The sequence below is a fragment of the Pholcus phalangioides genome, unplaced genomic scaffold (genome assembly GCF_987345545.1).
Source record: "Pholcus phalangioides strain wild (caught in Gottingen) unplaced genomic scaffold, Ppha-v1.0 ptg000014l_1, whole genome shotgun sequence".
NCBI lineage: Eukaryota > Metazoa > Arthropoda > Arachnida > Araneae > Pholcidae > Pholcus > Pholcus phalangioides.
In genome coordinates this window covers 3,330,662-3,452,557 of record NW_028301607.1, presented here as the reverse complement: position 1 = coordinate 3,452,557, position 121,896 = coordinate 3,330,662, and the positions used below count along the sequence as shown (strand labels likewise).

The 121,896-nt window shown below is 40.5% G+C and overlaps 5 protein-coding genes and 1 pseudogene across 6 annotated transcripts; 1 reads left to right on the top strand and 5 right to left on the bottom strand.

Moving 5' to 3' along the window:
- Positions 1-309: 309 nt before the first annotated feature.
- LOC149077940 (U6atac minor spliceosomal RNA) lies at positions 310-355 on the bottom strand (annotated as a pseudogene).
- An 86-nt stretch (positions 356-441) lies between these two features.
- On the bottom strand, positions 442-28,631 carry abs (ATP-dependent RNA helicase abstrakt). Its single transcript, XM_089241545.1, has 12 exons — positions 28,546-28,631; positions 25,150-25,239; positions 24,852-25,008; positions 23,684-23,758; positions 21,042-21,102; positions 19,899-20,016; positions 14,172-14,263; positions 8,898-9,051; positions 8,623-8,759; positions 5,241-5,403; positions 4,078-4,711; positions 442-1,012 (listed from the first exon to the last, which is right to left on the bottom strand). The coding sequence occupies exons 1-12, from the start codon at positions 28,585-28,587 to the stop codon at positions 876-878; spliced, it is 1,860 nt and encodes a 619-aa protein (XP_089097671.1). The 5' UTR covers positions 28,588-28,631; the 3' UTR covers positions 442-875.
- LOC149077939 (histone-lysine N-methyltransferase SETMAR-like) lies at positions 11,298-12,601 on the bottom strand. The gene is made up of 2 exons (XM_089242069.1): positions 12,462-12,601; positions 11,298-12,313 (listed from the first exon to the last, which is right to left on the bottom strand). The coding sequence occupies exons 1-2, from the start codon at positions 12,502-12,504 to the stop codon at positions 11,298-11,300; spliced, it is 1,059 nt and encodes a 352-aa protein (XP_089098195.1). The 5' UTR covers positions 12,505-12,601.
- A 1,882-nt stretch (positions 28,632-30,513) lies between the features above and the next one.
- Positions 30,514-80,889, bottom strand: LOC149077937 (aquaporin-7-like). 2 transcript variants are annotated; one of them, XM_089241543.1, is made up of 7 exons: positions 80,434-80,889; positions 44,280-44,406; positions 41,285-41,422; positions 40,113-40,222; positions 33,686-33,903; positions 33,409-33,575; positions 30,514-31,985 (listed from the first exon to the last, which is right to left on the bottom strand). In XM_089241543.1, exons 1-7 carry the CDS (start codon positions 80,533-80,535, stop codon positions 31,966-31,968), a joined length of 882 nt encoding a protein of 293 aa, XP_089097669.1. In that variant the 5' UTR covers positions 80,536-80,889; the 3' UTR covers positions 30,514-31,965. The 2 variants fall into 2 exon arrangements, with proteins under 2 accessions (XP_089097669.1, XP_089097670.1); XM_089241544.1 differs by having other exon boundaries at positions 33,460-33,575; positions 80,434-80,675.
- A 24,936-nt stretch (positions 80,890-105,825) lies between these two features.
- On the bottom strand, positions 105,826-114,801 carry Rnf146 (Ring finger protein 146). Its single transcript, XM_089241542.1, has 5 exons — positions 114,683-114,801; positions 110,964-111,007; positions 108,030-108,193; positions 106,764-106,933; positions 105,826-106,339 (listed from the first exon to the last, which is right to left on the bottom strand). The coding sequence occupies exons 2-5, from the start codon at positions 110,995-110,997 to the stop codon at positions 106,021-106,023; spliced, it is 687 nt and encodes a 228-aa protein (XP_089097668.1). The 5' UTR covers positions 110,998-111,007; positions 114,683-114,801; the 3' UTR covers positions 105,826-106,020.
- Positions 114,802-115,650: 849 nt separating this feature from the next.
- Positions 115,651-116,742, top strand: LOC149077935 (innexin inx2-like). Its single transcript, XM_089242082.1, has one exon. The coding sequence runs from the start codon at positions 115,651-115,653 to the stop codon at positions 116,740-116,742; it is 1,092 nt and encodes a 363-aa protein (XP_089098208.1).
- Positions 116,743-121,896: the final 5,154 nt, after the last annotated feature.

Here is a 121,896-nt window from a genome sequence, read left to right as displayed (position 1 = left end):
TCCTTCAAACTGAGCACAACTCAGGTCTATGGACATGGGAAATTTACTATCTAGCGAGTTTTGCCGAAAGTGTAAGTGTGTGTACCTAACAGTCTTGATTGCGTATCTAGTGTTGTGCATGATTTTTCAGTGCTGCCATCTATATTTCAGAAGTGAAGAATGTAAAGTGTAATGTCTGAATACTTGTACTGTTTGTAGAACTGTTGCTCTCTGTGGTGAGACCTTTTAAAAGGGAGATCGGATCACATTTGCATGTCAAAGTTGAAAACCACAGAAAACCAGCTTCAGCCAACTGACAGTGGGGCTCGAACCATTGTCAAGGGAAGTGCTAACCTTCTCTCCTTTCTTACAACACAGGGGATCAAACCTGGGTCCTCACGATGCGAGTCTGTCACTATGACCACTCAACCACCACAGTGGCAAATAATTGGAAGTATTGCTGATTTCAATAAGTAATTGGATTTATTGAAATCTACATCTTTTTTACAGTAAAATAATGTACAATGGGAAAAAAATATCATTAGCTTTAACATACAAGTTTTTCGGATTAACATTTTATAATACAAAATTCCAAAATTGCTTAATTCAAAACTCATCCAGATGGTAAAACAGATTAGGGGTCATTCAAGTATTACCTCAGCAGATTTTTAGCCATTTTTGACCCCCTCATCAGGATAATTTCGTCAGCAGCTTAGAATATTTCATATCTTCAAAAAGGGTGGTTGATGACATAAGCAACCTTCAAACCTCCCCCTGCCATCAAAACTCAGCAAATCCAACATTTCCCCCCCCCCTCGATGCTGACGTAATACTTGAATGACCCCTTAGTTGCAGAATTTTAATTACAAGTATTTCTTTACAGCTACCATTTCTCATTACCAATCTGCAGTGTTATTGGCAAGGTAATCTCTACGACCAATATTTGAAGCTTGTTTGTTCTGCATCGCTTCCAACTTAGGACAGTCAGTAATTCTGTGGCCCAAACCACCACAGTATGAGCAACCTCTTTCGTCTGGAAAAACAATTAGAATACGTTAGTATTGACACGTCATTTTATACATACTTAATGTGAATCAAAGATTTATACCATATCTATCTACTATCTATACAGGGTGCATAGCAAACGGGGAGGGAGGGGGGGGGTATGGCATTTTAATGGTGAACCATTGATCCTAGAGGTATACTTCTACTTAGAAAAAGTTTTAAAATCACGTATAGTACTCAAATATGTCATTCATGGTTTCAAGGGGTTGTATAGTTATTAAAATTTAAAAAAAACTTTTCATACAGTCCTTGTGTACCACAAAAGTCAGTTCGAAAGTTCTTGCCCTTTCTCTTTTGATACCAACAAAAACCTCCATGTTTCTAAATGCAATATTCACTGAGATATTCGAATTTTTAAAAAAACTGAGAAAAGTTGAGAAAGAACAGCGTTCCGTGAGAAAGAACAGACAACCATATTTTTAATATGACAACCATATTTTTATGGGCATCTTTTTATCAGCCACCTCGTTGGGCATTTTGCCTGTTGTGGTGTTGTATTTGTATTTGTATTTGTATTTGTATAAATGTGGGTATAATGGCTTTTCCGCATTTAACACTGTTCTTCCCCAATATGAATATTGCATTTAGAAACATGGAATTTTTTTTGTTGGCATCAGGAGAGACTGGGCAACAACCTTTTAATTGGATATTACAGCACACAGGGATCTTATAAAAATTTATATTTTGTTTCATACTCTGTATTTTCCCCTCTCAAAACTGGTACAGAATGCCTATTGAGCATTTTCTAAACTGTAATCATACCTCTATGACGGATGACTGATGAGATGAAGGCCCTGCTAGCATTTACGGGACACCTGTATCTACGCATATAATACATAAAATTTTTGTGCATAAAACTAAAAACTAAAATTTAATTGAAATAGAAATATTTATTTCGATTTTGCAAGAAAGATATTTTGAAAAATAGATAAGCACCCCCCCCCCCCCACATCCTGCAACAGGGCCTCTATGCCAGTGTTTTTCAACTACTAGGCCACGTCCGGTCATACCGGACTGCAACTGATCTGCCATTTCCTTTTTTCCCAGTCATGTTCCGTTAATCATGCGTTTGACTAGGCCTTCCACTTACAAAAATAAATGAAACCGGGCTGTGGGCTTTCAAAGGTTCAGAACCGCTGCTCTATGCTGAGATCTTTGGTGCCGTCCAGGCCAGATTTTTAACAGTTCCCTGTATTGCAAACTTATGGTGCAAAAAAAAGGAAATTGGGAATTGTCTCAGGCCCTCAGGCTTGATCCCTGTCAGCCCCATCCTTATGGGAGCCATGAAGACAAGTAATAAAAAACACAATTTGGTGTCATAAGATTAGCTTGGGCTAGTATGCATTTTGGCAAGCCCTTCCCATAATGGTATACAAGCTGTCAAAAGAAAACAGAGGACAAAATTGACACTGTTTTTCTGCAGTCCCAACCAAAGTGATTTCTGTTACCAAGAAGAAATGGTCATGGAGAGTGTTTTTTGAAGTTGTTAAGTATCTTAGCGTATTCACTCAGGTGGCACACTTGGGTTCACAGCTCGGATTATTCTTCATTAATGTGCTCATTTAGCAGTCAGCAGCTTTTTGATTACACTGCACAAGCGTTCACAGTTATCAAGGTTGTTTGACAACTATTCTGTTTCTAACTTGTCAATTTCTAATGCAATTGACACGTTTAAAAAGAAATACAATAAACATGTTGGGGTAAATTGAGAAGCTATCCATACTTAGAATAAGACAACCATAAGTATTCTTTATGGGTGTTGTATGTTTTATGATGTATATATATTGTTTGAAATTGCATTTAAATTTGGTTTGCTGTATTCTTGTAATATATGACATCCATATTTGTTATGGGCATCTTTTTATCAGCCACCTTGTTGGGCCTGTGGTGGTTTTGTATTTGTATTTAGTTTTAAAATTAATGAGCTTACAGTTCATTCAGCTGAAATATTTCTGTAAACGGCACACCCAATGGCATAATTGAAAAACCTGTAGCCTATGTTAACAAAATAGTGTACAAAAAAAGGATGCTCAGAAGTGTGGCAAATCAAATAATTGCTCTGTTCTTGCCAGAATCTTTTCTGACACTGGCAGTGTGATCTATTTATGGGGAGCTTAGTGGATTATAGCCCAGGGCAGCAAGTTTGGAGGAGCGAAAAGTTGGGGGAATGGTTAAGAAAATTAGTAAAATGATAAGGGTAGCAAAATTTGTTCAGCTCACAGGCAGTATAACCACAAATCTGCCCTTATCTAGAAAGCGAGTGACTAGGTTAGTAAGTGATTAAAAGAGTGATTTAGAGAGTGTGCAAGCATGTGAATGACAAAATGAATGAAGACCTAGATAACTAATGATCAGGTGAGTGAGAGACCAAAAGAATGTCTTAGAGCAGGGTTTCTCAAACTTTCTCCACCTGGGATACCCTTTCCCTAATCAACGCTTATCCGCAGCTCCCTAAAGCAGTTTAACAAAGAATCTCTTCTAAAAAACCTTTGTCAGGGCTAAGACTGTGCGCCTCTGACAAAGGTTGGCACAACACAATTTGAGAATCCTTGTCTTAGAGTATGTGAGAATGGGATTGGATTGACCTAGATAGTGTATAAGCATAGTAATGACCAAAAGAGTGACTTATAGAGCAAGGAGCCAGGTCAATGAGTGACCAAGAAAGTGTACAAGCATGTGAGTGATGAAAAGAATGACTTAATAGACAGGAGAGTATTCGCAGGGGTGAGGTTGTGTAGGCTGTATCTGAGGGCGAAAAATTTGAGGAATGAGTAGTCGAGAAAATCACATCAGAATGGGAGAAGGATGGCAAAACCATATATTCGCCTCTAGTGTGATGATGATACATTACTCAAAATAACCATGAAAATGATGGCAACAGAAAATATCATGCAGATGTCTTATTTTATCATTTCAAAATTTCACTTATGTTTCTTTTGATTTGTTTCCAGATACAGTGCATAATTGTATGAAATACTCGAATAATAATTAAACCCAGACAAATTAAATTCACAGATGCAAAGGATATCTCACCTCCCAAATCCAGATATTTCTCGTTTTCTGATTGAAGAGCAGCAAGGAATGGTGGAACTTTTTGCTTTGCTTCCATAAGCAAATGTTTCATATCCAAAAGAACAGATTCATCACACGCTTTGTTTATGAACGTTGTTGCAATACCTTTCTTGCCTGAACGACCTGTCCTTCCAATTCTATGAACATAGTTTTCAATATCTTCCGGCATATCGTAGTTGATGACATGCTGAATGTCTTCAAAATCCAAACCCTTAGAAGCAACATCTGTGGCCACCAAAACGTCTTTCTCACCCTTGCGGAATGACTCCACAGCTCTTGATCTCTCTTCTTGGTCTTTCCCTCCGTGGATTGCTACAGCTTCAACCCCCTTCAGCAACAGATACTCGTGGATGGCATCCACATCTTGCTTCTTCTCCGCAAAGATCAATACTGGCGGAGGAGTTTTCATTAGAGTTTCCAGCAGATGAACAATCTTTGCTTCCTGTTTGACGTATTCTACCTCTTGGATGACATCCATGCTGGCAGCTCCGGCACGACCTACATTTACAGTGACTGGTTTAACCAAAGCACTGCGCGCAAAGTTTTGGATCTTTTTGGGCATGGTGGCTGAGAACAAAAGGGTCTGTCGTTGGTCCTGTAATTGAAAATAATCCCAACATAGTAAAGGCATCTCCTAATACATTTATCTGCAGTGGCAAAATGATAACAAATCACATATAATTTTATTGATTTTTACACGTGCACAGGAAATACGATAAAACCACCTGGGATGGGTACTATTGTCATGGCTGCAGGTTTCAACAGGTGAGTGCGTGGACATTTTTTTTTTGTATACTTAGTTAAGGTCAGGATTGGGGGTCCATAACTATGACTTTTTGTTGAAAGGAGGGATAGGTAAACATTATTTCTTGGTAACCCCCCCCTCCCCCATCCACAGTGAAAGTAGATGATAAATGTGCTTTATCTCAATCAATATGATTATGGTTAAAATACGGAGAGATAAAATTAATAAATCGGTGATCACAGTCATGTGATTTGCTGAGAATTCAGAAAATTGAAAGCGTGTGTGTGTTCCTCGAGTGTGTGTGTGTGACAGAGAGAGAGAGAATGGTCTTTCATACATAAATGAATCATGATTCTAAACTATCAGAAGGAATACATACCTTAAAATAAGAGAATATGGTTCTGACATCCTCTTCAAAACCCATATCAATCATTCTGTCGGCCTCATCCAAACACAGATATCGGCACATGTCTAGGTTTACACGCTTCTTGTCCAGCATGTCCATCAAACGACCTGGAGTGGCAACCATGATATGAACACCCCTGGTATGATAGCAAAAAAAACAATCAATTGGTGAAAAGGATAAATAAGCAGACCATAGAAAACAATACACAAAGCATACATAAATGCATATAACACATCAGGAAGCAACCCATAACCCCATACTAGATCTTTCTTCATTACTATTGATGTTCCTGTACATTTCTTGATAGAAAATTAATATCACGATCATAGTAAGAAAAAACCATGTGCTAACTTGCTTAAATTTTTTGAATACACCCTATATTAATCCTTTACTTATGAATACAAGTGGGAAACGAACTTTAAGGCCTAATACTGGAACAAAAATATTCACAGCTGTGACATCTTTGAAACATAATTTTTACTGTGTGATGTATAAGTCAAACGACCCTAAAATCATGTTACCTAAGTGTGGGTCTCCTATTAACAAGGGCATAAAATATGAACGAGAATGCCAAATTTCATATCAATATACAGTTCTAATTTAAATATCCACACTAGATACATACATTCATTTAGACAAGCATACTAGAAATAATAATTAATAGTATAAGCATTAATACAGTCAAACATTATTAAGAGATTAAAACAAAATATCATATTTACTCACATATAGGATGAAGTATAACTTTATAGATCAAAATATGGGAAAAACTAGAGTTATATTAATGCAACTCCTTATTTCATTTATTATCGGATAATAGCACAAAATGCCTGTATCAAGGCAAACAATCATTTTTCTCAGTGCTATCATCTTTCGTATACTCTGACTCTCCCTCCAAAGCTCTCTCTCACTACAGCCCACAGCCCCCTTTCCCTTCTTTTTCACCTTCACTCCACAAAGCATTGTCTTCTGATCCATCACATGTATTTGAAATGCAGCATTTCCTGAAAATGACTGACATCAGCTCTAGAGGTATATTCTTTCATGCAACTGGCAATTAATCGGTTATGGTTACGAGAGTCTCCCTCCCCACAAGATGTGATCACATTAAGTGACGTGCACTGTACTAAACAAAAAAAACTGCAATGAATCTTTTGCTCGAGTATATACAGGGTGTTTCAAAAAGAATCATCCGATTAAAAAAAATTGTAACTATTCAGCTTTTAATTGAATAATGTATAGGTAGGAAGAGGGAAATCTCGAGTTTCATGCAGTTGCAGACAGGTAGCACCAACGCTCTTCCTTCGGCCATCACTTCAGTTTTTATCAAGATTGGCTTTTTCTACAGTTAGGCTAAGAACATAGTGGAAGCGACGAAGGAGAAGGAAGAGAAGCGACACGAGAATATAGTTGCGAGCAAGGAACATAGTACACATAGTGTGGGCGTTTGATATAGCAGAGAGTATCAAATAGAAACTCGCAACCAGCTTGGTTTTTTTAAATTAAACAATACTTAAAAATTTAATAATTATAAAAATCATTGCTCAGACAACAGTTTAGAAATAATAGTGTTGTGTGAATATCACTATTTTTAAATATAACTTATGGAAATATTCCTCATATATTTTGGTTGCTTTCCTTCCTACACGTCTTTTATTGTGGCACTTTAGTTCAATCACTTCTCGAAAGACCAATATTTTATACTAAATTTATGAGTAAAAATATCAAGTTTATCAAAGCCCCTTAATAGCTTTATTTGTATAAATATGTGTATTGGCTTCATTTTTTCACACAAGAAACGTAATTATTGACACCCAAAATATAATATAATAATTTAATCCATAGGGCTGCCTGCAAGGACGTTATGTCCCTTGGGGTCCAATATGACTATTTATTGTGTTCATGTGTTGTTCTTTCTATGTGGTTTTGTTCTTTTATATGTATTTTGTGTTTGTTTTTGCAAAAAAAAAAAAAATCCAGCATAAAAACATTCGGTACGCTTCTCCAGTATGGAAATATTGACGGTACACAGAAAATAAACAAACAAATAAAACTTGCCAATTTTTCCACAGAAATATACATGATTTTTAATTCAGAATACTCAAATACATTTACCCACACACGGTGCACGATAAATCAGCTTAAAACTCAAAATATAAATATTATAAATTCGAAATATAAATAATTTTTGGTTTGGTTAAGCACGTGCCCACGAAAAAATTTTGACGGGAAATGTGTGAAAATTATTCGGTACTTGCTGTTTTCATTTGATCGTCCACACAATTTTGAAGTACGTCGAGAACTTAACATCAACGTTTCTGGTGACATTTTTGACCTCACTACCTCTTTTTAACAGCAAAAACAAGCCCTTCGATGACTATCTTGAAGCTACACACAAGCGAGCAGAGTGGCGAAAACAAAATATCTTGAATGCGCTGCTGTTAACGCTTGTCACGGAATTCCCGCTCTGCTGCGGTGCACGCCACTATACGCAGGTGCATTGCAATCAGTGTGTTTGATTTCGCTGCGTCAATCTCTTCTCCGCTCGCCACTTTGCTCTCCGTTTCACTATGTTTTCAGCCTTGGAAACCGATTTGGATGACTTCATTTTCCAGCAGGACAAAGCACCACTAAACTGGAGCTTGGACGTTCAAGAATTTTTGACCAATTGCATTCCAAAACAATGGATCGGCTGTACAGGACCTGACGATTCAGTTACACATCACTGGTCTTCAAGATCACCAGACCTCACAGTGTGAGATTTCTTCTTGTGGGGGTTTATAAAAGACTGTTTATGTGTCTCCCCTTCCAGCTACATTAGCCGAACTAAGATGTGCATAACAGCAGCCGCGGAAGCAGTGGATGCAAACATGCTCGCCAAAGTTTGGGACGAATTTGACTACCGTATAGACAAATGCTGTACATCTCAAGGTGGACACATTGAGCACCTTTAATTTGGTTTTTAAAAAAACTTATGGCTAGCCATGTAATATAAAATTAATCTTAAGTGTCTATGTTCAATATTTTTTGTAATATATGCATTTCAAATTGGGTGATTCTTTTTGAAACACCCTGTATAACTACCTAGGTTTTTGAAGCAGTGAAAACTGAATAAAAACTTTTTACCATACGTGAGTAAATACGGTAAATATTTTTCCATGTCCGGTTCAATTGAACTGTTGTTTTACCATTTAATATGAAAGATTTGCTGTTAGTTAGTTTTTTTCTACTTTGTGTTAATGAGGTTCGACTGTAGCTTAAAAAAATATAAATTTCAAAATTTCAACATGTGTGCATCAAAATTATACGTAGAAGAAACACCAAGTTTTTTTTTATGCAATGAAAAAAAAATTACCTTTTTATCACTTCAAGTTGGTCAACAACGGATGTCCCACCTATACACAGGCAGCAGCGCAGCTCGGGAAACCCTTCATCTAAGAGGCAACGGCTGTAGTAATTCAATATCTCATGTGTCTGTTTTGCCAGTTCCCTCTTCAGAAATGAAGCATAATAAAAAAAGGTTAGCAACATTGAAAAATGGAAAATGAAAAAACAAAGTAATTATTTAAAAAAAACATTATAAAACAAGAATTTAAATTAAAATTTCTGGCGATTCTTTTTTTTACTTACCGATGGGCAAATTATCAGTCCATATGGGCCTTCGTTCCTTATAAACGGGATCTTTTGCTCCTGCTCTATAGCAAACATCACAATGGGAAGGACAAACACCAATGTTTTTCCTGATCCAGTGAAGGCTATGCCAATCATATCTCTTCCAGAGAGTCTGTGTATATGCAAAAAAAATAAAAACCATACTCAGAAGATAAATATATAAAAAAATGGTTCAGCATGATATTTGCACAATGAATGCAATTTATTAAGACTTGTGTGTTGAAGGTGAGTCCTAAGTTTTAAGTTTTTCAATGCAGTCGAAACCCACTTATAATGAAGCCAATGAAACTCTTTGTTATACGCGAACTTCGTTATATCCATACCAGCTTGAAAAATTATGTGTTTAAGCAAAATGAAACATTTTACATGCAAGATGCATTTTTCGGTAGTCTGAGCAATGAATAGGTTAAAATAATATATTTTGAAATGAAGATTTTACAAATTTAATTTAAAATCACACAATTTTTGAAGCCATGAGTAGTGTTTTGCACTTGCGACATTCTAAAAAGTAATTTGCACATGATGAAACTGCAACAATCAACGTCTGAATCTAGCTTGAGATTGGCAAATGTGTATTAAAGGTGGTTTGGAGGTTAAAATTCTAAGGAATAAATAACCTCAATACATTCTTCTTGATGAGGTTGTCTGCAAACAAAATAAGATTTAACAAGAAAAAGTTGAAAAAAAGAAGCAAAATAGGATTTTACAGTACTCAAAACAGCTCTACTAGAATGTCTTCCAAGGAAAGAAAAGACATCATATCAACTGCAGAATGCAAATTTATACATAAGTAGATTTAAATAAGATTACAAAGAAATTCATGGCAATTCTATGTTTGAAAATCGATCGAAAATTTGTCATAGGCATATTTTGCTGAAATCAGTGTTCATTATAAGCATAGATAATCTATATCATTACTGAATTCACTGGACACAGAAAAACTGCACTGTATGTGAAAATTCATATCTGTGTTCGTTATAGGCGAGTCCAACTGTGTTTACATACAGGGTATCCCATCAAGACTGCCCAAACGCTGCACAGCCAGATTCCTCGCTTGGGTCATACAGGTACAGTTTTTTTGGGCATTTTTTTATGTATTTCAAGTGAGGAATCTGGCTGTGTAGAGTTTGGGTGGTCTTTATGGGACACCCTGTATACAGGTTGATTATGATTAAAGTTCCCATACACTTTGAGTAGATTTTCTCAAAAACTGCTTATCCAAATACAGCCAAATTTTCAGGATATCTTAATGAGATCATAGGAGGTTTGTGAAATAAATGAAAAAAGTTCAATTTTCAACCACCACACAGTTAGTGTTTAAGCTACGGTCGCATTTTTTGTAAAATGCGTAAGAAAATCGTAGAATGCAAAAGAAGTAGTAGCCATTTTCGCAAAAATGCGTACAGGAGGTAAGAAACTAGTAGACATCCAACCATCAATCATTACATCAGCATTGTCGCATTTTGCTAAAGCTTTTCCCCCTATTTTCACTTGTTTGCAAAAGGAATTTTTTATCCAGCTTAAACCCTGCACACAGTGTGTTATTTTGGCAATCTACGGGACAAAATTAAATTTTAAACTAATCTGAAAAAGAGAAAACATTATATTTCTCAATAACAGAATGTCCCCACATTGTGGAAATGTGGTTAGTTTCTTTTTTAAGTGTGCACAGTTCTGTTCCGGCATATCCAAACCATGCCGTTCTCAATCATACACCTCACAGGGCTTCGTCACCCATTTCATTCCGTCCATTTTGCTTGACCAGTGTACATCACACATTTTTTTTGCACCGTTTTTGTTCAATGGTAATAATTTACATTCTTTTCTGATATTTGTATGAATGTTACCAATAATCTCATTGGTTGCATATGCTTGAAAGTGTCATACTTTCATGCTATTTAGTAGCATGTGTATTACAGTTCTAAACTCTTACATCAACAAGCAAAAACTACAAGCGTGAACTCTATCCTATTACAGGATTAAGGAATAGAAATTATGTTATCCACCTTTCATCAAATAACAGATATATCAACAGAAATCCCACTCATCATCCAGATGAATCCCAATCAAATCCGGATTCATCAAACAGAGATACAGAGCAGGTTTTTCCCCCATCATTTTTATTAGCATTTTTTTTACTATTAGATTATTTGTTTACGTGTATTTATTTTTTACAAGTATTTATATAATTTCCAGCACGAAATATGGTAGAATGAATACTCAATCTAATTTGTATTATATGCTTATCTTCATGCAACAGAGCAATTATTGAATTTTAAGGAGCCAATCCACATGTATAAGTGCAATATAAAAGGAAAAGGTACAAAACGACACGGTGGGTACAAATGTAGACTTTATTCAAAATATACACCATAGGCCTGAGCACAACGATCCCACTGATGAACAAGCAGCAGGATTCCTTTCCCAGAATTCCTGTGGCCGTGACGAGACCCAGTCCTTCACAGCATCCTTGAGTACGTCGTCCGAGTTGAAGCGCTTCCCTTTCAGGTGTTTCTTCAGTGGACCAAACACATGGAAATCGCAGGGCGACATGTCCGGACTGTAGGGCGGATGGTCCAACGGCTCCCACTTGAACTTGGCCAGTTCCATGTGTGTGACTTTGGAGACGTGTGGATGCGCGTTATCATGGAGCAGAACCACACCCTTCGTGAGCAGCCCCGGTCTTTTGTTCTTGATGGACCTGCGTAGGCATTGGAGTGTCTCACAGTACACATCGGAGTTAATGGTTTTTCTGTGCTTGAGGAATTTCACAAGTAGCGGACCTTGAACGTCGAAAAAGACGGTGAGCAACACCTTGCCTGCTGACGGCATGGCTTTGAACTTTTTAGGGGGAGGTGACGATGCATGCTTCCACTGCATGCTGTCCTGCTTTGTCTCTGGCTCATAGTGATGGCACCAGGTCTCATCACCTGTGACGATCTGCTCCATGAAAGCGGGGTCTTCCTGATACCGAAACAGATGTTGCAGTGCTAGCCCCATACGCAGTTCCTTTTGCTGGTCGGTGAGCTGCTTTGGAACCCAAGCGGCACACACCTTCCGATATCGCAACCTGTCATGAACAATTGTCCACACGGTTCCATAGCTGACATCTACCTTCACCGCCAACATTCGCAATGTGACACGCCGATCACTTCTCACTAGGTCGTCCACCTTGTCGATGAGATCGCTCGTGATGACAGTGTTTGCCTGGCCTGGTCTCGGGTCATCACCCACACTCTCACGGCCTGCACGAAAACAGGCACTCCATTTTCTGACAGACTTGTCAGAGACACATTTCTCCCCGTAAACTGTCACCATCCGGCGATGAATAGCTGCCAGTTTCTCACCTTCCGCTGTCAGAAATCGGATAACACCTGTGGTTGGTTAGCGCACCAACCTCTCGATGAGTATAAAAAAACAAGCCTGCCGTTCGGAATCGGCGATAAATTGTAGGTCCCGGTCTAATTAGCCCTCGTGTGCAGAAAATGACAGTGGTGCGACAGAAATGATCAATGATAACACCTCGCTGCTCCTCAATCGTCGAATTTTGCAACACGAACGCCATCTTGTCCTCATACGGACTGCCGCATCATTTGGACGCCGCTTTTGATAAGAGCCTCTGCTCTCTCCTGCGCATGCTCCGATCCCAGTCAGAGACTCCAATCGCATCCCGAGATGTCTCGCTACGTTCTCCCATGGCGGAATATGCAATATTTAACTGTTACGTTTTTACGTCGTTTCGTACCTTTTCATTTGATCACCCCTTGTATATATGCAATTTTTTTTTTAAATACAGCATTTTATAACATTTATTGTAATTTTTCACTGTAATTTATGGGATGCAACAGAATAGGACACAAAAATCAATCTTGATTAATTTAAAATATTTTTGTCCCCCCCCCCCCCCCCCAGATGGTCAAAATAACACTATGCACTGGGTGAGAAAGTGGCGTTTTTTAATTGAATTTCCCTTTTTCCCAAGGACCATATAGCATATATACCAAGTTTCAATTTTATGTGCCTTACAGAATGGGCACTACATAGGTTGGAGTAGTGTCAATATACTGCAACTACTCAGACCTATGCAGCGCCCGTTCTGGTAGACGTAATGCATTGAAACTTAGTATATCTGCATTATAGTCCTCTGCAAAAAAGAAAATTCAATACATAAAAAAGTGCCACTTTTCACTTGGTGGTCAAAAATTGAACAATTTTTTTAATTTCATAAATCATTCTTCCATTAAGATATCCTAAATTTTTTTTCTACATTTGGATAAGCAGTTTTTGAGAAAAACTATTCAGAATACTGAAACTTTAATTATAATCACCCTGTACATAGAATAGATTGTCGTAAATGTCATGCTGATAGATTGTGCACTGCTTCTCTTCACGTGAAATCTGAAAGATACAAAGATTAATATGTAACACTTCCAAACTGAAAAATTGTGATTGAAATTGGGTCCCCCATGGAAAGCCACCAGAAGGAAATATTTGAGAGCAAAAGAGGTGAAGTTGATTGCACTATAGCAACTAGATAGTACATAAGTTTTAGCTCAAGTTGCAAGAAACTTGATGACTACTGGATCATTTGATCACATTCGTCACACCACAGCCATTTTTTGCACGAGGGACAGTTAGACTGGGAAGAACATTTTTTTTCTATCATATATCTTGAAAAGGGGTTGATGCATTAAGCCCTCAGTGGGGACTCCTTAACAAATTTTATTTTGGTAGGACTTCTTGCTGCAGCAATGTGTTATGCGGTTATATTACTATCGTTTTTGTTATAACTTGTTGCCAGGAAAGTTTTTTGACAAGGAATTGGGTATCGAAATTGTGACACCTCTGAAAATGTTTTGGTACGATAGGAAAGCATTTTATTGACCTCGGCTGGCTACTGTGCCCAATAATTGCTCGATGTTAGGTAGGCCAAAACTATGTTATTGTAAGACTGGCAACAGGGTCAAATCTCACTATTAGAAATTCACGGTTACCCAGCAATCTAGGAAACCCACATTCCAGTACAGTTCATCACATTCTCAACCACAGCAAAAATATTATAAAGTGGACTACCAAAAATACTCTGCAAAACTTTGGACTTATCCCAATATATTTTTGTTTCTTAATATACTCGCAAGGGTGCCTTCATCACAAATTCTGTAATATAATGTTTTTCTGCTATCAACAACAGAATTTTTTCTTTAATTTAAAAAAAAGTAAAAATGAACATACACAGCAGGTAATCCTTGCATTTGAATAGGAGTAGGAGCAGTGATTCCTTTTCTCTTTAATCCTTGCAAAACGGAACGAGGAAATTTCATTTCCTGTAATATAGAAGAAACACACATGCACAATAATGGTATCAATATAATCAAGTCAAATTTTTTGCATTAAACATTTTTTTTTTTTTGTGTAGCAAAACCAAATAAATAAAATTCACTACATGGCTCTTTCTCTACCGATATATTGCAAAAGCGCTGCCAAAATGTTAAAAATGAAATCATGAACAGAAAAGAGGTGAGGTTGGTTATGCTTCCAGACTGCTGCAAATTTGAGTATGAATACTTTTTTTCTCCCCTACCTGATCAGTTACATATTTTTTACAAAAACTACATCCATATGAATACAGCAGGAGTCTGTCCAAACATTTTTTTTGCAGTGTCCTATTTTTGTGAAAATTTTCCTTATTTACACGAAAATGGTGATTAATTTTGTGAAAAGTGAGTAATTTTGTAAACAGCAAAATAAACTAGTTCAGTGGTGGCCAACAGCTGGTCCATGAGGTGGTTTTGTGCAGCGTATGACCAGGTAAAAGTACTGTGTATTAAATTAAATTTATGATCATTATTTGAGCTGTCGGTTCCAACAGCAGATTTCCTGATGAACTGCTGGTGCACTACTTATTGGTGACAAAAATGATTTAAGAATTAATTGATTAATTTAAATAATTAAATAATGGTGCAGCTTATATGCCAGAGTGGCACCTTGATCTAGCTTATTTATCCCAAAAGAAATGAAATGCCAGGTTTACAGTTTCATTGATGTTTTTATGAAGGATTTTGTTCAGATCTGGAATTCTGTGAAGGGTCCAAAAAACTGATCCAGATTTGGGCTGGACAGATCCCCTGTAAAGATTATTTTTCACAATTTAGATACTAATTTCATAAAAATTATTCTTAGCTTCAATGTGATACTGAAACCTCTGTTATAGGAATAGTGGAAACTGTACTTTGAAATGAAAGTAGTTTAGTATTAAATGCGCTATTGGATTCTGGTGTAAAAAACTTCAAGGGACCAATTGATTCACTATATCTGATTAATAAGTGATTGAATTCAGGGATGGAGCCAAAAGTTTTGCTCATTATATTGGGAGGTTCGTTGTAAGCTGGATTTACTATAACAGCATTCAACTCTACTAGATTAAAAAATTTAGTTAAAAACACTTTTATTTTTCTAATACAGCTCATAAGGCTTTTGCAGCCATCACCATGCATGAGGCGGCAATGCAGCTGCCTAGGACGGTATTTTTTAGGGCAGATTTATTATAGTGCAGTGTTTTCAGTCTCACAAATTTTTATACATAGTAATAAGTATAAGAAGAAGTAATTTTTTGAAGGGAAAGTGTGACTGAACAAATAAGCCCAGATAAATACAGTACTTTTTAGTGTTGAAATGCTACTCCACTCTTTGCTATTCAATGCACAATTCATCTCAACACACTTCCTTTCTTCACTTCCAAAAAGTGCCGTCAATCTCTAGAAGAGATGGTTTCTGAAAAAACAAATTAGGTTCCTTCTCTTTTTTAAGGATCTTTTCACTCTTTATCATCAATTTTCCAGTTGACTTTCAATGACTTTCCTTTCAATGAATGCCTTCAATGACATCTGTGAACTTCTGGAGCTTCTGGTTCAAAAATTTGAATTTTTGCAAGAAGTGATTTTTTTGGACGTTTGAGTTTAAGAAATTTATAGGTTTGGTAGTGTTTTGCCATCAGTAAGAATTCAAAATGAACTACTTTAAAAGGTTTTTTCTTTGACCTTTGAAAACTTTATAGAATAATAAGCAAGGACTCTCGATGCTTTTTTAATGCATGGGCCCCCTTGGATGCATAGAAGGGTCTCCTGATTATTTGAGGACCAGCAGAATGATTTATGATTTTCTCAAGAGCAAATATGTAAATTAGTAGGCTTTGAATTTCAACCAGATAGGAACAACTGAACATGACTTGCTTGGGATGCCCACGTCGCTCTTAAAGATAGCCCTAAAGTCAATACTTTGGCGCAAGGTTGTAGTCTCGTCAGTCTACTAAGAGGCATATCATGAACCAAGAGCTTTGACTATAACTATCACCAGAAGAAAAGCTTCTACACAAGAACTCGGGCATATACTTTAACTGAAATAACCATGATGCAAATCATTGTAAATCATAGGGTGTTTATCTGAGTTGGTGGTGAATATCTCCTGAGTATGAAATCAGGCATCTATCCTTAATGGTTTAAGTGAGCACTATGAACCCCCCCCCCCACAAAGGATAGGGCTGGCAGGGCACGGGACAAACCTCATTGTTTGTTATTTTTCTTCACTATAAATTCACTATAGAACAGGCCCTACCAAAGATATCTATGTCAGGGAACTAGCTCCAGGATGGAGGAGGGAATGATGAGCACCGAGATGCTCGCAGTAAAAATGGAAAATTTTATTCTCAAATGAAATGAGCCCTTTAACTTTTTTTTCAGATGGGGCATACTGTCTTTTATTTCACCTGCACAGACCTGTTTCTCTGCTCACAGAATTTTGATATCTGTGTGAAATGGCAAAATAACATGTTGCCTCGTAGAATACAGGCAATTTTTTCTGTGCAGCAAAAACCTCTGAGTACATGGAGACATTCTCAGACTCGAAGCATCCATATATTTTCTAAACTTTTTTAGCATGAAAAAATGGTACCTTCTCAGGCACTTCTGGCCATAACCAATGAACAGGTAGAAATAAAATTTCATCAGCAAAAAAATATGCCTTCTAGAAAATATCGAAAACAGTACAGTGTTATATTACGTGTCATAAAGACATAAATGAACTAGAACCCCTTCCGCCATGTAACACATAAAACCATTGCAATTCTTCGATTGAAATTAGCAACAAAATTTTGATCAGTGCGTTGCATGAAAAAAATAGTATGAAGTGATGTTCGTTAATATTTCAAAAGCAATAATATTAGTTAAATTGTCAAATTAGCCTCAAAATATTTTAACAGTTGTTATTTGTGTGGGGTAAAACAACATTAGTAAAACTCACAAAAAGTAACTGTCCTTGGCTTCCATATTTTTTTATTACAATCACAGAAAGCCTAAGATGACTGCACTTTGCAAGTTTTACTAACGTCGTTTTACCACAAAAAAGTTACAACTGTTAAAATTTCATGGCAAACTTGATAGTTCAACGAATATTATTGCTTATAGAATATTAACTAACATCAGATATTGTTTTTTTCATGCGGCACATTAATCAAAATCTCGTAGGGCTGATTTTAATCGAATTTTAAAAGTTTTATTTGATAGGTGGTGGTTTTTTTAAGGGGATTCCAGTGATTGATGTTTCTCACATGTAATACAGGGTGATTCTAAATTCATGGGACAAACTTTGAGAGGTGATATAAGACTCCTAAAAAAGGATTTCTGATCATAGAATGAGCGGTCAAATCGCAATAGCAAAGGCAGTAGGGAGGGGTTGTTTTTAGATAGTGCACAACAGCACATCACCAAAAAACAAATATGTTTTTCCGAAGGATTTGCTGTGTCACGTGCCATCAACCATTTGAAGGTTCATCTACATCTTCAGACTGGATTGGAGTTTGTTTTTTATTGGTGCAAGGACCATCAAGGTTATGCTGTGCTAAACAATGATCAAGCGGTACAGTGACTCGTGATAGAATTTGCATTACCCAAGTTGCACCATGAGAAGACTTACCCCATTACAATATCCTGCACCCTGGCATTTTGCGTAAAATCAGCCTTTATGGGGGGGGGGGGGGGAGGACGGCAGATTGGGTTTGGGGAGCAAAAGGAATCTCTCCCAATAAAATAACGTATAAATAGGGAAAATTTATCTTTATGGTATGCGTGTGTAGGCTGTATAACATGGAGAGTCAAGATTTCAAAAAATAGGAAATGAGGAGAGTGATTCTTGGATTTTCAATAAATAAATTTAGTCTTTGGATTCCAGATAAATACTAATTTATGTAATTTTTGTCATAAAAAAAGTCCAAAAGCGCATTTGTGATACTTAAGATTTTTTTTTCAAATAATGTTTAGTAAATTTTATGTAGAATTTTAATGTGTTATATATAAATGTGTGCTAAATAGCTCAATTAAACCTTTGAAGGGCAGACATTTTTCCAAAAACCCATGGGAAAAAATTTCAATAGGTGCACCCACTATCAGACCATCGTCCTCCTTCAAAGAAGAGTTATTATATTGATTCAATATATCTCATCAGGACATTTTTATTTAGGAAATTCTCTCACAACATCTTAAATCATCAACGTTACACCCCCTCTCCCCAGGGAGTTGTGACCAACACTTCGGAAACCACTGTAGCAAGGTAATAGAGGTGAGGAAAGAAAACTCTTTTGAGATAGTCATATCTTAAGAGCGGCAAAATATTATTTGCCTCAGGCAGCAAAATTCCTGGGACCGGCTATGCCATCACACATCTATAAAATTTTCTGTGTAGTAAATGGTTTTCCATTTAGAATAAGTCTGAAAAAATAGGAGCATTTCACATGCTAGTGCTAAGTATTGGACAGATAAAAAAAAAAGTTAAAAAAATTGGGATAGGCTGTAATAACATGGCTGTAATAGTTTTGACGTGAATACATTCTTTGTGACTACCTTTGCATGGCAGATATTGACATAATGAAATTGGTATCATCTGATTTGTTTTTGAAATACAGACAATTGAAATTACAGACAATACCAATGTTTTCTATTTGTGCTGCAAACTTCTTGAGATTTTGAATTCATGAAATGATTTTGTTACAAATGGAGGATGTGGGTCTGGTGTCACGACTGGAAGACCTATTAAAACCAGAGTGTTGTCACTGGTTTTGTCGCAAAGATATCAGATGACACCATTTTCTCCAACAGTTGACACTTGATTTTACGAACCTTAAATTCATGAACTGCACAGTTTTACAAACTAATCTTCTGGTCCCAAACAATGAATTATTCTTTTAAATTGCTTTCCCATTTAGGAACATCAGATTTTACAAATCATTTTTTCCTATCTGTGCGAGTTTGTAAAAATGAGCATAGACTGCATTTGCGTTGAGAACCTACTGAGATATAGTAAAATGATATCGTTACGAAAGCAGGCATGTTCAGACCAATAAAGGTATTAAACCCAAAGTGCTATCATCGGATTTGTCTCACAAATGCCTATCAGATGACACCAATGGATTTTATTTATGTTGCTAACTTCCCAAGGTATAGCATAAAACAATTTAATTATGAATGTGGGCCATGGGCCTGGTATCCAAACCAGAGAGGTATTAAAACTGAAGTGGTATCAATGGATTTGTGTCAAACAAGGTCTACCCACAGATATAAAAAATACTGATGTTTTCTGAATATTTCTTGAGATATGAGTGTTTAAATGATTTCATTACGCAACTTTTTGCAAATGCACCCAGTATTGTCAGATGATTTAAAAGATGTATTCACGTCGAAAATTGATGGTGTGATTTTTGCACATGCTGGGGTCTTTTATAGCAAATACTGGGTTTTATTTTTCAGACCATATAAAAAAAATATATATATGAATGAATAAATATGAACTTTAGAGGCCTAGAAATTCCCACAACATTAGCAAATGCACAGTAATAAGAAAATCAGAATGATGTAAATTTTACCAACTTTGGTAAATGACAGCGATTTATATAAAACTAAGTATGGGGCATACCCTAAATGTCTTGATAGGAGGTGGAATTTCCTCTCCTTCCACAAGTATTCTGTTCTTCCGTCTCACTCTAACGTGTCGCTTTGCTGGCATTTCCAAAATATAACGAGGTGGCCTCCATCTACATACCCAAGAGACATGGAGAAATGATTCAGATAACTAAAAACAGTACAGTATTTGCTGTGAAATCCATCAAAAGACTTTACAGTAAAATGAAAATAAACTATTCAATGCTTTTGTAAATTTTCACACATAATCCAAAATTTTTTCTATCTGGTTCATTGCAAGGGTGAAAAATGTATCATGGAAAAATACAACTATGCACATGAATATAGCCATTCAGTGTTAATGAGTTTACTTGAAAAGTTATAACTTATAAAATATTTTAGTACAGGTGAACGATCACTCTATGCTGCATGTGTGTGTGTGTGGCTATGCATAATTAAAAGATGCTCCTAGACATAACAAATCCTTATATACACCATTGCTGTATATGACATATTGTGCACAGAAAAAAAAAGTCTTTGTAGATTCAAAAAAAAAAAGAATCAGAGGGAATGTAGGTATTGGTTTATCTTATCAACACCATTGTGTGCAGCATGATAAGTTTTGTGCATGGTCAATTGATTTTCGAAATCAGAGTGACAGTCATTTTTCTTTCTTTCATGTGGATTCTTTTGTTGTATTTGATATCATATAGTATCAATATTGACTTTATATTTATATAAAGTCAATTTAAAAAATTTCACTACCAAACTATGCTCATATTCTGTGTCATGCAGGACAAATTTGGACAATCTCTAAAGCATGTATCCCGGCAAAATCCTCTACTTTCTTTTATGCTTTGACATGGGAAATAAGCGTGAAATGTACGAGAAGATTATTTGACGTACGAAAGATTTGTACTAAAGTATTTTGCAGAAATAAAATAGGCAGCAAATCATCAATGTAATGAAGAAGAATATCAATTTAGCCAATATAGAAAAACTAGTTCAGAGAAATTATCGCATCAAAAACCAGTTCATTTTATTCATGAGAAAAACCACATAAAATTGGACATTTTCTTTAAAACAGGTGAACATCCGCAAAAGTGAATCAGGCAGAAATTAAAAATCAATTCTAAAAAAAACCACAAAGACTACAAACCCTGTTTTCAGCGGATTCTGATATTGGATGCCCTTCGCCAATTCTGCAACACCCATCAAAGCTGTCGAGAAATTAAATTACAAGTTAGACTTGTAGCTATAATTATAGCATTTGTTCACAATGTATGTTAAAAAAAATTTTAATTCACAGATAAATGTAATTAATTATCAATGTTGATAAATTATACTGAATACACATTACATAATCATTATTGAGTTTAAATGTGTCATAAGTATAATATGCAAAGTATGTTGATAAAAATTTAAAATTGCTAAAGAGACATAAAATCAACAGGAACAAAATTTTTAACAGCTATTATATTACCTGGTGTTAAAAAACGAATCTGTGGGGTAGTTATTACTATGTAAAACAAAATTTTAGTTTGACTTGAAAGCCTATTTACATATATCATTTCAGTCTAAATTCAGTCTGGGATGCATCTAAAACATAAGAATCAGGTTCTTCACTGCTCCCGATTAGTGTTAGTGAATTTAAGCTAATAGAGGGAAGAAGAATATTTTTTTAACTGAGATGAGACCGATCTGTCGAAATGAAGATGGGCCATGATTGATTTTTGAAAATAGGCAAACATAGAAAAGAATAGTCTGTCAAAATACATAGAATGCCCAGTAAATATCCAGACTTGATCCCAACAACCTGGATAATGAAGATACCAAGTTCAGTAACTGTATTCTAAAGTGAATAATGCATGGCAGCTGCTTTACCGCACACCAACTCCAGTAATATTGCCACACAGGAATTTCCTACCACTGGAGTTGGTTGGGATATGAAAGGGCATCTGGGTGGTCGTCCCAGGCTCAGTAGGTAAAGAACTTGTTTTCTATATTCTTCTCCCGGTTCGAACCTGTGGACTCTGACATGGAAACTCTCATGCTGGAAGACGAACATCTCACCACTACACCACTCGGGTGTGCAACACATGACTGGACACCAGATGATAGGAGTTATTGACGTTAGCTCTATAGGTAGGAACATTAGAAGAGTTAAATCTGTGTGGGCTAAGCTTGAGCTTTATACATGAAATTGATTTTTAAATCAATTCTGGAGGTGCTCAGGCACGTTAGAATTACCAATAGCCGATAACATGCTGATATTAACAATAGCAGGTAGCCTATCTAGACCAGCGTTCTTCAATCTTTTTACCCTGTGGACAGGTGAAAATATAATTTTACTGACCAGCAAAAATTAGATAGGCAATTTATGGACCTGCTGATGGACCAGGCAAATAAAAACCAACATAAAAATTTATTTTACTTATTAAATCTGAAATTATGTAGCAACTACATGAATTGGGCAAAATGTTTCACGGAATGGCAGGCAAATCCCCATGGACCGGCAGTTGAAGACGACTGGCCTAGACTGTTTTCAGTTGGTAAGATAACTCACATGCTTCCCAATATTCTGACGGCTACAGCAAACACAGAACCCCAGACTCTGATGACACTAATCATCTGCTTTCTTGTAATGTGTTACTTTAGATGGCATCTGACTATTTTATTTTAACACACGAGCAGGTTGTGTGATCATGGAATTTCTAGTAAAAGGAGGTTTTTTAACCTGCTGTGATTCGGGGTTGACTATTTGTGACTGAACAACAAACTGAGTGTAGCATAGTCATTGGTGTTTGAATAATGTATACAGTATACACTATTGTGAATATATTGGGGAAAGAGGGGGAGTATCAGTGTTTTGAGACCACAAGGGTTGTGTAGATTGATTGAGACTGAAAGTTAAATACTACTATATGCTGACTTCTAATTAAGTTTGAAGAGCAGCGACAAGAAAAATTAACAATTGTACATTACAATATGATAATAAGAAACACTATACAAGTCACAAAAACCTGCAACCAGTTTTTGACGGCTCGCAACAAGAGGTACTGCCGCAAATTACTTACCGCACGTCACTAATTGGGCTGCTTATTACTTAAATGTGCATGCATCGTGTGCATATTCCTCTGCGGAATTTCTAAAAAATTGGCATATGCTGGAATGTGTGTTCTGAGGTGTATGTACCACCCTCTAAGGTATTTATTTTGTGAGAGATGTGCTTGTTTAGTGTTCTGCTGGTACTACCATCTGCTTCCCACATTTAAAAGTGAAAATTACAGTTTGGCAGCTGTCCACATTATTGTGTTGAAGGTCTATCTGTTTCTCTACACAGAGTATCTTATTGGATTGCAATAAGACTCTCTGCAAACACTGATTGGACTTTTGGCCTAGCTGGATATTTAGTGATTTTAATCTTTTGGCTCCTTTAAGAAGCATCTTTGAACCACAACTTGCCATGGATAACAAAGTGATCCAGGCAGTTCTCCAATGTTCCCTGGACTAGTCAAAACAGATTTTTATGTTGTCAAAATAATAAACCTTGTAGCCACACGATATAAATTGTGTAACAGAAACAGGAGGATAGGAATCAAAGAGCAAAAGGTTAACAACAGGTTATCTCAAATTTTTTGCTCATGCTTATCTAAAAGGTTGGATGAATGCCTTTCATAGTTCCTCACAAAAAAAAACAACAAAAAAAAAAAACACACATTTTCATATTTCAATACTAAAAACTTAAAAGTTTGAAACTCATATATTGATTTAAAAACATGTGATGTAATGATTCCAAACCTCTCTTCTCAGCAACACTTTCGAGTATCTTTTCTTCTTCCTTCAACTGCTTCTCTAAAGCACTCTCTTTCCGAGCTGAAAAAGAAAATAAATGATTGAAACATATTGTAATACATAAAATACAGCTGTATAGCCGTACTTATTAACTAAAATTTCCGATATTTTTTAAGAAATTTCGATCTTTCATCAAGATTTTATACAATTTTGTATATGATATAATATACACTGCCTGACATCATCAAATGCATCTCCTGATCCAAAACCATATGGGAAAACAGCAAACCCAGATGCTGCACGCACGCGCACGCACACAAACTCCCTATCAAACCTACCCTATCACTGGTAGGACAAGACAGGCACAACTATGAATTGAGTACCATCGTTTAGGAGTTTGAGAGACATGCAATCCTTTTTAATTCACCCTGGTCTGCCTTATCTATATAATACAGATCTAAACACCATAAGGCGCCCAGCGAGGTACGCAGATGAGGGTAAGGGGGGGAAGTGGCTATCAGACAGATACCCCAATCATTTCTGAGTGACACAAGGCCTGTGACTTATGACTTAATTATGAAATAACAATTTTGGGGTATTATCAGTACTATCAGCCACTTATGTCTAGTGTATATCACGGGCACTTTAACAGAAAACTGCTATATCATTGAAGTGCTGCAGCCTCATCCTTTTCTGTATCTTCAGAGCATCACAAACTCTGTTTCTTAACAACCCATCTTATCTTCTGCTTTGTAAAGTGCTTCCTTGGAAAGCCTTAACTCTTATCAAACCAGCATTTATGGGGGAAGATTTGGCATCAATTGAATATCTTCCCATGAAAAAAACATAACCTAAGGAGTGAGTAACATAAAAAGGTGTGTGATGTGACATAATCGCAGAGGGTGTGTGTAATCAAGGATGCAGAGTATGATTCTGCCCACACGCCTTCCTATACACCAAATTGAACATTTGTCTTCTCTTGATTGCTTATTTAACCATTACAGAGAGGGGAGCCAAAATTCATACTTGCGTGATGCAGACCCTAGTTGCGACTCTGATTACGGAACATAAATTATTAAAATGTGATTCATGATATCAATAACAAATGAAAATCAATCAACAAAATTTGTTGATGCAATAATTCTTTTAATATATCTTTTTTTTTTCTCCAAACCTTCAGCTTTTTTTTTCAGCTCATTGTGTTGGTCGAGCAAACTGACGTTGGACTTCCGTCCGAAATCATCTTCGCATCTACTGTCATCTTTATCTGATGAAGAGATATCTCTTTCCTCCTCCTGAGTTGCGACACAGAGTCGTCCGAGTTTCTCGAGCTGAAAAAAATGAAAGTAACGGACACTTAGCGTATTATAACTGATGCAACAACAGATATCGGTTTTTAAAAATAAGTAACACAGCCTTCTATTATTATTATTTTTAAATATCTAACTAATACAAATGTTTGCAGGACTTACTCTTTGTTTGCGCCTTTCCTTCAAAGACACATACGGAACATAATCGTCCTCATCACTACTCTGTTTTTCTTCTTCATCTCTACGATACTTCTGTAAGATTTAACGAAACAATAGAATATTATCATACTTAAGTAAAATGGACAACAAAAATAAATTAGTATTTGCTAAAAAAACGCTCATTTTGAAAATTATATTCGTAATTTAATCACCAAGATAATTATAAACTCCTTAACCACACACCTGGTAGTTGTATGGTTATGGAGATAGCTCACGACTGTGTAGGTCTGGATTCGAATCCCGGTTTGGGCATGGATGTCTACTAACACTAACAAATTCCCTGGACAGATCGTAAAAATCTCTTGGGAACATAGGCACATGCAGAATTTTCTCATGGAGAGGGTTTTCACAAATATTTTTCTTCTGAAGGAGGGGTTTTTACGTATTTTCCTGCAAAATAACACACTAATCTCTCCTTTGCATATGCCAATGCTTGGGAATATGTGATCATGATTTACTAAAAAAAATAATTACTTGATTGCAGCAGCCTTGGACAAATTCCAGGTCACCATGGCAACTGAAAAATCATCAATGGGGAGGGTCTGAGCTTTTATGAGTATGTGTGATGACTAAATTGGAGTCTTAGAGCAATGCAAAATTTTCTGACTCTGAATTTAAGCATTTCTACCAGCATGGGAAAAGGTCACCAAGTCTTAAAAAAAAAGCCACCTAAAAACATTATTGGCCCTATTTTGGCCTTTCTTCTAAAAACATGTTTGAGGTGAAAACGGAGTTTAGTTACCCTTATTCTGTGCTAAGTTTGCGACAAGATCTCGGGTTGGAACCCTTATACAACCTGACACATAACGTAGGGAAATAAAAACAGTTTTTTCACAGCTCACCTGTTTTTCCCCCTCTTTTATATCCTAGTTTCTCCACACAGCACAGTAATAATCCATGTTATACAGGGTGATTTTGATTAAAGTTCTTGTGCAGTATGAGCAGTTTTTCTCAAAAAATGCTTATCCGAATGCAGCCAATTTTTTAGGATATCTCAATGAAATTTGTGGAATATGGGAGATTAGTGAAATAAATAAAAGTTGAATTTTCGACCGCCGGGTGAAAAAGTGGAACTTTTTTAAACTTTCTTTTTTCCCGATAAGTATGTATACCAAGTTTCAATGGTATGGGTGCTACATTGGTCAGAGCAGTGTCAATATACCGAGACTACTCAGACCTATGTAACGTCCGTTTTGGTAGAAATTACCAACGTATTCCATTGAAACTTGGTATATGCTCTATATGGACCATGGGATATGTAAAAATGCCATAAAAAGCGCCACTTTTTGACCTGGTGGTCGAAAATTGAACTATTTTTTTAATTCTGTAAACCTCCCTCCTATGGTCTGCTTAAGCTATCCTAAAAATTTGGCTGTATTCGGATAGGTAGTTTTCAAGAAAAACTGTAAAACCAAAAGAACTGTAGTTATAATCACCCTGTATATCGGAATAATCCAAAGGGCATCCCCATGTGCTTTATATCCATGGAATTGAAGGGACGGTGCAAAACACACTGGTACTACCCAATCCAGAAAAAAAATCATGAAAATGTAACATGAAATTTACCGGGAAAAATAAATTCCACAGGGCTACAAAGTTTGAATTCAGTTGTGAAGCCTCTGCCCAACAGAAGCAGTTCAACAACTCAAAAAAATAGGGGAAAAATTGATGCTGAAATGCAACTGTGAGCAGAATATGCCGCAGGCAACACCACTGGGCGGCGAAAGCAAAATGACACAAAGTTCAACAAGACAATAGTGCAGAAACGTTTCATCCAATCGCTAACATATCTGCATGCAAATGAGGCATAAAAGAGGAAACATAGTAAAATTACTATAGCTACAACGGTAGAAGTAATTTCGCTTTTATTTTGTCATGACAGCTCTTGATTCCCATAGCCTCGAATATAAATATTAAAAAATGAATAAGAAATGCAGTAGCCTACCGCAATGAAAATGTATTAGAATATTTGTGAATCAATAAACGATATCAGGGTCCTGCTTAGAGAACCATTATTAACATCTTGATGCACCTAAACCATATTTAGATTAAATCAGAAAAAACATTATTCATATCACATCAGTATTATTGTTGTTTTTATTATGACCATATTATTTCGCTAAGTAGGTTTAAAGCCTTTGTAGATAAACAAGAAAGTAAAACTCCGTCCGGGGTGGGGGGCAAGCACAGAGAAAATAAATGTGACCAAGGTGTCACATGTTGCGACTTTCTGAAAGGCATCCAAACTCCATGCCATCCTTGACAATGAGAAATTTTAAAAAAGCCAAAGCGCCAAGGCAATCTATTGGCAGAAAAAAAGATTGATTTGGCACACAACCTTGCTTTTCAAATCTTAACCAATAATTCCCACTTGCTCATAAAGAAATCGGGCTAGTTGAAAAGTACGATTGTTTGAATGAATGGTTAAGTTTTGGGATTAGTGATTACTGTATTTTGCCAAATCTAGAATGGTACCGTATTCAGTGAGCATTCCTGTCAATGAAGCCTAGCTTTAGGGAAATATTAAAACCCAAGACAAAAATTTGCAACAACTGTAACGAAAACTAAGATGCTGGTGAAGAACGATGAGCTGGGTCAATTCCCAATATACGGTATACCTTTTTGTCACCAAGCTTTGAAAATGCTGAAACAACGATATGTCGCTAACACCATCCTCTCCGGCACATTATTAAACATTATTGGGTATTTCTATAGTCACACCGGTAACCCTAGCAAATAACGCGAAACCAGGCTTGGCGATAAAAACATGTCAAGCTACAGTATACCGTATATTGGGAATTCACCCCCAAAGCGCCAACCAAGATAATCTATTGACGAAAAAATTTAAATATGGCGGAATCCTTGTTTTCAAAATCTCAGCCAAAAATGTGCCCCACTTGCCCACGAAGAAAGTGGGGCTCCTAATTGAAGAGTACGAGCGTTTCAATGAGTGTTTTTTTTAGGCGGGGGATTAGTGATTGCTGTAGGCCATTTAGGGGAATGTTGAAATCTGAGAAATACTACTGGGGGGGGGGGGGTCTGAAGGACATCTTGGGGAGGATTACCCGGGGCAAAGTGATTTTTCTGAGGGGTCCCTACCAGGAAAGGCATGTTTAATCAAGCAAATTATAATTAAATCTAATTTTTATGAAGCACCCCCCCCCCTCCCGTCGAGCGCATGTGTTGAGACAGCACTGCCACGCTATGACGACATTAATTTATATTACTAATTATAATAAAAAGGCCTCGGCTGTACGTAAAATTGTCAAGTGATTTGTTTAAATTTAATTAATTTAGGCCTAAAAATAAAAATTGAAGATTCAATAGAACATTATTTACCTTATATCTAGGCTCTGAGGACGAACTCGGTCCTTTCTCCATGATTTCTTTTTTCACACTAGCAGAGAAATAGAAACACAGACGGCTTTGACTCCAGGTTTTCAGAATATATAGACGACTGTGATCGGCTTTTTGACTTTCGAAGTGAGAAAGTTTTGAAGTTATCAACGTGACCATATTATTCGTATTTTACGGTATATCTCAATTCGATTGGTGTGACATCTAGAAACAATGTCATGCGCTTTCCAAAGAATTTTACTGTGCCTAATTTGTGATTTACACATGACGATATGATCCATATCTTGCAGGACATTCCCGTAGTTTTGGCCCCACACATCCCAATTTTTTTTTTTGTGAAAACGTCCCGTAATTTTCTGTATTTTCAATGAAGCAATGGTTTAATTTTCGTTTTTTACTGAAATAAAGGATTAAAATTAATTATATCACTAAATATTCATCATGTATATTCGTAAGGTTAACTTTTTTTTCTCTTGAATTCATTACGATTTGAAATGATATGCGGCATTCCAGCGCATCTAGAGGTTTTACGGGAATTTTAGCAATTATTGACAACCCCACTCACTTTTAGCATCTTTTTAGTGAGACTTGGCGATATATTGTATTTTCTCTTTTTTTCGTTTGCTTTCTAAACAATAGCAGCAGTGGATGGCGTGGGGGGAGGGCTATTTTTCTGTTTTGATACATTAATGAAGTTCTCAAATTCCTGGATAGGGGCCATTCAAGTATTACGTAAGCAGATTTTCAGCCATTTTTGATCCCCTCCCCCGTCAGCAATTATTCGTCACAGCTTAGAATATTTCATATCTTCAAAAATGAGTGGTTGATGACGTAAGCAGGGGGGCGCGGTAACCCAGGTCGATAAGATACTCGTCTAAAGTACCAAAGGATGTTTAGAGGTGTCGCGAGTTCGATACCCGGTTCGTCCTTGTCAGAAAACTTTCCTGACACAGGGGTACAACAGAAACGGCGACATGACCGCAGAAAAAATTGCTACCGCAGGGAGTCCTCCCGTCGAGGGGTTACCGCACCAACCTCTCGATGAGTATAAAAAACAAGCCTGCCGTTCGGAATCGGCATTAAATTGTAGGTCCCGGTCTCATTAGCCCTCGTGGGCAGAAAATGACCGTGGTACGACGAAAATGATCAAATGATGGCGTAAGCAACCTTGAAACACCCCCCCCCCCGATGCTGACGTAATACTTGAATGACCCCATAGATGGAAGAACCGTACATTATAACCTCAGAAATTTCGTAGAACAATGTATACAACGAATTCGTACATTCACGGCCGACTCAATTTAAAGACTTCGGAGCTACAGATCACGTGACTATATATTGGTGCGATCCGCGAGCATGGCCGAGTCGGTGGTCGTCACGTGACTTCCGTGCTGGGGATGAACGTAAAGAATACATTTCCTATATCGGACGAATATAGGCACGCGATCCGTCTTCGTTGGACATGTCGAATTTATGTTGTAAGAACTGTGCTTGTTTCGTGTTCTTGCTCGTGCTGCAATCTCTTCCATATTTTGACGTAAAGATGGTAGATGGTTGAATTTTCATGTTAGCACCTTGTTTAGGCCCTGTCTGCTCTTTGCGGGGAGACTTTTTTGAATGAAAGACAGGTTCGCGTTCACGCCTCGAAATTGGAAACCATCAGTCGGTGCAGGAGCCATAGTATTTTGTGACTTGGACTTCAAATTATATTAATACTAGGGGCTGTCCCTATTTACCCGGGGGAAACATACAAAATTTGGGATCTCAACACACATGCAAAATTTCCAATTGTCACCAAAAACGATGCCAAAAACCAAACAGCCAATTATAACATAAATCTCTCAAAAAATGACCAAATGGCGGTAAATCAAGCGCCCATAGGAGATGGACTTGAGGAGGGCACAATACGATGTCAAAATGAAAAAAACCACAGAATGATAAAAATTAATATCTCAGAATAAATCGACTTTATTCATCTTTTTTAAACGTACACATGAAACACAATCGACTAAAACAACGAACATCAAAAAAGAAAGTCAAAAGATTAACAGGTCAATATATTTTTTTTTCTTCTTCACGAGAAATAATTATTCATCGGAAAATCATATCCATAAAAAACAAAAGATGGCGCCTTCAGTAAAGCACTTCATTTTAGTGTCTCTATAAATCACATAATGCGAATAGATTTCTAAAAAAATAATATAATTGAATCTTTAAATTTCGATAAAAAATATTTCTGCTAATTTTCTTTTTTTATTCTTTATGTTATTTAAAAGTATTTGCGTCTTTCCGGATGGGCCAAAAGGGCCTGTGTGGTTGACTCTTTAAAAAGGCCCTTTCTATATTAAAAATCAGAAACGCGGGTGACGTGGCCTTTAAAATACACACTAAAGCAATTACCGTTAAAAAATATCTGTGTCCACAGATTTCAACATCTAACAGTGCTCCTTTGATCAAACTTTGTCATTTCCCCATGACTGTCAAATCACGCACATCCTTCCGCCAACAAATTAAAAACTGACCTCCAGCTGGACATGGCTCAGCTGAGGCATTCAATTCCACCTCAGCAGAACCGAAGTCCAATTCGCTTACTGAAGTCGACGCGCGCGAACTCCTTGATAACATTTCGCTCCCTGCCAACTACCTCCGATTATCTTAACTATTTTGATCCGAAACGTACCCAGACGTAGGTAGCCATGGTCCCTACACGAAAAACGTTTACAAGGCTCTCAAAAAAAGCCTAACCTTATAAATAAAAAAAAAATTCTACTAAAAATGGGTTCAGCCGTACAAACCCGGCCTACGTAAACTTTTAAAAGATAACTTGGCCCTGGACTCAACCCACTAGGCACTTTGTCTTCAAAAATAATTAATTTACCGGGTATCTCTCAAATACGATTAAAACAGTAAAAAATATATAATTGGTGTAGAAAAAGTAAACAATTTGCTTCTCGTAATTGTAAAATTTCTCGCCATAGAAATCACAAATTTCATTAAAAATTAAATTCCATTAGAAAGGGAAATGTACATAATTTTTTGAATACAGTAGTAATTTGGAGCCTGCAAATAGAAAAGGAATAATTAAGCTAGGCAAGGGTAAAATCATACTCAACATTAGAGAGATAGAGACACATACAATCTATCACCATGTCGCGCAGTGAATACGCACACGACGTATACACTTCACATTAACAAACACACACACACATATATCGCAGTGTTTTTCGTCGATGAACATGCGTTTCGAAAGGAGACACGTCAAGTCGAAGAACTGTGGTTGAAAATATAGCGTCTTTTTTTTTTCTCTCGTAAAAACACCAAAAAAAAAAAAAAAAAAGCCATCCGATAAGTAGATGCTATAGCTGTACTTTTTTTAATTATTGCGTATGTTCCAACTTCCATTTACACGGCTCCTTTCCTATCTGTAATGTAAGAAATACACAGGTAACGTTAGATATACGAAGTGTATATACACGACACATGAATATTAATTTCACTAAAAACGGCACAAAACACTTCCGTTTAATAACAAAACATAACATGTAGCGTTCCCATGTGAATTTTTCTTCATGCTGAGTTAGTCCAACTTGTCAATTTTTCATGCTTCAAGCACCCCCCTCCCAAAAGTGGGAACTCGAAGTGTTTACCCCTTAGAAATGCGCGTAGGACAGCGGACGCCTGAAATGCGGCCCAGAACAAATACAGGGAGTCCCAGAGCTCTACCGCCGAAATGAGTTGGGACATACTACACGCCAAGACAATTTCTGCAATGAAACCCATGACCGTAAATGACCTTTTTGGTCAGCGCATATTGGCGCCAAGCGGGGGGGGGGGGGGAAATCCTCAGCAACCCTGCCAGGGGGGGGGGTTTCTCGTACATAATACTGTTAGAAGGGAAAAGATTTCTTTTTCGCCTCATTGTTCTTTGAAAGTTTTTTTTTTTTGTGATGTGAGCAAGGTTGCCATATTTTGGCAGCTTCTGAAGTGGGTTAATGCACGTATCCCCAGACTGAGGGTGGTTACAACCCTGGATTACATTGGAAAATTTGTCTTCACGTGTACTATAACTCCTCTCATTTTGGCGTTAGAGTTAAGGGCACCCCTCTACTGTTACTACTGATGGGCAGAGACGATCGGCTCGTGATTGGTCATTGACCTAGTTGAGGTTTGAAATTCGAACCGAACGTTAATCGTCCAATTAAGGCCTTTGAAAAACAAAATTATTCAAGTGGGGAAAGGCAACAAAAGCACTACTGCGCATAGTAATTTTATACATAGCGAGGCTGACTAGAGGCAGTGAAAAGCCCATAGTTCTGTACGCTGGTTCATGGCCAGTCCGATAAATTTAATCGAGGGCTGGGTGACATTAGATGTTGTATAAAAAGCAAACAAATAAAACAAAACTTTATTCGCAACATTTGCAATCCTATAATAACCAATTAAAAGCCTCATCCCAGGCCTTAAAAATCAAAATGGCAGTCCATCTTTTTTTTTTTTTCCGAGCACCACTTTTACAAAAACGTAAACTCAAAGGGGGGTATAGTCGAAACGTGACTACTGATGGGGTTGGCTCGCTTCGTCAGTTGCGTTCGGTGGTCTTGGAAGCCGGGTATGGCTTCAGTCTGACTGTGGGAAGGTGGTGTCACGGGCCCGACACCTTCGGCTGATAATGATGGGGTTGGCCCGCGGAGCCAGAGGTGGCCAGTGCTCTTGGAGGCCGGGCATGATCAGCTTGACTAGGGGTCATGGACGTGGGTGACATCTTCGGCTGCGCGACATTGACGGCGACAGACACTTTGTCCGAGGGTGATACTAGTTTCACCTTATCAGACTGCAGGTCCTTACCACTAGAACCGGAAGAGTTTAATGGCATGCTTAGTTCTAGATGGTCTCTACCGAGTTCCTCCTCGTCCTCTGTGAAATGCAGCTCGATACCCAGGTAATACAGCCAAGCGCCGATGATGCCTCCCAGGTGAGTCGGCACCAGACCTATCCACCAATAGTTGTTATGCCTGAAATTGAAATAAATGAAAACCACTAAAATAATGTTGAAAAAACAAAAAAAATTAACATTATCCTCTTTCAACATACATTTCCCGCAGAGAAGGTAAAATGCACATACTTGAATACGTCCAGCCCGTATCCGGCGACAGCAGTGAACAGTCTCGTGGAGAAGTCACGAGCGGGATTCAGCGGTGCCATGCAGTTGAACCCGAAGCACATGGCCAGGGCGCAAATCATGAAGCCCAGACATATGGGGTGGAGATAGGCCGGGATCTTGGAGTTCCTCTTGTCGATCACTGCCAAGGCCGTGAAAGTGAGAAGACCCGTGCCCACAATCTGCAGGAGGAGGTAAAGAAATGATTAGTCATCTTCATGATTGCCTTAATGTAGTAGCATGTGCAGCACAACACGCACATGACGCGTCTGGATTTTCCGGGTTTCACGACTCAATTACACGATTGAAGGATGCATGTGTCTGCGTTTATTCTGTACAGCAAGAGTTCTTAACCTTTCTCAGCCATGACGCAAAATCAACAAGATCAGCTTTGCGACCCATGGGAAATGTTGTTTTTCCTTCGAAATCAGTGACGCAATAAGTGCATTTATAACAGACTGTGAATGCATTCGTACGACAAAAGTGGGAAGCCCCTGCGAATCCAGTTTTGGTCGTGATCCATAGCTCAAAAACCCTTGACTGTAAGAACATTCGTACGACCCTTCTCGGAAGCCTCCGGGAACCAAGTTTGTGTCGGTGACCCATAGCTCGCGAGTCCCTGGCTGATTTGTACTTCCATTTCGGAAACCTCTGCGAATCAAGTTTGAGTCATGACCCATAGATCGAGAATCTCTGGCTGTAAAAGGATTTGTACGACCCGCTTCGCAAGCTCCTTTGAACCAAGTTTTGGTGTGCGACCAAGTGAGTGAATGAGTTAGCGAGTGAACAACCTAGTAAGTTGTGAGTGAGTGAACTAGCAACCTCAGGTTTTACTCAGTCACTGATTTTCTCATTAGCTCATTTACCCCCCTCACATGCTCTTTCACTCACATTTTCTCACTTGGTCACTGAATTGCTTTATTTGCTTACTGTCTCACTCATTCATAGACTCACCTAATTGCGCATTCACTCCCTCATCCACACTTAATTACTCGTTCATTCATGTCAAACTTTGTCGGTGAATTTTCCCAGCGATGAATTTAATTTTTGTTGAATTTTTCGGCCATTACCAGGGAAGGGGGGCTCAGAAAAATCAATATGTCGGGGGAGGGGGGGGTTCCAAGATGCTCTTGAGCCGACCCTGCTCTTGGCTTTTTGGGCTAGTGCTATGTTCGTGGGAGCTCCCTTTGAACAAAGTGTTGCTCAAATCTTTGCCCGAATAGGCATTATTTTAGGATATATTCTTACAAAATGTTCAACTCGGAATTTTTTTGTCAATTTTTATTGATCCTAAAAATACTTGTTTTTCATTCTAAAAATATTTCCTTTATTAAATTCCTGAATTTTTATTCTGAAATTCGATTTTCTTTTTCCTTTCCGTTGATTCTTGAAGTTCCATCAATTCAAAAATAATTCCTAATTTTCATTCATTTTCATTTATGAACCATCTTATTTCAATTTTCAGTAATTGTAAAAATCATTTCTTCCCCAATTTCCGAATATTTGGTAATTCAGAATATTGGTAATTTGGTATGCAGAAATTATTTCTGATTTTCATCTCAATTCCGAAATCACTTCTGATTTTCATCTCAATTCCGAAATCACTTCTGATTTTCATATCAATTCTGACATCATTTCCAATTTTCATATCAATTCTGACATCATTTCCAATTTTCATATCAATTCTGACATCATTTCCAATTTTCATCAATTCTGACATCATTTCCAATTTTCATCAATTCTGACATCATTTCCAATTTTCATCAATTCTGACATCATTTCCAATTTTCATCAATTCTGACATTTCCAATTTTCATCAATTCTGACATCATTTCCAATTTTCATCAATTCTGACATCATTTCCAATTTTCATCAATTCTGACATCATTTCCAATTTTCATCAATTCTGACATCATTTCCAATTTTCATCAATTCTGACATTTCCAATTTTCATCAATTCTGACATCATTTCCAATTTTCATCAATTCTGACATTTCCAATTTTCATCAATTCTGACATCATTTCCAATTTTCATCAATTCTGACATCATTTCCAATTTTCATCAATTCTGACATCATTTCCAATTTTCATTTCTAAAATTATTTCTCATCGCTTCCTGATACTGCATTAATCACAAAAATTATTTCTCATCGCTTCTCGAATATTAATTAATTCTGAAATTATTTTTCTTGAAAATTCCAATTATTAATAAAATTATAAAAATCAACTCTCCCATTTTTTTTTTCAAATCAGAGCTAAGGAAGGTCCCGGAAAAAAATAACGAGGCCCGAGCAGGGCCGTCTCGAGAGCATCATAGGCCCCCCCGGACCAAGAAGTTTTACGAGGCCCAAACCTGACAAATCCTCGAAAATTTCAACCAGATCGCATTTTTGTGAGGCCCTCTTTTTTCAAAAGAGACATGCGTTAAGACGGCATTTTGGGCCCGAGCCTTCAAACTTATTAAGACGTCCCAATTAAAGGAAATCAACAAGGAAACGTTGATAACTCCAATTCTCTCTCTCCACCGAAATACCTACGCGACGACAACATCGACGACATGGATAATGTCGGGTTGGGAAAAATAGATCATCCAGAGTTAAATTTACTTTCAGTCACCGTCGGAGAAGCAGCACATCAACATGTTATATCAGGACGAACAGCGTCCGTAAGAATTGTCTTATATGCACATTTTTTTTTTTTTCAATTTTGCGACACTATCCCTCGGATGAACGACATCCGCGCGTCAAACCCCGCACGGATTGGCCTCCAACCAAGAGCACCGGCAAAACAACATGTTCAAAAGCTCAAAATCTCTCCACTTCAAGTCGAGTTCTATTTGAAAGTTGATCAAGTTTTGGCAAAATTTCTATTCTGGTTCTGGTCTGGAAGTCGAGTTTTTTTTGTCCATTCCACCCGCCTTGTCTATTCTTGTTAGATGGTCCCTGTGCTGGTTCCGTCCGACCACCCTCGCGAATTTAAAGACTTCATGTGAGAGCAGATGGGCGAAGGCACAAGGTGATGAGGAGAAAAAATAATTCTGAAATTATTTCTGTTTCATCACTTCCTGAATTTTTATTGACACTGAAATTCTGATTTTCATTAATTCTGAAATAATTTCCAATAATTCCTGAATTGTATTAGTTCTGGTTCTGAAATAATTTTGAATAATTCCTGAATTTTATTAATTCTGAAATAATTTTGAATAATTCCTGAATTTTATTAATTCTGAAATAATTTTGAATAATTCCTGAATTTTATTAATTCTGAAATAATTTTGAATAATTCCTGAATTTTATTAATTCTGAAATAAGTTTGAATAATTCCTGAATTTTATTAATTCTGAAATAATTTTGAATAATTCTTGAATTTTATTAATTCTGAAATAATTTTGAATAATTCCTGAATTGCATTAGTTGTGGTTCTGAAATAATTTCCGTTAATTCCTGAATTTTATTAATTCTGAAATCAATCCTCATCACTCGAATGTTCATTCTTTTTCCTCAAAAATTCCGAAATTTTCAACAACAAAAAAAAAAAAAAAGTGAAGGAGGTCAACGAGGAAACGTGATAACGCTAATTCTCTCTCCACCGAAATACACACGTGACGACAACGTCGACGACATGGATTATGTCGGGGTTCGGGAAAAATAGCTCATCCAGAGCTAAATTTACCTTCCCGTCATCGTCGGAGAAGAAGCTCATCAACACGTTATATCGGGGCCGAGAACAGCGCCGCTAAGAATTGTCTTACATGCGCAATTTTTTTTCTTATTCAATTTTCCGACACTATCCCTCGTATGCTCGACATTTACGTCAACCCCACACGGATTGGCCTCCAACCAAGAGCACCGGCAGAACAACATGTTTCAAGCGCAAACTTTTTTTTCTTTCACTTCATTTTCCTCCCCCCCCCCCAATCCATTCTTCCCGCCTTGTCTATTCTTGTGAGATGGTTCCCGTGCTGGGTTCCGTCCGCGACCACCCTCGCGAATTTAAAGACTTCATGTGAGAGAGCAGATAGACGCTGGCGCAAGGTGATGAGGAGGACATATCCGCGATTTGATCCCGCGCCAAGTGTTAGAGAAGTCATCATCAGCACGCGTTTTTCAATTCTTGCTTGGGGATGCACATTGGCTTCGGAAAAGCGGAAAGAAAAACTTCGCGAACGCAAAAAAGAGGGATTATGATTGGATCTTTCCTAACGGTTACGCAATTGGACGAATCTTTTTTGTATGATCTTGGGATGAAGGGCAGAACTCCCTTGAGAACTTTTCAAGGATTTTTCGGTCACAGCTACCTTACCTGACGTTAGTTCGGATCAGCTTGATGCGAGGACGATCCAGAGATTCTGATTCAGGGGTTGGCGAATCAAGAATTTACCTTCAGATAGCGTCGATGACAGTAAACGTTATTTAATGTGTCTGCTGTTTGGATGCGGGACCAGTGCCGTCTTAAGCCACGGCCCGGGGGCCTCACAAAAGTGAGATCTGGTTGAAATTTTCGATAATTTGTTTGGTAGGGCCTGAGAAAAATCAATTGGTCCGGGGGCCCACGATACTCTTAAGACGGCCCTATCCGGGACATTAAAATTTGTCCAGGGGTCGCGCAAATCATACAATGCGAACGAAACGATGAACCTCTCCGCTAATTATACGAAGTACATATGACTGGATACCAAGAGAAGATAATTTTCAAGAAAAGTCACATTCCTCTGTGGGGAATCGAACCGCTTACCTCGCACTTTCCGGGTGCGTGATCTACCATTAAGCAACAGAGGACAGACATTTTCTTTCCTAAGAACACTTTTGAGACTGTGTAGTAGACAGCCTCCTAACTCAGCAATAGCTAGCAACGAAAGTTTCGTGGCGAGTTGTTGAAGAGTTAAGCTTGTTGCGAGCTAAGGAACACAATGTTCTTAGGAAAGAAAATGTCTGTCCTCTGTTGCTTAACCGTAAAGCACGCACCCGGAAAGTGCGAGGTAAGTGGTTCGATTCCCTACAGAGGATGTGACTTTTCAATTATCTTTTCTTGGTATCCAGGCATCTGCACTTCACATACAGTGTGTACTGTTATGGTATTCACTAGAGCAGTGTTTCTTGAACTTTTTCCACCCATAGCTTCCTTTAGATCGTATATGCTTAACCCATGGCCCGCGGTGGCTCTTGGAGTCATCTGATGTGTGTCTACTGCTATATATAGCTCGCGACCTCAAATCTAGTTTTATAAAAATGAACTAAGCCGCACATTCCCAGATCACTCGATCTCCCAATTCAGTGAGGGTTCCTGGGGTGGGGAGTGCGTCTCTCCCCTGTGTGGGCCCTCGGTAAAAAAGGTAAAAAAAAAGATGTTCTGAAGAGCCTCTTGCTTTAGCTGGAAACAGCAGCTCACGTACTATCGCAACTCACGGTACATCATGTGATCATGTAGGATACCCCCCCCCCCCTTGACATTTTTAAGATGGCCTGGATCTATGCGGGACCATTTTAGCAGCATCAGGGGCCTCCTACCTTGCTGGGAGTACCTATATACAAATCTATTTAATACAAATACAAATACAAATACAACGCCACAACAGGCAAATTGCCCAACGAGGTGGCTGACTTAAGAACATCATGGATCCTCGAGCCATTTTTGGAGGCCCCTACCTACTACTGCTACACTCCAAATGCACCCCCCCACGGAACCCCCCAACGAATCGGTACATGCGGGAATGTGCGTGTACGTGTAGTGCAACCTGACGTAAAGTTTGTTTCTGTGTAATGTTTGTTATGTGTAGTGCTGCCATCTGCCACCAGTTTTTTTTCTAACTATGAGTGAAGTGTTATGATTGAATGATTTATCGTTGTAGGACTGTTGCTCTCTGTGGCGAGACTTTTTAACGGGGAGATCGGCTCGCATTTGCGCCTTGAAGTTGGGAACCACAGAAAACCAACTTCAGCCGACCACCACTGTGGGGTTCGAACCCGGATCCTCGCATCGCGAGTCCGTCACTGTAACCACTCGACCACCACAGCGGCAAAAAGAATTATTCGACTTGGATAAAAGAATTAGCATCAAATCTCATTATCGTAGGGCTCTCCTACTTCCTCAAGGTATCGGGCTGAGTCAGAGATCGCACATGGCGGTCTATGGACAGTTCCGCTTCATTGTGAAAGCAGTTACACTTTCTTCCACCATATTTTATTTGAAGATTTGAAGGTTTATTTTCTCACATCTGAAATTTTTTCTTGTGTCCCCCCAACAGCCTGTCACGGATCCCCCCTCCAACTCGATTTTCACCTGTGGCCCCGTTGGAGTATCTCAGGACCACGGGGAGGATATGTCCCCCCCAAGTTGAGAAACATTGTGTGCTCTAGAGAAATATAATGGAAACATTTTGATCTAAACTCACCTGATCCAGGAAGCAATTCCCGATCGAAACTTCCGATTCCACGTTTGGATACGTGGCCCAAATGAACGCCGTCTTCATTGTCCTTTCCGGGTCGTAATGGTTCAACGCATCTGTCATTGGATAGAGGGGGTCAGTACAACATCTGAAATTTTTTACACATGATTGATATGCAATATACATCAGGGGTGCTACAACCTCCGGCCCGCGAAGGGTCTTCATTCATCCCGTGAAAATTGCTCCGGGAGAAAAGTTTCAATACACACAACACGATAATGGACGTCGGGCGCTGGAAGGGCACCAAGATTGCTTTTTTGCGTATAAAACTGCTGGGTGGGGCACCAAAATGGTTCATGTGCCCCCGAGTAACAGAGTAAATTGCCGCTTCTAGTTGCAGCCCTGCGACCACAGACGGGTTGAAGGGGAAGAGCGAGGTGGAGAGGGCGACTGCCCTCTCCCTACAGAAAAAAATTCTCTGGGTGGTTATGTCATACTCCCCAAGTTTGTTGCGTCTTCTAACCAACCACCCCTCCGACAAAATTGAATTAATCCATCACCGCTGCCGAAAAAAGTTGAGCACACCCGATATATACTATCAACCATAAGAGACATTCAAATTATGTATAGGGGGTGTCCCATCATAAGTTCGTAAATAGTTTAAAAATTCATAAAAATCAATGGAATACGAAAATTTGAATGCGGTTTGCATAAAAGTTATTCTCACGAAGGAGGGTTTTTTTCTCGAATTTTCGCTGATAGAGGGCGTTGTGTCGAAAGCAAATCGCACCATTCTGGAACTGAGCCTTTCTTCAATCTCTCGTGTGTTCAAAACGTTCGTATAGCTTCAGTCACGAATCGCCGGCTGAGCTATACCAACTTCACCGATAGTGCCTTATCCATTGTCAACATCACTATGAAAACGGCCAGTAATCATACACCTTGCATTTTATAGGACTCCGATTTACATGTTTCCAAGCAATTTGCTTTCGAGCAGCGCCCTCTACAGAAAAATTTTGAACTAAATTTTTTCCTGTGCCAAAGAGAAAAACCCCTCGCGAGAAATTTTCAAATTTTCCACAAAACCGCATTCCCAAGAAAACATCAATTCTTATGGATTTTCAAGTTATTTACGAATTTAAAGGACACGGTGTACATAAAACACTCATATAATTTACCTATGTAAGTGAAGAACAAGAGCGCAGATGCCACGAAAGCTCCTAGATGCTGAGCGAGCAGGAAATGGGGAACTTTCCGCCAAGGGAACTTGCCTAAGCTGGCGAGTGCGACAGTCATGGCGGGATTGATGTGCCCACCTGTAAACATGCAAAGAAGAAAAAAAAGGCATTATTTCATCAAAAGGAGACAACAATGACAACATGGCTTTGTCACGTAGACCATTCCAAAAGTTTCTAGCAGCAACAGATTCATTTTGAAATAGTTTCAGGTGCCGGAGAGTTGACAGTATTCCCTTTAGGTATCAATACACTTTCTGAAGTCTTTCAAAAGCACTCCTTTGAAAGAATTCAGGTTTTTAAATTTACAGCTTTTGCAAAGTTGAGTAAAGTTACCATGAGCTTCTAGGTGTAGGTAATGTCTCACGTATGAACTTCCGGAGAGGGTTAAAAAAGCTACCATAAAATTCTAGGGCAGGGGTTCGTAACCTATAGGTCACGACCCAAACTTGGGTCGCAGGGGCTTCCGAGATGGATCATTCAAATCCACGGATAGCCATTGGCTCTTGAGCTTGATCACAACCCAAACTAGGGTCACCGGCGCTTTGGGTCGCGGACGGGTTTTTCAAATCCCAACTAACAGCCTAGGGCTCTTGAGCTGGGTCACGACCCAAGCTTGATACGCATGGGCTTCCGAGACGGGTCGTACGAATCCACTTCAGCCGGGGGGGGGGGGTTAATTTTCACGCGAGACACACAAAATCAACAGAAAGATCAGCTTCACGACACATGGAAACTGTTTCTCGAAATTAGTGACAATTAGTGGCTTTCAAGTGGATGATTCAAGATTCCACCACCTCAGACATTTTTAGAAACTTCAATAATCAAATCCTTACTAGGAAATCTTGACTTGCGGAGACGTTCTGGGATCAGCTTTTTCTGCTCGATTGGTTTCACCTTGCCTCATGCCGAGGCCACACTCGTGTTCAGCCTAGCCCAACACGTTTCAATGTTGTCATGGGCGAATAGTGTGGCAGCTCCAACATTTGCGATGATCGTCAAATGTTGGAGGCTGGAAGGTATATAGGAAGACTGGTCGAAGAACGCCAACAGCGACAACATGGAGAGTGTTCTGGAAGCAAATATTCGCCAAGGAACATTGGGCCAATGTGTATCCACCCTAAGCCGGTGATACTTCTTTGTATCAAGGGAAGGAAAATATTTGCGAATGCTATTGAAAAAGGCTGTACATGAGTGTGGCCCTAGCTTCAGATGCAAGATCAAAGTTCCTCAGACAGTCACAAAACATGTCACTACACCAAAACCGCAATTAGGGGTGTGAGACAAGTGCGATCGCACCGGGCCCCACCGTTGAGCCCCTCCCCTGAATTTACGGTAATGGAAGTGAGGACATATCAAATACATATTTTCTTTCATATATATCGTATTTTAGTAAACAAGTCTCAGCTTTAACTGATTTGGTATTGGAATTTTCAGCAATTTCTTCTCTAATTCCGAATTTTCACCACAAAATTCTGGGATATTTTTCTCTCATCAATTCTAAATGTTCATCCCTCATTGATTCTAAATTTCATCTCTCATTGATTCTAAATTTTCATCCCACATTAAATCTAAATTTTCATATCTCGTTAAATCTAAATTTTCATATCTCATTAAATCTAAATTTTCATCTCTCATTGATATTGTAAATTTTCATCCCTCATTGATATTGTAAATTTTCATCTCTCATTGATATTGTAAATTTTCATCCCTCATTGATTCTAAATTTTCATCCCTCATTGATTCTAAATTTTCATCCCGCATTGATTGTAAATTTTCATCTCTCATTGATTGTAAATTTTCATCTCTCATTAAATCTAAATTTTCATCTCTCATTCAATCTAAATTTTCATCTCTCACTGATATTGTAAATTTTCATCCCTCATTGATTCTAAATTTTCACCTCTCACTGATATTGTAAATTTTCATCCCTCATTGATTCTAAATTTTCGTCTCTCATTAAATCTAAATTTTCATCTCTCATTGATATTGTAAATTTTCATCTCTCATTGATATTGTAAATTTTCATCTCTCATTGATATTGTAAATTTTCATCCCTCATTGATATTGTAAATTTTCATCCCTCATTGATATTGTAAATTTTCATCCCTCATTGATATTGTAAATTTTCATCCCTCATTGATTCTAAATTTTCATCCCTCATTGATTCTAAATTTTCATCCCTCATTGATTCTAAATTTTCATCCCTCATTGATTCTAAATTTTCATCCCTCATTGATTCTAAATTTTCATCCCTCATTAAATCTAAATTTTCATCCCTCATTGATTCTAAATTTTCATCCCTCATTAAATCTAAATTTTCATCCCTCATTGATTCTAAATTTTCATCCCTCATTGATTCTAAATTTTCATCCCTCATTGATTCTAAATTTTCATCCCTCATTAAATCTAAATTTTCATCCCTCATTAAATCTAAATTTTCATCTCTCATTGATTCTAAATTTTCATCCCTCATTAAATCTAAATTTTCATCTCTCATTGATTGTAAATTTTCATCTCCTTGTCTCAATTTTGGGATTTTTTTGTCACTAATTCCGAATTTTCAATTCTGAGTTAATCATTGAGTTCTCATTAATATACTGAATTCTCATCAATTCTGAGATTTTTTCTTTCGTTGATACTGCATTTTCATAGGCGAGTAGATATATTTTTTGTATATTCTATGACAATGCATGAATCTCTGGATGCCCTATTCTATTCCCCTCTCCAACAAGATATATACAGTCGGAGCTAACGAGCTCCGGAATTATTTTCGCCCCGAGCCCTGCGTCTGGTAAGGGCGGCGCCCTGCACTACATGCATGCATGATGACACATAACAGTTCTAACGCGCGCCATCTCACGGAATGCTGCTAAAAACGTTGTCACCTTCGTGACATACACAATTAAGGAATTTTTCGAATCGGATAAACACTCACCCGTTATTCCCATGGTAGTGATGACGCCGAGCATGACACCTATTCCCCAACCCCATGTGATGGCGAATACGTCGGTGATTGGATGGCCTCCCAGGACGGCTTGAGCAAATGCGGCGTCTCCAAACAACTGCAAATGAAACAATAATTGGCATTCAGAATTATATAACGCTGTTTCAACATCTCATTTCATACGGGCTATACTACATAAAGTATACTGGGGTGTCCCGTCTTTTTACGGGACAACAATAATCTTCACTTGGGGAAATATAAAAAGTGTGTGAAGAAAGTCACTCCAGGACATCACATCCGGATCGGAAGCGCTCGTCTAATCAAGTGGCCACTGTGACCACCAAAGGCGATTGCCCTGGATCACTTTTTATTTACACAGTGCACTCAACACAGAAGTGAACGCAATGGCTCGTTTTCAACTGACGATCGTTTTGTGCGTACCGTGCATTTGAATTGTGTTTATAACCAGGTGCTCACAAGCAAGAATGCCTCGATGCGTACGGTGGACGTCTTGAGCACTTTCTCACGTAAACAATGTTACACGCCTGTTCATGTATTGAAGTCATTGGCCCTCACATTCTGTAGAAAGGCCTTCGGCTGAGATTTCTGGCGGGGATCCCCCCCAGGAAAGGATTTTACACGAAACCCTTCTATTGTAAATTCAGCTGCTGAGGCACTGTCAGCATGCCTCTAATAGATATTTTACCCGTATACCGACAAAGTCTGACGGTATACGGGTACTAAGTACGGGGGTAAATTCTAAGCTGCTGACGAAATTTTGCTGACAGGAGGGGGGGGGGGTCAGTGTTTCGATGACGGGGGAGAGGGGGGTCAAAAATGGCTGAAAATCTGCTTACGTAATACTTGAATGGCCCCTAATGTTCGGGGGGGGGGGGGCTCTGGCTACATTGGGGAAGAAGGGGGTGATGTGACCTCACATAGCACTTCGCAAATTTTAATAGACTTTTGTAAAACTTGCTAGATTCATAGACGGATACGGGGGCATGGGATTACCCATATCCTCCCCCTCCGGTTCACTACAAAAAATTGCGTTATTTAATTGTAGCCTATCTGCCAGTCAACCCATTTCAATAGGTGGAAGTAAACAACAACCACCCCCCCCCCCCACCACTTTTCGAAAATATGTATATTCGCTTATGGCTAGACTATTCATGGTTTGGTTCCAGGATCCCACGATAGCGTTAAGATGGCCACTTCTCAGGGCGAAAGTTCCGTCAGTATTCCTCTTATGGGGGAATCTAAATGCATTCTCACTATATTTCACAACTCCGTAGCCCTCATAACCATCTGTCTCTTTCATGGCACCTCTTTCACTCTATTTCCACCCTTCGTTCCTAAAAGGTGCCTTCACACTACTCTTACGTGGCGTGATGACGTCCTAATGTGATTCCCTCATCACAGAATTCCCACGAATCAGAACTAACGTCATAGTATAGCGTGTAGCTGCTGCCTTAAGGATATCCCAGAGACGCAATTGTGCCGTTATTGCCTCTGGTCGAGAACAACTGAAATAAGTTGCGATTCTTTGGACACGTTTTATCTATTCCGATTGAGGAACCTTGTTCAACAGAGTAAAATTGGTCTTTCATGGCTCCCCAAAATGGTGCTCTGGCCTGGGACTCAAACTCACCCATAAGGGGAGGGGGGTCCTTGAAAAAGCTGGCTCAGGGGCCACTAACAATCCCAGCCTAGTCTGGGGGCCTCTGCTGCAGGATGTAGGGGCCATGCGGTCTTTACTGGACATTTCCACCGTGGCCCACATCTTCTGAGACGAACCAGCTTATATCCCCTATGAGGACAGAGTGGGAGCCACGGTTGGTCTAGTGTACAGACCGTACACTCTGAAGCAATGGTTCCCGAACTTTTCACCTTTACCAGTTTTTGGAGATTTTCCCAGAGGAATCGGTTCTAATTTCAGAAGCATCATTCATCATCTCTCAGCATTCCCCCGGATAACCATGCCGGGAATGGCAAGATTAGCAATCCACCCTCGCTGCAGCAAAACCCATTCGTGTGTATGGAATCGTTTCGCGTCGAGAACCCACCAACAACAGCAACAGGTCATTGTACACATTAGAGAGGTACGGTTGAGGAAATATGTCTATCCCGGCAGAAAGTAGAGACGTCGAGATTGCGCGTGACGTCTTCCTGACTTGTACACAGACAAGGACCCGTCCCAGTTTTACATATATATACGTATGGATAGTCTATGTATAGCGACTCCTAAAAAAAGATGTCTTAAGCCTTAAAACAGAAGGATGAGGAAAAAGAAAATCTTTTATATTTATAACACGAGCAGAGCCAGTGGCGGCTTCTCTTCCGCCGAGTGTTATTAGTGGGTGTTCCTGCCTCAGAAAGAAAAATATGCCTGGCGTAAGCGAATGCCGGAAGAGATATGGAGTATGAATAAGAAAAGAATCCTGGGATTCCGTTGGAGAGAGGAAAGTGACCTTTTCCAATGACGGAAAGGAAAAACACATGACATATTTGAAGTTCGGGGAGGATGAATCTTATCACTGGACATCAAGGAAATTTCTCATCTATCGCTTTTGCTGTGTCTTAATACGTTGGTAGGGGGCCATTCAAGTATTACGCAAGCACATTTTCAGCCATTTTTTACCCCCCCCCCCCGATCAGCAAAATTTCGTCAGCAGCTTAGAATATTTCATATCTTCAAAAAGGGGGGGGGGGGTGATGACGTAAGCAACCTTCAACCCCCCCCCCCCGCCATCAAATCCGAAAACCCCCTTCCCCCCTCGATGCTGACGTAATACTTGAATGACCCCTAGGTCCTAATTACAAAGCCGACTCCTAATCTGTGTCAAACATGCGGTCAAACCATGGCCCAGCGAGCAAAATGTGGCCCCGTGACGTTAAACATAATTTTGTAAAAATGAACTATAAGCGGCACATTTCCATATCATTTAAGTGTACCGTGGTACTTTGCTAGATCGTTTGAGTTACCGCAACGTATTTACAGACCACTTGAATGGCGAGTGACTTGTGGCGCTGTTCTAAATCAATGAAGTGGCCCCGCACTATTGAACATCCTGAACTATATGCACTCAAAAAGGATCCGAGACTAGTTCTATACAGCCAAAAATCTCGGGAAACCCGTATTTATTGTCGGGGATTGTCACACTTTGAAACAGGAAAGAAGCATCGCGGAGTCTTGTCGGCAGCTTTTTCAGCTTGCTGTGGGTGATCCACCGTGAGGTCTGTCAACAGCTTTAGCGTTTTATTACTATACTTCTGAATAAAATAAGCTCTGTGAAGTCTGTCGAAAACTCATCTTAATCTTAGCCTGGGTGACCTAATTAAATTCGGGGATAGTCACATTTCAGAATAGAAAACGTATCGTTGAGTCTTAGTATTCAGCGCGCTTTGAATGATCTGTGATCATTGTCGGGGATAGTCATTCGTCTGAACAGAAATCTCTTCAACGTGCTTTCGATGACCTATATTTATACCTGCTCCAGGACAAAGGTCATACTTTTGAACCGAAAAAACACAGTGAAGCCACATTTGATTCTGGACAGAAATTAGCACCGTGAAGTCTGTCAACAGCTTTGGCTCTGGATCCCCCATGATAATTGTCAGGGATCCGTATTTTTCTGAAAAAGAAAAAGTTCTTGGCAGACTTGGCGGCATTTTTCTGTTTAGAAAAATACGGATCCCTGACAATTAACCATGGGGAGGGATCCAGAGCCAAAGCTGTTGACAGACTTCACGGTGCTAATTTCTGTCCAGAAGTATGATACTCGAATCAAATGCAGGTCACCTAGGGAAAGATAAACGCCGTGAAGTCTGTCAAGAACTTCATCTTTCCCTAGGTGACCATTTGAGGATCACGACGGGGCCGGCCACTTCACGAATTGGCCAATTTCGGGCTTTGGCATATATCGATCGACTTGGTCTCGATAACTCAAGTCATTCAATCGGTCATTCATACTGTCAGGGCAAGCGAAATGTCAGGGGCGAAATTTTCGGGGTTGATATGCACCGGGGACGAAACATGCCGGGGCGAAATGTCGGGGGTGAAATGTCGGAGGCGAATTTCCTGGATACCGTTTTCAGGCTGGAAACCGAATCAAGACATACGAACCGGTGGCTGTGGTTGTTAGGCATTGGTAAATGGATTCGCGATTGGTTATCTTCTACACTCCAGTACAGACAATGCTTGAGAGGGTGAGCTTGAGCTCGCTCAACCCCACCCTCGACCGTTGAAGCAACTCATGCCGAGGGCACTCAGCCCTGTAACAAAGCTCCTCCTCCGAGCCGAACATCCCAAAACCCTTTCGCGTGAGGAGGAAAAATTACTCTGACACAATAAAAAGCCTTCGTAAACAAAAACTCATCAATGGCAAATCCCACAATAACGGGGAAAATGGCGGATTAAATGTCAATCCCGTTGAAAAATCAAAGAAACAAAAACCAGGAAACCAGACATTAAGGTAAGTTAGTAGATAGTTAGGTGGCTTCCCAAATGGCTGCAAATTACAGCCGCTGCCACCGTATCATTGTTGTTTGTTAAGCTTTTTCTCAACAACCGCTTAATCGGATCCGCTTCAGAGGAAGGATGGACGAGAACCGACATCCGACGAGTGCGTGATCAACGCAAATCTCAAAAACATAGCAGAAAAAAAAAAAACTTTCTCGGGCCATTATAGATTACGCCATTTCTGGCCTTGACAACAGAAGGGAGATGGCCACAAGATGGGGCGTCGAAAAGAAAAACCAACCAAGACATAGACCCATAGAAAAGACTCAACACGTTTGGAAAAAAATGGAAAAAAAAAAATCATTATTCTTCTCCCACACTCGAGTTCATTACGCAATCGCGCAGCAGCGAGTCCTTCCTACTCCCAAGGGCGAAACCCCATGTTACATATAACATATACGCTATTATACACCCTTGCGTACGTATCGTACGACATCCCGCGGGGGTTTGCCGTCTCCGAAGTTTTTACGGCCGTCGAAACATTAAGAGACGATAATAAATTTCCCAGGAAAAAAAAAAACGACGTCGTAACTCGTCCATTTTGGCATCACGCGCCGTCTTTTCCGGGTCGTTTTATTTTACTTAACGATCCAATCATTAAATGAATGTCTTATTTTTAAAAATAATGAATTTGAACAGATGGTAAGCCATATACATGAATATTTTCCGCGTAACGGTCTTCATATTATCATGTATAGCCAACAAAAATGGCGCATCAATGACTTAGAGCACTGGAATAGGCCATTTCTGGCCCGATTACTACAGACAAGGTCTGAAATAGGAGAGTGTGTGTGTGTGTGTTAGTTCACGATAAGTCCTGTATTTAGATCTAATAACCCAATGACCTCCTTATTAAATTCTATTATTATTTACAAATGGAGTCTGTCATCGAGCTTCGAAATACGTTAGATCGATCGATCAATCAATCAACCACCATCTTGATTTCGGGCTAACAAGGAAGGAAAAAAAAGCCCACACGAGTTTCCAATAAACGATCCCGAAGCTTCCTAAATCCACTAATGACAATGTTAACGACAAATTAATGATAAGGTGATACCATTACGAGCATCGCGCGTATAATATGCGTTTTTCATGAGCTTCCCGTTTTTTGGGGCGGGTGAGTCATCATCCTTTAAATCGGACGCCATTTTTCCTCCCACTTCTTTTTTTTTTAACCGATAACTACGGCATTGCAGGTTCTCGAAACTACATTAACCCACAGCTATTCACGTGCTTATGCAGAACATGCATAGCCCACGACGAAATCCTAGGCATTAACTAGAAGCCTCAGCACTTGAATACATGCACAGTCGGGTAACATTGAGGCGACCACCAGCTAAAATCCAGAATAAGAGCTTTGCGCAGGGTGGACAGCAGCTCGACGATTCTGGGAAGTGACACAATCAGATGACGGAAGGTTGTCACAGATATATATCTTGGAGCTAAATAGACTGCGGTCCACCGGATGGGTGAGCGGCGAAGATCTCGAGCTTAAACATGACGAACAACATTTGCGACCTACTCGATCGGAGGAGGGCAATTCACAACAAAGCAATCAAATCACTTCTCCTCCGCTCATGCCATGTAAATACAAGATCCATTTTTCAGAGTTAATACTTTTGCCAATAGATGGCTTTGTGTTTTTGGAGTTGAAATTGGAGGCGGAAATGCAGGCTGACCATATTTCCTCTTAAAAAAAAAATATGCGATAGGCGCCATTCAAGTATTATGTAAGTTTTTTTTTTTTTTTGAACTCCCCATCTGTCAGCAAATCGAAGGCCGGACTGCATTCGCGCCCCCCGAAGTTGGTGGTAAAAGCAAACGGTAAGCAAAGCTGTCAATCATTACTGAAGAAACTGCGGGAAACGAAGCAATAACTGCGGTGCATTCCACGTTTAAATGACGAATATGTGAGAGATGAATATGTCCGCAGTAATAATAATAATCATAATTTATAAGTTATAAAACAAATAGTCCCATCTTTGATTTCGATGAAGAACAAGTGAGATTCCATTGAAAATACGGGATATTTTTCTCAAAAAAGGAAAAGTTGGGATGGCCAACAATTCGTGAAAGTACGGGAAAATGTCCAGCAATATATACTTACCAAATGGTCACCCTACCTAAATGGGACATATTTCGCGTCAAAGGTCATGCCCAAGTGTCCATGCGCCAATATGCACTGATCCAGATGTGAGGCGATGGTGGCGATCGCCCCTCTGAGCTGAATTTTTATATGGGGAAAAGTTTTCTGTCCCATAAAATACGGGATATTCCGATGCACCTACACAATAAGTCGCTTCTCCGACACATCGCCCTGGATCTGCCAGCCACTGTTGCATTCGCAGATGAAAATACCTTCAGCTGTGAATAAAGCCGAAGCAGGCATGTCTCGGCTCAATTTGCAGCTGAAGATGCCTGCCTCCACTCCATTCAGAGCTGAGCATGTCTACCTTCGCTTCATTCGAATCGGAAGATGTCTGCTTCCACCCCATTTGTAGCTAAAGATGTTTTCACGCTCGGGCGCGGATCCAGAAGGGGAGCGATGGGAACGGCCACACCTCCCAAGAGCCGAATAAATATACGAAAAATTTGTCTGTCCCGTAAAAACGGGCCGATCAAACAAACTTGCACACAATCGTCCTGCGCTTTTGCGCTAAGACAGGCCTGTGTTAATTGAATTGAATGTGCCAAGAGAAAGAAAAAACAACCCCGAGATCACGTATAGGTCGTTCCCTCGAAAAACAGTGTCGCTATATACGAAACATATCTTAGGAATGTATAACAAGTTTACATGGACGATTGCCAAGCTAGCGAACCAAGAAGCGTGTGTGCACAAGCCTTACCTACCTAGTCAACGTCTCGGGGGCGGGCGGGGGGGGGGGGTGAGGAAAACGCATGAACAACACCAGACAGACATGTAACGTTCCTTTGATTCCCACCATTGGAATCCACACTATGCCATCGTGTCAACGTACAACGTTACGGCCCATATAAACAGTTTTCGCAATCCACACATTCCCGATTATTACTACATATTTCGTAACGGGGGAGCGGGTCCACGCGTCGTCATCCTCCCGAGACGTTATGAGAATGATGACACCGACTTTTTTTTCCCACCCGAAGACAATGGATGCGTCGTCAACGATTATACGCGTGTTGCCATTTGTTCCCTCGTTATTTATTTACTATCTCACGACTGGGTAGACGAAACAATAGCAGTGATTTACGTTCAAGTCAATCGGAGCGGCAACATGGCGGAATGAATCGGCTGTAGAAACGGATTCCCGAGTGAAAATACCAATAGAATCACACTTTATGTAATGAATAAGCATCGAGTGATGACACATTATTAGCCACTACTGTCACGAGGTGCGGTGCAACACCACCACGAGGTCACCATTGCCACGAATCCCTGGAAGGACTTTTCGCAAGTAATGTGCGATGTAGTAGTGTTATGACGCCTTTAGGACCGCTATCGTTTTAGTTCTTTTACACACCAAGGGTTCGCTGGTTCAGATTAGAGATTAACTTGCACATGGAGGCACCTGAAAACAATTGGTTCCTTACATGCGAGACATTGAAGCAGAGGCTCTGCATGAAGAAAACATTGAGGGAGGGAACTGGTGCGGTTTCCATTCGTCCCGTATATACAGGACTGAAGCACGTACGCAAGAGGGAGAGATATGCATTGCATCGATTAATCATTATTGGGCTCAATTCCCCCCCCCCTCAATTTTTTTAGGGGGGGGCGGCTCAGATACTCTCAAAGTTCCGGTGTCTGTGTATTGTATGTGTGGTGTAGCAGTAGTAGATAGGGCCTCCAAAAAATGGCTGGGGGATCCATGATGTTCTTAAGTCAGCTACCTCGTTGGGCAATTTGCCTGTTGTGGCGTTGTATTTGTATTAGATGACCATCCATGAACAGAAATACGAAATCAAATAAAATGAAACCAATTCTCACCAAAATAGTTACCAATGTGAAAAAAAAAATCGCTAATTATGCGAAAAACTGCTAAAAACGTTGCCGAAATACTATACATGGACTGACCATATTTCGTAGAAAGAAATACGGGGAAGCACAATGTCACCTATTCTAGCCAAAAAACAGCTGCTAAACGGTAAAAAAAAAATGCTAATTATGGGTAGAAATTACTAAAAAAAATTTCCAATGAGCAGGAAATGGAAGGCTACCCCCCAAAAAAACTGCAGTGAATTTGAATAATCACGGAAACATTTCAAATGTGTGAGATGAATATTTATTGTTATAATTATAATTTTGTTTCCAACTCATCAATAAAAGATAAAAATTGGAACATCTTCGTTTAACCCAGTTCACGTACAGGGTTTTGGCAACAACCAATTGTGGATGATCTCTCTCACATGGAAGGGACACCCAAGGAAGCGTCTTCAAAAATATCTAAAAAAAAAAAAATTACCCCTGATTCTGCTCATCTAAATACGCACAAAAATATGAAGAAAAAAAAAATCCGGTGGAATTATGTCACGGAACGACTTTGAAAATCCCGCAACCCTAGAGCGTTAGTGACGTCATTCAAACAACGCATGATCAAGTGCAACAGAGACAAAGAAAGGGGGGCGGGGAAAAGAGAAATAACTTGCTTGTATAGAACAGAAGCTGGAAGAAAGTGAAGGGGTTTTTTTTTTAATAGATATCGCCAAGAAGCGCAAGAGGCGATGAGTAGCCAACTGTTATTTTTTTATAATTTTTTGCGGCGTTGGTTATTGCATTTTTCACCGCTATATATTTTTTTTCTTGTGTTTCTGAGTGAGATGAATGTACTTAATTTTTTTCCATATTTTTGAGGATGACACCTTGGGGCTCTTTCCTTGTTAAGACGTATCGACAATAAATCTGGTAACCTTGCGCGCACGTTTAAAAGAAATGAAAAAGAAATGGGGGGAGGGGGGAACAGTATAGTAAATAATAGTAGATTTCTCTTTTGCCTTCACCCCCCCCCACCCACGTGTTCTCTTTCACACATATATATATTAGGAAGATTATGGATTACCACCTCTGAGAAAGATACATTATATGTGGACGAAAAAATCCTCAAACAGGAGTATAAAGAGAACGGGGAGGGGAAAAATCTTCGGTTACAACGAATCTTCGCGATGATAAAGAAAACAAAAAAAACTGGAATGAATCTCTTCCAGTTGCGTTTGGACGATATATTTCTCCAGTGATCGTAAAAAGGGGCGGTTAAAAACAACGATCAAGAACACGGATATTGTATTTGCGCTGCTCGTGATTTGTTCGATCTCCTTCCTCCCCTCCAAATTCGTAATCACGGCTCCGATAGTTATACTCGGCGATCCTACGGGATTATGCACAATCGGGAAAATCCTCTTGAGAAAGGGCGGATAAATCGAGCGGAATCGGTTCCATCAACCAAAAGCAAAGAATTTCAGAAGAAAAGCGTTCATTCACCCCCACAAATTGGTTCCCATACAGCACACAAATAAGACAACAACAACAACAGCGCTATACACGCAAAGCTCTCGTTTAAGACATTGAAAAACGCCGACACAAAGAGAGAAAATTATTTTTCCCGCGGACAATTCGTCGAGGCGTGTTTTCCTTGGGACGCAGCCAAGAAAACCAGGATAGGCCGTGGGAGTTCAGAAAAGAGTCATCACATGGTAGAGTTCCCGAAGCTGGAGGAAGCGCGCGAGAGAGAGACACACATGGTGCACCTCTTTCTCGACAACGGTGTCAAACAACGACATCAACCAAAAGAACATTCGTCTTCGCTCAGGTCCCGAAAGCCACTCAATTATCTAAATATACTTGATATTGTCTCATCGTTTAAAACCATTGTCTCCGGGGGATAATTGACTGACTGCTGATGGATTCCAACGTGATTTTGAGATGCGTGATGGTTAATACTCCCAGCAATTTGATTGTCTTTTCTCTTTTAAAGACAGGGTGGAGGAGAGATGCCTTTCCTTCGTCGTCATCAAGTTGGGACGGCACGTGATGCTATATGGATCGCTCTCTTCCGGTAGTTCAGCAGTTCCTGAAGTTAGTGAGTGCCGCGCATGGCCATAGGCGGAGATAGACTTGGAAGTCTGGGGGGCAAGTTCATTATTGCTGGGAGGCACAGAGATACATCAGATCAGTCGACTCCACCGTTGAAGCTGGGCCCCCCCCCCTCATTATTTCCTCCTATGTGGCATGGCCCTGCATCCTGTAGCAGAGCCCCTCGGCTGGGATCTTTGGTGGGTCCCTCTATAAAGAATTTATAATGTAAAAAAAAGTGATGGGAATCGTCCCTTGCTCTGAACCGGAGCCCCGTCAGTCCCACCCTTGGTGGGGGGGGGGGGGGGCATGGTGTCACGGTTCCAATAAACGTCGAGAATTCGATCGATCGAAAGATTCGCAGAGAATTTTGATCCGCGGCTACTATTCAATTAGTAGAAATCGGACGTTACCCGAGTATTTTTGCATAGCTGTTACTGAAATGGCTCGCATCGCGCGAGAACGAACATCGCCTTGGTAAATACAAGGGCAAAAGAACAGCGAGTAAATGACCGTTAGGGCAAATGAAACACTTATCTGACCACAGTGGCAAAGGGAGAAATTAATAAATGTGACTGTACGGGTGAAAGGGGGAAGGTGTGACCAACTACAATTTTTTTCTTTTTTACCGGTAATCGTTCCTCAAATTGCGTTCGTTGCCATTCCCCCCCCCCCCCCCATCGTCAACAACGAGAATTTCGAACCCACTTTCAGACGGCAGACCGAAATAGGGCCGTCTGAAAAACGTGGGGCTCACGAACATAGGCCCCCTTTCACTGACATCGGTTTTGTCTGGATGCCGGCCCTTTTTTCCCGTGAGTGGTGAGCAGTTAAACAGAAGAATAGACTCCTTTCACAAAAGACGGAGGACGGATTTTTTCCGATGCAGCCCGGCTCAATAATTAACAAACCACAACGACCAGAAGGCATTTTTCCGTCCGGATGAAACCGGTGTGTGTGAAAGGGGCAAAAAGTACCCCATGATAACAAGATCTGCTGCGGTTTCGGAAAGTGAATATGTAACTGGAAGGCTAATACTCTTAGTCATCTGAAAGTCCCAGAACATCACCTTACTCCGAGAAACGTGAGATTGTTGCATCAGCCATATACCGAGACCAATTAATAAAAAACCTCTCAAACGGTGTGCCGAGGTACCCTAGATCCACGCCTTCTGTCAAGGGTGCTACGAGATGTTTTGGGGAGTAAACGTGCATAGTCATAGGGCAGCGATTCCAATCACGGAGCCCCTTGGCTGGGATATTTGGTGGGTCCCTCTATAAAGAATTTATATGAAAAAAAAAAAATGATGGGAATCGTCCCGTGCTCCGAACCGGAACCCCGTCAGTCCCACCCTTGGTGGGGAGGAACCATGGTGTCGCGATTCCAATAAACGTCGAGAATTGTGATCTGCGGCTGCTATTCAATTAGTAGAAATCGGACGTTACACGAGTATTTTTACATACCTGTTACTGAAATGGCTCGCATCGCGTAGGTAATGAAAGTGACTACTGAGTAAAAATGTCGGCAGAGTAAAAGTGACGCGAGATATTTAAAAACTGTGGCCGTGTTAAAAGGGGTGCCACAAAAGTAAAAAACAATTGGGAATAATTGCATGAGAGAAACGGGAAAATTTAATATCCGCGTGATGTTGCCGGCTACTCGCAAAGCAAAGAGAAAGACTTTAAAGCCCCACCTATTTGACCCTAAAAAAAACATCTGAAACAAAGGAATTTATTCCAACCTCTGACTTTCTTTGAGAAGAGGGCAATGGCACCACCTTCTGGTCCAAACCAGAACAATTTAATTCAAGCTCGGACGTAGACGTTCGAAGAAACGTTAAATATAATAATACGTTCACTAAAATTCACATTTATGCTCTTCCTGGAATGGTGGTGGTGGCACACACAACGGAAAGGCCTACTAGAACGGACCATGATCGTTAGAGACAGAGACACGACTCGCCCTAGATTTGATCAGAGAATTTCGCCATACCATAAATTCGACCACTGGCCGCTATCACTACTGGAACACAGAAAGCGGTATCTCGACAGGACATGCTGACCGGAAACATTTCCTAGGATAACACAACGCTGCGGCCCGTTTCTACTTGGTATAAAAATACATGCATATCCGTTTCATGGGCAGCAAAAAAAAAAAATGTAAAATGAGGCAGCAAAACGGTTGCATTATACCAAGGGCGTAGCCAGAAATGTCCTTCGGGGGGGGGGGGGCACTTTCATTTCGGGAGGTACCAAAGTGATAGAATAGATTTAAATACATTTTTCCTTTTTTCGGTCATTTTCTCACATTTCGGGGGGACGGGACCAGACCCCCCAAGTCCCACCCTCCCGCTACGCCCTTGCATTATACGCTGCCACAGTGGGAACAAAAAAAAAATTCGGGACGGGCGAACATTTTTATGCTTGTCTTGGAAAAGCGGACGTCATCGGACGGAGAAATGTCCATCAATACGTTCTAAGGACATTCTCATTCAACCATCCCGGAACCTACATAACTTGACCCCCCGAGATGGTAGGGTCATCAATCCAGGACATAAGGTGTCATCACGAAATATTCACTCGAATCTTCCAAGAAATCTGAATATGTATCGTCAATAAGGCATTCATGTTTATGAGATAAGTAACAACGAGAAACGGCGAATACGAAATGAGGTCGTTCATCTCCATTTCCACCATCAATACGGGCACGCCCTGTACGACATCGGTAGAAACTTTCCAAGACAGACACTCGGAATCATAATAGTAATTATTAGTATTACATGCAACATGGAGAGCGTCTTCAGCAACGCGGGGTGTCACTGCCTACAGGTCTATAATCGGATGTTTCGTCTTCATCTTCGCCAGACGTTAAAAGCACCAAGCGTAAAACCCCTGATGAGCTCGTAAAATTGCCCACTGGCTATTTGGCCGACCGGTATCTCTGCGTGCAGTCAGGTCCAAAGGAAGTCCATCTCTTAATGGATCTTCACATGCGGCGACCCCCTCTTCACAACCCGCGGATCATAAACAGGAAACGATTCCCTTTTTGGACGCGTAAATGAAAGGGTGGATCAAGTGAAATGGAACAGTTGTTATAATTCAGTTTATTTTTGTATGAGTATGGCGAAACTTTGTGTACCAGGTAGAGCGGAAGGTGAGGCAGCGCACAAAGTGCGGCGACAAAGAGGTACGAGAGTGCACAATAAAGACTAAAGACGAAAAAAACTATTGTATTGCTTTGTTGTACACCGCACAACTAAAGCAGGGAGGCGAAAGAGAAGGGGGGGGGGCACTCAACGAGGTACGCGACTCAACAAGCCCGTTTGTTTTCACCTCGATGTACTGATTGGACCGTTTCTCCTTTTTCCTTTCTGTCCCGCTTCTGCGGAGGGATCATCATGATCACACCATTTACATTTCAGAGCCCCCCACCCCACGGTATCCTCCTCTTTTACTATGTACGGACATCTCTTCCTCCACCCCCCCCCCCTCCCGCATGCATTTTTTCTTCCTGCTCGCAATTCTTGTAACTTATACCGCTTCGCTCCACTATGAGCGCGGCCTGTGGAAGGCGACCCCTACTGCGGAATGGACTTGCCCTATGTAGTCGAGCTGAAAGCGGAATCACGTGATATGTGCCGGTGGTTGGCCATTAGTATCGTCCGGAAGGGAACTTGTTGTTTTTTTCCGTCTTCTGAATATTTGTGAGTAAAGAAGAGCAACGTGGTGTTATTAGTCTTTGCAGTGGCAGAAGGAGTTGAAGTTCTCGTGAAGTGCATCGCCGAACGGACGCCATACGGTGAATCTGCACTGGCATTGACTCGTGTGCAGGACTTACAGAAGGATTTCCGCCAGGGAGGAGAATCTGTGAATGATAATAGGTGACCTGGTCAGGGTCACCTCGTCATCACGGACGCTTTGATAAAAAGTCCACCTGATAATCAACAGACGAAGCATAATGAGGAACATACGCGAGAAGGTGGGAATGCGTTTCTGTTCCATTCATGCCATCATTAAAGCGAAACTCCACCAAAGGCACCTACAGCAAGTTCATTCCGCAGTTGGGGGGTTACCTTTCGGTCTACCTGTACACAAAGTCTTGCCACACTCATATTACAAATAAACCAAATTACAACAACTGTTCAGTTCTAATTTGATCCATTATATCCTTAAAGAGCGAAATTATTGCAACCCCGGGTCACCCCTACAAGCAGAAGCCGCAACTAGATGCTTGGTTGACAAAGACGACCTTTGGCGCTCCCTTGTAATGTTGAACGAGGTTGAATGGTGAAATTCAGGTCACCTCTGGTCCAGCGCGTGGGGCACTAGATCCACTTACTCCCCCCCCCCCCCCCCAAGTTGCGGCACCTGCTCATAAGGGGTTGGAGGACCTGGAAAAAGTCCAGGGACCTTCGTTTTTGTTTTCTTATTTTTTTTTTTTTACACTACAAATCAATGCAAAGTATCCTTGGGAAGTCTTGGCGGTCCTGACCGCTACTTAACCTTACACGCACATCGTAAACATTGTTCTGCGGCAATTCTGACGAATTGGTATATCCCGAAATGTGTGGTATGTTGAGTTTGTGAGTGGCCTAAGCATAGTTATGCTTGATGCTGCCACCAGCCCTTCATATTTTGAAGGTGGTCCTGACCGGAGGGCCCCGAGAATCCGTCATTTGTTTTGTCCTCATTTTTATCCTACAAATTCCCTACAAAGGACTTCACTGAAGGATATTGGGTCATACATAGCAATGTCAAGGGAAGGCACCTTCGATTCCAGCAAAGCCTAGAAAAGATATATATATATCGACATAGACGAGAGGGGGGGGGGAGGAGGAGATAGGAGGTCCCGTGCCCCCTTCCCAAGCTGACCAAACATTTAAAAAATTGTTAACATTTCTGTAAAAAAATGAAAACATCGGAAGATGTCAATTTTGGCATTCCGAATTGGGCCCCTGAAAATTTTTGGGCACTGACCACGTGACACCCGTTTGCCCATGCGGGAAACAGGCACTGCTCGGTTGTTTAGTTTGCAGATCTCGGGGGGGGGGGCAACCTTAAATTTTTGTCTGTCACCCCCACAAAATAACTAAAAAAAAAATCATTACGATGAAACCGCTTAAAATCGTTCCCGGAAGACGATAGTAGTTTCACCACCCCCCCCCCCCGCTCGATTCGCGTCAGGAGGGGCTTTACCTCTACCTACATCGTTATCTCCGACGTCGGTAAATTAAACGACAGCAGAAGCGACGCTACTGTAGCACCACGGCACGAAGCCGACAATCACCAGACAAGGAATGAGGCCCTAAAGTAATTAATCTATCAATTCAAACGGGCATTTAGTAAGGAGGGGGGGGGGGAATCCACAGACTTAACAGTAAATTAATAGCTCTCTCGAGGATCCACACCCGAGCAGCACAGACGAAACAGGAAATGAAAACGGCCCGATAACACACACACACTACTAACACTTCAAAACAGCAGCCATTAAGCCAGGCAACGCGTCCTGCTGGCAATGACTCAATATGGATGGCAACAACGATCTTTCCCGTCGCGCCACCGAGAGTTCCATTCCGTTTAAAATAAATAAATCAAATAGAAAGCCACAAAATATGCATTCATCATTCCACGGCTACCTCCACTCGCGTTCCCAGCGTTATCGTGACCAGCGGCTCACTCACACTCAACCATTTGGGAAGGGGGGGGGGAAGCTTTTCATTTTCTACAGTATTTAAGGCAGCTGAACACGTAAGTGCGAGCATGACATGCATGCTCAATCTGTTTGTACGAGCGTGCTTCAGTGTCTGCACGAGAATTTCGCACAAGTATTGTACAAGCTCCTTGAAGATTGAATGGATTTTGATCATGCAACAAACAGACGTGCATGAGCGGGAAAATTCACAGATAAAAGTTCGGCACCTTGTGAATGAGCGAGCAAATGAGGCAGTGAATGAGCAATCGAGGGAGAGGGCGCATGAGAGTGCGAATGAGCATATCAGTGACCAAGTAAGCAAACGAACTAGTGAATGAGCAAGTCAGTGAGAGAATGGGCAAATCAGTAATCAAGCAGATGAGTGAGAATGACAATTGGGCAAGCGAGTGACCGAGTGAGCAATTGAGTGGATGAGCGATTGAGAAAATGAGCAAGTCAGTAGTAACCAAGTAAGCGAGTGAGTGGATGAGTCGCTCAGTCAGTGACCAGGTGAACAAATGAGTTACGATAATGGAACCGCGACTGCTCCTGCTTCATTCAATCCAACTTGCTGAATGCGAAATTAAATAGAACTACTCCTTGACCGCGTACAATGTCCTTTGGTGGAGCTGCCACCTGTCTTCCATATTTTCAAGTGAAGATGGTAAATGCTTGAATTTTTATGTTATGTGAGAATTATGTTGAAGTTGCGGAGAGAATTAAACAGGACTGCAAAACCAGCCCCCCGCAACATCTAGCTAGCTCAAACTCGGTCGGTCACTCACTCTCTCTCTGAGGGTCACTCACTTTGCCACGAGGTCTTTCACTTACTCACAGACTGACCGACCCGCTAACTCATTTATTTGTCAATTGCTCGCTGACTCACCCACTCGCGACGAAATGGTTGTCGGTGAATTCTCGGCAAATATGCTTCAGCGTGCAAATTGGCGCGTGTACTAGCATACTTGTACCGTATGGTGGTGAAAAGGTAAATTATTGCACGCCGAAAGACCAAACACGCAATGCTCGCCAAGCTTGCAGTTAGGTGTGCAGCCGCTTTTACACACACAAACTCCGAATCAATTTTCGGAAGGTGCCACGATTCTACAGGTGACGTCAAGGCGCATCCCTACCCCCTTAACAAAGAATTCACATCATGGAATAATATTTTCTTCTAATCTAAAAAACGCAAACAAAGCACTCGATCTTGAAACGTGCCCCGGTTACGTCACCGGTTCTAAATCGATGAAAAGCCTACCCTACAACCAGAGGCTATTCCGTCTCTTGCCTAATTATATACAGGGGAGGAGGGGGGAAGCCATCATCATCATCATCATCCTCCTCCTCTCGAGAGATCCAAATGGGTAAAGAACAAGTAAACCCGGTAATATGTGTGAGAAGAAGAGACAACCACCACCTCGATGCAATAAATAGGCCGGGATCGTATCACGTTGGAAATGGAAGAAAAAAAAAAGGCATCATCACATCCAAGGTAACCTTGTCAGGCTGTGACGTGCGTGCCATCAGCCACGTCTCCACGAGACACTCTCACACACACACAGGTAAGTAAGTGAATCGTCAACGAACAACAACAAGGACGGATTCAATCAAAAAATGGAGCGTGTAATCCACTCGAGTGTAACCGATGATAAATCAAAAATCAAGTATAGCAATATCGAATGCGATGATTTTGATGACAAAATAATGTGCTCGTGTGTGTGTATACGTAGGCCCTACATATTTTAGTTTGACAATACCGTAAAGCAGTCGTTTCCGACCAGTCTTGAGGCCCCCCGGGATATTCTGGTAGGAAGAGCGGGGTGGGGGTTTCCGTAGAAGATACGGATGCCCCGCATTTTCAAGATTTGACCCCAGAAACAATTTTTTTTTGTCATTCAATTTAATGTCCTTACCGATGATTTTTCTGACTTCCTTCCAAAACCGGACCCAACCCCCCCGTGTCACTTGCAGAGTGATATCTGTCGTAAAAGTTGGGTTGGAATTTCATTATTTCTCTCTAAAGGCCGGCATTACACTATAAATATTTTTATAAAAGAACTCTTATAAAACTTTTATAGTTTAATACTGGCATAAAATACTCTAAATATTCTGATTGCCCCTTTGCTTTTTTTTTTCTTTCGAATTTCTAGCTACGCCGCCTCCTGCTATTTTTGCTGCAGTCTTGTCTTTTCTTGAATTTCTGCTGAACCTCCGTCTTTTTCTGTGAATGTCTGTTTCCCCTCTCTGGTCTTTGTCTGAATGTTGCCTTCACTCTTTTTCTCAATGTCCGTTACCCTCATACAAACTTTTTTTAAATGTTTGTTTGCCCCCTCCAGTTTTTTCTGAATGTCTGTCGCCCTCTCCAGTCAATTTTTGAATGACTGTCGCCCTCTCCAGTCAATTTGTGAATGACTGTCGCCCTCTCCAGTCAATTTGTGAATGACTGTCGCTCTCTCCAGTTTTTTCTGAATGTCTGTCGCCCTCTCCAGTCAATTTGTGAATGACTGTCGCCCTCTCCAGTCAATTTTTGAATGTCTGTCGCTCTCTCCAGTTTTTTCTGAATGTCTGTCGCCCTCTCCAGTCAATTTGTGAATGACTGTCGCCCTCTCCAGTCAATTTGTGAATGACTGTCGCCCTCTCCAGTCAATTTTTGAATGTCTGTCGCCCTCTCCAGTCAATTTGTGAATGACTGTCGCCCTCTCCAGTCAATTTGTGAATGACTGTCGCTCTCTCCAGTTTTTTCTGAATGTCTGTCGCCCTCTCCAGTCAATTTGTGAATGACTGTCGCCCTCTCCAGTCAATTTGTGAATGACTGTCGCCCTCTCCAGTCAATTTGTGAATGACTGTCGCTCTCTCCAGTTTTTTCTGAATGTCTGTCGCCCTCTCCAGTCAATTTGTGAATGACTGTCGCCCTCTCCAGTCAATTTGTGAATGACTGTCGCCCTCTCCAGTCAATTTTTGAATGTCTGTCGCTCTCTCCAGTTTTTTCTGAATGTCTGTCGCCCTCTCCAGTCAATTTGTGAATGACTGTCGCCCTCTCCAGTCAATTTGTGAATGACTGTCGCCCTCTCCAGTCAATTTTTGAATGTCTGTCGCCCTCTCCAGTCAATTTTTGAATGTCTGTCGCCCTCTCCAGTCAATTTTTGAATGTCTGTCACCCTCTCCAGTTTTTTCTGAATGACTGTCGCCCTCTCCAGTCAATTTTTGAATGACTGTCGCCCTCTCCAGTCAATTTTTGAATGACTGTCGCCCTCTCCAGTCAATTTTTGAATGACTGTCGCCCTCTCCAGTCAATTTTTGAATGACTGTCGCCCTCTCCAGTCAATTTTTGAATGACTGTCGCCCTCTCCAGTCAATTTTTGAATGACTGTCGCCCTCTCCAGTCAATTTGTGAATGACTGTCGCCCTCTCCAGTCAATTTTTGAATGTCTGTCGCTCTCTCCAGTTTTTTCTGAATGTCTGTCGCCCTCTCCAGTCAATTTGTGAATGACTGTCGCCCTCTCCAGTCAATTTGTGAATGACTGTCGCCCTCTCCAGTCAATTTTTGAATGTCTGTCGCCCTCTCCAGTCAATTTGTGAATGACTGTCGCCCTCTCCAGTCAATTTGTGAATGACTGTCGCTCTCTCCAGTTTTTTCTGAATGTCTGTCGCCCTCTCCAGTCAATTTGTGAATGACTGTCGCCCTCTCCAGTCAATTTGTGAATGACTGTCGCCCTCTCCAGTCAATTTGTGAATGACTGTCGCTCTCTCCAGTTTTTTCTGAATGTCTGTCGCCCTCTCCAGTCAATTTGTGAATGACTGTCGCCCTCTCCAGTCAATTTGTGAATGACTGTCGCCCTCTCCAGTCAATTTTTGAATGTCTGTCGCTCTCTCCAGTTTTTTCTGAATGTCTGTCGCCCTCTCCAGTCAATTTGTGAATGACTGTCGCCCTCTCCAGTCAATTTGTGAATGACTGTCGCCCTCTCCAGTCAATTTTTGAATGTCTGTCGCCCTCTCCAGTCAATTTTTGAATGTCTGTCGCCCTCTCCAGTCAATTTTTGAATGTCTGTCACCCTCTCCAGTTTTTTCTGAATGACTGTCGCCCTCTCCAGTCAATTTTTGAATGACTGTCGCCCTCTCCAGTCAATTTTTGAATGACTGTCGCCCTCTCCAGTCAATTTTTGAATGACTGTCGCCCTCTCCAGTCAATTTTTGAATGACTGTCGCCCTCTCCAGTCAATTTTTGAATGACTGTCGCCCTCTCCAGTCAATTTTTGAATGACTGTCGCCCTCTCCAGTCAATTTTTGAATGACTGTCGCCCTCTCCAGTTTTTTCTGAATGACTGTCGCCCTCTCCAGTTTTTTCTGAATGACTGTCGCCCTTCTCCAGTCTTTTTCTTAATTTCTGCTGCTTCCCCTCCGCCAGTGTTTCCCTGAATCTCCGCCCCCTTTCCCGAATTCCTGCTCTACGTGACCCCTTTCTGAATTGGAGCACTATCCAATCCCATGTTAATTCAAATTGGAAGCATCGATTTAGTCCCGAAAAATTAATTAGCCTATAAATAACCAGTGTTACATAAATATTCCCGGACCGCCCTCAAAGTTCGACCAAGTTCTTAAGTATATTCTTCGATTTTAAAAATTCGATTGAAGTCTCGTAGGGCAGTGGTAAGATGCTCGTCTTCCACTATGAAGGTTACCGTCAAGGTTGACGGGTTCGAATCCGGGCAAGAACATTCGGAACAAGTTCTTCACCTGAAGTTACCTGTTCCAACCTGGGAGATTTAAGTAACACCACCTACATCGGACAGCCTCCGTGCGAAGCTTCGACGTCACTAAACTCGTTCATTTTCCCCTGTACCCATTGGATATTTCAGTCCGACGTATGCGATATCTTTCCTTTTTATTTTTTTGCAGTGTATTCAATGACTACAGGTGAAATGGACGACTTCAGTGACGTCACGAGCTTCGCGCGGAGGCTTTCTGCTATAGAAGGTTTTGGATGGAGCCCTTATTTCTCACCCAACTCCATTGGTTGTAAACTGCCTCGTGGCGATACATGACCGGAGTTGGCGTGAGGTAAGAGAGTCTCATATAGGGAGAGGAATAATCGGATCATTTAAATTGCTGTTAAAAACTGATAGGCGCGCCTCAAAAACTCCCAATCATTACACAATAGGATTCTCTTTTGCATCCTCTTTCCTGTTCTGCGCATCCTCCATTTCTTACGACATCAACACATACATACAAAACGATTTATCATTACCATACAAACAAAATACTTCATCCGTCATCCTCTTAATTAACTTCTGCATACTCATTTTCCTTCCGCATTTGTCATACAACAGGGGTGCACAACCTTTTCATTACGCGGGCCGGAAACTAAAAATGTATAGGGTGACCATATGACCCGCATTTCACGGGACATCGCGTAATTTTGGTCGTCCCGTTTCCCCCGATTTTCGACGAATCTTATTCGAATTCCTATTTTTTTACTGAAATCGAGGATTGTGATTATAAATTATATGATAATTAATTATAGTCAGATAAATATATTCATTTCACATATTTGTCAAACATGGTTTTTTTTTTTTTGTAAACTATAGTTCAATCAATTATGAGGTGGAGTAGACCTCTGTTTCCCACCATTGACGATATTTCAGCAAATTTTAACGATATTTAGCAACATTGCCCACCTCTGACAATTAGTTTTTAAGTTATTATTAGCAACCTTACTTCCCTTTGACAATTTTTTGGCTATAATTAGTTAATTATAGCAAAGAAGGGAAAGTAAAAATTCCAATTATACTTTTAGAAATTGTCACAAGGAAGTTGCTAATTATAGTAAAAACATTGTCATTTTGTTTGCTTTGACGATTTGTTTTTACTATAATCAGCAACTTTTGTATTTGTAATTAACATTTTCGTAGCTTTCCGTTGCCAATTTCTTTGGCTATAATCAGCAACTTTAGTTCACTTAGTGACAATCTTTTTTTCTTTAATCAGTGGAAATTTCTATACCTATAATTAGCATTTTTACTTACCCTTGACAATTTCTTCGGCTGCAATTAGCAACTTTACTTCTCCTTGACAGTTTTTTTCCCTATAATTAGGAAATTTCTTTTGGGCCATTATAGGCAACTTTTCTTAACTCTAATAATTTCTTTGCTGATAATTAGCGGTGGCCCGTATATGCATGCCTATTTCCCGTATTTTCAATGAATGAGAAATGATCAGCTTTTTATTGTTAACACATTTTTAATGGAACACCTTTCGCGGCCCGCATCGTGCCCGCTGGCCGGAGATCGCACACCCTTGTAATAGGCCGGGATTACATTATAGAAATTTCATTAAAGTTCCTTTTATAAAACTTGAAAAACTCAACCAATAAGCGTATCGGTTGCATTCGAGCGAATGTAACCAATGGGATTACTGTTTTGTTTTTCTTCAAGTTTTTTTAAAAGATATTTTGTCAAACTTTTATAATGTAATACGTACCCAGCCATACAATATTAAATCGTAATACAGTCGAATCCCGTTATAACGAACTCCCAAGAGATCAGAGAAACCACTTCGTTACATCGAGATTTCGTTATAAAAGAATTGCAGGTTTTTGTATTGTTCCTACGTAAACTTATCTGGGGGATTAGAAAAGTGTTCGTTAAAACGAGATTTTCGCTATAACGGTATTCGTTAAAACGGGATTTAACTGTATATTCTCCACTCTTGAATACTTTTTTTTTTTCTTATCACTTATAAAAAAATATGGTATATGCCGGGTCCCCCGAGTAACATCAATCACTGTAGATTGGCACCCGTTCAGATGTGAACACTGCTGTGACACGTTTCGTATATAACTCGGAAAGAGAATAAGAGGCAATATCGCCATCTAACAGGTGCCCACGTAGATACGTCACCGAAAGAACACAAATATACAGCCGAATCAATCGATCTGTATTACAGCTGCTGCAGTGTCAACAACATTTCTATCGAGCCGTATTCGAGTAAATGACAACAGGAAGAATGAGGAAATGCCAAAAGATAAATCTACATAAAATTTACTCGGTAGGGATTACACAACTAAAGTTATTTTATAAAGCTTGAAAAATGCTGTGCGATGTAATGAAAAGTGAATGTAATCAATAGGCTCATTGGATTTTTTTCCCCAAATTTAAATTTTTAAAAAATTATATAACTTTTATAGTGTAATACTGGCCTAATTCGAATAAGAATCCTAAGTGGATTTCGAATTCCAAAATAACGATCCCACCCGGCAAATTCCAATAGTGATCCTAGGATCACAAGACCGCACCTCGCAAATTTAAGAATTCCTAGAAGATTCCATCCTAGAATAACACGATTCAAAAACCCCAAAATTTAAAATTCTAATAAAACTCCTGGGATTACATGGTCGTACCCTTGGAAATTTAAATAAGATACACCCCCCGTTTCATAGGAGTACGCAGAATTTTCTCGGGGGGGGGGGCGGGCGGGTTAAAAAATTTTTTCTCTGAAGTGGTTTTTTCCTAGTAAAATAATACTATAATCTCGCCTTGCGTACGCCAATGCCCCGTTTTGCAAATTGCAATATTAATAAAACTCCTGGGATCACAAGACATCACTTTGAAATTTCAAATTCGAGATAAATCCCATAATCATTACAGTAAGAATCTTAGGATCGCACGATCCCACCTCGAAAATATCAGTTTGTTGAATCCCAGGATCCCACACACACACACACACACACACCTCAATTTAAAATTTTAATAAGAATCCTTGGATCACTAGATGTCGCCTTAAAATTTCAAATTCCAATATCACATGATCCCACCTTGCAAATTCTGAAAATTTCAATAAAGATGCATCCCCAGATTCCACATCTCGAAAATCCCACAGTAAGAACCTCCAGATCTCACCCTACAATTTCAAATTTCAATAAAAGTCCTCGGATCACGTAATCCACATAAAAAAAAATCCCGATAATCCCATTCTCAGAGTATTATATCACCGACTTTTTCTGCAAATAGAATTACGCAAGCGCTTCCGTAATCGTTACGTGTCCAAGGATGAAAATTATGGCATCAGAATATTTTTCATGGTCATCGGATGGGACTTTGACACCTAAACTAGGGAAAAGACGTAAAATCGAAACATCTTCGATCACCCCTCGTAAATTCCAATAGCATCAAATCCCTTGGGTCGCACGACCTCTCCTTGCAAACTTCCGAAATCCCAATAAAAAAATCCTAGGATCACACGATCCCACTTCGTAAAATATCAGTATAATAAATCCACGTATCTCACCACCATAATTTGAAATTACAATAAGAATTCTGAAATCACACAAGATTGTCTCCTTTAAATTTTATATTTCAAAAAAAAAAATCTTGTGTGATTTCAGAATTCTTATTGTAATTTCAAATTATGGTGGTGAGATACGTGGATTTATTATACTGATATTTTACGAAGTGGGATCGTGTGATCCTAGGATTTTTTTATTGGGATTTCGGAAGTTTGCAAGGAGAGGTCGTGCGACCCAAGGGATTTGATGCTATTGGAATTTACGAGGGGTGATCGAAGATGTTTCGATTTTACGTCTTTTCCCTAGTTTAGGTGTCAAAGTCCCATCCGATGACCATGAAAAATATTCTGATGCCATAATTTTCATCCTTGGACACGTAACGATTACGGAAGCGCTTGCGTAATTCTATTTGCAGAAAAAGTCGGTGATATAATACTCTGAGAATGGGATTATATCGGGATATATATATATATATAATTTTTTTTTTTTCGACGTGGGATTATGTGATCTCGGGACTTTTATTGGAATTTGAAATTGTAAAGTGGAGTCTTGAGTGTTCTTGTTGAAATTTGCGAGATTTGATTGTGAGATCCTGAGGCATATCGTGTTGAAATTTGCGAGATTTGATTGAGATATCCTGAGACATGTCTTGAAATTTGCGAGATTTGATTGAGATTTCCTGAGACATGTCTTGAAATTTGCGAGATTTGATTGAGATATCCTGAGACATGTCTTGAAATTTGCGAGATTTGATTGCGAGATCCTGAGACATCTTGTTGAAATTTGTGCGATAAGATTGTGAAATCCTGAGATACAACAAGATAAAATGCCTCATGATCTCGCAATCAAATCTCGCAAATTTCAACAAGATTATGTCTCGGGGTCTCGCAATCCCATTTCGCAAATTTCAATAAGAACCCAAAGATTCCACGTTACAATTTCAAATTCCAATAAAAGTCTTGGGATCACGTAATCCACGTCGGAAAAATCCCGATAATCCCATTCTCAAACTATTATATCACCGACTTTTCGGCAAATAGTCGAGCGCTTCCGTAATCCTACGAGATGTATCTCGTTGAAATTTGCGGGATGGGATTGTGAGATCCTGAGACACATCTTGTTGAAATTTGCGAGGTGAAATCCGGCGATAAATCTTAATTTGTAAGGTGGGATCCTAGAATGTCTCCTTGAAATTTTATATTTCAAAAAAAAAATATTCTAGGATCCCACCTTACAAATTAAGATTTATCGCCGGATTTCACCTCGCAAATTTCAACAAGATGTGTCTCAGGATCTCACAATCCCATCCCGCAAATTTCAACGAGATACATCTCGTAGGATTACGGAAGCGCTCGACTATTTGCCGAAAAGTCGGTGATATAATAGTTTGAGAATGGGATTATCGGGATTTTTCCGACGTGGATTACGTGATCCCAGGACTTTTATTGGAATTTGAAATTGTAACGTGGAATCTTTGGGTTCTTATTGAAATTTGCGAAATGGGATTGCGAGACCCCGAGACATAATCTTGTTGAAATTTGCGAGATTTGATTGCGAGATCATGAGGCATTTTATCTTGTTGTATCTCAGGATTTCACAATCTTATCTCGCAAATTTCAAGACATGTCTCAGGATATCTCAATCAAATCTCGCAAATTTCAAGACATGTCTCAGGATATCTCAATCAAATCTCGCAAATTTCAAGACATGTCTCAGGAAATCTCAATCAAATCTCGCAAATTTCAACACGATATGCCTCAGGATCTCACAATCAAATCTCGCAAATTTCAACAAGAACACTCAAGACTCCACTTTACAATTTCAAATTCCAATAAAAGTCCCGGGATCACATAATCCCACGTCGAAAAAAAAAAATTATATATCCCGATATAATCCCATTCTCAGAGAGTATTATATCACCGACTTTTTCTGCAAATAGAATTACGCAAGCGCTTCCGTAATCGTTACGTGTCCAAGGATGAAAATTATATTAATGGCATCGGAGCATTTTTCATGGTCATCGGATGGGATTTCAGCGCCTAAGCTAGGGTAAAAGGACGCAAAATCGAAACATCTTCGACCGGAACAACTTCTTTCAAACTGACCTTGGCCAAAAAAAAAAAAACACCAAATAAATAAGATGAGAAATCTCAAGGCCTACGGCATATTTTAGTGGGTTTCGCGGCCACAGATGGCGGTGAAAAAATCGGCAGACAATTTCATTTCAATTATTGTCGAATTTTGAAATAGACACCGATGGGGACGACAGGCGTCGGGAAAGAAGTTATTATTAGGTGTTCGATTGCGGAAACGACCACCGATACCATCAGAGACAATCGCCAGAGGGCGGAATTTTAATGACGGAAAAAATTTACGACATGGGTGTCGACGAGATTGTCATATACGATGTTGCGAGGATTAAAAAAGAAATCTTAAGAATTTTAATAAATTGCCATTACAAATTTTCGTCTCTCTCTGTCAGCATCTACCTCCATCCTTTCTTACTCGCGAGAACCCGAGGACTGTGTGCTAGGGCCGTCTTAAGAGCATCATGGACCCCCGGGCCAAGTGGTTTTTCTGAGGCCCTACCTTGTAAATTCTAGAAAATTTGAACTGGATCTCAATTTTGTGAGGCCCACTCTTCTCCTGAGGCCGTGCCCGGGTGGGCCCATGCGTTAAGACGGCACTGCTCTGTGCTCTATAATGTTTTCGTACCGGCGATGACCAAAACCCTATTTAAAAACTCCCAATTTGGCTGATTTGAGTTTGAGCAAATGTGAGAATAGCCTTGGGAGTGCTCCTTTTCTAATGGTGTTCACGGTGCTCGTTTCCCCTCCCCGTTAAAGAGCAAAAAATATTGGGAAGTCTCGTGGGAATCGTCATCGTATGACCATTATTTTCCCCAAGCGGCTACAGCCCCAACATATTACTCTGGATCTGCACCTGGAAAGAACCCTGGGCAAGAAGCTGGGAAAGTAACCCTTTGGGGGGGGGGGGGGAAATTAAGCCAAAGGAGAGACGTGGTAAATGATTGGGGGGGGGGCACACAGCTGTGAAAAAAATATACAGCGAAATACGGTGGGAAAGAGTGACCAACTACCCGTAGACACCCTCCCCCCAAAATGCTGCCGGGCCATCCAGGGAGGTTCTGGAGTTTGAATTCATAGATGAAACGTCTATACGCTGTAAACTTTCCAGAAATCAATAGAAAGGGTTTCACCACGGTCCTTAAAAGGGAGCTAACAGGGCTGTAGCACGGGCAACCGGGGTAAATATTTTATATATCTCTTGTTTTCTTTACCATATAAATTGGGGGGAAATCAAGGATTTCAGTCTAGGGCACCCGCCTCCAGGCATAAATCTCTCGCACCTAGATGTAGGGCAAAGTTGCTCAACCTTTCAGCGCGAGCCACTTTATTTGGTTCGAAAACGTGTCGCGGGCCACTTAAGTTATCTGCAAATGTGCCGCAGATCACTTCTGCGATCTGGAAATGTGCCATGGGTTGCTTGAGTGTTTGTGGAATAGTGCCGCGAGTAACTTAAGCGACGTGGAAGCGCATCGCCACTTAATTTGATAATTTGTCGCACCATGGTCATTTTCTGCATACGAGGGCTAATTAGACCGGGACCTACAATTTATTGCCTATTCCGAACGGCAGGCTTAATTATTTTTCATACTCATCGAGTGGTTGGTGCGCTAACCCCTCGATGGGGGGCCTTCCTGCGGTAGCAATTTTTCCTGCGGTCGTGCCGCCATTTCTGTTGTACCCCTGTGTCAGGGAAGTTTTCTGACAAGGACGAACCGGGTATCGAACTCGCGACACCTCTAAACATCCTTTGGTGCTTTAGGCGAGTATCTTATCGACCTGGGCTACCACGCCCGCATCGCCACTTAAATGTTTTGAAAACTATGCCGTAGATCTGTAAATGTGTCGCGGGCCGTTTAAATGACCTGTACTATGCTTGAACAAGGGCCACTCGAGTGATCTGTAAATAACTGGCAAGTCACCTAGATGTATAGTGATTTCGAAATGTACCGCGAGTATATCTAGTGATCGGTAAATATGCTTATAAACTTAGTTCATTAAGGGTTGCTCATGTGTTATGTAGGGCACATCGATTCCCCCCCCCCCCCAGCCAGGTGAGGGGGATCCCAGAAAAATCTCTTTATTGGGGGGGGCGTGCTATAATGCTGTTAAAATGGCCCTGAATCCGAGGCTGGTAGTACAATTAGCTGCGCCCCCCCCCCTCCTTCTCCCAAATCAAAGTATGGGCCCTGGCAACAATGATGGCGGAAACACGATTTGAAGACATTCAAAAATCCCAAAACGCTCCGTTTAAAAAGTCAAAATTAATTGGTCGCGCGGCATTTAAAAGCCCCCCCCCCCCCTTCCCGTACATGAGACGACGTTTTAAAACAAAAGCGCGTCCCGACGGGAAACAACGAAAGAAAAACGAGAAAGACGCATTGATCACCATCTGAGAAAAGTCACCCTGACGAGTTAAGACGGCGTAACAGTAATTAATAGACCCCCCCTTCGCCGAAGTTACGAGCTCTTTGAAGCTCATTGTCGCCGACTCAGCACCATGTTGTGTTGTTTAGACATGAAAAGACATTTCAAACGTCTCCCTGATCTTGGCACGGAAAGACGAAAAGAAAGACAAATAGAGCACAAAACGAGGTGAAGAAATCGTCACCGACAGACAGAACAGTCGTAAGGTGACACACGCTCTCAACACTTAGCGTTTACCCGCTTAATATACGCATGCCTACGTCCCCCCCTCTCAATACAGAAGGATGTTCAACCTTTAGGACAGGCATCTTCAACACGGTGCTTCCCTGAAGCATCCAGTGCGCTCGTGTCCGATTCAGTGCTCGCGAGCACTTTACTGGTCAAAGTTCCAATTAAACACCTTGTACAAATTGCACTCAAGGATTATGTATGTATTCGTGTGTCGAACTCGACGTAAGGGTGCTCTTCTTTTGATGATGGGTGCCGCTAGTGCTCGCGACGGTGGGGGGGGGGAAGGTTGAAGACCCCCCTCCTGCTTTAGGAGAGTGCGGGACCACTTCAATGATTTGAAAACATGTCGCGGGGCACTCCAGTGATCTAGATCTGCACTGCAGGCTCTATTTTAGTAATCTGCAAATATGTACCACGGGTCACTTTTTCATTTGAAAATGTGTCGCGGTCCGCTTGAGTTATCTAGACCTGTGCCAAGTCATCTATAAATGCGTCGCAAGTCACTGAAGTGCTCCGTAAATATTCCGCGAGACACACTTAGGTGATCTAAAAATATGCAGCAGGCCACTTGAGTGATGTGAAAATGTGCCACGGACCACTCAGCGTGGAAATGCACAGCGGGTCACCTAAGTGATCTGGAAAGTGTTCCGCTTAGTTAATTTTTACCAAATTAGGTTCTAGGTCACGGGCCACATCTGGCCCTTTCGGCGGAGATGAATTGATGGTTTTTGCTGCCTGTGGGCTACACGAATTTTGCCGCCCTTCCTCCACTCTAGTCTGATATTCTTGACCACTAACCTTGAATTCGTATGCTCGTACACGCTCTAGGTCACTCTTTTGGTCACTCAGACCTGGTCCCTTGCTTTACAGGTCACTCTTTTGGCTATTAACACGCTTGCACGTACTCTAGTTGCTCATTTTGTTATTCACATGCTTGCACACGCTATAGGTCACACTTTTGATCATTCACTGACCTCGTGCCTCACTCTATAGGTCACTCTTATGCTTGGTCGTTCATATGCTTGCATGAGCAGTAGGTTACTCTTTGCTCAGAGAGAGAGTGACGTGCTTACACAATCTTTTGTTCACCCAGATGCTTGCGAACTGTCTAAGTGACTAGTTTGGTCACTCAGTGATCTGGTCTCGCCCTCTCTCGGCAGAGGTGGATTAATCGTTCTGCCGCCCTTCTCCCATTCTACAAATTTTCTCGGCCGATCATTTGTGAAATGTGCCGTCCTTTCTAACTTGCCGCCCTGAGTGCCCGAGTGACGCGGTAAGGGGTCATTCAAGTATTACGTCAGCATCGAGGTGGGGAGGGGGTTTCGGATATGATCCCGTATATTTCGTGACAATCCCTTTGTTTTTTCTCCATCTCACCTTTTTGAAAAAATTGTTATTGTAATATACAGAAGTTCCGAAAATTTCACGAATTATCGCATTTCGGTTTGGGGGGGGGGGGGTAGATCGGCTCCGGTGCTCACTGAATATTAACGAATATTAGGGGGGGGGGCGATTTCGAGAGATCTTCACGGTCACCCCCTCAATCACACTGCTACTTTTAAGAATCCATATTGAACGGATCTAAAGTGAGTGGCATCGGAATCAAAGTGCTTCAAGCAACCCCAAAATCGATAAATTAATAGGAAATCTACATAAAGGTCATCCAGAGCACCCCCAGGGGCCTAAAATATTTCCTACTAGCCTGGTTTTAGGAAGAGTATTGGTATTGCCACCTGGGGTGCTCATTTTCTGATGCTTTTCGTCAATCGATCAGGGATCTTCATTTCTTTCCGATTCACGAGCACCAACTCTACCCATTCATCTGAAAAAAAGACCACCCCCTTATTGATATTCAACCTCAAAATCAACAATGTAATAGTAGTGGGAGTTATTTGAAAAATCGGCGGCGAAGACTTCACGAGCACTGATTGGGTATGAGAATCGATAATTCAGAACGCGCAACCACGACCTTCTAAATAGCCTGGTTATATAGCAGTTCGTGGCACAACACGGTGCTCAGGAGATGTCGAACACGGTGCTCACTTCAACCGAGTTGAAGTTGTAACTTATCCTACATTTTTCCTAAAATGGGAGATATCAACTCTCCCCTCCCGTAAGTTGAAAGGGACGGGCTGTAGAAGCGATGGATTCGATATCAGACCCGGATTGGCTTCAGATGGAAGTCGGCCAAAGGGGTAGGGGGATAATGAGATGCAGTGGTCCCCGAACAAATCGCCAAGTTTTCGTGGGCCACTTTTCAAAAAACCACTGATTGCCGTCGTCGCCCCCCCCCCTCCCACTACTATATTAAGAAAAGTAAAAATTTGAGACGGAGATAACTATTGAAATCCTTGATTACATCATATACGAGACAAAGAGGAAGCCATATTTTTCACTTAGAAGACAACCTCTCCGTTATAACGAGTTTTTTTTTCTCCATTTCGTAACACGTTATAAACAGAATTTCTGTTTATAATGGATATTTTGATTACATATTCGTATTTCCCAAGGGCATGTTTCGTGCTGTTTTTCCGTGTCCAGGGCCATAATTTCACTTTATATACATATATATAATATCACAATGGGTAATTTACTCACCGGGGCCCTGGTGTGACTAGGGTGGTCTGGCATATTGCTTAATACCATGACGAAACCGTATAATCTATGGTCATTCCGTCTCACGAGGCCCTAATGACACTCGCAGAGCTACTTCCCCTACACGGAGCTCTTCGAGATGGGTTTTCAAACCCAGAATTTACCGACTACACCAGGTACCGCCATAAGCTTTTGTGATACTGTGTAATTTTCTAATCGTCCCTTCTTGGTCATCACCACTTAGTTTGGGCTTGAAGGTCAGGTCTTACACCCGGGAATGGCCAGCAACACCTATGGTAATGAGCGGCCTCCGCGCGAAGCTCGTGACGTCACTTCAGGTCATCTCTATAGCAGGCCGACGCACGCTTATGGGTCATCATCGCATAATCATATTATGCACATTGGCAGGCATTTACTTCCAGCTGGAGAGGGGGGCAGAGAACACAGCTTCGCCCGAAGCCTACGGAGCTTTTAAAAACGTCCCCGTACAGCTATCGATGAGTTCAAGAAGCGTAGTGGACCAAACATTTCCGGGACGTCACCTCGTGTGAGAGAGCACCCCGATTAAATAAATTTCCCCCCCCCGGGGGGACTGTGTCCAAGAAACCACTCAAAATATGCAACATGCTGGAAACAATTTCTACGACACACTAAAAAGTCTTCAACCATCTGGGGGGGGGAGGGGGGGTCAAACGTGCAACCTGTTAAGACGCTACCGAGCCAAGCCAGTCATTTGGGGGGGGGGGGCACGTTGCCCCCCTGGCTTTTGAAAATACACTAAAAATGATATATATACATACATACATTGAGTACATGTGCTTCGCCCCACCCCCCGGAAAAAGTTGAAATGACGGCCCTGCACTGAACATGGGAAACGGGACCCGGAATTCTACATTAAATCACTGAATACCATCGGAAAATTTATATATCGCCACCGAAATGGATCGGCACCACCACCACCAGTCACAATTCAATGGTGGGGGGCTCAGAATTCTATCTTTGACCACAGATTCATTGGAGAAGGGGGGGGGGGGCAAATAATGCGAAATAGTTGCAGACCCGAGTGTCATTAAAAGACGTTCCCCTCGTAACCTTCACACGTAAAACGATCAAGGTCAAATCGAATCACACGTGGGACCCATTAGCTCCGGGGTGAGGGATTCACAAATTATCAATATCCGAATATATGAATAAATAAATGCCCATTATCATGCCAAGTATCGACGAGTCCCCCCCGATCCGAGCTTCGAAGTTACATGGTCGACTCTAGCATGAGAGGTACACCCCCCCCCCCGATAAAGAGCTTCATATTAAATTTTTACAGCATAAATTCAATTAAAAATTATAGATGGCCCCCGTAATTCCAGTCGGGCTGCACACATTCACGTAGGCGTACAGTTGTTTGAAATATTGGGAGGGCTCAGATTATTGTGTGGTAGGGGGCCCAAACCTAATATTTCCCGAAGTTGCTATTAAGATGGTGACAAATGTTGGCGAGGGGGGGGGGGCTGCTCGGGCCTATGGGCCGGATACAAGTTTTTATGTCTACGCACATTCAGAATGCCAGTCACGTAATGAAATTTATTCAATGTAATTTGAATATCGAGAGTTGAAGGATCATGTTAGCGAGCATGGAGAGATTTTTTTTGGCCCCTCGGGCTCCATTCAGCACCGCGTTAATGCATGGGACCTCGAGTGTACAGGGGGCTTCATGAGACTTGATTCAAAGTTTCGAGAGTAAACATGTTAATTGGCAAGTAATTATATTCTTACAAGGTGGGGAGACGGGAAGGTCTAAAAAAAATTCTCTTTTCCCGACGGCTCGGGGTGATATTTAAGATGGCCCTGGCCCTATTTACTTATTAAAAGCCTTTAGTAAATTAGTGCAATGTTAAGAGTCTCTTTTCCAAACACTTGATATATGAGGAGCACTTAAAATATAAAGATGCTATTAAGACGGCCCTGGCCCTATTCACTCATTAAATGTCTTCAATAAATCAGGGTAATGTCGAGTCATTTTTTTCAAGCACAACACGACATTTTTAAACTATATATGGCTAGGTGAGAGGCTGAGGCTGGCATGACCAGCAGGCTAGAATATTTAGTGAATTCCCCCCCCCCCAAATTGTAGGGCCATGTAAGCTGGAGCACGGATATCAACCTTTATTTTTATACACTATAAGTCACTATAAGGTGATGGGACCTCTAAAAGTTGCTTTCTTAGGGGTTGGCCCATGGCCCCTCATCTTGGAGCAGGGCCTCTGCTTGGGACCGTTGGTGGGCCCAGGCGAGACTTTTCAACAGGGGGAGGGGGGGGGCTCCGTTGTTAATTTTATAGCATGAAAAATTATTAGAATCGTCATGGGCCCTAGGGCTGAAGCCTGGCAGCCATAACGTTGTAGGACCCTTAGGTTGGTTGCCCGGTCTAGAAATGTAGCATCGTAATGGATGTTATTCAATGTCATCAGTAGTAGGATATTGAGAATTCAAGTATTTGGCTAGTTAGGATTTATTGGGGACCCATGGGATCATAAACGTGTATCAGAGCCCTTAGGCTGGGATATTTGCCCCCCTCCCCATTTCTCACCACTTCTATGCTGAATTTACAGCATGAAAAAAAAAGATGATCTCAGGTTCGCACGGGCTGCAGCTCTGTCAGCCCCAGTTTTGGGGTTTGACTCGGATGGGGGTCCCCATTTCCCAAACCTGTTAATACCAAACAGATTTTCAGACTATAATTATCGCGTGGGAATTTCAGGCTCCTCCTACAATCCTAACCATGAATTGCATCATCCATGGCACCCACAAGGCTGAGGCTGACAGGGTTCCGGCCGAAGGGCCCGAGGAGATTCTGTGTATGTTGTGTGTGTGCGAGATCCCCCCCCCTTCTTTTTTCCACATTATAAATTCACTACTAGAAGATCCCATGAAAGTCTGGCGAGTCCTTGGAGAGCCAAATATGCCTAGGGACACCGGTGAAAGATGTGGCGGCCACGGCATCAAATAATAATTACAGCTCTATGGGCAGGCGGAACTAAACTAATTTTTTCGAGGGGGTCAACTCACGCAATAAAAGCTTTTTAATCGACTTGAACGGGGGTCCCCGTTCCCAAAACCCGTTTAATACATACCATACGCATCAGATTTTTAGACCCCCTTTCACCTTACAATTCAAGCCATGGTCATTGTCTCCACATCTCAGATCCGGGCACCTCTAAAGTAAATTTATAATGTAAAAAAAATGAGATTCGTCGCTGGTACATAGACTGGAGTCCTCTGCCAGCCAGCCCCCCCCCCCTTTTTGGGGGTAATGGAGCCTGGATATCAACCTTATGTTTTTATACACTATAAATTTGGTAAAAAATCACCATAACGAGAGGGGGGGGCTAAAATTTTTTGTTTTTCCTTAGGGGTCGGCCACCCGGTCTACAAGCATAGCATCGTAATGGATTTTATTCGATGTCATCAGTAATGGGATATTGAGAATTCAAGTACGGGCCGTACGAGAAGGGGCAGCAATTGAGGAGGGAGGAAAGAGACTGGTCTGGTGCCCCGGGTGCTGGACGTGGACAAGAAAGGGCGTGCGCAGAATTCATCCTTCAACTGCTCCTTCTACATCACAAGGTGGGGGTCACCAAAATGCGCGCTTGCTTCGGCTGACAGGATTTACGAAAAATTCACCGACAACAGTTCGACACGAGCCCAGTAAGCTCATTCGCTCATGTCGAACTGTTGTCGGTGAATTTTCCCAAAGCGGTCAAATTTCTTGCGGTGAATTTTCCGTTCATGGGCTGACAGAGTATTTAGTTGCGGCCGTGCGTACGAGTTAGAAATTCCTAGAGGGGAGACGACCCTAGGGACAGTGCCGTCTTAGGGCATGGGCCAACCCGGGGGCCTCACAAAAATTACATTTTCAAGAATTTACCTGGTAGGGTCTCAGAGATATCACTTGGCCCGGGGGCCCCATGATGCTCTTAAGACGGTCCTGCCTAGGGGTTAACTTACGTAATAAAAATCACTGGGGCTGCAAACTTGAGGGGAGTCCCCGTTTCCCAAAACCGTTAATACCCCGCATAACATAGACTCAACCTGGAAATTTGAGACGCCCTTAATTACAATGAAACCATGATAATCACAGATTACATCATCCGATAATCAATAATTACGAGGTTATTTTTTTTTTTAAACCGACATGATGATAACAATACGGAGCAATGAATGTAAATCATGTTGTTTGATGATAATAATAATAATAATTGATAACTCACGATCAAGATGAATGTTCCTAAAAACTCGCCCAAGAATTCTCTGACGACGGTATTCCTAGTCCTTAACTTCCTGAGGAAAGCGAACGGGACGCCGTCACCCATTTTGTTGATGGATCAAATCGAATTCGAATCGAATGACAATAATCGAAACAAGTCAATAAAATGATGATGATGATAACGAAGACAATCCGACCGAGAGAGAGAAGAGACAAGATGTGATCCCGCTGCCGGTATTTGGTCGAATGATCATTCACGCACTCGCTCCCAGTCTTCCCTCTCTTCTTTTTTTTTTCCACTAAACGTCGGCGTTTCAGATGCGAGCCGCCAGGTGTCGCTTCTGGTTTTCCTTCGCTACCTCACACGAATATGTCATTTTTCCCCTTCACTTGCGAAAATGTCGTTTTTTTTGTTTTTGTAAGAAATTATAAATGTTTCCACATTTTTCTTATTTACTTACTAAAATTGCCATAGCGACGGGATTTTATAATAACTTTCATCTGCGCATGCGCTAATTAGTTTTTCCTTTTTTTTTATATAAATTTCTGATAAGGATCAGTTTCGAAAAAAATATATATATATATACAGTCGAATCCCGTTTTAACGAATACCGATACAGCGAAAATCTCGTTTTATATAACGAACACTCTCCTAATCCCCCAGATAAGCTTATATAGGAACTAATGCATAAACCTGGAATTCCTTTATAACGAAATTTCGTTATAGCGAAGTGATTTCTCCGGTCTCTTGGCGTTCGTTATAACGGGATTCGACTTCTATATACAGTCGAATCCCGTTATAACGAACGCCAAGAGACCGGAGGAATCACTTCGTTATAAAGGAATTCCAGGTTACCTAGCATTGTTCCTATGTAAACTTATTTGGGGGGTTTAGAAAAGTGTTCGTTAAAACGATATTTTCACTATAACGGTATTCGTTAAAATGGGATTCTAATTCCCCCAGATAAGTTTACATATTAACAAATGCAAAAAAACTTGGAATTCCTTTATAACGAAATTTCGTTATAGCGAAGTGATTTCTCCGGTCTCTTGGCGTTCGTTATAACGGGATTCGGCTTCTACATACAGTCGAATCCCGTTATAACGAACGCCAAGAGACCGGAGGAATCACTTCGTTATAAAGGAATTCCAGGTTACCTAGCATTGTTCCTATGTAAACTTATTTGGGGGGTTTAGAAAAGTGTTCGTTAAAACGATATTTTCACTATAACGGTATTCGTTAAAATGGGATTCTAATTCCCCCAGATAAGTTTACATATTAACAAATGCAAAAAAACTTGGAATTCCTTTATAACGAAATTTCGTTATAGCGAAGTGATTTCTCCGGTCTCTTGGCGTTCGTTATAACGGGATTCGGCTTCTACATACAGTCGAATCCCGTTATAACGAACGCCAAGAGACCGGAGGAATCACTTCGTTATAAAGGAATTCCAGGTTACCTAGCATTGTTCCTATGTAAACTTATTTGGGGGGTTTAGAAAAGTGTTCGTTAAAACGATATTTTCACTATAACGGTATTCGTTAAAACGGGATTCTAATTCCCCCAGATAAGTTTACATAGGAACAAAAACTTGGAATTCCTTTATAACGAAATTTTTCGTTATGACGAAGTGATTTCTCCGGTCTCTTGGAGTTCGTTATAACGGGATTCGACTGTATATGTATAAGGCCGGTATTACACTATAAAAGTTTGATAAAATTCCTTGTATAAAACTCAAAAAATTCAACCAATAAAGTTCATAGGTTACATTCGAGCAACTGAAACTGATAATCTTATTGGTGGCATTTTACAAGTTTTATAAAATTACTTTTATCAAACTTTTATAGTGTAATCCCAGCTTAAGAAAATGTTTCTTTAAATTTAATTTTCGTAATGATTCTTATGAATATTTTTGATTTTAGAGAAAATTTGAGTTAGGCCGGTATTACACTGTAAAAGTTTTGTAAAAGTGCTTTGATAAAACTTGAAAAATACAACCAATAAACTGATCGGTTGGATAAGCTTGAATGTAACCCATCAGCTTATTCGTTGTATTGTTCAAGTTTTATACAAGCACTTTTATAAAACTTGTATAGTGTAATACCGGCCTTATAGAAAAGGGCACAAATTTCTTTTGCGTAATTTTTCTCTGGCTCGATTTCTTTATTGACTTTAGTACAGATCTGATTTTTACAGTTTTTGCAGCAATGAAAATTTCAAAAGATATACACTGCTCAAAACAATTAGGGGAGCACATGGTTTTAACAAAATTACGCAAAGATGCGTACCGATAAGTAACATAAAATGAATCATCCATAATTTAAAGCCTAGCAGGAAACGGAAGAAGAAAACTTCATATGCAAATCAAAGTTCATGACGTCAAAAAGGAGATAAGGGCAGAAATCGGGATGTTGCAGAAACGTCTGTTTTACTGCCGTAACTGTGAAATTCGATTGCGCAGTATTTTTTTTTTTTTGAGACAAGGTGACGTGAGGATGTCTCAACAACGTGATTTACCGGAATCCATGGCATGGCGTGTTATAGGCAGACTGGAATCCGGGCAAACACAACGTAGTGTCGCGGACGCTGTTGGAGTCGCTAGAAGTGTTGTTGTGGAATCGATTCCAAGAAACAGGAAATGTTAGACGTCGACCAGGGCAAGGTCGGCCACGCGCCACTACAGCAACTGATGACCGGTATGTACGGTTAACAGCTCGTCGAAACAGAACAGAGAATGCTACGCAGCTGCAAAGACGGTTGCTCTAGGCAACAGGACGAAGAGTGTCCAGCAAAACAGTACGTAATCGGCTTCATGAGGGAGGGCTCTATGCACGTAGGCCAATGGTCCGCATTCCGTTGACCCCACGCCACCGTGCGGCCCGAAGAAGATGGGCTGCTGAACATCGAGATTGGGAGCAACATGATTGGAGCCAAGTGCTGTTTACAGACGAGTCCCGATTCAGTCTGGAGTGTGACACCCGCGTGTTCTGGTATGGAGGGACAGGGGCACTCGAAATAACCCCGCATTCGTTCGTGAAAGGTCACAATACAGACGAGCTGTTTGGATGGTATGGGGTGGAATCAGCATAGGCGGACGTACGGACCTGCATATCATTCGGAATGGCACTTTGACGGCCCGAAGGTATGCAGACGAGATACTGCGACCTGATGTCATCCCTTACGCTGGAGCCATTGGAGATTCCTTTGTTTTCCAGGATGATAATGCCCGACCGCATAGAGCTCGTCTGGTGGAGAACATGCTTGAAGCTGAAACAATACAGCGTATGGAATGGCCAGCGTGCTCCCCTGACCTGAATCCAATCGAGCATGTTTGGGACATGCTAGGACGACGCATTGCTGCGCGACCAAGGCCGCCTGTTACTGTCCGAGACTTGCAGATTGCACTTCTTGAGGAGTGGAACAGTATTCCCCAAAGTCTGATCGATAACCTCATCGCATCCATGGCAAACAGGTGTGCAGCAGTCTTAGCTGTTCGAGGAGACCACACGCCCTATTAAAACTCATGCATCATGTCTAAACAGCACTTTTTTTTATCGTTTACATGTAACCAAATTGTTGCCCTAAATCATCTTTTCATGTTTTCAAAGAATTAAAGCTTAATTCCAAATTTTTTTACGTCTTTTTTCTGTATTGCGCATTGATACGCGTGTACTATCCATTGTATGCCAATACGTGGCTGTCTCGCACGGTTTTCTTCACTTTTTTGCTTGCTCCCCTATTTGTTTTGAGCAGTGTATATATTTTTTCCTCTTAATACACAGCAATAAATTTTTCTAGGGATAAATTTGTTTTTTAAAAGTAGCATGAGCTAAAAAATCCATAAAATTGATACACACAAAATTAACAAAACATTACCAAAAAGTCGGAAAAGTTGTGACTGGAATAACGGATTCAAATGAGCCCACTGCAGCCAAAAGTGAAACAGGTTACAAATTATGTGAAAATATTGTTTGAAGAAATACTTTGCAAAATATATTTTGAAAATCAAATTAAAATTTGAAAAAATTTCAGTGGCTAGAAAATCGTGGAATTGAATTTGTACAAAAAGAAATTGACGTTTGAAAAATGCATCAAATGCCAAATAAATCATATGACGTAATCATAATGACGTAATCGAATTTCATCTGCTTAGGCCGGTATTACAATGTAAAATTTTGATAAAATCTCTTTTATAAAACTTGAAAAATGCAGCCAATAAGGTCACCGGTTGCATTTTCTAGAATGTAACCAATAACCTTATTGGTTAGATTTTGCAAGTTTTATAAAAGGAATTTTATCAAACTTTTACAGTGTAATACCGGCCTTACACATAAATTCAATTGTCAAATCATGAAAGTTGAAATCACACTCAATTTGACTTTAAATATTCAAATAATGGTTTCAATGAATAAAAAACACGTGATTCATTAAAATTCATCGATTTTCATGAAAATTTATCCCGGAGTAATTTCACTTATCAGTGTAGAAAATTCCGAAAATATTAATATTCAGCCTCATGGCAGTAGGTGCTAGAGGCGGACTTATGGTTTTGCCATTTTTGAGCTTTCTAAATTTTACCACCCTTTACCCCACCCCCCTTTCTAGTCTAATTTCCTTGACCACCAATTCCTCAAATTTGCTATCCAGGGCTATGAGCCATCTTAGTGCCCCCCCCCTATCCGACTCTTTAAATATCCCTCTGTCTCTGAGTCATTGTTTTGGTCACTCACGTGCTTACACACTATTTTGGACACTCACATGCTTACATACTGTTTTGGTCACTCACGTGCTTGCACACTCTTTAGGTCAGTGTTTCTCAGCCACCGGGACGTGATATCATTCATACCAGGCCGCGAGTAAAAATATCGTTTTAACGAACACTTTTCTAAACCCCACAAATATGTTTACATAGGAACAATGCTAGGTAACCTGGAATTCCTTTAAAGAAGGGATTCCTACGGTCTCTTGGCGTTCGTTCGTTATAACGGGATTCGACTGTATATAGAAGTCGAATCCCTTTATAACGAACGCCAAGAGACCGGAGAAATCACTTCGCTATAACGAAATTTCGTTATAAAGGAATTCCAAGTTTTTTTGCATTTGTTCCTATGTAAACTTATCTGGGGGAATTAGAATCCCATTTTAACGAATACCGTTATAGTGAAAATATCGTTTTAACGAATACCGTTATAGTGAAAATATCGTTTTAACGAATACCGTTATAGTGAAAATATCGTTTTAACGAACACTTTTCTGAATCCCCCAAATATGTTTACATAGGAACAATGCTAGGTAACCTGGAATTCCTTTATAAAGAAGTGATTCCTCCGGTCTCTTGGCGTTCGTTATAACGGGATTCGACCTTAGCCGTTTCATTTTTCGTTGGTCGTGTGTTTGACAGGGCCTTCGACTCACAAAAATGAATGAAACCGGGCTGCGGGCTTGAAAAGGTTGAGAACCACTGCTCCAGGTCACTCTTTTGGTAACTCACTGATCTTATCCCTCGCTCTCTAGGAAGAGATGTATTTTATTCTTTTTCCGTGTTTTATTGTTTATTTGTCATTCCACGCTAATTTTCTTGACCACTCATTCTTCAAATTTGCCGCCCCACCGAAATCGCCTACCTGTCCCCCCCTCCCCCCATTCCCGCCCAATACGCTCTTGGTAAATGCAAAGAATGCAGTCTCACCGGGCCGCGAAACGGAAAAATACATTGAACATGTATTCATCTTCGACTGCATTACAAACCACAGTGATTCCCTAAAAGTAAACCGCGAGATATTTAAAATTCTGATCACACTTTTGTGTTAATGAATGACTGCTTGCAGCGCCTTCTGGTGCTTTCACCTGTCATTTACGAACCTGCATCCGATAACAAAAAAAAAGGGATTATTTAGGAGAGTCCTAACATCTTTGAGGCACCCTGTATAGTAGAAGGGGGAGGAGAAACAATGCCTAATCTTACAACACTCAGAAAAAGTCAATTGAGAGCGTTTTTAAACTGTTTGACACTACCATACTTTGTGACCAGTCTCCTCTATATATCCATGGATCGATCCCATTACTGGCCAGTGACAGGATCCCTGGCGCTTCAACAGGATACAAGACTCCGGCGAGTCGCCACTGGTAATAATAAGTCCTTCACCAGACACTTGGATACCAAGATATTTTTTTGTCCGCGGTTATCGGTTACTTTGATATACGGCACCCTCGTGGCTGGCACAAAAATATGCCGTGTACTTCTAGGCGGGCCAGAGGACCCATATGCGGGTATAATTTATCGGTCTACTTCTGTAGGAGTTTGTACTTCTCTATCATCAATAAAGGATCCCTGAGTTCCGGGAAGAACTGAACTTTTTTTTTTTGAGGAGACTCAAATTTCATAGTTATCTAATAAGTGTCTTCTCGGGTAGTAAAACCAATGAATGCTTTTGTTACCGGATTTTCGGCCGGCCTCTTCGCCAACTGCTCGATTTCGAGCCTTGGCAGTAACGTATGCACAGAAACGGATTGGTTTCGACACCCGTGGGCTAGACAAATTCTGCCGCCCTTCTACCATTCTAACCTAATTTTCTGGAACACTCATCCATCAAATTTGCCGCCCTGGGACCGCTCAGCCCCCCCCCCCCTTAATTGTCTCTCAGTCACTCTTCTGGTCAATCACTGACCTGGCCTTCACTTTTTAGGTCGTTCTCATGATTGCACATTATTTTTGTGACTGGCTTACATACGCTAGGCATGGGTGCCGAAAACCTGGGAGTTAGCCCAGGTTTTGGTACCTGTGTCTAGAATTGAGTCCTTTACATATACGGGGTGACTGGCAACTTTCAGCTCCCTTAGTTTTTTTTTTTGTTTTTTTTTATGTCGGCATCCCTAGGTCACTTTTTTAGGCCGCTCATAGACCTGGTCCGTCTACCTTCTAGCTAAGCCACTCACGTGTTTGCAAATTCTTTGTCACTTATATAATCGCTCTCTGACGTGATCTTTCGCTCTCTTTTGGCAACTCATATTCTTGCAAACATTTAGGTCACGGACCTAGGCACTTGCCGTCTAGGTCCTTCACATGCAAGTTCTCTACATCACTCGTTTGGTCTCACACACTGACGCAGTTCGTCCTCGCTCCCTAGTCAGAGGCGCAGAGATGCCACTGGACTCTAATTTAACCTGGGTCCCGGGACCCAGGTTATTTGAAAAATCTGGGTAATTTTGAGTGGAAGTGGGTCCCTCTCAAAAAAATTTATCTTGAAAAAAAAAAATTATGCCCCCCCCCCCCATAATTTAATGATATCTCTATGAATTTTCTTCCAGTACGGCCCAGGTTTTTGATCACCTGCTTATATTTCTTTGTTGAGACTGAGCGGCGGGTCATGTTCCGGGTAAGAGAAGAAGGTATCTGTGAATCAAGTATAATTCACTTCTAAAAACATGTTCTATCCAAAGGTTCATTTACTTTCATTGTCTACTAGTAGGAAAAACTTGCAAAAAGAAGCTCATTAGCACTGAGAATTTAATGTATGGAATTCCGCACACGTAATAAATCTAAAAGAAATATACAGTTGATCCCGCTTATAACGTTTCTCCCATCTAGAATATATGAACTTATTTTCGTGGTCCTAACAGTAATTCTCACAGAATCTCTCAATCTTTCCTTGGAGCTCGTGTACACTGAAAGGGACAGTGCCTCTGTAGTCTAGTGGTCTAGGGCGTTCACCCGGAAAGTGAAAGGACGTGGGCTCGATTCCCCGCAGGGGCAGTTGAATTTTCTCTCTTTCCGAAATATATTTTCGCAACAGCCAGTTGTTAAAAACCTTCGTATGGTAGCGGAGAGTGGCGTCATCCTTGTATACGTATTTTAACACCTGCTATGTCTGAGATTTGTGTTGGAGAAACTTAACAGTGTGCTTATGTGTGTGTGTGCCCAGTATTTGGCATGTTTTGTGTTCAGTAGGTGGTGCCATCTATCTAGCGCCGCAACTGGATACTTTCACAAACGGGCCAAGTAAACATTTCGGCACACCCATGTAATGTAGAGGAAGCAGTTATAAAGGGTGAATTTGGTGCCGCCTATAGTCCACAGCGCAGGACACTATGCCCGCCTGCCCCTCCCAGTTGCGGCCCTGCATCTATTCTCCAAACTGGTAATGCGTGCATTTGAAGTTCAATGTATGCATATTTGTATTGTAAGTCTATGTGATCGCCGTGACAACCAGAAGTTTTTTTCAGAGGAATAGCCAGCTCAAAATTTGAAATCTTTAGAAAATCACATTTTTAGCCGATTACCATTGCGCAATCGCAAGTTCCAAACACGAATGGATTTTCACCAAAAGCAAAATTTGGGGGAGGTTATAAGGGGCCTCTCTTCCTTCCGCCCCCCCCCCCTCGAGATCAAAAATTAAAAATATTTTTGTAGAGAATTAAAATATTGGAATAGAATAATTTATTTTATACCCTCTGTGAAGAATTTGATTCTGGTGCCCCTACAAAAGTCGATTCTGCGTACAAACCCGTGATTTCCGCGATGCGAAACGGTGACTACCGCATAGCAGCAGCTAGACGACAAAACCGTGGATATTCAAGGTCGAGTTTTTACAGATTCGGTTTTTTCCCACGATATCGGGAAGGTTTTACAATTTGAACGGGCGTTCCAATTCTTTACGATTTAAAAAAACGCGCTTTCGCAATATTGTAGGAACAAGACGAATTTACGCCGCACAGACGCGGTCTTTGAAAGCCGGCCGATAGCCGCGAAAGTACCGTAATTTCCCGTATATAACCATAAGGGAGAAAATCTGCAGGGTAATAAAAATCCGAAATTTGAAACTTCTGTACATGCCCCTTCATTCAGGGAAGCAACTAGATATCCCTCACCTTAAGCCGGATTTTCCTAGGAATAAGTTTTTTGCACAGCGTGAACCGAATTAGACGATTTCGCGCCGGCGGAAGCGTGTTACATAATTGCGCTACGCGTTTGTGTTTTCCTAGCGTGGCGCATCAGATCGGGGCGGCTATATTATAGTACATGGCCTTGGAATCAGTTACTCTGTCGTCTGCATGCTCCGGTTTTAAGGGAAGCGAAAGAAAACACGAGAGAAAGTGAAGAGAACATCGGAAAAACGCGCGGCGCACGACGCATTTGACTCCTCCAGAAGCAGTGGACCAATCCAACACCCCCATAGATGAGGGGGGGCCTTATCTATAGGGGGTGTTGGCCAATCACGCCCGACGTAAAGCACTGTCGTGAGGCGTATTGCGCTCTGTATGAAAACGGTCATGCTGCTTTTCTTATCGGTGAGTGGACGGCGTGTCGCGCTAGGCGAATTACGTTGCGCGCAGCACAGGAAACCTGCTCCTAGGAAAGCCCGGCTTTGTTCTTCAACAACCCGCGTGTATATCAATACAGTACAGTGTACAAAGTAGTAAAACCAGTTTTTCAAGGTCGCACGATCACGATACACGGTAAAAAGAAGAAAAAAAGAAAGGGGAAAAAAAGTTGGGGAGGTTTTTCTCTCTACTTTTTGCTTCTTAGAACTAGGAAAAAACGCGTCCCCGACGACGCGTGAACAAAATTTTTACGCGTCCTTTTCCGAAATTCCGGGTATTTGACGCGTTGTAACGCGTCAATGGCATCTCTGGAGGCGGATTTATGGTTTTGCCACCCTTCTCCCATTCTATTACTTGACCAGCCATTCCTCAAATTTGCCGCCCTGAGCTATAGCCCGCTGAACTACCATGCCTTTATGAAAACAAATATCAGAACTGGGATAGAGCTGGATTCAAAAATAGGATTTCGTTTCTGAAATAGACACATGTCATGGATGTCCAAGTTAAGCTTATTCGTGACGATGCAGTCGAATCCCGTTATAACGAACTCCAAGAGAACGGAGAAATCATTTCGTTATAAAGGAATTCCAAGATTTTGCATTGTTCCTATGTGAACTTATCTGGGGGGGGGGGATTAGAAAGTATTCGCTAGAACGAGATTTTCCGCTACAATGGTATTCGTTAAAACTGGATTCTACTGTTACTCTTAAACGAGAATCAGTATGATAAATATGGCCACTTCTTCCAGACCGAAACGTGTCTTCTTTCTTAACGATGATAAACAACGTAAGAGAGAGAGACAAACGTAGTGGCATGTAGTGTATAGGGAGAAACGCTTCATTATACAGTAACTGGAAACAATAAACATGTTATAAATGTAGATATAGTATAAAAAACGACACAAAATGCGCATTTATACACATAAACAACATTTAAAAACCACGCAAAACGCAGCGTAAACAACTTCGAAATATTTATATACTACAACATTTCTCTGCTTGTTAGTTGACGTTTTACGACCTTTTGTATTTCGATTTCATCTTTTTGTTTCCGTGGCGGCGTTTTCTGTTTTTACGGAAACTTATCTGTTGGTGCATTTCACTTTCATGTGATGTTTAGTGTTTATAAAACACGTATCAAGACATTGTGTATACAAACATTTCAGGACTCACGCCATGAACGTATTATACAGGGTGTTTGTAATTGAAGTTCCCGGGTTTCATCGGAATACAGCCAAATTTTCAGGATGCGGGAGGGAAGGTGGTCATTCAAGTATTACGTCAGCATCGATGGGGGGGGGGTTCCGATTTGCTGACTTTTGATGACAAGGGGGGGGGGGTGTGGATGATGCTTACGTCATCAACACCATCCTTTATGAAGATATGGAAATATTCTTAATGGCATCTTATTCGGTGCACCGAAAACGGAGAAAAACCTTTCGATAGTTATTGGACACCTGAACTAACATTCTCCCTATCAATAAGTCCCCTATAGAGCCACTTTAGTGATCTCTAAATGTTTCATGGATCCTTCAAGTGCTCTGGAAATGTGTCCGGGCCGCTTGAGTGCTCTGGAACTGTAACGTATCACTCAAGTGATCCGTAATTATGCCACAGATTACTCTAAGTAATCTGGGAATGTTCAGCGGGTAACTTGAGCGATATAGAACTAGACTGGGGGCCGCTCGAGTGCTCTAAAACTGTGCCACATGTCACTCAAGGGGGTCTCTAAATGTGTCATGGATCGTTTAAGTGTTCTGGAACTATGTCACGGGTTACTTAAGTGATCTTTGAATATGAAAGTGATCTTTAAGGCCTACTTCAGTGATCTGAAAATGTGCCACGGGCCACTTAAATGCTCTGGAATTGTGCCACGGGTCATTTAAGCAAATAATTTGTAGAAATGTGCCGCTTAGTTCATTTTTACAAAATTTGGTTTAGGGGGCAAGCCCCATCAGATAACCTTCAGGGCACATTTGGGTTTACCATACATGGCTTAAAGGATGGGTCGCAATGAATTTCTTAAAGAGAAATTTTGAGTCTTTCAAATAGCATTGAAATTAACAGAAATTGATTACAATAACATACATATAACGGTATTTCCTTTCGAAATTTTAATTATTTTTTTTTAGATTTTTCTGCATTAAAAAATTTTTTTTCGTCTGGGGGGAGGGGGTGAGGCGCACGAGCCCCGCTCTCCCGAGTACGTTTCTGATCCCCCTCCCCAATATGCGTTAGGAGGTAGGGGGCAGTGATGACGAAATTTTGCTGACGGGGGAGGGGTCCAAAATGGCTAAAAATCTGCTGACGTAATACTTGAACGGCCCTATATGTTGGAGACCATAGCATAAAAATAGTTCAATTTTTGTCCACCAGGTGGAAAGTAGCGTTTCTTTATTGCATTTTCCTTTTTCCCATGCTCCGTAGAGCGTAACGCGGAATACGTCCACCAGAACGGGCGCTTCGTAGGTCTTAGCAGTGCCAGTATACTGAAACTACTCAGACCTATCAATTGAAACTTGATACAATCGAAGCTCGATATAACGACACCCCCCCCCCCCCCACCATCGAAAGCGGATGCTATATCGGTCTTTATATTTAACGTAAAACATATATGATAGTCGTTGTGTGAAAACATTTGGGACTTATCCTACCGGTGGTTGTAATAGAATGGTCGTTATAACGTTGAGTCGTCAGCCATCACGATACTCATTGAAACAGACAACTAACTGCTACACGTGCTTACTACCGCTATAGCGCTAATTTACGTCGTCCGCAGAGCGTGATCCTACCCCAGCGCATGCGTTCCGCGACGCTGCTTAAGTCAGGTATGGTGAACGAACCCACGAACGCATTCAACGATCAACTGACATCCACCTTTCGTCTCTTCTGGACCCAGAGCCTGCTTGCGTTTTTCGCGATTTTCACCTTCTCAAAGTGGCTTGCGACACCATGTTCCATTGCAATTTTTGTTCCTCTTGGTGCCTACCAAAGCGACTTAAGATCTTTAATACAGCTTTGGTGCCTACTAACAACCCTCTGAGTTTGTCGGTCCCATTAACGGAACACCACGTGCACACACGTTCCAGAACTCACTCAACAAACAGATTATACGAGGAGTAACATGCGCCGCCAATATTATACAGTATGTACTATACTAGGGTTGCCAAACGTCCTCCTGCATTTTTAGGGCTCCAGAATTTTTTCTCATTTCCTAAAAAAAAAATTGCACCGTGAAACAAAAATCTTGCGTTGTTTATTTCATTCTTTTTCTCCCCCACAGCTTTACACCAGGGATCTTCAATGCATGACCCGCGGGCCACATTTTTGACCATCGGAGCTTTTTTTTGTCGTGGCCCACCGACCGTTTTTAGAAAATAGTATTTCAGAATTAGGGGAAAAATTACTGAGATAAATCAATAGGAGAAGTAATTTAATATTTTCCTGATAGAAATTATTTCACAAACAATAAAATAATATGCTATAAACGCAGGGGTGGGAAGTGACAAAGTCCATTTAGGAGCAGCAAAATATAGGAGCAGTTTTGGAGCAGCAAGATACAGGATTCGGAGCAGTTTTGGAGCAGCAAAATATAGGATTGGGAGCAGTTTTGGAGCAGCAAAATATAGGATTGGGAGCAGTTTTGGAGCAGCAAAATATAGGATTCGGAGCAGTTTTGGAGCAGCAAAATACAGGATTCGGAGCAGATACAGTATTTATCAATTGGAGCAGCGAAATTAACAATAATATTTTCGTTAACCCTCACCCCTTTTCAAAATAAAACAACTGCACTGTCTTTTGTTATCAAACATCTTTTCCTCAGCTTGTTTTTGGTGTTTCAGGCTTTTGACACCTTGTTTGAAAGAGCGGCTGTCATACAAAATTTTCCCACCAGTCTAAGATGATTTTTGCTTACTGAGGGCACTATTGGCTGTCTGGAACCGTAGCACTTCAAATGGACTAAACATTTTATATAAGTTTTCAATTTTTTCATACTCGGAAATTTCATTTTAATACTGGTTTTGTAGGTAATAAATATCATTTTTTCTTACATACATTATTTTTGATGAGCACTTACTGAACAGAACTGTTGTACAGTGTATTTTTTCTTCGTTTTTGTACATGATTCTACCACATGATAATGGTTGAAATTTTCAATTTGTATGAGGTTTTTTGCGCTGCGACTCCCATGCAGTGTTTTTTTTTGTCCTCTTTTTTCCATCTGCGAACTAGACTGAGAAGTTGACTGGTGATTGCTGAACTGTTGTAAGAGTGTGCCTGCTTCTGGACTGGGAAAAATTCGGTTGTGGCGGTGGCTTAACCTGACTTAAATTCGTACTAGTCTGTTGACGAAATTCCAATTCTTTCTTCTTTTTCTTCTGAACTCTCTTACTTTTCCATTCTTCATAGGCCTTCTTGGCCAGGTTCGTAAGCCGACAGTCGTCCCCAAAAGGAGGGGAATCGGCTCTGAATTTTATTCTGGTCTGGTCATACTCGGAAAGAAATTGTTGCAAAATGGGAGAGAATTTATGAAGAATCAACACGACGTTTGGCGATTAAGCACTCATTATTTGGCGAGATTGGCAATCTGGCACTCGTTATTTGGCGATATTGGCGATTTAACGCTCGTTATTCGGCAAAATTTCTAAATTAGCATTCGTAATTCGGCGGAAATGCACTTTTTACTCACGGAATGAATTTTTTTTAATGAAAAATCGGGATTTGACGCAATGACGATCGACTAAAGTAATTTCTGCTGCTTCCAGTGGCGCCTTTTTTTTAAACGGCAACTGACTCGCATTTGCGCTTTAAAGCTGAAAGACCATTGTAAACCATCTTCAGTTGCACGATCACGGATATTATGGTTTCGCGATGGAAAGGCCGATAGTTTAAATAAGGCGTAGAGTGGAATAAAACACGCTCTTAGAAAGAATCGTTTCGCGGCAAGCAGGAACAAAAATTTTTTGGCGTCCTTTCCAAAATTCCGGGCATACTGAAGCAAAATTCGCTATTTGGCGCAGAAAAATACGAAAATACACTATTGGCGCAGGATGGCGCAAGATGTTAATTTTGACGCAGTGTGGCGCAGAGTTCCCACCCCTATATAAACGGTATGCAAGAGGGCCTGGGTTCGAGTCCCGGCGGGGACAAGATGACTTTTCTTTCCGAGTTCACCTCAACATAATATCTATAAAATAAAATGTTTCCTTGATATCTTGGGCTGAGAAAAAGCTATCTATCTCAATAAAATAATTACTTGAAAGAAATTATTTCAAGATATATTGAAAAAGAAAAATAATTTCTCTCAGAATTAGCGAAATAAATAATTACAGACTCATTTAAAGTGATTTCAGATAAAATTAATCGCAGAATTAACTAATTTCATTTAAAAAAAAATTTTCACAATTGGTGCTAAAAATACTTTCAGAACTAATCGAAATTGATAATTATTAAAATAAATAATTTCAGAATAAATAAGCGTCTCCAATTGTTTTTGTCTAGGCCCATTCTATGAAGATTCCACTCAATTGCATGAGTTGGTGGCAAGAGCTTCGTGGGAAGTTTCAATCTGGCAAGCCGTGTATGGGAAAGTTGAAGATCCCCTACTTTACACTCTTTGAGGAAACCCAGGGCTGTTACCCCTAATGGGCACGACCCAAAAAGAATACTGCACTGTATATAAATTGAAGAGTAAAAAAAAACTGGTACAGGCATGCGTATGCAAATAAAGAGATATGGAACCAATCAGAGTACGGCGCTGCGGTCGGCAACGCCTATATAGCACAACAAGTGTCTGGCATAGTTGTTAGATTGGTTACTGTTGCTACAATGGCAGGTTATCGAGATTTAAGTGAGTTTGAACGTGGTGTTATAGTCGGCGCACGAGAGATGGGACATAGCATCTCCGAGGTAGCGATGGAATTTGGATTTTCACGTACGACAATTTCACGAGTGTACCGTGAATATCGGGAATCCGGTAAAAAATTAAATCTACGACATCGCTGCGGCCGGAAAAAGATCATGCAAGAACGGGACCAACGACGACTGACGAGAATCATTAAACGTGACAGACGTGAAACCCTTCCGCAAATTGCTGCAGATTTCAATGCTGGGCCATCAACAAGTGTCAGCGTGCGAACCATTCAACGAAACATCATCGATATGGGCTTTCGGAGCCACTCGTGTACCCTTGATGACTGCACGACACAAAGCTTTACGCCTCGCCTGGGCCCGGCAACACCGACATTGGACTGTTGAGGACTGGAAACACGTTGCCTGGTCTGACGAGTCTCGGTTCCAATTGCTTCGAGCTGATGGACGTGTACGGGTATGGAGACAATGACCTCATGAATCCATGGACCCTACATGTCAACAGGGGACTGTTCAAGCTGGTGGAGGCTCTGTGATGGTATGGGGCGTGTGCAGGTGGCGTGATATGGGACCCCTGATACGACTCTGACAGGAACGTAAGCATCCTGTCTGATCACCTGCACCCATTCATGTCCATTGTGCATTCCGACGGACTTGGACAATTTCAGCAGGACAATGCGACACCCCACACGTCCAGAATTGCTACGAAGTGGCTCCAGGTACACTCTGCTGATTTTAGACACTTCCACTGGCCACCTAAATCCCCAGACATGAACATTATTGAACATATCAGGGATGCCTAGCAAAGTGCTGTTCAGAAGAGATCTCCACCCCCTCTTACTCCTACGGATTTATGGACAGCCCTGCAGGATTCATGGTGTCAATTACCTCCAGCTTCAGACATTTGTCGAGTCCATGCCACGTCGTGTTGCGGCACTTCTGCGGGCTCGCGGGGGCCCTACACGATATTAGGCAGGTGTACCAGTTCTTTTGGCTCTTCAGTGTATATGTTACGGTGAATGCAGGGGCTCGCTGTTGGGAGGGGGCGATTTTTCAAATTGTTGTGAATAGGGTGACCATACACCCAGCATTTTCTCCAGTATTTTTCGGAACAGTTCCGAGTTTTTTGTGGAAAAAAAATGCCCCGGTTTTCCCCGTTTTTTAGTCGAAGTTTTCTTGAATTTGTTATTTAATTAAAAACGTTGAAACAGGTAATTATATTGATTGAATGCAATATTAATCATATAGAAAATTCGAAAATTTCACGAATTATCCCATTTCGCTTGGGGGGATCTATGGGGGAAAGCCCCATAGATCCACGCCTGGGTGAATGTGATAAATCAGTTACTATACATAATAACCAGTTATTGTGCACACTTACCAATCGTCTTTGTTAAGTTTTAAATTTATCACTTTTCACTGGCCAACTCGAATAATAACCAAGTCTTTGGTAAATTTGATAAATACTTGAAATTTATCACCTTTATCTGTTATTATGCATAATATCCCAGTGTAGTAGGTGAATTTGATAAACATATGAAAAAAACATCCAAATGGTGTCTAGTATGTGTGATGAATATAGTCAGACCCTGATACTATGATACATGTGCAAATTATCGTGTTGTATCATATAGTATAAGTTATCATATCTACCAAGGAAGTGATGCTTGGGTATTATGAAAAATGGCCTGTAAAAGTGATTAATTTAGGGAAATTTATCAAATTTGCCACCGATGCTTGGGTACTATCAGGGTTTGGTTTAAACCACGTTGGTTTTAACGAAGTGGTTTTTTTTCCTTCAAAAAATCACATAAAAGTGGTTTTGGCACCTAAAATTTTATATGCATCATTCATACAATGAAGTGTATGTCTCATACATACGCTTAATTTTATTATATTCATTTTTTTAAAATATCTTAATAATGTGTCATCCAACATGAGAGCGGTCATAAAGTCCAGGGGGGGACATTACTGAGGACTATTTTTCTAGGGGGAAAACATGCTTCACTCTTAACGAATTTGCTTCTAACCTAAATTCTTTTTTTTAGATTTTTCCAGCAGTGGTGGATAGTACAACTTTTATCGAGATGCACATTGCAACACTAGCGAAGCAGCTGCTGAAGAACCACTTTGACAATAACAAGATGACATGACACCTGGCCGCCATGCAATAACCCTTGCAACTTTTGGCCTTGGGAATACCCCGAAAATGTTATGTGCAGTGGTCGGATTGCAAACTTTGGTGAATTGAAAGCATATCCACATCATTACCATGGCATAGGCCTGCTCTGATCAGTTGTTGAACAAGCACTTCTGTTCTTCCACCTCACAGCTAGAACATAGTAGACAACATATTTAACATTTGTGTAAGTTGTAGTTGTTTGTTTAAATGGCTTCATTTCTGTGATGTTTCCATGAACGACGAAATCGTGCCATGCTAATTGCATTATCATTTTGCCTTGACTGGCTGTCATATCCATTCTATGAGCAAATTCCCCATGTGCTGGATGAGTACAGTGTCATCTATCTTACATTTTTAAGTACTTTTTTTCCTCTTTGCCATACAAAATTCTGGTTTTTTATTTTACAGTGTTTTGAAATCAGAACTTTAGTTGTAATCACCTCACCCTGTATATTGTAAATCATTGCTAATTAATATTATAATTGCATCCATTACACACATTGTAATTTAGTTTTATGATAGTTTTTGCAAAATGGAGTCCTAATTAAGCATATTGAAAGAGTAACTAGGGTAAACACCTGTATTATATGGTTAATAACATTAAGAGAGAGTTATCAAACACAATATTTCCTTGAGTTAAGCTATAAAATAACTAAAAACTAAATTGCAAAAGTTGGTTTTTATTAAAATATAAGAAATATGTGATCATTAGAGCTTGGATTATATGCACTAAAAAGTGACGAAATATGCTCTAAAACTATGCAAATATGCACTTAAAAATGCCAAAATATGCATTAAAACCCCAAAATATACACTAAAAAATCATGGAAAAGTTTAAAAATGAATATTTTCTATTTCTTAGTGCATATTTCATTTACAAAAAACAATTTTATTGCCGATTCTGAATGGCAGGTGTATTTTTATGCTCATCAAGAGGTAGTAATTTTTTGTGTGGTCATGTCGCTGTTAAAGAGATTAATAAATATGGGAATTGTGTTAATTACATTTATAAACATTTTATTTTAATTATTAGAAGTTTGAATGATTTTTCAGAAATTTTATTATTTTTACTGCAAATGCTATTAAAACCAAAAAAAAAAAAAAAAAAACAGCAGATTTTTCTACCAACCCAGGGTACCATGCATAATCACTGGTAAAAGTTATAAATTTAGGGAAATTTATCAAGCTTACCAAAATGATCGGCGGTTATGCATATATAATAACCAGATTTATCACATTTACCATAACAATCGAATGCACCTGTTTTGGTTGGAATTTTTTTTTTTTTAAAGTTTTCTGTTGATACAGAGGTGTAATGTGTTGGGAAAATATGTAATGTTGCAAGACTGCGCACATGTGAATGCATGCTCATTTCTAAGTGTAAGTAGGAATCAGGGTTTAAGCTACGGTCGTATTTTTTGCAAAATGCGAGAGATCTTACGGAACGAGTAGACATCCAACCATCAATCATTACATTAGCATTGTAGCATTTTGCTAAAGCTTTTCTCCCTATTTTCGCTTTTTTGCGAAAGGAATTTTTTATCTAGCTTAAACCCTGGTAGGAATCTTCTGCAAGCTTTTGGAATCAGCTAACCCCACATCAAAGGATGAAAAAAATAGTAATAGCACTTCTCTAGTTTTACTGGTAAACCACTGTGCTATTCTAAGTATAATTGTGGCATCTGTTGCAAACAGAGGTGACTGAGTAGCTACTAAGGTGGAACAAGCACACGTCCTCATTTTGGAGTTTCCAAATCTGGTGAACCCATTCAAAGGCGAAAAAAAGAAAGAAATAGTTCTATTTTGGTTAGCAGAATATTGTTTGATTGGCTACCACCTTGTCCCCGAATTAAGTTCAATCGAGAGCCTACAGACCTTTCAAGAGAATATCTGAGGAATCGTTCATTCATTTCCAATCAACCAAACATGTTGATAGAACAATGATGCAAATTAGACTAGAAATAATTGTTGAGACATTGCAGGACCTCATAAAACCAACGCCACAGTGACAGGTTTTTTTTTCAGATTGAGGGAACTTTTACATTTGCAAAGAATGGACATACCATGTAAGGCAAAGCTTGACAAATCTAGAAGGAAAAAATATATTAGGACTTCAGTGAAGAATTTTTTTTTGACTTTTCCAAAAAGACCTATGAACTATTTTTTTATGTTAGTGAGCACATGCTCCCGTACATTTTGAAATTTTTTTTATTGTCCTCAGACTTGAATTTAATCTTTTATAGCAGGGCTTGACAAATCAAAAAAAAAAAAAATTTTAGGCACCATCCAAATATCTTAGAAGCAAAGAGTGACTTTAATCTCAAGAAAAACGGCCCTAAATGATAGTTGCTGTTTTCTCCAGCTTTTCTAGGACTTTACGTCCTTTTCCAGTGTTAAAAAACACACTGTCATGAAATCAGAAAATGTCATGTCATACATAGACCCCAATTTATCACTCACATACAGAAAATTATAGGCGCCAATATCGATTTTATAGTGACCAGGCACCTGGGATTTGTCAGCCCTGCATATGGTAACCCAGACACATCCTCATGTTCAACTAAGTGCACCGCCACTTGTTGGATGTTCAGTTTGGGTTACACTGGTTTGATTCGGGGCTTGATAAATCGAAAAAAATATATACAGTCAAACCTTGTTAGTCCGTCACCCGGTTAAAACATCACCCCGCTTACCGGGTCACTTTTTGGAAGTCCCAATTGTTCTCAGGCAGGAATTGGCACAGCTATGGCTTACTCCGTTTAATAAGTCACTCCGCTTACTAAGTCATATTCTTGCTCTCCCAAGAGTGACTCATTAACGAGGTTTGACTGTATATTTAGGCACCAGCAGTAACTTTTTAGGTCCCAGGAATTTTTTTCCTTCTCTTCCGGAACTTTTTTTTTTAAATTTTGTGTCACAAAGACATCTCCCTATGTACCACACAGTATAACATAGGGCCATATATACACTGCTGGCCACCGTAAATGCAACACCCTGAAGGAAGCATGCAAATAATATGAAATTTACAACATGCATTAGCGGAGGTGAGATATGCAAATGATTAGAATTTCAGCGCAGACGCACATCACGCGCGCCTGTGGCGCCACTTCAAAGCGCTATTTAAGGCTTGGAGATTTCGACGATTTGAAGTATGGCAATTGTGTTTTTCTTGTGGTTTTTTCAAAAAAACGATCAATTATGCCTCGTAGAAAACAGCGATCATCTTTTGATCAAGTATCCGAGTTCGACAGAGGAAGGATAGTGGCCTACCGAGATTGTGGATTATCTTTCAGGGAAATCGGTAGTCATGTTGGACGAAACCAAACAACTGTAATGCGGATATGTGATCGTTGGATGCAGGAGGGTACGACGGACCGACGTGTTCGATCGCATCCACCTCAGTGCACCACTTCACGTGATGACAGGCGTATTGTGCGTATGGCAGTGACGGATCGCTCAGCCACATCACGAACCATAGCACAGCACATTCAGTCTGTACCGCATCATCCAGTGTCTGCGTGTACCATTCGACGCCGTTTACAGCAGAGTGGTCTGTCCGCAAGACGTCCATTGCTTCGTCTACCCTTGACGCAGAACCACAGACGTCTCCGCCGCCAATGGTGCGATGAAAGAAGGATGTGGACGGCACAATGGAATGAAATTGTCTTTACTGACGAGTCACGCTTCTGTCTGCAACACCACGATGGTCGGATTCGAGTCTGGAGACACCGTGGAGAGAGGATGCTGAACAGCTGCATTATGCACCGCCACACTGGTCCTGCACCGGGTATTATGGTATGGGGCGGTATTGGATATCACTCTCGCACTCCTTTAGTACGCATTGCCGGTACTTTAAAAAGCCAGCGCTACATCTCCGAGGTGTTGGAGCCAGTTGTCCTTCCTTACCTTCAGGGCTTGCCCACAGCCATATTTCAACAGGATAATGCGAGACCACACGTGGCACGCATTGTCCAAGGTTCTTCGTCAATCGCCAGATTGAATTGCTTCCCTGGCCAGCTCGCTCTCCGGATCTTTCGCCGATAGAAAACATGTGGTCCATGGTTGCTCAACGATTGACCCAGATTACATCCCCAGCTGCCACACCAGATCAACTTTGGCAACGCGTGGAAGCTGCTTGGTCTGCTGTACCCCAAGAACACATCCAAAGTCTCTTTGAATCAATGCCGAGGCGTGTGGCAGCGGTGATCTCCAACAATGGCGGCTACTCTGGCTACTGATTTTGGCAGGAACCACACTTCACAGAAGTCTATAAATTTAATCATTTGATGCTTGGTCAACATGTTATCTACAAAATAAATACTGTTGCGATATCTCTTGTCTTTCTTGGTGTTGCAATTTGGGTGGCCAGCAGTGTATAATGGTACAATCAGCATATTTACAATGGAAAACAAAAAAAAAATTATAATACTTTGTACAAAAGAGAAAAATGGTTTTCGAAGAAAATAAAACGACAATAATAATGATAAAAAATAAATAAAAAAAATAAAAGTAGACAGAAAAAAAAAATAAAAAATAATAATAAGAATAAAATAAAAAAAAAATAGAAAAAAAATAGAAACATAATATAAAAAATGAAATAGAAATGTGAAATATATATATATATAAATTGAAGGAAATAAAAGGGGGAAAAGAAAATAGAGTAAGTAAAAGAAAGAAAAGAAAAGAACGTAATCATGAAAATACTTAAAAATATAATAAAAATACATAAAAGAAGAAAATGAAAAGAAAATATACACATATAATATAAACAAGTCCGGGACTTGTTGACTCCTTTTTATGATGGCATTCATGCCAACAAAAATTTATGTTGTTTTCAGACTTTGACAATCATGCATACAAAATTCTAGGAACCAATGCTGATTTTTTACTCGGCATGATGACCAGGCGCCTGGAATTTGCAGCCTTGTCTTAGAGAATTTTATAGGCATGAATGATAATTTTTATATTTACTACGGCGACTTGAATTCTTCAAACCCTGATGTATGAGCATTAATTTTATCCCATAGCTGCCAACTTTTGAAAATGAAAATTAGGGAGATTTTAGCGCGGACTCGTATATTTCATACTAAAACCACTCCCTAATAAATACAAAAGGGATTTTTCCAAATAAAATAGGGATTTTCCACACATAAAAGTTAAAGCATAGAGAATAAAATCCCTGCTCGAAAATTGAAGTGAAATAAAATAGGGACTTTACACACATGGAAATTAAACCCTTGGGAATAAAATCCCTACGCAAAAAACAAGTGAAATTGGAAGCCAAAACTTCAATAATGATCTAAAAATATATATATTTCAATCAGAAACGATATCAACATTCTGCGCAAATGATTACAAAATCATCGGAAGATGAAGGAAAAAAGCATCAATTTTTGAAGAACACTGACTTTTTGTGACACTTGCTTGATGCTTTTTCGATTTCACATAGGTGATGATGTCAATCTTTCTACCATGACCGATGTTTATGTCCGTAACACAACTTGTACAAAAAGAAAAAGTTGGCCCTTTTCTGGAACGTTTGATGTAAAACTTCCTTAAAAAGGAATTTCCCACTCTTACCCCATTTACGACGTGTGACATCATTTCGAAAGGGGAAAAAGAAACAGAATCAAAAGACTTTTTGCCCCACAAGAAATTCCTTAGGAATTGTTTTCAGAAGCGGGGATTCTTTTTAAATGAAGTTGGGAATTTTTAGGGACAATTAGGGATTTTTTGTGATTTTTGTAAAAATTCAGGAGATTTAAGAACTTTTCGGGAGGTTGAGAGACAAAGCTAAAATTCAGGAGACTTAGCAGCTATGTTATTCACACGCTTATTACACTTACTTTTGAATGTACTTAATGAGAAAAATTAAGACCTTCACTGCTATACATTATAGCAGCTGAATCCAAAGGACCAGTGAAATGTCTGAAACGATTCAACGGACCACTTGTGTCCCGTATTACAGGATTACATCCTTGTATTTTTGGTTGTTCCAAAACCCTGTATTTTTGGTTTATTGTTTTTTTATATCCTTTGTCTCGTTTTTTAAACGATGTTTATTTGAATTGGTAATGTTCACTTAAATTATGAATAAACAGCACTTTCATAAGTAATTATCATAATTATGGCTATAAATACAAATATTAAACTCACATTTTCACTCTCAATGAAATACAGTATGGCAGTGGAAAGTTTTGTCCCACACAGCTCCCATGATCGAAAAAAAACCCTCCAGCTTGCCGCAATACACACTTTAAGAAACACTGCAGTATGGCCATTTGAATTTTTTTTTTTCAAATACATCTCTGTTTACTGCGACCTGTAGAGTAGCCCTTTATTTCCCTGCCCTTCCCCCATTTGCAATTAGTGACATCCCATATTTGGGATTGCAAGTTCCAGAATTTTCCTTGATGAGGTATGGTGAACTTAAGTATGAAAGTGCAATTTTCATTTGACCCCATGTGGATAACACTAATATCAATTACAACTAATGGATAATTTTTTCATTCAGTTAGAATTGAATTGCCATCTGTCGGCAGACCACCAATGAAATCTTCACAGACCACTACTGGTCCACAGACAATAGGTTGAGAAATGCTGCATTATAGCACAGCACAAATTATATTATTTTTGCACATGCGATTGAAAACATTTTAGACATTTCCAGGGCTCTCACTCAAGAAATGAGAAAAAGTAAGAAAACGCAGGACTAAAAAGTAGGATGGGGGGAGCGTAACCCCCTTATACAACATAATCATGGGAAAAAATCCCTAAAAAAAATTTTTTTTGCAAAAAAAAAAAATTCAAATAATTTAAAAACATTGTTTTAATTTTGAATTAACTTTTTTTTCCCCCTAGCTCTATTTCAGTCAAGCCAAAATAAAATTACAAATAACTTGGTTACAAAACCAATTTTTAGTCAAAACAGTGCACTAGCAACAACAGATAATTTTTTGCTGTCTCTCCTCATATATATTACATTCTTTTTTGGAGTCTTCCAAAGTGCAGAGCTCGTCAACTCTCTTCGACAAGGCACAGCAAATTTCGAAGACGTATGTTTTTTAAGAATGACACACCTTCGAGACTACTTTCAAAAGCACAATGCAAAATGTATAAATTACAAGATCCAACGTAAATAAGGCAAGAGAACCAGATAGCTTTACTGCGTTGTTCATCATTTTTTAAATTTTACTGTTTCGATCACATTTTACTGTTCAATGCCAGTGTGATCATTTTTGACAAATGAAGCACTTCCATTTCTAGCTCTTTGCTGAGCATTGTAAATATTGTTTACGCCTCTTCATGCCTTAAAAATACAGAAGACAACTGAACGCTATTGGGTAGCATCAGAATCACCAAACCTGGGTAGCATCAGAATCACCAAACCTAGAATAGGCTTATGTATTTAACTGCTTTGAAATGCAAACTGTTGTTTCACCTATTTGCACCATAATTTTGAATGATGAAAGTTACTGTCCAAGACCATGAAGTAATAAATATAAAATTATTTTTCCATCCAGACAGAAGTTTTTAATGACTACTATACTTGTCCAACCCTCAAACTAAGCAAATGAAAAATTAATAAATCAAATGGCCCACATGCACCCCCCCCCAAATTACCTTAAAAATGATACAATTTCTGCTTTGGCAGAATCATTAATTGCATTCTCCAACATTTGTAATATTTGGCAATATATCAATAATTTCCTGCTCAATTAAAATCAATTACACAAATTTTGTCAATAGCATTTGGTAAAAAGTAGGACAAAACTGAGAAAGTAGGACAAAAAAGTAGGGTGAGTGGGAGCCCTGCATTTCAACCACTCGAGTGCAAGGCACGTTCGTGAGTCGCCTTTCACACACCACTTGAGAGGGCGAAACATCAAGAAATATTCATCAATCACAACAGCCGAACAATCAAAATAACTTTTGCAATGTTAGAAGATTGTTTCGGATGTTTCACTGAGGATTGGTAGCCATGTTGAATCCATTAGCAAGAATAAAGTGCTCTGTTTTCAGTTTTCTATATAAAAAATATTTATTTCCTGTACAAGGATTTCTTATTGCCAACATATGCATCAGTTTTCTCTAAATAATCTAAATAACACTTTGATGAACAAAACATTTGAACGAATAAAAGTCAACATAATATTTACAAGTTTTCCTTCAATCTGGAATAATAATATAATTTAAGAGACATGAATGGTAAGAGATCTACTGATGCTTTACAGGAGCATCTGGACCGAGAGTGTCCCCCTTGTTTGTTGAAACAGCATCACCCGTTGACGCAGATGTGGAACAGCAAGCGTTGCCGCCGCCGTTGGTATCGTCGTCCTTGTCCATGAGCTCAAGGCACTGGAGATTAGATGCAGAGTCGTCGCTCGATGGCATCCTTATGCCTGCAACTCCTTTCTTCGGAGCCGTGATCAGATCTCTCTTGATTCTCCTGCGACGGAAAGGATCACACCGCCTGTACTGGATGTTGTTCTCGAAGTCAATCACATAAAGAAAGCCGGCGATGAGAACCTCACACCTTTTGGAAATATAAAATTCAAAGGTTTCAATATAGTGACTAATTTTCCATGGATTCACTTTTGCGGGAAAGAATGGTGGCCTGCAATTATTGTAAACGTTTCGATAGGAATGATCCCTCCCCCTCTATGGTCACCCCTCTTTTACTGTCATTTCTTTTTTTCTTTTTTCTGCCCCACCGGTGTCTGCAGAAGAGGAGTTTCACTGTACTGTATATGGCAATAATCCACAGACTTTCATGAAAATCGACGCATATTTCAATCATACAGAAATTTCAATTTAGCCTCGCCTTAATTATGTCGGATAATCAAGGTTACGCTGTATTTCAGACAAAAAATAAGTTTTTTCTTAAATGAAAAGATAAAGAAAAAGAAAATATAGTCTCCATCTATTTGTACAGAAATTTTTTAAGAGGAAAATCTTACTGGTTTTTCTTTGCTTTATAAGCTGCCTCAATTTCTGTGCTTGTCCTTTCGTCATACTGCCACCAACCACTCTTGCCTTCGTAAAACCATTGGTAGGAGCCTTCAAATGCAATAGTAGATTTTTCCACGGCTATCAAGCAAGGATTATCCAAATAATTTGCCGGAATTTCCTATTTTAAGGGGAAAAAAATCGAGTTTACAAAATCTGTTATTGGCAAAATACTTTCATGAATGAACTGAAACAAGCAAAATTTCATACACATTGTATACATCATTTACACACATTGCAAACACCCCCACTTATACCTTCTTCAACATGATGAACTCATAAGCCCCGTTTACATGTGCAATAAAATATCCCGGGTAGTTACCCGTAACAGGAATTTTCGCTACAATCCGTTTACATGCCGTTCAGTTTATGCTGGTACTCCCTCTCTTCTATTTGGAAGTCGTCACTGGTTACGTAGGTTGAACGGAAGTGGTTGGTTCAAGATGGCTGACAAAGGAGCTTACGGTAGTTTTCATGGCACAAAGGATTATGGGAGAGGAGTTCGGAGTCACCTACCATTATTCTACAACAAAGATGGGACTCTTTTGACGGATCTTCATCCCTCCTTTTTTTCATTCAGCAATGATTCATTTTTTAATAAAAATTAATGAGAGATTAAATTGGAAGAGAAGTTCTCTGGGCAGTCAGTGATACGAGTTCATTTTACTCAATGTTTCCCAATAGCGGCGGTTAGCATTATAAGGTGATGTAACTTGATACTAAATTTGAAGATTTATTTTCTGCTAAATCAGAAGAAGCAGGGCCATCTCAAGAGTATCATGGGCCCCCCGGGCCAAGTGGTTTTTCGGTGGCCTTACCTGGTTAATCCTAGAACATTTCAACCACATCTAATTTTTGTGAGGCCCCTCTTCTCTTAAGGGCTTCAGGCCGTGCCCGGGTGGGCCCATGCATTAAGAACTGAGAAGAAGCAGCGCCTGACAGGCTGAAAAAGTATAGGCACAGACTGTGATCGTTGGTCAGTCAGCGGTTGAAGTCTTGGCAACAAATCTTTGAATTTAGTGGCCTATCCAGTTATGACACCTCCTGGATGGTGCCAACTGCTGGTGTTCTGGAATTAAAACCAACTCATACTAACAATGGGACTTTGCCCCCCCCCCCCGGAGGCCTTCTTTTCTTAATTGATAACGGCCACGAAAACCTTATCAGGTGAATTCCTGAATTCAACAAAAAATTATGAGTGTAGAACAATCAGATACTTGTCTGCACATAGCACATCGCTTGCTTTGATGAGTGGCGCCCTTAACACAAAGGTAGCAGAAAATATGCTTGCACGGCAGCTGAACTGGTTGAATACATGGCTGGAGGCAAACGGCACATTCGATGCATTCCTTCTCTGCTTGTATCTTCTCTTCGGACGCACCTTGTTCAAAAATAATAATGAAAATAATAAATATGTGCTATATATTTATTTTCCTCTCAGATATCACAAAAGTTTAACCAAATCTCAAGATATACTAAAAACATACTGAAAAATAGTTGTAGCAAAGGAAAAATATGTTTGCCAACGTCAAATGAAATTGAAACAAACGCAAACCTGCCAACCTTCAGAAGGTTACATTCTTGTAACTTTCTTAACGAAAATCCTGCAATTTACTTACATATCTGGCAAATGCACTTTCGGATACAATTGAACAACCGACGTTAGTTGACCCAAAATTGCAATTTTAAGTCAACTAATGTTGGTTATTCAATTGTCATTTGTATTTACAAAAGGTAATTCATTTGTATTTACAAAAGGTAATTCATTTGTATTTACAAAAGGTAATTCATTTGTATTTACAAAAGGTAATTCATTTGTATTTACAAAAGGTAATTCATTTGTATTTACAAAAGGTAATTCATTTGTATTTACAAAAGGTAATTCATTTGTATTTACAAATGCACTTTTGCACGCCAAATTTCTTTTTATGTCCATAATAAGAACCACCATAAAATGAGACATATAAGGGTGACGATATTTACCCACACTTTACGAGACATTCCTGTGTTATTTGTTGTACAATTATTTTCTAAAGGAATGCAAATTTTTTTCAACAATGCTTCTTTCAGACGTACCAACTTTCGGAATCCAGAAATCCAGAGATTCTCCCGAAGGGGGGGTGCCCTCTCCCCGGCACTCATAGACTCAATCAAAATAAAAATTTTATCAATTAAGAAAAAGTTCCATTTCCCCCCCCCCCCTCAGAGCAGAATATAATTCAATGTCAGTCTTTTCATGCAGAAAATAGAGAAATCACATCTACATATACTGTTCATAAAACATAAGTGTTTCCTTTAACATGGATGTTATCAGCGATTGATAATCTTGGGTATATGAACTCTTAAAAGCAGTTTTATATTTTCTTTCTGAAGACATATTTAATCGGAGGAAACAATTTAAAAAACTTCAAAATACAAAGCTACTGACAAAAAAACTTGTGTTTACCGCACGGCTGTTAATGGAATACAATAACGATTACACAGGAATTTCGGCAACCAAGGTCATGCCCCTGGTAAATGATTGCCGATAAACGCTATGTAAATAAAGTCACGCCTTTTCCAGTTGCTTAAATGTGGTCACCAAGACTTTTTTTAGGGATGCTTGATGGAAATGATCCCGGCTGTCCTCTATGGGTGTTTTCCCTACTGACAACGGCAGCTATTGACGTCATGACAATGTGAAAGCTCATGGAAAATCTAATTTTCTACAAAAATCCGGAGTTCCTCCCGCCTAAATCCGGAGAGTTGACAGGTCTGTTCTTTGAATATTTTTTTTTACCGTACACTGCCCAGGCACTACCGTCAATCGTCAATTTTAGCCATTGCTTCAGTTAAGGGCTGGGCGATGTTAGGTGCATTATTATCCACTTACACAACACACATGACAATAAAACATGCTATAGAAATAAAATAAAAAACTACAAACAATTACGATAACACACACTTTACACACAACAAAGATGATACTTTCTGGAGATTTTTGTTATGTTTCAACATTAAAAGCATTTTTCCAGAAATCATTCTAATTAACAAATTTAAAGAAGCCCAAAATTTCCATCCCATCACAATTAGGAATTTTGTAAAGAACTAGCGACGTCCTGTATTTCCCGGTACATAGATCCTGATTTTTTGCAACTTGACCACCGTTCATACAAGGTGCTGTGGTTCAGGTGATGAGATATTGCAAAAGCTTCTTCATGAAAATGGGGGGGGGGGGGGAGTTGCTTTCTAAAGAAACGAAACAATGGCAGTGGAAAACAGCAAACTCCTCTTCATTTTTTTAAAATCAGTTTCTTTTTTACATAATAGTGTTTCATAAGACATTCATTATGCATTCCTGAAGTAAATTCCACCAGAAACCAATAGGGCGATGATTTTTTAATTTATTGAATCTCCACTGAAGTTTAAGAAAATGACATGGACCACTGTTCAGCCGAACGCTTCAATTGAAAACTGTCAACATAAATTCATAATCCAAAAGCCCTGTAATTATTGCTAAATCTGTAAAGTTGGCAGGTCTGCAAATGCTTGACATAAGATAGGCCTACTGGCAAATTAAGGGAAAAAGGTATTATGTGAAGGGTTATCTTATTCAATATACTACCTTGAACAATCAAGCGATAATTTCATTTAAATTCATGCAACATTATATGATCAAAATCCATAAATTCCCTCGCACTGTATCATTTCAAGATATTTTCCAAGCGATAAAAATATTTGAATAAACAACAACCCCGCAATTTAATAGACTACAGTAGTAGATTTGGTAGACTGAGCGAGTGCTCAGACAAAAGTGAAACTTATTGCTTTATCCTCACAAAACGAATTCAATTCGATCTGAGAAAATCCAAAAAATTTTGTATTGGCACCTAAAATTGGGCAAAAGAAAAAAAGCTTGGGTCCAAAAATATTTGGTTTGGCGCTTAGATTTTTTCTGAATTTCTCAAGCCCTGCACTAAACCCCATGAAAATCTTACTTCAGTTGTGCAGTTGACTCTGTAGCTCTTCAGCCACCAGAAATTGGAACCAAAGCAATACAAAAGGTCATGATACTACAACTTCACAGCGATAATGTTTTGAAACTGATGTTCATATAGATCTTAGGATGTTTCTCTTACGCCATAATCATTTAACATAATTTTTAGACTCACCTGAGCAGTCCTCTCCTGGATCTTCCTCCGACATAATACACTACCTGTAAAGATATAAAAATGGATATAGTTGATTTTGAAGCTTGAGTTCCCCACTCAATAAAACGTAACCAAGCATTTAATAAAACAAGTGTATCGCAGACAAAATAGGGGTACTCTGTATAAATGACCAATCCCAACAAGTTAAATTAATAATGATTGCTCATGTGAATAGTGGTTTAAGTTGTAAAGAATGGTGTTGGGTATAGACTGCATTGATATTAGTGAGAACGATGTTGGTTGAGAAAATTGTGAGTATTCGTTCTTATCATTGAATATATTGGGTATGTGATATAAAGTCATAAGCCGAGATAGAGAGTTTTGGAGGCTGCTACGCCCTACTCTGACATGATCTGGGACCACAAATGTAAGAGTAGGGTGCAGCCGCCTTTAAGAGTGTTGGGGGGGGGGGGGGAAAGAGCATAAATATGCAGAGAATATATATATATGCAGAGCATAAATATGCAGAGAATATATATATATGCAGAGCATAAATAAATCGATATGATTGATGAGGCTCTCCTTTTATGATCCCCTTCCCCTATCTCCACTCGTGGATTTAGTTGGATGGAAACACGATTATTTAGTCCAAAAATTACATTGGCAACTGTAGAACAGCCAAGCAAGCAGCAACATATCCAGGGTGATAGGTTGGTCATAGTGGACCTGTGACACACAGCCTACATGCTCCCCCAGACCAGTAGACTACTTTTCTGAAATGGGACACCTTAAATCATTAATCTACGACACACGATCAAAAGCAGTGAAAGAACTTTTTGCTGCGATTCTTGTTGCTGCTGAAAGATTAACTCGACACCAGGGCCTCTGCATGCAGGTACACCATTCCTTCATTCACTGGTGTCAGTTGTACAACAGTACCCTCAGATGCCTACTATGAACAGCTTGTCAACCCTGTTACACATTGTTAATTTTTTATTTTCTCTGATATCCGCAACGTCTGTGGGGCTGTTTCAGAACTTAGTTTTACAATTGAATAAATGTATTCCAACCTAAGGTTCCATTGCAAAAGTTATTTATCTTGATGTGTATGACCACTCCTAGAAGTTTGTCAGCGGAGTTCTAGACCAAACCTGTAGGCTATATGGAAGATTTGTTCACCGAACATTTCTGCCGCTAAGCAGGTTTGGCATGACATTGGGGGGAGGGGGCACTATAACAAGAAACAAGGATAAAATACATTTTAGTGAGAGACATATAAGTAAATAGCATTAGCACGCTATATATTTGACCGGGAGTGTGCAGAAAATAGTCTTTTAAGTGAGAGATCACTATATTTATTCCACAATATGAAAAAAGCCTAATCAATTATACATGGTGTAACTAAACTGATGGTCAGAACAGTAAGCAGTGATGGAGAGAGAACTCGTCAAGACAAACAACTTCCACCATTCAATGTGGGTGGTCGGGAAGAGAGTAGACGCTATCTCTGGAGTGGAAGAAACGTCACACGTTGCCTTTCTATCCACGCCTCGATAACACCTACGAGAGTAGCCGCGGACCTATCGTGAACGGCTACTAGAAACATCTTCCCTGAGCCCCTCTCTGCCACCAAAAACCCACTGCCCCTCCACCCTGTGATCTCTGGAGGAGTTCCTCTTCCCAAACTCTGATTCATCTATCTCTACTATCTTCCCTGTGCCGCTTATTTTTTCCGACTTGAGCTCAATATGATTTAGAATAATTTCATGAACGAATTGCCGCCAGTCGGCCAAGGTGTGAGATGAAAAAAAATACTCCTCTGCTATCCTACTGGAGCTTTCACCTCACACAAAGGAATAGGTGAGCAGCGATACCTCATAGAGATTCAACTTGTTGCAAGTGAACCACGACCTGCACCTGACTTCTGGGTTCCACAACTCCTAACTGTGCATTCCCAATCAGAAAGTCACCATCGGAAAGTTTTTTTTCGGGACAACCCTCATGGCACAGTTGCATTTACTGCAAAGCATTTCTGACCTAATGAGCCATGATTCTCTCAAGAATTCTAAGAAAAGGGGCTTATTTCGGCACAGGTAAGATAAATAAAACACTATGTTGCCCCCTCCCTTTTTCCCCAACGTTGCCCTACCATAAGAAAATGTTAGATTGAGGTCTTTACAAATTTTATCCTGATATTTCTTAACTACGCTAAACAAAGAAGGCATGACAATGGGTAAATGAAATAATGAATGAAAAAATAATATAAAGGGAACGGTACAACCTGACCAGTTGAAAGATTAATAATCCAAGTGACGCAATGAGAGAAACAGAAAATGAACCAACAAACCAAGAGATGCGGTTAACAAAAGAAAAAACCTGTTTTGCGAAGCGAGCGCCATCTGAAATGGAAAATTCTAGAAAACACGGCAACCCAGAACCCCATTCTGCCGGTCTTGGCAACTATTTCTTATTGCGGAGAAAAAAATTGCCAAAGTCGTGGCGGACAATACTGCATCTGTTCCCCTTTTGCAAAACCCACCATTCAGCTGCAGCCTGATTTACTACAAAATGTACCAGCAACTCTTCGAGCAATTATGTGGTTCCAGTACGACAGAGCGGCAGCACATTTCCTTATGCAGTATTGTACGGAACTACATGGATGTTGCCTTTCCGAACAGATAGATTGGCAGGGCCAGTCTCTTAGCTTCCCAGATCTCCCGATTTGTCATGCCTGGATTTCTTTTCTCTGAGGACAGCTAAAAAAGAGCCATTTACGCGACACCCATCGAATCAAAAGTGGACCTTGTTAACCGAATTAGCATGGCAGCTGCAGACATTCGTGAAATGCCACGCATCTTCCGACACGTACACAATTCACTTTATTGCCGATGTGACGACTCACTTGAGCATTTGTTGTAAGGTTTCCAATAATACTGATTCTTTGTCTTTTATTATTTGCCTTTACCATGTTTACTACATTTTCACTAAGCAGGTGCCCTCTCGCGGCTTGCTTTCAGACCCCACACTACACAGTGAAAGTTGCTTGCTTCTGCGAGTTCTATCCTTCTTACCCTTACAGTTAAAATTCTGACCATAAGTTCGGTTATGTTACTGTCAAAGCCCAAAGTAGCCAGCAATGTCCGAAATTCCAGCCCCGATATAGTGATCCTCTCTATGTCCCTATCTATTGATCCTTATGATTTAGCGTCATTGACATGTTGACAAACTTTTTCTTTTGTTTGATAATTATGGCCATTTATAATTAGACTACCATTCACTAATGCATAATTTTATTTTGTTCCCTTGAACCCAGGCATAGGTGAGAGATCACTGTATTTTCTCAAGTTAACAAACCCAAAGTTAATATATAAACTAAGAAAATGTGTATAATTCATCAATTGATAAATACTGATGGCAATCCAGTTTTCATTAAAAATGATGTTCTGGGGAGCTACCTAGCTGGAAGGGCAGTTATTGAAGGGCTCACCAATTTTTGACATATCGAAAATCATAGTACCCAAATCTCATTACGAGGCCCTGGGGTGGCCATGTCCGGATAGGCCCACGAACTTAAGACGGCCCTGGACATGGTCCATGAATCAACGGCATGACAATGAAAACAGTGTGAAAGGTTATACAATAAGGTACCAATGACAACTAACTATGGTCCCACCAGTAGTGAAAATTTCAATCAAAGAAATTATAATTAGGTGGTAATTAAATAATGATTATATAACTACTTGTTATCTCTCGATTATAATACAACTTCAAATAACCGTTGAATGTATTTCGAATTATGTAAACAAACACAACAACGAATTGTCAGCAATAATCTCCAATTGATCGTTGCCAGCTTTACAGTACGTAATTTTAATATACACGTTTCACAAAATCACCGCGAGGTGACAGCAGTAAAGCCGGGTTTTCCTAGGAGCAGGTTTCCTGTGTCGCGCGCAACGTGATTCGCCCAGCGCGACACGCCGTCCACTCACCAGTAAGAAAAGCAGTATGACTGTTTTCCTACAGAGCGCAATACGCCTCACGACAGCGATTTACGTCGGGCGTGATTGGCCGACTGCTTCTGGAGGAGTCAAATGCGTCGTGCGCCGCGGCTTTGCCGATATTCTCTTCACTCTTGTGACTTGCGTCTGCAGCAGACCCAAAACCAGCAAACCGGAGCATGCAGACGACAGAGTAGCTGATGCCAAAGCCATATACTTTATATAGCCGCACTGATCTGATGCGCCTCGCTAGGAAAACACAAACACGTAGCGTGACTATGTAACACGTTTCTGTGGGAGCGAAACAGTCTAATTCGGTTCACGCTGCTCGAAACACCTATTCCTAGGAAAACCCGGTTTAAATACATGGTAAAATCCCCTTCCCGCAAGCATTCCGAAAAATGTGCTGCCATCTATCAGAAGAATTATATAGTCAGGTATTTTACACTGGGAAAGTATTAAAAATTGCATTTATTTATTTTTATTTTTTTTTCTTTTCAAAAATTTTTTTGCTTGTTGGACTCTCAAAATTTCCAAACGGACCAATTTTGTGCAAATTTTTCTCCACGAATAGGGGAAATTACCCACGAGTGTTACCATCACTGAGTAAATAACAGAAGAATTTCGATAATTTTTGGTGGCAATACCGCATTTCCGCCCGCAGAAGACACCAGAAACTGAAGTCGCCATCCAGTCCAGAAGACACGATGTTTAACGTGGTCGACTCCGTGAAAGGATTAATCAAGGGTGACTTCGTCGTCATCGACAACAACATATTCCGGCTTCACTACAAGTACACGTCCTGCGTGCTGTTGCTGTTCAGCATGTTCGTCACGACGAAGCAGATCATAATGGAACCGATAAGCTGTTTCCCGGGCAGCGATAAGTCCGTCCCGGAGAAGGTCATGAACTCCTTCTGCTGGGTCCACTCGACTTTCAGCGTCGTCGGTGCCTGGGAGAAGAGGATCGGACAGGAGATACCGTACCCTGGAGTAGCCAAGCACACCCCGAGGGAACAGAGCACGTACCACGCCTACTACCAGTACGTCGGGCTGGTGCTGCTCCTGCAGGCGGCTCTCTTCTACGTCCCGCGGCACCTGTGGAAGAGCCTTGAGGGACGCAGGCTGAAGACCATCGTCCTGGAGCTGAACAACCCCGTGATGGACCAGGACAAGAGAGAGCACCAGATCAAGATGCTCGCCGGGTATCTGGAAACCTGCCTGGGTAACCACAAGATGTACGTCGCGCACTTCCTCCTGTGCGAGTTTCTGAACCTCGTTAATGTCGTCGGGCAGTTCTACATGCTGGACGCTTTCTTCGGCGGGGAGTTCACGACGTACGGGGCCAAGGTTTACACGTTCTCCGGCTGGCTGATGTCCGTCCAGTACGACCCGATGATGAACCGATTCCCGCGCGTCGCCAAGTGCCAGTTCCGCATGTTCGGCGATTCCGGCGACGTCGAGCTGTACGACGTCATGTGCATCCTGCCCATCAACGTCCTGAACGAGAAGATCTTCCTGTTCGAGTGGTTCTGGTTCATGTTCCTGATCTTCCTGTCGGTCGTCATCCTGATCCTGCACGTCATGCTGCTGATAACGCCCAGGGCAAGGGTCCTGTTCCTGAGGGCCAAGGCCCGGCTGGTGAAGGCCAGCGACGTCGAGTCGATCCTCGGGAAGTGCGACGTCAGCGACTGGTTTCTCTTCTATCTGCTGGCCAAGAATCTTGACCGTCACAATTTCCGCGACGTTTCCGCGGAGCTGTTGAGACTGTTAGGGAAGAGGCAGAAAGAAAAGGTTTGATTTTTGATTAGCGTGTTTTGCGCCTGTCGACGATTCATCGACAATTCATTGTAACCGGTGCTACTTAGACGTTTATTACTAAGTGTTTTTCTATTTCATGTAGTGTCTAAAAATTCAACCGGTTTCTTAGTGTATTTTGACATTATTATGTAGAAACCATTGTTTGTTATGCCTAAATTGTAGTTTGCTGTTGACCGTAGTATATATAACGTATTTATAATAAAGCACGTTCAAGTTATGTAAATAGGGATTATTTCATAATGTGTGCTGTGTAAAAAAAAAAAAAAAAGTTGCTTATTTTAAAGCAGGGCCGTAAGGGCAAATGCTCCCCTCCCCCCAAAATTTTGCAAATGTACGTTGTGAGAAATGGTTTGGATTTCTAAAGTGGGGCCCGTGTGGACAATGGGCTCCCAAAATTTTATAGATTTATGTTGCGGGAAATAGTACAAGTTTCTTATTTCTAAAGCTGGGCAGATGGGGCCCGAAAATTTTATAGATGTGTGTTGTGGAAAATGGTTTGTTTCCCATTTCGAAGCTGTTGGGGTCCGCAAAATATTGTAGATGTATATTGTGAGAAATGTTTTAGGTTTCTAATTTCTAAAGCTGGCATGTAGGGATATCTGAACACATGGGCCCACTCTGGCGCCCTAAGAAAAAAAATCTGCGTGAAATTTTTGGCAGCAAGTGTTTAAATAGGCAGGAGGTATTTCCAGATAGGGGAGACTTCCGAAAAATCACTAGGCCCTAGGAGCCTATGACGCTCTTAAGACGGCCCTACCTTAAAAGGCGAATGGGTACCTCCAAAATTTTAAACTATTAATAAATAAAATTATAAATATAAATTATGTAAATATAAATTAAATAAAATTAAAAAATTTTAAATTTTAATCTACTGACGAAATTAAACACCATTAATATTTCGCAAAGAACAGCCTTGCTGTTGTTTCAGGGTTTGTAACTGGTTTGTTTCAGGGTGCACCAGTAACTTGCCTAGAAATATCTGAAATTAAACATGCGTAACTTTACATACATAATTTTTAGGAAATTTCGACCACATCTTATTGTGTGGGCTCCCGGGCCGTGCCCTGGTTGGCGTATATGCTAATGCGGCTTGCAGGGCTTATATCAATGTCTGGCCCAGCCGGTGATGAGACTACGGGAAAAGGGACAAAACCTGCTGGTTTTCAGGTATGGGGTCATTCAAGTATTACGCAAGCAGATTTTCAGTCATTTTTGACCCCCCCCCCTCCCCACCTTAGAATATTTCATAGTTCCAACAAGGGGGGGTTGATGACGTAAGCAACCTTCAAACCCACCTCCTCTTGCCATCAAAAAGACAGCGAATCCGAAACTCCCTTCCCCCCCCCCCTCGTTGCTGACGTAATACTTTAATGACCCCTATTAGGCTATCGTGTTTCGGGAATTTTTTTTTTCCCCGTATTAAAAATGTTCAATATTGTTTCCAAGCAGAGCTGTTTTAAGCTCGGCATAGGCCGTGGTGACGTGAGTCCGTCACCATAACCACTCGACCATCACAGTGGCGTTAAGTCGGACTGCCTACGGTTGGGATTTTCACCGCACCCCCCCCCCCCCCCCCCACAGGCCAGGGCCGTCATCACCACAGTATGTTCAGATCCTTCATATCCTGGAGCTAGGACAGGATATTTTGCGCTTTCCCTTTAGGTAAATGCATTTAGCGGGAAATAACACCGGATTCGTTCCAGGCTGGCGAAGGGGGAGGGGGGAGGGCGCACCAAATAAGGAGCAAAAAAGTTATTGCAGATAGAATTGCAATAAACCTTGTTCGGCTTATTTAGGCAACTCTTTTGGAGTCATTTTTGGCGATAGTTGGCTATGTCCCGTATTTGGAATTCCGATTTCCCGTATTTCTTTCGAGGAAATATAGTCAGTCCAGAAATATCTAGCTCTCATTAAAAATGAAAATAAAAAAACAATTCATTTCTAATGTTTCTTTAATTTAGATTTGTTTCTTTCGTGAGTCGCCATATTGGTTGCCTTGTATGTTCCCTCAAGTCGGGCAACAATGGTTTTTGGGCCTCAACAATCACTTTCCGAACGCTTACTTTGGTTACCGTGGTTCCCTAGCAATGCGTTTCAGACGTGTATATGCCTTTACAATGGTTTGTCACTTTTTCAATAGTCGTCAGAATCAGCATCACCTAAAATCATCCGTTTATATGCGTTACTGATGGTCGGTCTTGACTTACGAAAGTTTCTCCCGTAAGCTTTACGGACGTGACCTGGCGTGGTTAGCATTTCCTCTATGGGGATTATTGCTATCTAGTTTTCAAAGATATATAAACGAGTTTTCCTCCTTTTCTTTAAATACCAGATGGAAGCAGCTCTTCTATAATAGGTTTCCCTTTTCCGATAATGTTTTCCTGTCTGCAGGTAAAATTGAGAAGGGAAGCGGAATATGTTTGGTCTTAAAGGTCAAACTGTATCGATAGGTATAAGTTATCTGCTATTTTTCATAGACGTTGAGTCAGAGCGGGCATCAAAATTATTGTTCCATGTAATGTCTCACACAAGCCCTTGAAATGAGCAGAGGATGGAACAAAATACAAGATGTCACAGATTTATTTCTCAGAGCAGCTATTTACTCGTATTTACATACAGATATTTTGACGGAACACGTGACCTACAAATAACGCGTTATGTCTTCCCGATACAATTTCACAACTTAGTTCCGTTCCAGCAGCGCTACTCAGAAGGCGTTCAAGTATTACGCCAGCAGATTTTTAGCTATTTCTGACCCCCCCCCCCCTCCCTTGTCAGCAAATTCTCGTCTTCATTCACCCACCACCTAAAGTATATTGGGATCAGATACGTACGCGGGAGAGGGGGGGGGGGTGCAACGAGCCCTGCTATGCCCCCTCCCCATCCCGATGATTAAAATAAATTTGATGAAAAAAATATTTAAAAACAAAAATTTCGGAAGAAAATACTGTTATATACAGGGCCGCAATTAGGCGGGTGGGAGGGGAGCAGCCGGGTCTGGTGCCCCGGGCGCTGAACCAGAAGGGGGTGCCGAATTCATCCTTTAACTTCTACATTACAAGGGGAGCCAAAATGCCGGCTTGCCCCGGGTGACAAAATATCTAGTTGCGGCCCTGTGTATATAATCTATGTTGTTATAATCACTTTCTGTTAACTTGCTAATGTTATTAATTAATGTTATAAGTAATGCTATTTGAGGCTAAGAACATAAAATTTCTCTTTTAGAAATTCATTGCGACCCACCCTCTAAGCCACAAATGCTAAACTTATGGCTCACGAGCCAAATGCGGCCCTCGAGGTTATTTGATGTGCCTACCTCAAACCTAATTTTGTAAAAATAAACTAAGTGGCACATTCTTACAGATCTTTTAAATGACCCGTGGCACAATTCCAGAGCATTTAAATGGTCTGTGACACATTTTCAGATCACTAAAGTAGGCACGTTCACAGATCAGTTAAGCGACCCGCAACGCATTTACAGATCACTTGAGGGACCCACGGCACATTTCCAGAACACAAGCGGTCTATGGCACATGCAGATATCCCTTATCTGGCACAGTTTTCGAGCACTTGAGCGGCCCGCCGTGCAATACTACATCACTCAAGTTTCCCGAGGGAGATTCTCCCAGGTTATATAAGTGATCCGCGGCATACTTACAGATCATTTGAGTGAAGCGGGCACAGTTCCAGAGCATTTAAGCAGCCTACTACACATTTCTAGAACACTTGAGCGGCCCGGACACGTTTCCAGTTCATTTGAAGGATCAGCGGGATATTTACACATCACTAAAGTGGTTCTATAGAGGACTTATCAATAGGAAGAATGATAGTTCAGGTGCCCACAAACTAGCGAAAGGTTCTTCACATTTTTGGCACAATCAGTAAGATGGCATTAAGAATATCTCATATTTTTATAAATGGTGGCTGATGACGTAAGTATTATTCAAAACCTCCCTCTCCTCTCTCTGCAATCAAAAGTCAGTAAACCCGAACTCCCCCCCCCCCCCATCGATGCTGACGTAATACTTGAATGATCTTGACGATTCGAGTGTCATCTTTACATTTCTGGTTTGGCATAATCACGTTGCTGAATCGAAGCTTCCGCCAAACGTTCCAACTTGGCATGTTTCGGGGGGTTTTAGAAAAATGCAGACCTTCTAGAATGATCATGACGATTCGAGTGACATCTTCACATTTCTGGATTGACATAATGAAGTTCCTGAATCGGAGCTGTCGCCAAACGTTGCAACTTGGCGGTATTTCGCGGTGTTTATAATAAAATGCAGACCTTCTAGGACGATCTTGACGATTCGAGTAACATCTTGGCAATTCTGGTTTGGCATCATCACTGCTGAATCGAAGCTGTCTACAAACATTCCAACCTGGTGGTATTTCGAGGGATTTACAAAAAAAAAAAAAAATGCAAACCTTCTAGAATGATCATGATGATTCGAGTCATGTCAGTTTCTGATTTGGCATAATCACGTTGCTGAATCGGAGCTGTCGCCAAATGTTCCAACTTGGCGGCATTCCGAGGGCTTTACAGAAAATTGCAGACCTTCTATAACATAGTTTCCCAACCTTTTTTGTCCCATCGCCCCCCAACGCAATCTAACCCATAGGTTCCTATGTTATACCCGTAGCTTCTACCTTCCTCTGGAACATTCTATCGCCCACCCCACCCCCAGGGGGCATTAACGCCCACGTTGAGAATCACTATTCTAGAACGATCTTGACGATTCGAGTGAAATCTTTGCAATTCTGCTTTGGCATCATCACTTTGCTGAATCGGAGCTGTCGCCAAGTGTTCCAACTTGGCGTTATTCCGAGGGGGTTTACAATAAAAATGCGTTACCGATTATTTAACGGGTGAAAAGTGCAATAATAATAAAACATAATCAATGACTTACATAATTTTCGTAACATTATATAGAATTCCTCCGTGATCTCCGCATGAGAAAGATTGAAAATTTTCCCTATATATAACTTCCTATCACTTAACCCCTTCGCTTACAAGCGAATTGGCAAGAACTTGGGATGCTCTTTATTTGACGAATCGGCAATAAATATAGTAACCTTGTCCTAACCTAACCGCGCGTGAGAAAAAGGGAAGGAAAAAAATTACAAATAAAA

Bases quoted from the DNA above. Each gene is read 5' to 3' on its own strand.
- LOC149077939 (XM_089242069.1), bottom strand. From the start codon at position 12,504: ATGGCGTTCGTGTTGCAAAATTCGACGATTGAGGAGCAGCGAG. The intron at 12,314-12,461 runs GTGTTATCATTG...AACCAACCACAG, and splicing joins GACGATTGAGGAGCAGCGAG to GTGTTATCCGATTTCTGACA.
- abs (XM_089241545.1), bottom strand. From the start codon at position 28,587: ATGGAGAAAGGACCGAGTTCGTCCTCAGAGCCTAGATATAAG. The intron at 25,240-28,545 runs GTAAATAATGTT...TAAATCTTACAG, and splicing joins CCTCAGAGCCTAGATATAAG to AAGTATCGTAGAGATGAAGA. The intron at 9,052-14,171 runs GTATGTTCATTT...GCATATACACAG, and splicing joins ATGCAAGGATTACCTGCTGT to ACTCTCTGGAAGAGATATGA.
- LOC149077937 (XM_089241543.1), bottom strand. From the start codon at position 80,535: ATGGGTGACGGCGTCCCGTTCGCTTTCCTCAGGAAGTTAAGGACTAGG. The intron at 44,407-80,433 runs GTGAGTTATCAA...TTTCATTTGCAG, and splicing joins TAGGAACATTCATCTTGATC to TTGTTTGGAGACGCCGCATT. The intron at 40,223-41,284 runs GTAAATTATATG...ATCCAATGACAG, and splicing joins CTTGTTCTTCACTTACATAG to ATGCGTTGAACCATTACGAC.
- Rnf146 (XM_089241542.1), bottom strand. From the start codon at position 110,997: ATGTCGGAGGAAGATCCAGGAGAGGACTGCTCAG. The intron at 108,194-110,963 runs GTGAGTCTAAAA...TTTTTGAACAAG, and splicing joins TCCAGGAGAGGACTGCTCAG to GTGCGTCCGAAGAGAAGATA. The intron at 106,934-108,029 runs GTATCTGATTGT...CCCTTAAAATAG, and splicing joins GATGTGCTATGTGCAGACAA to GAAATTCCGGCAAATTATTT.
- LOC149077935 (XM_089242082.1), top strand. From the start codon at position 115,651: ATGTTTAACGTGGTCGACTCCGTGAAAGGATTAATCAAGGGTGACTTC.